We start from the raw sequence: 143,467 nt of genomic DNA on the forward strand, positions 1-143,467 counted from the left end.
ACATCTACAGTGAACTCATTTTTGACTAAGGTGCCAAAACACACATGGGAAAAAGACATCCTCTTCAATAAATGGTACTGAGAAAACTGAATATCCATATGCAAAAGAATGAAACTAGATGCCTATCTCTTGCCATATATAAAAATCAAACAAAATGCATTAAATACTTAAATCTAAGATCTCAAACTATGAAACTACTAAAAGATAACATTGGGGAAACTCTCCAGGACCTTGAAGTGGGCAAAGCGTTCTTGAGAAGTACCCTCACAAGCACAGGAAACCAGAGCAAAAATGAACAAGTACGATCACATCAAGTTAAAAACTTCTTCACAGCAAAGGAAGCAATCAGCAAAGTCAAGATACAACCCACAGAAATATTTGCAAACTGGCCAGGCGCAGTGGCTCATGCCTCTAATCCTGGCATTTTGGGAGACCAAGGTGGGCAGATCATGAGGTCAGGAGTTCAAGATCACCCTGGCCAATATGGTGAAACCCCATCTCTACTAAAGATACAAAAAAATGAGCCAGGAGTGGTGGTGTGTGCCTGTAATCCCAGCTGAGGCAGGAGAATCCCTTGAACCTGGGAGGCAGAGGTTGCAGTGAGCCGAGATTGCACCATTGCACTCCAGCCTGGGTGACAGGGTGAGACTTGGTCTCAAAAAAAAAAAAAAAAGAAAAGAAAAGAAAAAGAAAAAGAAAAGAAAATATTTGCAAACTATCCATCTGACAAGGGATTAATAACCAGAATAGATAAGGAACTAAAAAAACTCTATAGGAAAAAAATCCAATAATCCAATTTTAAAATGAGCAAAATATCTGAATAGACATTTCTCAAAAGAAGACATACAGATGGCAAACAGGTGTATGAAAAGATGCTCAATATCACTGATCATTAGAGAAATGCAAATTAAAACTAAAATGAGATATCATCTCACCACAGATAAAAGAGCCCTTATCCAAGACAGGCAATAATGAATGCTGGCAAGGATGTGGAGAAAAGGAAACCCTCATACACTGTTGGTGGGAGTTTAAATTAGTACAACCGCTAAGGATAACTGTTTGGAGGTTCCTCAAAAAACTAAAAATAGGTTAGCATATGACCCAGCAATCTCCCTGCTAGGTGTATACCCCAAAGAAAGGAAATCAGTATTATCAAAGAGATGTCTGCACTCCCATGTTTATTGCAGCACTGTTCAAATAGCCAAGATTGGAAGCAGCCTGGGTGTCCATCAACAGATGAATGGTTAAAGAAAATGTAAAATATATACATAATGGAGTACTATTCAGGTATAAAAAAGAGTGATATCCTGTCATTTGCAACAACATAGATGGAACCGGAGGTAATTTTGTCAAGTGAAATAAGTCAGGTACACAAAGACAAACTTCACGTCTTCTCACTTATTTGTGGGAGTTAGAAATGAAAACAATTGAACTCATGGAGATGGAGAGTAGAAGGATGGCTACCAGAGCTTAGGAAGAGTAGTGGGTGATGGCTCCAAAAAGCTCCTAGAATGGATAAATGAATTCAGCAAAGTTTCAGGATGCAAAATGAATGTACACAAATTAGTGCACCAACAGTGACCAAGCTGAGAGTCAAATAAAGAACTCAACCCCTTTTACAATAGCTGCAAAAAAATAAAATACTTAGGAATATACCTAACCAAGGAAGTGGAAGACCTCTACAAGGAAAACTATAAAACACTGCAGAAACAAGTCATAGACAACACAAATGAGTGGAAACACATCTCAAGCTCATGGATAGGTAGAATCAATATTGCAAAAATGACTGTACTGCCAAAAGCAATCTACAAATTCAATGCAATTCTCATCAAAATACCACCATAATTCTTCACAGAACTAGAAAAAAAAATTCTAAACTTCATATGGAACCAAAAAAGAGCCCACATAGCCAAAGCAAGACTAAATAAAAAAGAACAAATCTGGATGCATCACATTACCTGATTTCAAACTACACTGTAAGGCCATAGTCACCCAAACAGCATGGTACTGGTGTAAAAATAGGCACATAGACCAATGGAACAGAGTAGAGAACCCAGAAATAAACTCAAACACTCACAGCCAACTGGTCTTCAACAAAGCAAACAAAAACATAAAGTGGGGAAAGGACGCCCTATTCAACAAATAGTGCTGGGATAATTGGCAAGCCAGATGTAGGAGAATAAAACTGGATCCTCATCTCTCACCTGATACAAAAATCGACTGAGGATAGGCTGGGCATGGTGGCTCATGCCTGTAATCCCAGCACTTTGGGAGGCCGAGGCGGGTGGATCATGAGGTCAGGAGATCGAGACCATCCTGGCTAACACGGTGAAACCCCATCTCTACTAAAAATACAAAAAATTAGCCGGGCGTGGTGGAAGGTGCCTGTAGTCCCAGCTACTTGGAACGCTGAGGCAGGAGAATGGCGTGAACCCAGGAGACGGAGCTTGCAGTGAGCTGAGATTGCACCATTGCACTCCAGCCTGGGCGACAGGACGAAACTCCATCTCAAAAAAAAAAAAAAACAAACAAAAAAACCAAGAGTATAATTGGGTTGTTTGTAACAGAAAGTATAAATACTTGAGGTGATGGATACGCAATCCCAATGGGAATATTATGCCTTGCATGCCTATATCGCAATATCTTACGTATTTCATAAATATATATATTTCTATATATATTTATGCATTGGATCTGTAAATTGCTTTGGGCAGTATGGCCATTTTAATGACACTGATTCTTCCTATCCATGAGCATGGAATGCCTTTCCATTTGTGTCATCTCTGGTTTCTTTTAGCAGTGTGTTGTAATTCTCATCGTAGAGATGTTTTACCTCCCTAGTTAGCTGTATTCCTAGGTATTTTATTCTCTTTGTGGCAACTGTGAAAGGGATTGCCTCCAGTCCCTAGTAACCTTGGACTCTCTAGATCCTGAAGGCAATAATGCCTAAGGCTGTGAAAAAGCAAAGATGGTGGCCTGTCCCTCCCCCTGGGAGCTCTATTCCAGGGAGGTGTAATGCTGCTACCAGTGACTGGCTGGAGTTCCAAGCTAGTGGGCCTTATCTTGCAAGGTGCCATGGAAGCAGGGCCTACGGATGGTCAATGCTCAGCCCCCTGGATTTAGCTCCTTTTCTAGGGGTAGAACCTCCCACTTCACTAGAGTTGCAGCTGCTTTTGCCAGGAAGTCCAGTTATCTAAAGTTCCTGGGGCTCCATGTATGCCTGAGTGGCTGCTCTGCCAAAATTCCACGTAGCTCTGCATGTCAGAATGCAGACCATGGTGGAGTGGGTTCATGAAGGGATCTCCTGATCTGAGAGTTGCAAAAATATATGGGGGACACATGGATCTCTGGGGTTGTTCACTCACTCATGGAGGCTCCCCTGGCTCTGTGTCACTCCCGGGCAGGCGATTGTCCTGCCTTGCTTTTCTCCATTCTCTGTGGGTTAAGTTGTTTTCCTGATGAATCCCAATAATTATACCTGGATGACTCAGTTGAAGGTGCTGTATTTACTCACCCTTTCTATTTGTCTCCATGAGAGTGGCGCACATTAGCTGCTTCTAGTCAGCCATCTTGACCATCCTTCTCCCTGACTGCCTTTCTTTTGGGTATATACCTAGCAGTGGGATTGCTGGATCATATGGTAACTCTATTTTTAGTTTTCTGAGGAGCCTCCAAACTGTTCTCCACTATTAGTACAATAGTAATTGTACTAATTTACATTCCTATAAACAGTACGAAGGTTTCCTTTTCTCCACATCCTTGCCAGCATTTGTTATAGCCTGTCTTTTGGATAAAAGCTATTATAACTGAGGTGAGATGATATCTCATTGTAGTTTTGATTTGCATTTCTCTGATGATCAATGATATTGAGCACCTTTTCAAATGCCTGTTTGCCATTTGTATGTCTTCTTTTTGAGAAATTTCTACTCAGATCTTTTGCCCACGTTGAAATTGGATTACTAGATTTTTTTCCTATAGAGTTAGTTGAGCTTCTTAAATATTCTGGTAATTAATCCCTTGTCAGATGGGTAATTTTCAATTATTTTCTCCCATTCTTTCCGTGGGTTGTCTTTTCACTTTGTTCACTGTTTCCTTTGCTGTGGAGAAGCTTTTTAACTTGATGTGATCCCATCTGTCTATGTTTGCTTAGGTTGCCTGTGCTTGAGGGGTATTGTTCAAGAAATCTTTACCCAGTCCAATGTCCTGGAGAGTTTCCCCAATGTTTTCTTGTAGTAGTTTCACAGTTTGAGGTCTTAGATTGACATCTTTAGTCCATTTTGATTTGATTTTCAGGTACGGCAAGAGATAGTGATCTAGTTTCATTCTTCTGTACATGGATATCCAGTTTTCCCAGGACTGTTTATTGAAGAGACTGCCATTTTCCCAAAGTGTGTTCTTGGCATCTTTGTTGAAAATGAGTTCACTGTGGGTGTGTGGATTTGTTTCTAGGTTCTGTATTCTGTTCCATAGGTCTACGTGTCTGTTTTTATGCCAGTATCACGCTGTTTTGGTGACTATAGCTCTGTAGTATAATTTGAAGTCAGGTAATGTGATTCTTCCAGTTTTATTCTTCTCAGATAGCTTTGGCTATTCTGGGTCTTTTGTAGTTCCATATATATAAATTTAAGATTGTTTGTTCTAATTCTGTGAAGAATGCCATTGGTTTGGGTTTTTTTTTTTTTGTTTTTTTTGTTTTTTTTTTTTTTTTTGAGATGGAGTCTCGCTTTATCGCCCAGGCTGGAGTGCAGTGGCCGGATCTCAACTCACTGCAAGCTCTGCCTCCCGGGTTCACGCCATTCTCCTGCCTCAGCCTCCCAAGTAGCTGGGACTACAGGCACCTGCCACCTCGCCTGGCTAGTTTTTTGTATTTTTTAGTAGAGATGGGGTTTCACCGTGTTAGCCAGGATGGTCTCGATCTCCTGACCTCGTGATCTGCCCGTCTCAGCCTCCCAAAGTGCTGGGATTACAGACTTGAGCCACCACGCCCGGGCGTCGTTGGTATTTTGATAAGGATTGCACTGAATCGGTAGATGACTTTGGGTAGTATGGACAGTTGAACAATATTGATTCTTTCAGTCCATGAACATGAAATATTTTTCCATTTTTGGTGTCCTCTTTGATTTCCTGCATCAATGTTTTATAGTTTTCATTGTAGACATCTTTCACTTCTTTGGTTAATTCCTAGGTATTTATTTGTAGCTTTGTACACAGGATTACTTTCTTGATTTCTTTTTCAGATTGTTTGCTGTTGGCATATAGTTCACCAGGGATACAGCAGTAAACAAAATAGGCAAAAATGTTTTTCCTCGTGGAACTATATTCTAGTTGAGAAAAATAGATAAAAAGCAAATCAAATATATAGTATTATGAAGAAAAACTAAAGCATGGAAGCAGAATACAGAATATAATGGAATTGGGCAGAAATGTTAGATTGGTTGCTTTGGAAAGGCTTTACTGAGAAGGTGTCTTTTGAGAAAAGACCTGAAAGAAGTGAAGAAACTGTGTCCACACGGATTCCTGGGTAACAGACTTCCCAGTGAATGGCTAATGCAGCTGGCTTCTGTAGTGGAAGCATGCACGGCTAGTTCCTGAAACAGCAAGGAGACAAGTGTGGCTGCAGTGGAGTCAGCATGGTGGGTAAGAATGAGATATGAATGAGAAAGACAACAGGTGACAGAAGGTTATGTAGGACCCTGTAGATTATAGTAAGGGCTTTGGCTTTTACTCTGTGTAAGCTGGAAAACTGTTGGAGGATTTTGAGCAGAGACCTGACATGTTCTGACTTACATTTTAAGTGGATCACTGTGGCTGCCGTACTGAGAACAGACTTTCGGGGGCAAGAGAAGAAGCATGGCTAGAGTTTTGTTGTTATTATTGTTATTGTTTAATTTTACTTTAAGCTCTGGGATACATGTGCAGAATGTGCAGGTTTATTACATAGGTATACATGTGCCATGGTGATTTGCTGCACCTATCAACCTGACATCTAGGTTTTAAGCCCCGTATGCATTAGGTACTTGTCCTAATGCTCTCTCTCCCCTTGCCCCCACCCCACCCCACAACAGGCCCCGGTGTGTGATGTTCCCCTCCCTGTGCACATGTGTTCTCATTGTTCAATTTCCACTTATGAGTGAGAACAGAAGCATGGATAGAGTTTGAAGATCACTACAACAATCGAGGTGAGAGATAAGGGTGGCTTTGACTAAGGTGATAACAATGGAGATGACAAAAATCAGGTTCTCAGTATATCTTGAAAGCAAGCCAACAGGGTTTGCTGAGAGACTAGATGTGGGACGTGAGAGAAGAAGCAAGGATGTCTCCAATATTTTTGGCCTGAGCAACTGGGAAAAAAAGATGCCATGAACCCACTTGGGGAATGTCAGAAGACAGCTTTGGATATGTTGAATTAGCTAGCCTATTGGATATCAAAGTACAGATGTCAAGTTGGCATTTGGAGAGGAAGGATTTTGCCCCACAAAACCTTGGAAGGCTTAGAAACTGGGGGCACTGATTTCCATGGACAGTAGGTGTGAGAGTAGAGGCTGAAAACTGTGTGACTGGTAGAAAAATCTGCAAATATATAAGTTAGACCTCAGGTTCCCTATTCCAATACTAGCGAGTTCATTTTTGAAGAAGCTGAACCAGAAAGTCCCTGGACTCAGAACACCGGGTACTGTGCAGGGCTGGATGCAAACATGGAGGTTAGGTGAAAGTCTACGTATTGAACAGTGAGGTCTGCAGCTCCTCATCCCCATGCATTTCTCAGGTTTATATTAACCAGGCAAGCATTTGTAAGATCCTTCTCTGAATGGCCCAAGAGAATAGACCTGCAGATACTGACATCTGGGGGTCAGTTAGATGAGTGAAGGAAGTCAAGTACCCAATCCTCTATAATAAGCTAGGGTTTCACCATATTGGCCAGGCTGGTCTCGAACTCCTGACCCTGTGATCCGCCTGCCTTGGCCTCCCAAAGTGCTGGGATTGCAGGCGTGAGCCACCATGCCTGGCCGATAAATTGTATCTTGATCTTGGAAAGAAACAAAAAAAGCCCAAACTGAGATTTGAGAATCAAAGTTTGCCTTTGCATCCAGGCAGTTAACTGCCTGCAACAAACAAAAAAAACTCAATGGTTTCAGAGGGAGCTAAAAGAAACCAGCATCTATACAACATAATATTTACAATGTCTAGAATTCAATCCCAAATTACTTGACAAGCAAAGAAACAGATAATTGTGATCCCTTATCAAGAGAAAATACAATCAAAAGCCCAATCCAAGATGATCCATATGTTGTAATTATTAAATAAGGATTTTAAAGCATCTATTGTAACCATGCATAATGATGTAAAGAAAAATATATATTTGTAATAAATAAACAAATGGAAAATCTCAGCAGATAAATAAAAACTCTGCAAATAAACCAGGTGGAAGTTCTAAAATTGATTAAAATATCTAAAATTAAAAATTAACAGCAGCAGATAGAAGATAACAGAGGAGTCAGTGAATTTGAAGACAGATCAACAGAAATTATCTAATGTGAAGAAAAAAATTAAAATAGAAGAGATCCTCAACATCAAAATCTCTGAGATACTTTTAATGAGTCCCAGAGAAAGAGACAAAGAATGGGGCAGAAAAAAATCTTGCAAAACAATAGCTGAAATTTCCCCCAATTTGGTGAAAGACATTAATTTACAGGCACAAGAAATTCAGCAAATCCCAATCAGGATAAAGATGAAGAAAACTATGCGTAGACAAATCGTTATCAAACTGCTGACAACCAAAGACAAAAAGAAAACCTGATACCTTTCAGAGAAAAATAACAGATTACATACAGGGAATGACAACTCAAATGACCATGTACTTCTCACCAGATACTATGGAAGCCAAATAATTATGCTTGATGCATCCCCAAGCATAAACTAAAAGGGAATTCGAAAAAATATTCAAAGAATTCAAAAGGCGGCAAGAAAGGAGGAACGCGGGAACAAAAAAACAAGGGGCATACAGGAAAAATGACAATAATGTTGCAGACCTAAATTCAACTGTATCAACAATTATATTAAATGCTAATATACTAAGCACTCCAATTAAAATATGGAATTGGACCCTGTTCACAAGATGACGCCAAAAGCCAAGAAGGAAGCTCCTGCCCCTCCTAAAGCTGAAGCCAAAGCAAAGGCTTTAAAGGCCAAGGAGGCAGTGTTGAAAGGTGTCCACGGCCACATAAAAAAGAAGATCCACCAAAAAATCAAGATCCACCCACCTTCTGGCAGCCCAAGACACTGTGACTCTGGAGGCAGCCCAGATAGTCTCAGGAGAGTGCCCCCAGGAGAAACAAGCTTGACCACTACGCTGTCATCAAGTTTCTGCTGACCACTGAGTCTGCCATGAAGGAGACAGAAGACAACAACACACTTATGTTCATCGTGGATGTTAAAACCAACAAGCGCCAGATCAAACAGGCTGTGAAGAAGCTCTGTGACATGGATGTGGCCACGGTCAACACCCTGATCAGCCTGTTGGAGAGAAGAAGGCATATGTTCAACTGCCTCCTGATTATCATGCTTTGGATGTTGCCAACAAAATTGTGTTGAGTCCAGCTGGCTAAATCTAAATATATGTATGTCTTTTTCACCATAAAAAAATATGGAATTGGAAGTAGCTCCCCAACTTACTGCTTGCTGAGGAAAAGGCATAGATCATCCATTCCCATTGCTTCCATACTCATTTGATATGTATCTACCCAAAAGTAATATGCTATTTCACTCCCCTGTACTCTGCCTTCTGCCTCAAATGCCCTTCCTATCTCACACCATCCTCACCCCCAGCATTCAACACACACACACACACACACACAAACACACACACACTCCCTCATGTCTTGCCTTTCCATGAAAGTGATATGATCTGACCACTCCACTTACTGCAATAAAAATAGATCATATTTACGCATGGGTGAAATTATATCTTGCTATGCAAGCTCACTAAGAGCTGAGACTTCATTTTGTTTGTGATTGTAGCCCCTGAGCTAGGTGTATTTAGCTATTATGTCTAGGTGTATTAGGCTATTTAGCTATCAAAAACATTAATCAGTAATCAAAATTAAGTAGTGAATATGGTAGGCTGTTCCCCACTAATAAAATTTATAATAACAAACTTGAATAGGGGAGTAATTCAAGCCAGACTATGTCCTCTGCTTTATAAAATAATATCCTGCCAACTTAGCATGACATAGTATTTTTTTTCCTGACAAATACTCACATATTTGCTCAAACAAATTAATATTCTTCCTTTGATTCACTTTTTTTTGGAGGAAATAAGTTCACATGTCAATGTAAAAGCTGATCCTTACAACCTCTCCTCCAAATGAATTTTTATATCTTCATGATAACAAGATAATTAAGGAACAATAAACTTTTCTTTAACTTTGTCTTTTTTTTTTTTTAGACCTAACCCTGGCCTTCCAAATGGAGCCCTCGTTACTGAGATAGAAAAACAATGATATGCTGCTAAATATTTAACAACCAGATCTTGGGGATGGGGAGATACTCTGATTTGTAGCATTTGCCCGTTTCCATGGTTTAAATACTCTCATTATGGCCAGTTTTTAGGTATCGACATGACCTTACAAATGGAACATTAAGAAGAGCTGGACAAGTCGGGCACAGTGGCTCATGCCTGTAATCCTAGCACTTTGGGAGGCCAAGGCAGAAGGATCATGAGGTCAGGAGTTCAAGACCAGCCTTGCCAAGATGGTGAAACGGCATTTCTACTAAAAATACAAAAATTAGCCTGGTGTGGTGGTGGGCACCTGTAATCCTAGCTACTCGGGAGGCTGAGGCAGAGAATTACTTGAACCCGGGAGGCAGAGGTTGCAGTGAGCTGAGATGGCACCACTGCACTCCAGCCTGGGTGACAGAGTGAGACTCCATCTCAAAAAAAGAAAAAAAAGAAGAAGAAATGGACACAATATTTCAGAGCCAGTGTGAACCATTGTAAGAAAGACTACATGATGTCAAGGACAGGGTAGGAAGAAATACTTGTAAGTTTCCATTTTTAAAAATTAAAACACTAGTGATTCTCTAAAATGAGAGTCTGAGTGATTGTTCATTACCACAACTTAACCATATGAGTAAGTTCACCCCAAATTCTGAGTGAAAAGACTCTTGAGTCTCTAAACTTTTTCTCTTTCACCTCCCCCACTCCACCATAAAAAGCAACAACAACAAAAAATTGACATATATGGTCATTTGTCCTGAGTTCCATGAGATTTGCTGCAACCAAGGTGACTATACCATGATCAAGATATTAAAAAATTGGTTGCATGCAGTGGCACATTTCCGTAATCTCAGGACCTTGGAAGGCCGAGGTGGGAGGATCACTTGAGGCCAGGAGTTCAAAACCAGCCTGGGTAACATAGTGGGACCCCATTTCTATAATTTTTTTTTTTTAAGTTAGCTGGGTATGGTAGCGTGTGCCTGTAGTCTGTGTGAAGGCAGAGGGATTGCTTGAACCTGGGAGTTCGAGGCTGCAGTGAGCTATGATCACTACTGCACTCCAGCCTGAGTGACAGAGACAGACTTTATCTCTTTACCATATATATATAATCTGGGAAAAGGAGAAGGCTCATAACACTGACCCTCATCAACGTCAGGGAAGAGACCTGGACATCTGGGCTGTGATTGCTGATTGGATGGGAATGGGTTGGTGGCAAAAGTGGGTGAGATGTTTTAACTCGGGGCGGGGCACGGGGGAAATGTGAATGTGTGAAAAGAGATTTCTCACAGAAAGAAAGGAAGAGAAAAGTACTGGTCACTCCCCACAGAGAATGCCATGGAGTTGCTGTTTCTTGCCCATGAGTTTAATGACAAGCTTCCTTCCCCTTCACATGCCAACTAAGCAGCAGCCAGCAGGCCATTCCCCGCCTTTGCTGCCCAACCAAGCGTACAGTCTTCCCCAAACACAGTCACAGATATTCACAGGCTTGAATGCCATCCAGAGACTAGTCATTTGATGCAATTGCCTGTGGTCTGACAAACAAACTCCTACCCACACACGTTTTGCTTGAGGAGTCTGAAATCTACGCATCTCCCGGGACTCGGGGCCCACTCTGACCACAGGATTCTTCTAAAGACACCACCGACAGAAGTGTGTGCAATTGCACCATATAATTTTTGTCTGGGAAGTGAAATGTCTCCGTTGTTACATCATCTTCCTTAGCGTAGTGATCCCTCAAAAGAAGAAAGCCGAAATAAGATCCCTTCTCAAAGTCAACTATTAAAACAATCCTTTTTAAACATTCTCTCCTGTCTTCCATATTGTACAAGCAGAGCTCTCACACAATTTCTCTTCTGATCTTCAAAACGATTCATGGAGGGGTGTATTATTCCTGTGTCCTAGTCCAGCCAGGACTTCCTGCTCCCCCTTTCCCCCATTCCTGCAAAGGTGACATGGCCAGCCCGGCCAATTCACGTCTGAGAGACCGCCTTCCTGTGACAACCTTCACCCGCCTCCCCTGACCCACGGGCCCTGACACAAAGAGACCGCCGGAAACTCCCAACAACGGCCAAGCGGGTAGCCACAGTGTCCTGGAAAGGAATTCCAAGCCCACAACAGAGCATTTCTCATCTAGTTTTTTTTGTTTTGTTTTGTTTGTTTTTATGGGATTGGGGTTGGCAACCAGCCAAAGACGGGTGGCAGAATGATGAAATCATGCAAGTCCACGGCACCGATTGATGTTGTAGTGGAAATGGGGACAGGCTTTTGTACTAACCAGAATGTTCCTCATACACTGTCTGATTAATAATAGTGATGGCCCAGGAACAGCCATGGTAGTCAAAGAGAAACATTGCTTTATCTGTAATATTCTATTTTTTTTAAAGAGCATATATTCATATATTCGTTATGTAATATAAGTTATCTTGAGAAATGAAAAGAAAATGGCCATTGCTGCCGCTTGCAGAGCCCTCAGACTCGGGGCTGTTGTGTGAGTGGGGGAAGATTTCTAACTCCTGCTTAATTATCTCAAAACACCCCATCCATTCCGGTCAGTCAGCATTTGACTGCCTGCTACTGCAAAGCCCAGTACTGCACTGCCTAATAAGCGCAAAGCCCACAGGTCCCTCCACGAAGGCAGGGGTGGTTGGTCAGAAAGAGCTGGCTCTCAAATCGCCCATGCCTGGGACTGGATGGGGAGGAGTTGAGACAACAGACACACAGCCAATTAACCATAACCAGAGACGAAGAAGGTAGGTTCTAGATCAGTGTTGGCATAGGAGTTGGTCCTGAAGAACTGCTGGGATTTTGATGGGGAAGGGAAGGGGTGGTGTGGGTGGGACAGTCTGCAGGAGGAAACATCTTGGAAGAAAATAAGGATGTAGATGAAAAGCAACCTATGGTCACTTCTAATTCCACCCCCATACCCTGGCCACACCTTCCATTCCTCTAAGATGTCCAATCTATACACCCCTGACACCACCCCTATCCCAACTCAGCAGGAGACAATGTGTGAAAACAAAGCTCTTCGTTTTTATTTCTTTTTCCCTCCCTTCCTTCCTTCCTTCCTCCCTCCCTCCCTCCCTCCCTCTTTCTTTCTTTCTTTCTTTTGACAGAGTCTCGCTCTGTTGCCCAGGCTGGAGTGCAGTAGTGCAATCTCAGCTCACTGCAACCTCCACTTCCCGGGTTCAAGCGATTCTCCTGCCTCAGCCTCCTGAGTAGCTGGGGTTATAGGCACACACTACCACACCTGGCTAATTTTTGTATTTTTAGTAGAGACGGGGTTTCACCATGTTGGTCAGGCTGGTCTCCTGACCTCGCGATCCACACACCTCAGCCTCCCAAAGTGCTGGGATTATAGGCATGAGTCACTGGGCCTGACCTGCTTATTTTTCATTCTTGATATTCACAGACTGCCCAGAGACAGACAGGAATGGGCAGTGAGGGTCAGAAGGATTAAGGAGCTTGCCTAGCCAGTGAGGAAGGGAACAAGATAAGATGCAAACCTCAGTCTCTGACTGTTGGTTAAGTGCTCCCTACCCCAACCAGCTGTCAAATGAGGTGGATGCGGTCTTGATTAGGTACATAGACACCTGAATAAGATCAACCTGGTGTGAATCCCAGCTCTGATGTTGAGTGATTGACCTAGTCTCTCTCTGCCTCCATTTTCTCTTTTTTTCTTTTCATTTTTCTTTTTTGAGGCAGAGTCTCACTCTGTCACTGCCTCTGTTTTCCACAGCAAAATGGAATCAACAATGCTTACCTGAGGGATTAAAACGAAGACAATGCCTACCTAATGCTTAGAATGGTGCCTGGAACCTAGACGATGCCGAAGCAGTCCTTCATGCTTCCCTCCTATCGCTGTGATCATCAGTACCACCACGCACTGCTTCTCATTTAGTGCCTGAGTTTTAGAGCCTGCCTGGAAGCTGGAGCCCTGCCTGGACATTTCCCTTCATCTTGTTACCCTCCTCAGAGAGGCGGCACCCACCCCACTGGCAGACTCCTCGGGAATTCTCTGGGCCTGCTTGTCATCACTCCAGACGTTGTTTAGAGTCCTTCTGTAAGCACAGCTGTTTCTAGTATCTGCAAAAACTCTAAGGGCCCCGGGGAGGATACACACCAGATTGGGTCTGGGCTCACACTACCCTGCATCCCCAGCGCCTCCCTGGACGCTGTTTGCGAAGTCCTCACCGCCTGGAAGTCCAGGAGCCATTTTTAGGGAACAGCATTCAAGCTCAACACGGCGAGTTCCCTCTTTCCTGCAGAGGGAGGAGCAGAAGGGAGCCGGAGATGGGGGAGAAGGGTGGGAGGTGGATGGTTTGGAGAAGGGATGGAGACCCAGACGCAGCGAAGCCAGTCAGCCAGGGTAAGCGAACAAGCTGCTGCCCAGGAGAAGCCTGGCCTCAGGCTCCCCGTGATAGCAGCAAAGAATGACCGCAGAGAGCGGCAGCAGGTGCTGGCCATGCTGTAGAGGGGCTTCCTGGGAGGGTCCAGCCACAGGAATCAACGGGGAATCCTGAGCCGAGAATTCTGAGGGTAGGATCTCCTCCCTCCCTGAAGCTGTGGGCTGGGCCGTCGGAAGACTTTCAGTTTTGTTTCCTTGCCTGCAAGAAACGAAACTCAACTGAAAGACTCCAGAGAGCAGAGCATGGAAGGAGCCTTCTCGGTGTGCAAGAACTGGTAAGAAAGCGCTTTCTCCAGCAGCAGACCCTGGCTGGTGAGGGAGAAACGCCGAGGAGATAGGGCTGTTTCTGAAGGGAGGAGAAAGTAGTTCCGGCATAAAAACACTTAGGAGGACAAGCAGCTGGAGACCGTGGGCCCCGAGGGTAGGAGGGTCTAAACGTGATCATCTCTGGGTGAGGGTGGACAGCATTACCTCCACTTCACTGCAGCCCCTTCCCCCCAAATTTTAGGCTTCCTGGGACAGTTCTGAAGACAAATAGCCCGGCCAGTGGTCCCAGCTGGGCTACTCATACTTGTGAGACCTTGGGTCCTAATCTGGGGTTCTGATACTCTGACCTTCACACCAGTCTGTGAAAGAAGGGGTCCCACGGAGATTCTCCAGGACTACTCTCACCCTCCTTGAAAGGGAGCCGTGGGGCAGAGCAGGGAGGACAGAGCAGGGGGCTGGGACCACACCTCTAACGGGGCGGGGCTGGGGCGGGGGTGGAATCTGACCCGTGGAAAATCCCCATTCTCAGAGCTCCCTACCTGTGGCAGGGACTTGAGTGGGACCCTCCCCGGAGAGCTTTGCTCCAGCCAGACCCTTCAACTACTCTGGTTTCTCAACCAGCCTAGGGGGAGAAGGGACCAGGCCAGGCAGAGGAGAGAGAACAGAGGAAGGGAAAATGTTGCCGCCTGTGTGCCCGCTGCCTGGGCAGAGCAGAAGCAAAGAGCTTGTTCACATCAAGAGGAGTGAGGCTTTGACAGTCCCTCTCGGGGCACGCCCCATGTGCCAGGGACATGGGCATGCAACTGTTCTCGTCCTCTGGGCCTTTATGGCTACGGCAGTTTATCTATAGGTCAATTATACTTCTATAAGGCTGTTTTTAAAATGAAACATTTCACTTTAAATAATGTAAATAATTAAATTATTTCAATTTCAACAATTCGAGAGAAGTGCCAACTTCTCTTGAATCTTTTTTCTTGTTTTCTGGTGCCCCTGTTTGGTCCACAGTGTTAGGAACGCAGCCCTGCTAGGGCAGCCCTGCTCCCCATTTCCCTTCTCCTGAGCTGCCACAAGCAAGAGTTGATGGAAGTGAAAAGGGTCATTTCTTTCTTTCTTCCTTTTTTTTTTTTTTTTTTAAGATGGAGTTTCGCTTCTTTTTGCCCAGGCTGGAGTGCAATGGTGCGATCTCAGCTCACTGCAACCTCCACTTCCCGGGTTCAAGTGATTCTCCTGCCTCAGCCTCCCAAGTAGCTGGAATTACAGGCGTGCGCCACCACGTCCGGCTAATTTTGTATTTTTTTTAGTAGAGATGAGGTTTCACCATGTTGGCCAGGCTGGTCTCTAACTCCTGACCTCAGGTGATCTACCTGCCTCGGTCTCCCAAAGTGCTGGCATTACAGGCGTGAGCCACCACACTTGGCTAATTTTGTATTTTTAGTAGAGATGGGATTTCTCCATGTTGGTCAGGCTGGTCTTGGATTCCCAACCTCAGGTGATCCTCCCGCCTTGGCCTCCCAAAGTGCTGGGATTACAGGCATGAGCCACGGCGCCCAGCCGAAAAGGGGCGCTTCTTGGTGAAGAGGATGGTTGGAGAAAAACGCCCTGCCCAGGAAGTGGGAGGCTCAGAACCCTTCCTTCATTGTGGTCTCCGGGAGGAACCTCGGAGTCTCTGTGAGTTAGCGCAGGTGAACCTGGAGGCAGGAGAGACTTGGGAAGCTCTCGCTTTGGAGATTCTGGAAGTTGGCATGGCCCTGGCGGGAAGCATGAGTCTAGCAGGGCTGCGTTCCTAACACTGTGGACCAAACAGGGGCACCAGAAAACAAGAAAAAAAGATTCAAGAGAATTTGGCACTTCTCTCGAATTGTTTAAATTGAAATAATTTAATTGTTTACATTATTTAAAGTGAAATGTTTCATTTTAAAAACAGCCTTATAGAGGTATAACTGACCTACAAATAAACTGCACATTTTAAAGGGTAGTAATTGGTAAGTGTTGGCCTATGTTATACACATCCATGAAACACCATCACCCCCAAACCTCCCCCGTGCCCCTTGGTAATTCCTCCCTCCTGCTCCTTCCCATGCCCCGCCCCAGCAATGTAAGAGCTCTGCAGAACGTCCTTATTCTTATTCGATGCTGCCCCACTGTTCTGGTTTTGGACCCACACAGGGAGTGTGGGGCAGGAGGTCATCATCATCACATGTTCAGTGCTTAAGGCCTCTGGAGATCTAGCCCTGGGTATGAAATACAGCTCCATGTTTTATAATTTGAAAATAAGTCTGCTTTCCCATCCCCCCACCTTGACCCTGTAGCAAAAGACACGTAGCCACTGCCCACTTCGCCCTCCATGAGGCTCACTGCCTGCGGTTCCTGGTCTTGTGCCCGGAGTGTGAGGAGCCTGTCTCCAGGAAAAACATGGAGGAGCACTGCAAGGTTGAGCACCAGCAGGTGAGGAAGTGGCAAGGATGGGGTCTGGGAATCGGGGCAAGGGTGCAGTCCTACCTGCAGGAGAGATGGGGTCTGAGAGTCAGGGGACGAGGGCCCAGTCCTCCCTGCAGGTGAGATGGGGTCCGGGAGTCAAGGTGAGTGTTCAGTCCTCTCTGCAGGAGAGATGGGGTCTGGGCGTTGGAGTGAGGGCTGGGGACTTAAGGCAAGGGTCCAGTCCCCCAGGCAGAGACTCACTTGAGGGTCATGGGAAGTCATTCAGCCCCTCCACACGAAGCCCCATGGAAAGGAAATGTTAATCCTGCCTTTTCATGCTAATCTGAGTCTACCTCCAGTTTTCCCATTTCTAATCCTTTCCCTATAGGCTTATGGATCTGGCACAGGCAAGAGGTTCTGGTTTCAGGAAAGATTGGCTGTTCTCTTGAGATCTGTAAAGAGAGGACGTGAAAAAGGAAGGCCCTGGAAGGCAGTCAGGTTGAGCTTCATTTCCCGCCTTTCCATGTCCATTCCTCCTGGGGCCCCTGATCTGTCTCTCTGGAGATACTCAAGCTCAGGCAGCCATTGCAACTCAGACTGGTCTGACAAACCACTTCTTGAACACTGGGCTGGGTGCTAGAGAGAGACTGAGGTAGGCACACCGGATCCCTGCCCTGTAGGAGTTCACAGACCGAAACCCAGAACTGTGAGCCAAAGTGGATGTGGGGCAGGCCCTGGGTGCTGGGTGGACCCACATCTGGTGTGTGTGTGTATGTTTAGGTTGGGTGTACGATGTGTCAGCAGAGTATGCAGAAGTCCTCGCTGGAGTTTCATGAGGTAAGAGCCCCATGTGGTCCATGAGTCCAACAGAGCTCAGATCTCCCGAGGGCAGTCCCCCACTCTGGCCCTTCTCATCTGCTTACTCGTTTTGGCCGCAATTCCCTAGGGAGATGGGCACAAGTCCTTGATCTGCCTACAGTCAAAGAGGCCAGTGATCGGCCAGGCACTGTGGCTCGCGCCTATAATCCCAGCACTTTGGGAGGCCAAGGTGGGCAGATCATGAGGTCAAGGGTTCAAGGCCAGCCTGACCAACATGGTAAAACCCCGTCTCTACTAAAAATACAAAAATTAGCCGGGCGTGGTGGCGCATGCCTGTAGTCCCACCCACTCAGGAGGCTGAGGCAGGAGAATCACTTGAACCCGGGAGGCGGAGGTTGCAGTGAAGCAAGATCAAGCCACTGCTCTCCAGACTGGGTGTCACAGTGAGACTCTGTCTCAAAAACAAAGAAAAAGGCCAGTGATCATGCCGTTCCTGCTCCCTCCCACAGGCCAATGAGTGCCAGGAGCGCCCTGTTGAGTGTAAGTTCTGTGAACTGGACATGCAGCTCAGCAAGCTGGAGCTCCATGAGTCCTACTGCGGCAGCCGGACAGAGCTCTGCCCAGGCTGTGGCCAGTTCATCATGCGCCGAATGCTCGCGCAGCACACAGATGTCTGTCGGAGTGAACAGGCCCAGCTCAGGAAAGGTGAGCACATGACTGGGGTGGAAGAGAAACGTTCCAAGGGCCAGAGCCTTTCCTGGATGGGATGCAAGGAAGGGAAGCTCTCAACAGGACGGATGACAGTGTATTTGCTGTATAGATCTCAATTCATCTGACTATTCTAATTCTAAACCATGCCTCAGAGTGGCCTTCCTGTGTATCTGCTGTGGTCTTCAAATGACTGGTCCAGGGAGACCAGGAGGCCGGGGCTAGAGCCTGGCTGCCACAGAGTTGAGTAAAGAGGCCACAGAGAAGCTGGGCGGGGTGGCTCATGCCTGTAATCGCAGCACTTTGGGAGGCCGAGGCGGGCAGATCACCTGAGGTCGGGAGTTCAAGATCACCTTGACCAACATGGAGAAACCCTGTCTCTACTAAAAATACAAAATTAGCCAGACGTGGTAGCGGGTGCCCGTAGTCCCAGCTACTTGGGAGACTGAGGCAGGAGAATTGCTTGGACCCAGGAGGCGGAGGTTGCAGTGAGCCGAGATCACGCCATTGCACTCCAGCCTGGGCAACAAGAGCAAAACTCTGTCTCAAAAAAAAAAAAGAAAAGAAAAGAAAAGAAAAGAGAGACCATGGGGAATCATAGGAAACAGGAGGCTTTCTTTAAGTGCCTCCAGCACAATCCTAGCCTGGCAGAGATCCATTGCATCCTTTTACAGATGAGAAACCTACACACAGAATAAAGCAGGGGCTTGCTAGAGGCAGAAATAAGACTGGACTCCCACATTTCCTGGCACCAAATCTAAAGCTTTTTCCATTATCAGCAATGGCCAGAAGGGAGCTAGCGATAGCTCCTGGCCTGGGGGCCTATGTATTGGCTCCCTGGTACCATTTTATGTTCACTTGACTCACTCACCTCTTTATGAGGGTATATTTCCTGTCACACAACCATCAGTGTGACAGATCCTTTGGTGCATTTGCTGGTTGTTTTGGTAACATGGGAGAGAATCTAAAACTCCCCAGTCCGTAACCCTCTCCTGATAAACAATCGATCCAAGGGCAAAACTGGCCAATGCAAACCTGAAAAGCGTGAGAGTCATGTCCATTTCCTTCATCCCAGCATGGCTGGACTTCAACAGAATCAAACACAATCTTCACAACTTCAGTGCAACACAACAGAACACAACACAGCTTCAACACCATCAGCAAAGATGTGTTCAACCAACACCTGGTCTGATCACAGAGGCTGGAAACTGGTGGAATGAAAGAGCAGTCAGGTTGGAGTGGGCTGGCATCCGCGGCTACAGCTCCATTCATCGCCTCAGAAACCAGTCCTGCTCCAGGAAAATGCCTCTCCATTAGGGTTGCTGCTGCCCTGAGTGCACATCTGCGGCCGTAAAGGAAATGATGTGGATGACTCGGTCACGAGTTGCCTGTGTGGTCAAGGATGCCGGCAGCGCAGAAAAGTCGAGGCCAGGCAGGCCCGGGGGTCAGTTCACGCTCATGAGTACAGGCCATGTAGGCAGGTGTGGGAGAGCTGGGCTAGCCATTGACAAGGTATTGTTGTTTCTCCGCTTATTCAGGCGAAAGAATTTCAGCTCCTGAAAGGGAAATCTACTGTCATTATTGCAACCAAATGATTCCAGAAAATAAGTATTTCCACCATATGGTGAGTAGCAATTAGTAATTTTCTGATGGTGCCAATAGTTCGTCCACATGCTGAAAAGTATCATAGGAAAGGCAGATTCTGGGCCCAATTTTACATAGTACGGATATTAAAGGGTCCTATATTTATTTTTTGCTTTGTTCAAAAAGATATTTTAGTGACTCGTTTAGGCTAATCAAGCACACACAATTGGTCTTCATTTGTGCCCAGCCCTTCAAAGGGGCCTCCCTTACCACTCTCAACACCCCCTGATCACCTCTGACCATCTCCAACCTTCATGGCCTGGACATTGCAATTTGGTCCTCAATAGGGCCTGTCCTACTGCTTTCTGTCCCATGTGGGAGTCTTCTCTGTCAGACTGTGAGTTTCCTACAAAACTGAATGACTTTTTCCATTTTCGTGACATCAGGGCTTGGTGCAAAAAGAGGACTCTGTAGAGATGCAGTTATGTGATTGACTGACTGACTGATTTTGCCTGGGAACACTCACAGGCTCTTCCCTCCATAGCCCTAAGTGCCTTTTAGTGCACTGCTGTGCCAAGTTGCTCCCTTCCTTTGCACAGAATGAAGCATTTCCCCTTTGGGAAACTTACCAAGACTTCTCTCCAAAGAACTCTTCTCCTTGGGCAGAAAGTTGTTTACCTTTCTGAACACTTCAGTTCCTAAAACTACAGAATATCAAAACTAAACAAACCACAGAGATGATCCAGCTTTTTGCTCTTTTTTGTTTGTTTTTACTGTTGTGGTAAACCACATATGATGTAAAATTTGCCATCGCTGTAGAGACATTTGGTACATTCACAGTGTTGTGCAATCTGGTTCTAGAATATTTTCATCATTCCAAAAAGAAATCCTGTACCCATTACCAGATACCATCCATTCCCTCATCTTCCCAGTTCCTGGCAACCACTAGTCTGCTTTCTATCTCTATGGATTAGTCTATTCTGGACATTTCACATCAATGGAGTCATATACTATGTGGTCTTATATAACCATCTTCTTTCACTTAGCATAATATTTTCAAGGTTTACCCGTGTTGTAGTTGTGGTGTGTATTAGCACTTTATTCCTTTTAATGGTCCTTTTTTTTTTTTTTTTTTTTTTTCTGAGACAAGGTCTCACTCTGTCGCCCAGGCTGGAGTGCAGTGGCGTGATCTCGGCTCACTGCAACCTCTGCCTCCCGGATTAAAGCGATTCTCCTGCCTCAGCCTCCCGAGTAGCTGGAACTATAGGTGCCCACCACCACGACTGGCTAATTTTTATATATATATATATATATTTTTTTAGTAGAGACGGGGTTTTACCATGTTGGCCAGGCTGGTCTCAAACTCCTGACCTCAGTGATCCGCCTTCCTCGGCTTCCCAATGTTAATGGCCTTTTTCATCCCACATTTTGTTTCTCTACTTGTTGATAAAATTTGGATTGTTTTCACCTTTCAGCTCTTTGCTTTTTGAAGTGCAGTCTGTGGACCAGCTGCATCAGCATCACCTGGGATCCTGTTAGAAATGCAGACTCTCAGGCCCTCCCCCTAGAAATGCTCAATCAGAATATGCAGGGTCACATGATTTCCCAGGCATGTCAAGTCTGAGACGTGCTGCCCCAGCCACGGGATTCTCAGCCTTGGCTGAACATGGAAATCACCTACTGACTTGTTTTCCTTAGTACTGATGTTTATTCGATGCTATAAGTGGTCCATGTCTTCTATTTGAATGAGAAAATACTTGGTGAGCACCCAAACAAGAGTGAAGCTGACTACTCCCCTTCACATGTTCAGCCTGGCAACCAAGGCCCCTACCTACATACTTATTTGAAGGCTGCAGGGAGGTGGGGAGCTCCAGTACACATGGAACTGGATTTGTGCTCAGAAACTCTGAATTTTAGTTCTGCTCTGCCCCTTACTGGCTGTGTAACCTCTCTGAGCTTCTTTCTTCTTTGGAGGAGAATGGGGATAATGGTTTATCTCCTCGTTCAGGAAAAGAAGACATCCATGACCAGCCAAACACCAGATCTATCTCCTTTGCAGCATCCACACTCACTTACTTTGCCTTCCCACCTCTTAACCATAGAGGAACTTTCTTTGTGCCCATCTAAAGCCTATCTCCTCCTACTGGTATACTATATCCTCTCTTTCTGCCTACACAGGGTCACACAAGGTTTTTGCTACACTGCTCCAGCAATTCTCCCCTCTCTGTCCTGCAACAGGGAGAGGTTAAATGAGCTGTACCCACAGGCAACAACAAAGTCTCAAAACTCTAGGATGTCCTAACATTTCTTACAATAAGTTTTTAAAGGGGTACCACTACTGAGTATGTATATATCAACGGTGAATCTTTGGCCTTGCACGAAAATAATTTTCTTTTTTAATTTTTGAAAATTAAGGATTGAAATCATGTATACTAGGTGGTTTGTGGTTTTCAGTCTTTAACTTTTTATTAACACGACCTCAAACCAGAAAAACATGTAATACTTCTGATCCCATCTCCTACAAGCTACTATCTTGCTTCTTTGTTGCCCTCCTCAGAAAAACATTTGAACTAGTTGTCTATAGTCACTGCCTCCATGTTTTCTTCTCCCATTCTTATTCCCACTCTAGTCTTGCCCTCCAATGTAACCAAATCTACTCTTGTCAAAATCAATGACCTCTGCATTGCTAAATCCAATGCTCAGTTCTCAGTTCTCAATTTATGGGGACCATTTACTGCTCATCACTCCCTCTTCCTTAACGCACTTTCTTGGCTTCCAGGGTACCATACTCTTATGGTTTTCAATGACCTTGGTGGTCTCTCATTCTCTACCTCCCCAACCTCTTAATTTTGAGGGGCCCTGGGGCTTAGTCTCTGGTCTCTTCTCTACCTATATTCACTGTCTTATTTCATTCTACCTCCTGATTTTTAAAAATGCCATATGTAGTCAGACACTTCCAAATTTATAGCTCAGGCTAGGCTTTTCTCCCCAAACTCTAGATTTGTATATTACTATTTACTGCATCTTCACTTGAATGCTTTATAGACATCTTAAATGTAACACATCTGAAATGGAATCCTCTCTGCCACAGCTTGGCCCATCTCAGTTAATGGCAACTCTATCCTTCCAGTCGTTCAGGCCAAAATCTCAGTTTCACTCTCGATTTCTCTTTCCCTCCATGTTGCTGATATGAACCATCATCTTCTCTAGCCCAGACGCTGCAGCTGTCTCCTAAACAGTCTTCCTACTTCTCACCTTGCCCCCTGCAGTCTATTCTCATCACAGTGGTCAACGTGATCCCTGAAAAATACAAGTCAGATTGTTTGGCTCCTCTGTTCAGATATCTGCACTGATTCTTGCCCCATATTATGCAAACTCAAAACTACAGTGGCCTTAGAGATCTATGTCATCTTTGCCTCCCTTCCTATCTCATCACCTCTTTGATCTCACGTACTACTCCTTTTCAGCTTACTGGCCTCCTGATCGTTTCTTGAGCATACCATGCCTTAGGGCTTTTTCACTGGCTACTGCCTCTGGCTGGAAGCTACCTCTTCACCTTCCCCACCTTATTGCAGGAGCTAACTCTCTCACTTCTCTCAAGTGTTTACCCAGATGGCACCTGCTCAAGGAGATGTACCACAACAACCTATTTAAAATTGCAACCCCCTCTCCATCACATATTTACTACCCCTTACCTTCTTCTATTTTTTTTTCCATAGCATTTGCCAACTTCTAACATATTATTTAATTTACTTACTTATGATGGCCCTTGTTAATTATCTCCCACCACCTCAGTAAAACTATAAGCCCCACTGCTCCCCTTCATGCTAACTACTCCCCACACACAAATACTCTACTTTCACTTTTAGCTGTTTCTTCCAGTAATCACCTTCATATGTCTAAAGAACCTTCTTACATTTTTTCCAATTTTAGATATTACCCGTTGACTCATAAGGATTTAGGAATATAGATTTCACTTTTTTATACCACCCATCCCACACACATACCTCCAAAGTTCTTCATTTCATCCTTTCAATTTATTGATTTCACTCATTCTGGTTAAATAAATATTCAATATTACATTAGTATAACCACATAAACATTATAAATGGTTTTCCACATGAACTGTGATTATGTGTGCTTTCTCCTACAACTTTTTGTTTTCCCTGGACTTAATAATTGCTTCAGTTTTTCATTTGCTTCACTTTCTAGGTACTTATCATTAAATCATCCCTAATATTCTCTAGCAGATATGAAAATTCCCCTGAGTACAACTAAACACATCAGATAGTCTATCCATTTCATTTTGGGAGCATGTTATTCTCCAGGCTTGATGATTAGCTGTTGGTCTGGAATTTCTTCCACTCTCTCCACGGTTGGAGTTCTGATTCCCAAATCTCAGGTCTCATCTTTCTCTTTCTTAGGTTACTCCTTGTTTGATAGAACATATCCTAAATAGTTTCTTGAGAAAGAAAGCATGAGAGGCAAATTTTTAAGACCTTATATATCTGAAAATGATAGCTTGAGTGGCTATAGAATCTATTGACCATCTTAATTTTTTTTTTTAAATTTATTACAATTCTGATTTGGCCACTACACATTGTATACATGTACAGAAGATCATTCTGTATTCTTTTTTTTTTTTTTTGAGACGGAGTCTCGCTCTGTCGCCCAGACTGGAGTGCAGTGGCCGGATCTCAGCTCACTGCAAGCTCCGCCTCCCGGGTTTACGCTATTCTCCTGCCTCAGCCTCCCGAGTAGCTGGGACTACAGGCGCCCGCCACCTCGCCCGGCTAGTTTTTTGTATTTTTTAGTAGAGACGGGGTTTCACCGTGTTAGCCAGGATGGTCTCGATCTCCTGACCTCGTGATCCGCCCGTCTCGGCCTCCCAAAGTGCTAGGATTACAGGCTTGAGCCACCGCGCCCGGCCGATCATTCTGTATTCTATAAGCATGTATCATTATTACTCGTCCACTAAAAATAAAAGAAATAAAATTAATTACAAAAAATTCAAACAAATATGAGAGTAGAAAGTTAATACAATAAACGTTCATGTATTCACTCCCCAGATACAACAGTTGTTGTTCTAAACAAAGTTAATAAAAATAAATCTACTCTTAGATACATTACAAGTAAAAGGCAAAGGTAAAGAAGATTACAAGCAAAGGAATGGCAATTAGGCTGAAAGAAAATATATCAACAGCAATAATAGAAGTGGGTATGCAGTGGAATAATCTTCAAAGTGCTAAGAGAAAATAGCTGTTAACATGTGGAAATCAAAAGTTTTCCAGACTTGAACTATTCTGTTTTCTTTTTTCTAAAGTATGTTAAAGCAAATCCAAGATATCCTGTTATTTCACCATCATTCTTTCATATCTCAAAAATACAGTCATTTTCTTAATCACAATGCCTTTATCACTCTCAATGATATTAACGATAATTTTTCCCCAATTGTTTTGAGGCCTTGCATTTACCACTCTTGTTCATTACTACTGCTGGTGCTGCTGCTGCTTGTTTCTCCCTTGTCTTCTATTGGATTGAGCAAGATTTCTTTATTCTCTTTCTTCTTTTCTACTGATTCAGCAATTTTACATTCTATTTCTATCATTTCAGTAGTTATCCTTAACATTTAATATGAATACTTGACTTAATAAAGTCTAAAATTAGTCATTAGTTCTACTGTCCTTACAAACAGTATATAAATTTGAGAACATGTTAATGCTGATCCTCTACTCCTATCTTACATGAAAATGCTGCCAGAATTTTGTTTCATTTTGCTTTCATACTACCCCTCTTTAGTGATTATTGTTGTTATTTATGTAACTCATGCCTGTTTAGATACACTCACAAGTTTTTTGTTTTTGCTTTTTTTCTTTCCTTTTTTGAGACAGAGTCTCACTCTGCTGCCTGGACTGGAGTGCAGTGGCATGATCCTGGCTCACTGCAACCTTCGCCTCCAGGGTTCAAGCAGTACTCCTGCCTCAGCCTCTTGAGTAACTGATACTACAGGGGTGTGCCACCATGTCTGGCTAATTTTTGTATTTTTAGTACATATGGGGTTTTTCCATGTTGGCCAAGCTGGTCTCAAACTCCTGATCTCATGTAATCAGCCCACTTCAGCCTCCCAAAGTGCTAGGATTACAGGCACGAGCCACTGTGTCCGGCTGGATATACTCGCAAGTTTACCTTTCTCTTTGCTCACATTCTTTCTTGGATCCTAAACTTTCCTCCTGGGTAAGATTTCTGTCTTCCTGAAACACATCTCAGCAGTTTCTTCACCAAGAACCTTGAGTAGTAAATCTTCAGTTGCCTGAAAATCTGCTTTTTGTTTTTTGCATTCATGAATGATAGTTTAGCTGAATATCAAATTCTAGATTAACAGCTATTTTCTCTTACCATTTTGTAGATTATTTCACTGCTGTCCCACTTCTGTTATTGCTGTTGATGTATTTTCTTTCAGCCTAATTGCCATTCCTTTGTATGTAATCTTTTTATTTGGTTGATTTCAAGATCCTCTTTGCCTTATACCTGTAATGTATTTAAGAGTAGATTTACTTTTATTCATTCCGTTCAGAACAATGTACTCAAATGTGTTTGCTTTTCTCCTGCTCAGGATTTCTCTTTCCTTGATATAAAGATTTATATCACTAATCACGTCTGAAAATTCTCATCTATCATCTCTTTGAATTCCCAACGTTCCCCAACTCTTCCACATTCTCTCGACTCTCTTTCTGGAACATAACACATGTGTATCAAACATTCTCATTCTAGCTTCATGTCTCTCTTTTTTTCATGTAATCTTTCCCCTTTTAATAGCCTTATGTCTCTTAACCTTTCATATTTTCTCTATTTCTATCTCCTGTATTCTGGGTAATTTCTTCAAATTATCTCCAAGTTCATTCATTCTTTCTTGGCCAAATCTAATCTGCTGTTTTTAGCCCATCCATTTAGGTTCAATACCTGCATTTTTCATGTCTAGAAGTTCAATTTATCTTTCTTTCAAATTTGCCTATTTTTGTTCTCACTGCAAAAAAAAGAGATCGGTATGTGAAGTGATGGATATGTTAATTAACTTGACTTAATCATCCCACAATGTATACATATATTAAAATATCACATGAATATATAAAGTTATTGTTAATTACAAATTAGAAAATTTCAAATTTGCCTATTCTGTTTTTCATGAGATGTTATTCTTTTCCCAGAGTTAACCATTTTTAATTAATTTATTTTACAGTCTCTATCCTATAGTTGCATTACCTGAACTTGGAGGCTAATCTTACTACTTTTGTGTCTGTGACTCTTACTCAAGGTGGATTGCTTCCCCGTGTGTTTGTAATTTTGGATTGTGAGTTTTTATGTGGCGGGACTCTACCTATGAGGATCCTCTGTGACCTATTTTGAGGCTCTTGCCCCTCCGGAGGAATTTTGTGATTGCTTCTGCCAGACATCTCAATGTTGGTGTTAATTCTTCTGCTCAGGGATTCCCAGACCGTGAGGCTAAAGTAAATCCTAATGCCAAACACAGCAATGGCATGGACCTGTGATTTTGAGTTTTCAGGGGCATGAGTTTTCTTCTCCACACTCAAATACCGGCCCAAGAAAGAAAGGCTTCCTTGCCACTTTGCTTTTCTCATTAGGTGATACTTTTCCTCTTACCCACCACAATTTACCCTTTAAAGCTTCCAGCTTTATGCAGGGTCAATAGAGTCTTACTTCCAATTCCCCTCCTGTGTGAATGGGATTTCCTCTCATCCAAGCCCCTAGGTACAAAATTGACCCTGCGTCTCCCATAACCAGTGTCAACTCCTGTGCTTAACCAGTCCATTTGTGCTGCTATAACAGGACACCACAGACAGGGTAATAATAAAGAACAGATATTTATTTCTAACAGCTCTGAAGGCTGGGAAGTTCAAGATCAAGGCACCTACCATTTGGTGTCTGGTGAGGGCCTTCTTGCTGCCTCCTAGCATGGTAGAAGGCAAAAGAGTAGAAGGCTGGAGCCAAATGCTTCATGAAGCCTCATTTATAAGGACTCTAATTCCATTAACAAGGGAGGAGCTTTCATGATCTAATCACCCCCAAAGACCTCACCTCTTAATACCATCACATTGGCAACATCTGAATTTTGGAGGAGACACATTCAAACCATAGCAACCAGTCAGACCTTCATTCCTGGAATGCAAAATTTTCTTTCTTTCCCGCAAAGCCAGCTATTAAATTGAATGTCTGTCACATTTTATACAGCATATAACAGTGTTTACAGTGGGAATTTTTGTGTTATCTAGTCTACTGTATTTTCTGACCATTAAAGCTGAAGTCGTTTTAAAATTTGATATATTATTCACAATTGCAGGGTAAATGTTGTCCGGACTCAGAGTTTAAGAAACGCTTTCCTGTTGGAAAGCCAAAAATTCTTCCTTCATCTCTTCCAAGTCAAGCTGCTGAAAATCAAACCTCCACGATGAAGAAAGATGTTCGTCCGAAGACAATTAGTATAAACAGATTTCCTCTTCATTCTGAAAGTTCATCAAAGAAAGCACCAAGAGGCAACAACAAAACCTTGGATCCACTTTTGATGTCAGAGCCCAAACCCAGGACCAACTCCCCTAGAGGAGATAGAACAGCCTATGACATTCTAAGGAGATGTTCTCAGTGTGGCATCCTGCTTCCCCTGCCGATCCTAAATCAACATCAGGTACTCAGCCTCTGTTTTCTGCTTACCGTGCTGTACACCATCTGCACAGTGTCTCTAAAAAATCCAACACCTGAAAGCCACAACAAATGTTGTGACTGAAAAGGCTCTTTTCTCTGACTCCTGCTTCTCTGGGTGCCCAAATGCACTCTCTCGTAGCACTTACCACCTGGTTTATTTGCATCACCGCCAAGAAACTGAGTCACCTTTGACTCAAGCCAGGTCTTTGAAGGTGGAGCCAGGTCCCTCATCTCTGTATCTTTAGCTTCTAGGCCAGGGATTGACATACAGCAAGTGCCCCAAAACGGTTGAGTAAACGAATAAAGCAGTGGATACCCAGTCTATCTCTCTCATGGTGTAGACATGCCACTGAGGCCCAGAGATGAGATGTCTTGGTCAAGATCCTAAGCCAGTCGGTGGCTTACCTCCAGCAGATCAAGGTTTGCTTCAAGAAGATCAGGGTTTGTAGGCATCTCCCTGAATATCCTGATTTTTACATCCTAGGTTATTTTCTTTTTTTTTGAGACGGAGTCTCGCTCTGTCGCCCAGGCTGGAGTGCAGTGGTGTGATCTCAGCTCACTGCAAGCTCTGCCTCCCGGGTTCACGCCATTCTCCTGCCTCAGCCTCCCAAGTAGCTGGGACTACAGGTGCCCGCCACCTTGCCCGGCTAGTTTTTTGTATTTTTTAGTAGAGACGGGGTTTCACCGTGTTAGCCGGGATGGTCTCGATCTCCTGACCTCGTGATCCGCCCGTCTCGGCCTCCCAAAGTGCTGGGATTACAGGCTTGAGCCACCGTGCCCCGCCCGTCCTCGGTTATTTTCTAGTAATAATAACAATTGACATTAGACATTGTTAACCATGGTGTGCCAGTTACAATGCAGAGCTCTTTATAATCTTCATCATAAACAATAGGCATCTATTTCATCCCCATTTTAGAGATAAGGTAAAGTAGCTCCCCAAGGGCTATACAATTAGAGGGTGGCAGGATCCAGCCTGAGTCCCCATGTATATAGCTCCAAAGTTTATGCTCTTAAGCTCCAGACTAAATGCCTCACTTAAAAAAATTTATTTTTTTTCAAAATACAAAAGTACTAGATTTTGTTGGAGCTAGTTAACATAATATCATATAAAGAAGTATAAAAGCAAAGCTAACCCTACTTCTCCAACCCCGTACCCTGAGATACCAATTTGGACAGTCTTATGGGCATCTTTTCAAAGCTCTATCTTTGTGTGTACAAACCTAAACAAGGTTTTACTCATTTCTTTTTCTGCACATACTATCTTACTGTACCTAGTACTCTGCCACTTGCCTTTTTCACTTAGTATGTGATGCATGCTCCTTACAAAAGACTTAGCAGGCCAAAACCTTTTTTTTAACTTCCTTATGCATCTATGTATGCACATAAGCATATAATGTTACAAAAATGCGTTGATTTCATATTTGCTGGGGGTGTTACTAGTGCCTTTTTTCCTGGCCTCCCACGATTTGGTATATTTCCTTTCACAATTTTCTCCATCCTTATATAACAGAGTTGCCAGATTTGGCAAATAAAAATACAGGACAGTCAGTCAAATTTGGATTTCAGAGAAACAAAGAATTGCTTTTAGTATAAGTATGTTCCATGCAATGATTGTTTTGCTGAAATTAAAATTTAACTGGGGCACCCTGTATTTTATTTAGCAATTTCTTACCTGACCACATACAAACATACACATTTGGAGTCCTGTTATATACATTTTTTTTATTTTTTATTTTTTTATTTTTTTTTTTGAGACAGAGCCTTGCTCTGTCCACCCAGGCTGGAATGCAGTGATAGGATCTTGGCTCACTGCAATCTCTGCCTCCCAGGTTCAAGCGATTCTCCTGCCTCAGCCTCCTGAGTAGCTGGGATTACAGGCATCTGCCACCAAGCCCAGCTAATTTTGCATTTCAGTAGAGACGCGATTTCACCATGTTGTCCAAGCTGGTCTTGAACTCCTGATCTCAGGTGATCCACCCGCTTCGGCCTCCCAAAGTGCTGGAATTACAGGCGTGAGCCACCACGCCTGGCCAACATTTCTTTACATCCTAATGTAAATTCAGCAATACCCAAGGAAATCCCTACAAGCCAAACAATATGGCTTATTTTTATTTTTATTAATGGCTGCCTATGATTCCGTGGTGTGAGTGTTCTCCCATCTGTCCCTCCACCCAGTGATAGCAACAGGCCCCTGTTAAACTTTGTTGCAAGCCTCCTGTACTCCTGGCTCAGTGGGCTCCTGACCTTTTCTGTGCCATTACACTCCAGTCTTTGGGCAGGGCTCATGCTCTGTAACAAGGGACAGCAATATCCAGAGATATTCTAGGAGCTAGCACTTCCTACTTTAACCATATCAAACTTTTTTTATATCTATTTCTTAGGAGAAATGCCGGTGGTTAGCTTCATCGAAAGGAAAACAAGTGAGAAATTTCAGCTAGATTTGGAAAAGAAAAGGTACTACAAATTCAAAAGATTTCACTTTTAATACTAGCTCTCCTGCCTGCTTGCTGGGGTGGTCTTGTGAAACGTGATGGGTTTTATTCGTTGGGCTTTAAAAGAAAAGGTTTGGCAGAACTAAAAACAAAACCCACATATCATCTCAATAGATAAAGAAAAGGCTTTTGATAAAATTCAGCTTGACTTCATGTTAAAAACCCTCAACAAACCAGGCGTTGAAGGAACATACCTCAAAATAATAAGAGCCACCTATGACAAAACCACAGCCAACATCATACTGAATGAGCAAAAGCTGGAAGCATTACCCTTGAGAACTAGAACAAGGCACTTCAGTCCTGTTCAACATAGTACTGGAAGTCCTTGCCAGAGCAATCAGGCAAGAGAAAGAAATAAAAGGCAACCATATAGGAAGAGAGGAAGTCAAAGCATCTCTGTCTGCAAATGATATGATTCCATACCTAGAAAACCCCATGGTCTTGGCCCAAAAGCTCCTAGATCTGATAAACAACTTCAGCTAACTTTCAGGAGACAAAATCAATGTACAAAAATCAGTAGCATTTTTATACACCAACAACATCCAAGCTGAGAGCCAAATCAAGAACGCAATCCCATTCACAATTGCCACAAAAAGAATAAAATACCTAGGAATACAGCTAACTAGGGATATGAAACATCTCTACAACAAAAATTACAAAACACTGCTGAAAGAAATCAGAGATGACACAAATGGAAAAACATTCCATGCTCATGGATAGGAAGAATCAATATTGTTAGAATGGCCATACTACTCAAAGCAATTTATAGATTTAATGCTATTTCTAACAAACTACCAATAACATTCTTCACAGAATCAGAAAAAAAAAAAATGCTTTAAAATTTATTTGGAACCAAAAAAGCACCCAAAAAGCCAAAGCAATCCTAAGCAAAAAGAACAAAGCCGGAGGCATCATATTACCCAACTTCAAACTATACTACAGGGCTACAGTAATCAAAACCGCATGGTACTGGTACAAAAGCAGACACACAGGTCAATGGAAGAGAATAGAGAGCCCAGAAATAAAGCTACAAACCTACAACCATCTAATCTTAAAAAAGTAGAGAAAAATAAGCAATGGGGAAAGAACTCCCCATTCAATAAGTGGTACTGGGATAACTACCTAGCCATATGCAGAAGATTGAAACTGAACCCCTTCCTTACACCAGGTGCAAAAATCAAGATGGATTAAAGACTTAAACGTAAAACCCCAAACTATAAAAACTCTGGAAGATAACCTAGGCAATAACATTCTGGACATAGGAACGGACAAAGATTTCGTGACAAAGATCCCAAAAGCAATTGTAACAAAAGCAAAAATTGACAAATGGGACATGGTTAAACTAAAGGGCTCTGCACAGCAAAAGAAACTAGCAACAGAGTAAACAGACAACCTATAGAATGGGAAAAAATATTTGCAAACTCTGCATCTGACAAAGGTCTAATATCCAGAATCTATAAGGAACTTAAATAAGCTAATAAGCAAAAAACAAACAACACAATTAAAAAGTGGAAAAAAGACATGAATAGACACTTTTCAAAAGAAGACATACGCGTGGCTAACAAGCATATGAAAAAATGTTCAACATCACTTCTCATTAGAGAAATGCAAATCAAAACCACAATAAGATACTATCTCACATCAGTCAGAATAGCTATTATTAAAAAGTCAAAAAGTAACAGATGTTGGTGAGGTTGCAAACAAAGGGGAACGCTTATACACTGCTGGTAGGAATGTAAAATTAGTTCAGCCATTGTGGAAAGCAGTTTGACAATATCTCAAATAACTTAAATCAGAACTACCATTGACTCAGCCATTCCGTTATTGGTTATATACCCAAAGGAATCTAAAGCATTCTGTCATAAAGACATATATACACAAATGTTCACGGCAGCACTATTCACAATAGCAAAGTCATAGAATCAAACTAAATGTCCATCAGTGGTAGAATGGATAAAGAAAATGTGGCAGCCAGGTGCGGTGGCTCACGCCTATATTCCCAGCACTTTGGGAGGCCGAGGCGGTGGATCACCTGAGGTCAGGAGTTTGAGCCCAGCCTGGCCAACATGGCGAAATCCCGTCTCTGCTAAAAATACAAAACTTAGCTGGGCGTGGCGGCAAGCGCCTGTAATCCCAGCTACTTGGGAGGCCTAGGCAGGAGAATCGCTTGAACCTGGAAGGTGGTGGTTGCAGTGAGCAGAGATCGTGCCACTGCACTCCAGCCTGGGCAACTAAGCGAGACTCTGCCTCAAAAAAAAAAAAAAGAAAACAAAATGTGGCACATATACACCATGGAATACTATGCAGTCATAAAAAAGAATGGGATCATGTCCTGTGCAGCAACATGAATGGAGATGGAAACCATTATCCTAAATGAACTCATTCAGAAACAGAAAACCAAATACCACATGTTCTCACTTATAAGTAGAAGCTAAACATTGAGTACACGTGGATACAAAGAAGGGAACCACAGACACTGGAGCCTACCTGAGGTTGGAGCATGGAAGGAGGGTGAGGATCGAAAAACTACCTACCTGGTACTATGCTTTTTATCTGAATGATGAAATAATCTGTACAACAAACCCTGGTGACATGCAGTTTACCTGTATAACAAGCCTGTACATGTGCCCCCGAACCTTAAAAAAAAATAAGTTAAAACGTTTGGACTATTTTCCTTCTTTCGAACAAAGACAATGGTTTGCCCAAGGACTACAAATAAACAAGGGGAAAAAAGAAAGGTTCCAGTTTTGTCTGAAAGTTCTGATTAAACCTCTGGGGCCTGCAGCCTGGAGAACCTGGAGAACTCTACACCCACAGAACCCGGCTTTGTCCCCAAAGAATAAAAACACCTTTCTAAAAGCTGCTTTTCCACCTTTCTTTGGGTTCCGCCCTGGTTTTCTAGGGCCAGGGATGGCCACAACCGGGACCCCAGGATGAGGGCAGTCTCAGGGAAAGGGGAGCACGAGGTGTTGAGGGAGGCTGGGACAGTGGGTAAGGGCCAGGTGAAGTGGAGAGGGGTGGCTTCGAAGGCTTCAGGCAGGGAGAGTGGCTGGGGGAAGCCTAGCGATGCAACCTATCCAGCCGCAAACGGCACACTCCCACCTTTCTGCCTGGGCTTTGAGGAGACCCAGTTAGGGCACCCGCCTCTGCTAGGGGAGGAAAATAGGTGGGTAGGACGTCTTTAGTTTTCCCTCCCTGGTTGGCACCTGTGTGATATGGTGGACCAACCGTGGGTTCGAATCCCACCTCCCCACTTACTACACGTTCTCAGTGGGAAACTTCATTCACCTTCCAACACCTCCGTTTCCGTATTTGCGAAATGATGTGTTTGTATTCCTATCTTCCTTGACGGGACGGTGAAAGCAGTTCTCTGGCTTTGTCTTGCCTAGGTAAGTCTGGTGCTTAAGGCTTTCCTTTGGGAGCCTTGTCTAAAGAGAGGAAAGTGAACCCGAGGGCTGAGCACGCTGCGGCGGCTTCCATTAAAAAAAAAAAAAACCCGGGGCTGGGTCAGGATGGGAAAGGCAGCGAACGGAACGGGCTTGAGCCCCAAGTCTGGGGCTGACCGTCTTCCCTGCGTGCAGAAGGAAGGGCAGGAGCATCCTCACCTGGAACGCCGGCCGAGCCTCCCGCCTCGCAACGCCTGGCCAGGGCCCCGTCTGGCCCTCTGCACGTGGGATCCACTGACCTGGCAACTGTAGGTTTGGGACTGAGACCTGGGGGCAGGAACAGAGTCTTGCAGGTGGCGGCGCGTCACAAAGGCGGCCCGAGCTTGGCATTTACCCTGGGCCAGAGCAAGGCGCAGACCCCGGGCGCCCACGGAGTTGGCGTCGGAGCAGCAGCTGCGCGGGCGGAGCAGGCAGGCGCGCTCGCAGTCCCCGCAGCCCAAACTGGGCGCAGCCCGAGCAGGGCTCAGCGAACGAGTAACGGGCGAGCGTGGGCGGGAGCAGGCTGGGGTGGCGGTGGGATGCCCCGAGGCCGGCGTAGGGGAGGCGGGCTGCTCTCATCACCTCCTCTGGGAAGCGTCTTTGGCTGCAGGAGTTGCCGGGCCAACTCTCCTCCCGCGGTGGGTAGGATATCTTTAGATTTCCCTCCCTGATTGGCAGCTGTGTGATATGGTGGAACAACCCTGTGTTCGAATCCCATCTCCCCACTTACTACACGTTCTCCCTGGGAAACTTTATTCACCTTCCAACACCTCCGTTTCCGTATTTGTGAAATGGATGTGTTTGTATTCCTCCCTTCCTTGACGGGACGTTGCAGAAGTACCTGAGCACCCACTTTCTTATTAATGGCAGCCAGCTCTTGTATAGCGTTTACTATGGGGTAGGCACTGTTCCTGGTGCTTTCCAGGTATCAGCTCACTTAATCCTCCCAACACTAGGAGAAAGGCATTATTACTACCCCATTTACAGATGTGAGGACTGAGACACAAAGCAATGGACTTGCCTAAGGTCATCCGACTGCAATGCGCATAGCTAGGATCCAACCCACTAAGCTACACTGCCTCTGATGGGGTCTGGGGGGATAAGGGGAGGCTCCCAGTCATTAAATAGGACTTCGAGTCTCCTTGCAGCAACTCTTCCAGACAAACATATTCTTCCAACCCCACCCTACAGCACCAGTGTCTGATGATTTTTCTCACCTACGACCTTGCTGGCCAAAAGGTTTCATGGAGCTTTTATTTATTTATTTATTTATTTATTTTATTATACTTTAAGTTCTGGGATACATGTGCAGAACGTGCAGGTTTGTTACATAGGTATACATGTGTAGAACATGCAAGTTTGTTACATAGGTATACATGTGCCATGGTGGTTTGCTGCACCTATCAACCCGTCATCTAGGTTTTAAGCCCCGCATGCATTAGGTATTTGTCCTAATGCTCTGCCTCCCCTTGCCCCCCACCCGCAACAGGTCCCAGTGTGTGATGTTCCCCTCTCTGTGTCCATGTGTTCTCATTGTTCCACTCCCACTTATGAGTGAGAACATGTGGTGTTCGGTTTTCTGTTCCTGCGTTAGTTTGCTGAGAATGATGGTTTCCAGCTTCATCCACGTCCCTGCAAAGGACAGGAACTCATTCTTTTTTATGGCTGCATAGTATTCCATGGTGTATATGTGCCACATTTTCTTAATCCTGTTGATCATTGATGGGCATTTGAGTTGGTTCCAAGTCTTCGCTTCGTGGAGCTTTTAAATTGGTTTATCTCTTCTGCAGCACCTTTTAGGAGCTTTGCTTGGTGGAGTGCTGTGGAGGCCCCTAGCCTTGCACAGTTCACAAGTGGTTGAAGAGACCTATTTCTTCATTTGTTAAATGTTTAAGTAACTTCTTAAAAGCAGAAGGAGGACGTCAAGGGGTGTGTGGGTCCCTTGGGAGAAAAGGCAAGGACACAGATTATAGGTCAGACACTTTCCAGACTTCCTCACCTCTTCCTTCAACAGTTACCAAATCGTGTCTTCTAAAGAACTCGCAAACACATCCCCATTCCCACCACAATGCCGGGACTCTGCTCTTGACCATCCTTCCTCTACCCACCCTCCCCCCAGAGTGTCCTTCCCATACCTCAAAACTCACCACGTGGCTTCCAGACATGTGACCCATCAACCTTCATGGCTCTCCGTGACCTCAGCTGGGGTTTTCCACCCTGTTCTGCTGTTACAGCTCTTGAATGTAAACACAACTGTCCACAATGTAGCTAGATACCGGAAGGGGACAGGCCATGTCAGGATTCCAAAATCTTGGGGAAATGGGAAGTGGGACTCTCTGGCCTCTAGGACATAATCTTTATGCCTTCACTCAGGACCCCTTGATCCAGCACCTCCCACTGCTCCCACGTGATCCAGTTCCTCCATTTCCAGCCCACGTAACAAGTGCCAGATGACCAAACCATTTTTAGTTCCCTGAACGGGAACACGTCACATACATTCACAGTTCTTTTTTTTTTTTTTTTTTTTTGAGACGGAGTTTCACTCTTGTTGCCCAGGCTGAAGTGCAATGGCGCGATCTCAGCTCACAGCAACCTCCGCTTCCTCAGCTCAAGCGATTCTCCTGCCTCAGCCTCCCAAGTAGCTAGGATTACAGGCATGCACCACAATGCCCGGCTAATTTCGTATTTTTTTAGTAGAGACAGGGTTTCTCCATGTTGGTCAGGCTGGTCTCAAACTCCCGACCTCAGGTGATCCGCCCGCCTCGGCCTCCCAAAGTGCTGGGATTACAGGCATGAGCCACTACGCCCAGCTCACAGTTCTGTGGCTTTGCACGTATTGTTCCCTCTGCCCAGAATGCATCAGTTCCTCCACCACTACCACTAGGCCCACCTGATCTGCCTCACAAATCCTACTCACCCTTCAAAACCCAACTCAGGCATCACCTCCTCTGAGCAGCCCTCTCTACTTCCAAACACTGTATTTAGCCAAACAGAGTAAGTCACCCTCCATGTGCGCGACCCCACACTAGAGTCTGCCTGAACCTTCCCACTCTCTCACCGGGTTATAATTGAGTACTGGTCTGTATCCCTGGATAGACTGTGAAATCCTTGCAGGTGTGGACTGTATCATGAATGTATCATTGAACCACCCACACCTAGCACAGTGCCCAATGCACTTGGGACCACAGGGAAAGCTGGTTCATTTGAGTTTCATCTCTGTTTGACAGATAATGGCTCTTCTTTTTTACTCCCCACAGAAAGCAAGTGATTGCTTTCCTTTCCTCATTTTTGGAAGCCCTGCCTAACACACAGCTGCACTCTACATCCCAGTTCCTGGATGGACGAAGAAAGTGAACTGATCCAGCCCCAAGACCAGAGCTGCTGGGCCACTCTGCCCGATGTGTGTCTGTGCCGTGTTTTCTGGTGGCTAGGAGACAGGGACAGGTCCAGGGCTGCTCTTGTCTGCAGAAAGTGGAACCAGATGATGTATTCTGCTGACCTCTGGCGGTACAGGACCATCACCTTCAGCGGGAGACCTTCCAGGGTACATGCATCTGAAGTTGAGTCAGCTCTTTGGTATGTTAAGAAGTTTGGTCGTTATCTGGAGCGCCTGGAGGTCAAATTCCTGAATCCTTACAATGCTGTCTTGACCAAGAAGTTCCAGGTCACCATGCGGGGCCTCCTGTCTTGTCTGAGTAAGAGCAACAACCGTCTAAAATCTCTTTCCATCCAACACCTGGAGCTGGACCGCCTGGTGTGGAGGAACAGCATCAGGAGCTCATTCATCAGGAGCTTGAGCTTCTTCTTAAAGAAGATGGGCAAACACCTGGATTACCTCAACCTAAAAGGGGCCAGGCTGACCGTGGAGCAAGGCTGCCACATTCTCGACTCCCTCAGCCACCTGAGGAATGAGAATATGATCTCGGAACTCAACATCGAGGACTACTTCAGTCATCACCTTGCTGTCTATAGCAGCCCCCAGTTCAAAAAGACCATGTCCACATTCCACAATCTTGTGTCCCTGAACCTCAACTACAACTGTATCTCCGACGAGCTGCTTGAGAATTTGTGTGAGAACGCCAGCACCCTCTGGACCATAAACATCAAATGCCACATTCATGACCCCCACGGACAGGTCATCTGGGGTATGTCCTGGGCCAAGCTGGCCAGGCAGGCCACCAATCTGAAGGTGAACTTCTACTTTGAACGGATCATGAAGTACGAACGCTTGGCCCGAATCCTCTTGCAGGAGATCCCAGTCAGGAGCATCAGTCTGAGAAGCTGCTATTTCAGTGACCCAGACTGGTCCATGAGACCCACTCTGATAGATCTCCTGCCCACCTTCCGGCACACTCTGCAGGTAGGTAGGACTTGTGAGGAGTGACTGCTGTTTAGGTGACTGGCTTCCCCAGAAGAAAGCCCACTGCTGCCTGCTCTTGGCTGGGCTCCCAAATGTTCACTCAATCTCAAATTGAAGTTCTAGCAAATATCACCAACTAAGCCTTCTCCCCTCCTCCCAAGACCACAGTAGGCAACAAAAGCTGCCACTCACTTCCTACATGTGGTAGACACAAGGAATTATCTGGTTAGCTGTCAGCCAGGGAAAGCCCCTAAATCCCCACTCAGAGCTATGAAGCCTGAGCCAGGAGGTGCCCTGCAGGTGAAGAGCAGCTGGGCTGCCTCTTCCTACCTTTCCACCAGGTCACAGCAGCATGCAGGAGACCCTGTGACTCCTATGGTCAGATCTCAGTTGGGGGATCTGTCTGGTTATAGCAGTGCCAGTGCCTGGTAACTGGGGAGATAGAATGGGAAGGACCAGTCCAGACAAAAAGTCAAATTTGATTTACACAACTGAAGAACTGAGTTTCGGGCTGTTCCCTAATCTAGCAGCTTTCTCATCTGTAAGATCAGGATCATTTTGTCTTTCCAAGGACCTCACAGTGGTTGTGACAATTGATATTAACAGGTTTATGTATCTCTGCAAACATGGATGGACTGCAAGGTGCTAGTACCTCATTAGGGATCCATATAACCCTAAGGTGGGGTAAGGCAGACATCGTCATGGTGCTTGTATGCTGCAGAAGAACTTGAGGTTCAGTGACCAGCCCACAGTCATCCAGCCAGTCCACTGCAGGGCTGGGACGAGCACCTTGTATACTCCAAGTATACTGCCTCCAAATTCCAAGTTTTGCAAACTTGGATGAGATCACTATCATTCTCAAATCTCTTCCTCTAAGAACTACATGTCCAATGTCCCTTATCTAAAAAGCCACCAAATTCCATTAACACCAGACCTGTCCTACAAGAAATGCTAAAGGGAGTTCTTCAATCTGAAAGAAAAGGGCATTGATGAGCAATAGGAAATCATCTGAAGGTACAAGATGTATACTTACTATTGCTTACTGGTAATAGTAAGTACGCAGAAAAACACAGAATATTGTAATACCGGAATTGTGGTGAGTCAACTACTCATATCTTAAGTAGAAAGACAAACATATAAGCTGATCAAAAATAATAACAACAACAACTTTTCAAGACATTGACGGTACAATAAGATACAAATAGAAACAACAAAAAGTTAAACTGTAGGGAGACAAAGTTAAAGTAAAAAGTTTTTATTCATTTATTTATGCAATCAGTGTTAAGTTGTCATCAGTTTAAAATAATGAGTTATAAGATATTGTTTGCAAGCCTCATGGTAATCTCAAATCTAAAAACATACAACAGATAAATAAAATAAAAAGCAAGAAATTAAACATAACTCCAGAGAAAATCACCTTCCCTAAAAGGAACACAGGAAGGAAGAAAAGAAGGAAGAGAAGACCACAAAACAACCAGAAAACAAATAACAAAATGGCCAGAGTAAGTTCCTACTTAATACTAACATTGAATATAAATGGACTAAACCCTCTAATCAAAAGATGTAGGTGGCTGAACAGATTAAAAAGAAAGACTCAGTTATCTGCTGCCTACAAGTAGCATATTTCACCTATAAAGACACACGTAGATTGAAAATAAAGAGATAGAAAATGATATTTAATGCCAACGGAAACCAAAAAAGAGCAGCAGTAGCTATGCTTATATCAGACAAAATAGTTTTCAATACAAAATCTATAAAAAGAGACAAAGAAAGTCATTATATAATGACAAAAGAGTCAATTCAGCAAGAGGATATAACAATTGTAAATATATATATATGCACTCAACACTGGAGCACCCAGACATATAAAGCAAATATTATTAGGGCTAAAGAGAGAGATAGACCCTGATATAATAACAGCTGGAGACTTCAACACCCCCCTTTCAGTATTGGGTAGATCTTCAAGACAGAAAATCAACAAAGAAACAGCAGACTTAATCTGCATTAGAAACAAAAAGGGCCTAAAGGATATTTACAGAAAATTTTATCCAATGGCTGAAGAATACACATTCTTCTCCTTAGAACATGGATCATTCACAAGGATAGGCCACACGTTAGGTCACAAAAAAGTCTTAAAACATTCAAAAAATTGAAATTATAACAAGCATTTTCTCTGACCACAACAGAATAAAACTAGAAATTAATAACAAGAAAAATTTTGGAAATTATATGAACACATGGAAATTAAACAATATGCTCCTGAATAACCAGTGGTTCATGAAGAGATTAAGAAGGAAATTGAAATATTTTTGAAACAAACAATAATAGAGACACAACATACCAAAACCTATAGGATACAGTGAGCAATACTAAGAGGGAAGTTTATAGCTATAAGCGCCTACATCAAAAAAGAAGAAAAACTTCAAATAAACGTTCTAGTGATACACTTTAAAGGACTAAACAAACCAAGAGCAAACCAATCCCAAAATTGGTAGAAGAAACAATAAAGATTGGAGCAGGAATGAGTGCAAGTGAAACAAATAATGCAAAAGATCAAGGAAATAAAGTTTTTGAAAAGATAAACAAAATTGACAAATCATTAGCCAAAATAAGAAAAAAATGAGAGAAGACCCAAATAAATAAAATCAGAGATGAAAAAGGAGACATCACAACCAATACTGGAGAAATACAAAGGATAATTAGAGCCTAATATGAGCAACTGTATGCCAATAAATTGGAAAACCTAGAAGACATGGATAAATTCCTAGACACTTACAACCTACCAAGATTGAACCATGAAGAAATCCAGAACCTTAACAGACCATTGACAAGTAACAAGACAGAAGCTGTAATAAGAAGTCCCGAAGCAAAGAAAAGCCCTTGACCTGACGGCTGTACTGCTGAATTTTATCAAATATTTAAAGAAGAATTAATACCAATCCTATTCAAACTACTCCAAAAAAATAGAAGCAGAGGGAATACTTTTAAACTCATTCTACAAGGCTGGTATTACCCTGATACCAAAGCCAGATAAGGATACATCAAAAACAAGAAAACTATAGGCAAATATTCCTAATGAACATTGATGGAAAATTTCTCAACAAATTACTAGCAAACCAAATTTGACAACCCATTACAAAGATCATTCATCCTCACCAAGTGGGATTTATCACAGGGATGCAAGAATGGTTCAAAATATGCAAACAAATCAATGTGATACCTCATAACAACAGAATTAAGAACAAAAAACATATGACTATTTTAATCAATGCTGTAAAAGCATTTGATAAAATTCAACATCCCTTCATGATTAAAACTCTCAAAAAAACTGGGTGTAGAAGGAACATACCTCAATACAATAAAAGCCATATATGACAGACCCACAGCTAGTATCATATTGAATAGGGAAAAACTGAAAGCCTTTTCTTTGAGATTCGGAACAAAGTAAGGATGCCACTGTTACCACTGCCATTCAACATAGTACTGGAAGTCCTAGCTAGAGCAATCAGATGAGAGAAATAAAAAGCATCCAAATAGAAAACAAAGTCAAATATTTTTTGTGTGAAGATGTGATATTATATTTGGAAAAACCTAAAGACTCCACCAAAAAAAACTATCAGCTAAAAAAATTCAGTAAAGTTGCAGGATACAAAATCAACATACAAAAATCAGTAGCATTTCTATATTCCAACAGTGAACAATCTGAAAAATAAATCAAGAAAGTAATCCTGTTTACAATAGCTACAGATAAAATTAAATACCTAGGAATTAACCAAAGGAATGAAAGATCTCTACAATGAAAACTATAAAATATTGATGCAAGAAATTGAAGAGGACACAAAAAATGGAAAGATATTCTATGTTCATGAGTTGGAAGAATCAGTATCGTCAAAATGTTTATACTACCCAAAGCCATCTACAGATTCAGTGCAATCCTATCAAAATACCAATGATGTTCTTCACAGAAATAGAACAGAGAACCTTAAATTTATATATATATGGAATCACAAAAGATGCAGAATTGCTGACGCTGTCCTGACCAAAAAGAACAAAACTGTAGAAACCACATTACCTGACTTCAAATTATACTGCAGAGCTATAGTCACTAAAACAGCATGAGACTAGCATAAAAACAGATTTTGAGCTCCTTATATATTCTGGTTATTTATTAATCCCATAAAGACCAACAGAACAGAATAGAGAACCCAGAAACAAATTCATTCATCTATAGTGAACTCACATGTGACGAAGGTGTCAAAAACATACATTGGGAAAAGGACAATCTCTTCAGTAAACGGTGCTAGGAAAACTGGATATCCATATGCAGAAGAATGAAACTAGACCACTATCTCTTGCCATATATGAAAATCAAATCAAAATGGACTGAAGACTTCAATCTAAGACCTCAAGCTATGAAACTACTACAAGAAAACGTTGCGGAAACTCTCCAGGACATTGGACTGGGCAAAGATCTCTTGAGTAATACCCCACAAGCACAGGCAACCAAAGCAAACATAGACAGATGGGATCACATCAAGTTAAAAGGTTTCTGCACAACGAAGGAAACAATCAACAAAGTGAAGAGACAACCCACAGGAAGAATGGGAGAAAATATTTGCAAGCTACCCATCTCACAAGGGATTAATAAACAACCAGAATACATAGAGCTCAAACAACTCGATAGGAAAAATAGTAATCCAATTAAAAATGGGCAAAAGACCTGAACAGGTATTTCTCAAAAGAAGACATATAAATGGCAAAATAGATATATTAAAAGGTGCTCGACATCACTGATCATCAGAGAAATGCAAATCAGAACCATAGTGAGATATTATATCACCCCAGTTAAAACAATTTTTATTCAAAAGACAGGCAATAGCAAATGCCGGAAAGGATGTGGAGAAAAGGAAATTCTCATATACAGTTGGTGGGAATTTAAAGTAGTACAGCCACTGTACAGAACAGTTTGGAGGTTCCTCAAAAAACTAAAAATAGAGCTTACATACGATCCAGCAATCCCACTGCTAGGTATATACCCCAAAGAAAGAAAGTCAATATATCAAAGAGATGTCTGCACTCTCATGTTTATTGCAGCACTGTTTACAATAGCCAATATTTGGAAGCAACCTAAGTGTCCATCAATGAATAAAGAAAATGTGGTACATACACACAATGGAGTACTATTCAGTCACAAAAAAGCATGAGATTCTCTCGTTTACAATAACATAGATGCAACTGAGGTCGTTATGTTAAGTGAAATACGTCAGGCACTGAAGGACAAACTTTGCATGTTCTCACTTATTTGTGGGAGCTAAAAATTAAAACAATTTAACTCATGGAGACAGAGGGTAGAAGGATGGTTACCAGAGGCAGGGAAGGGTAGTAGGGGGTGGAGAGGGAAGTGGGGATGGTTAATGGGTACAAAAAAAGTTAGAAAGAACGAACAAGATCTAGTATTTGATAGCACGACAGGGTGTCTATAGTTAATCATCATTTAATTGTACATTTTTAAATAACTAAAAGAGTATAATTGGATTGTTTGTAACACAAAGGATAAATGCTCTATTTACCCCATTGTGATTATTACACATTGTATGCCTACATCAAAATATCCCATATACCCTGTAAATATATATACCTATGTACCACAAAAATTAAAAATTAAAATTAAAAGCCCCCAAACCATCATAGCTATCAGGCCCAGAGCCAGGTCGTGGAACTGTTACAGGACAACCCAGCCAGTCTCAGCGTCTGTGCCCACACACATCTTCCCTTTTGGTGCTTTTCCAGAAATTAACTTTTGAATTCAACAACAACCACGAGTCACTGGACGAGGAGCTGCACCTCCTCATCATATCCTGCAGGAAGTTGTTTTACTTCAAAATCTGGGCTTTCCTTGATGTTAGGTTTGTGGAGCGGATCCTGAAGAGTCAGAAAGAACGGCAGTGTGCCCTGCGCACGCTCAAGGTAAGCGGTCCCCAGGCTGGTTCCATGGGGTGGAGTGGGGGCATCCGGGAATGGTACTTCCGCTCTGGAATGAAGGGCAGAGATGAGGCAATGAACAGAATCATCTGTTCATTGGAAATCCGCAGTTTCACAGAAGGGAATTTGGAGCTCTTTTTTCTAGCAGTTGGGTTTGGTCTTTTCCTGATTCTGCCAACATATTTTCCTGATTCAACAACTGTATGTGTAGATCATTTAAGTTGTTGTCAAGCCCTGAAAAGTGTAGTCACAATGTGTCTCTGTGTGTGTGTATGTGTGTGTGTGTGTGTGTGTGCTCATATGTGGATGTATTTCTCTGTTGGCACAGGTGAGAATTTATACAAACAGATATGAGACGAATGAAGAGGACAGGACCCTGCGGGAAATTTACAGGAAGTATAGAAAGCTGATCGACTCAGAGCTTAGCTATTTCGTCATCGCTTACCCTATGATGTAATGAATGCTCTACAGATGAAGAAAGCTAGGAGCACTTTGAACTTGAAAATCATTTCTCTTAGAACTACACTCGGGCATGGCCAGCCCTTTTGCTCCTCTCTCTTCCCCTCCTCTCTCTCTCTTTTTTTTTTTTTTTTTTGGTCAGTTCAATACCAACAGGAGCAGCCCAGCAAAGGCTGAGACTGCTGATGACCTGAAGGCTCCAGGTGGCTTTAAAGCGCTATGTTTACCAACTATCCAGGTGTAATTTCTCTTTTTGTCAGTTTTGCTTTTTGACACCCTCACTCATCCACAGAGCTAAAAACCCAAAGCCACTCAGAGTAGCTTCCTTTTTTTTTTTTTTTTTTTTGAGATGTGTTGATGAAAAGACTCAAACTGTGTAAAATATTTTTAGAGATTTATTCTGAGCCAAATATTTTTAGAGATTTACTCTGAGCCAAATATGAGTGACCATGGCCTGTGACACAGCCCTCAGGAGGTCCTGAGAACATGTGCCCATGGTGATCGGGGTACAGCTTGCTTTTATATATTTTAGGAGGCATGAGACATCAATCAAATAGATTTAAGAAATATATTGGTTTGATTCAGAAAGGTGGGGCAACAAAGCAGGGGCTTCTAGGCTGTAGGTAAATTTAAACATTTTCTGGTTGACAATTGGTTGAGTTTATCTGAAGACCTGGGATCAACAGAAAGGAAATGTTTGGGTTAAGATAAAGGATTGTGGAGACCAAGTTTTACTGCGCAAAGGAAGCTCTCAGACAGCTGACTTCAGAGAGAGCAAGTTGTAAAATGTTTCTTATTGGACTTAAAATGGTCCCTGGCTCTTAGCTCATTATCTCCTGGAACTGGAAAGGAAGGAAGGAAAACAAAAGGGAAAGGCGATTCTCTATAGAATGTGGATTTTTCCCACAAGAGACTTTGCAGGGCAATTTCAAGGTATGACAAGGAAATATATTTTGGGATAAAACATTTTGATTTTCTTCCTTGTTATGCCAGAGTCAGATTGGAAAGTCACTATATACAGGGTTAAATAAAACCCATCTGACTAGAATTTATGGCTTGTAGGGCATGACTCCTCCTCAGACCCCTTCGACAGGAATTTGGGCAAGATTAAAAAATAATAATAATAATAAGAGCTTAGTCCTCAGACGGAGTCTCGCTCTGTTGCCCAGGCTAGAGTGCAGTGGTGCGATCTCAGCTCACTGCAACTTCTGCCTCTCAGGTTCAAGCAATTCTCCTGCCTCAGCCTCCAAGTAGCTGGGACTACAGGCATGTGCCACCATGCCCAGATAATTTTCATATTTTTTGTAGAGATGGATTTCACCACATTAGCCAGGCTGGTCTCCAACTCCTGGCCTCAAATGATCCACCTGCCTCAGCCTCCCAAAGTGCTAGGATTACAAGCGTGAGCCACCACACCTGGTCCCAGAGTAGCTTCTTACTAGAGGACCCTGACTCCTGCTGACCTGTGCACCTGAAAAGGTGTGTGTAACCATGGAGCAAATCGAATCACGTTTTCTACTGACTGACATTATCAGTTTATAAATCCTTTGTATCTGCTGACCTTCATGTGGGAACCTCCTGACATTGACATTGTCTGGGCCCGATCTCAGATGCATAGAAATCTCCAGACTACCATTGGATGAAGCAGGAAAAGCCCCACTTTTAGGAGGAGTCTGCTCAGAGCCGGAACTCCCTCCCACAGAAGGAACTCAGCCCCTGACTTAATGGCATCATGGATTCCAATCTCCTGCCTCTGTTTTTGCTGTGTCTCCTTCATTTTTCCACAAATATGCTGGGACTGGGTCTGTGACGTTGAACATAGACGTAAATGGCCAAGTTTGATGGCTCCAAACCTGGCTTTTGGAGCCAGGTGTCTGGGGTTGAGTACTGGCCTGCCATGCACTTGTCTTGTGCCTTTGGGTAAGAATTTAACCTCCCTGAGTTTCAGCTTCTCTGTGTGTAAATGAAGAAAAAAAATTAATTACATGCATTGCAACACATACACCTGGCCTGTGGAGGCTTTTATCTTGTTTAATATATGAAGGAACAGGCTCTAAGGAAGTTAATTTACCCCGAGGCATACAGCCAATTTGTGGCAGAACGAATAACAAAGTCTCCAGATTTAGAACCCAAGACTCTTTCTTCCACCTAAACAACAGAATGCGAAGAACCCATTCCCTCTCCCTTCCTCCACCCAGCTTATCTCAGACAGATATTAAAGTGGTCACTGGTTGAGTGTTTACATGCTAGATATAAATTCACCTAGTTTCATTTAATCCTCACACAGCTCTAGAAAGTAGAGATTACTGTTATCCCTCTTTTAGAGGGATCCTGAAGGGTTGCCAAGTCTAACCTGCCCCGTCACGTATTTAGGAAGTGCTGGAAGGGAGTGTCAAACCCAACCCAATTCCAGAGCTCTGCTCTTAATTCCTACATATTATCCCCCACGGCAAGAGGATTTGGGGTCTGTTGTACCGTAATTCTACTAAGTGAAGAGCATGGTTGGAAGAGAGGATCAATGATAATAAATTCCTGAGCCCATGCCATAGACATTGTATTACTTCTGGTCCTTTGAGGGTTTTGTGCATGCGATGGCATAGAGTTCTTTTTCTCAATAGATACAAATTAATAAAATCCCAGAACACTTTTAACAAGTGACATTTCAGATTTTGTCTGTCTTGCCTCTTGTGTGCTGTGCCCATATAGTTGCTTAGCTGAGGTTTTCGGAAGTGAGAAGTGTTGGTGACACTGTCAGACAAAGGATTGGCAACTGTCATAGACTCACCATCCACCACATGGCACTCACAGGTGGCATTTATTCACAAACAGACCTCAAGGACTCCAAAATGCTGAGGATTTTCCATGGTATCCAGAGATGATGAGGGAACAAAGGTCTGTACCAGCTTGAGCAACAGGCACCCGTCAATACGGCTTGTTACTGACACGTTAATCTCCATGGCAACATAAAGCTATTCTTTCCTTAAATTTAACCACCCCAACAAATCTGAGAAATGCTAACTCCCTCCAATAAGGACTTTCTGAACCTAATTGAGATTGTCCTTTTAAATGCCATTTATGATGTGAGGCAGGCAACGGGAAGTATTTTATAAGTAACTTGTCTTCTTTAAGGATTTTAAGGAATATACGCCAGGGACTGACAGCCACAACTCACATAAGCCTCAAACCAAGCTACCCTGTGCTCCATAATGACTTTATTATGCAATTGGTATAAAGGTAAACCAGAAAAAAGAAAAAAAAAAAAAAAGCTGGCTCAGGCTTTTTAGGTATTAATGAGACTTCAGTGTTTGGAATACAAGTAGGTTGATAGCATTCTGCTAATTCCATTTCTGGGCTAGACTAGATACTTTTCAAAGTCTCCATTCACAGCTCTAAGGTGTATGCCTTCAAGACACACATTTTTTAGGGCTGTAGGCCACATTGAAAGGAGCCAGCCTGCTCTTTTATAATGTGGACTGTAGGCTTGCCTGTAGTAAACAGGGAGATGTTTCACTATTTCTTCTCTGTCCTATCAGCTTTTCTCAGCCCTTGAGGCAGTGTACGTATCAGCAGATGGCAGAGGTTAGTCAATTTCTTTTCAAAGTCCAGCCAAAGATAAGCATCTTTAAGCCTCTATCACACCACTGCACTCCAGCCTGAGCAACAGAGCGAGACCCCATCTCTAATACAAATAGACAATAGGTAAAACAAACATAAGCCTCTACACTTCTTGACTTCTTCCTCCAGTACTCTTTTGGAATTGCTTTTGGCAAAGTGTCATTGGTGGCTGCCTAATTGCCACATCTAGAGGACGCTTTTCCTTTCTCAGCTGACTCTCTGGAGCCTTTGACCTGCTGACCCAGTGCCTCAAAAAGTGGCACCCGAGGTTGGGTGCAGTGGCTCACGCCTGCAATCCCAGGATGTTGGGAGGCCGAGGCAGGCAGATCACGAGGTCAGGAGATCGAGACCATCCTGGCTAACACGGTGAAACCCCATCTCTACTAAAAATACAAAAAATTAGCCGGGCGTGGTGGCGGGCGCCTGTAGTCCCAGCTACTCGGGAGGCTGAGGCAGGAGAATGGGGTGAACCCAGGAGGCAGAGCTTGCAGTGAGCCGAGATCGCGCCACTGCACTCCAGCCTGGACGACAGAGCGAGACTCCGTCTTAAAAAAAAAAAAGTGGCACCCATGACACCCATGCTCTCCTGGCTTCCTCTAGCCCCTGGGATGTTTCGCCCAACCTGAGAGTGTTGATGTTTCTCAAGACTCAGCCCCTCGGCGGCTTCTACCACCACCTGTCTGCAGATGTCTCCCAGCCCTCTTGCTACAGCCAGACCTCTCTCCACCCACGGACTCCTCATACTCAGAGAGAGAGAGCTTGCCCCCTTGGCTCTCCCGCCCTCACCCTTAATTTATTTTATTTTTAGACAAGAGTCTCACTCTATCGCCCAGGCTGGAGTGCAGTGGCACTATCTCAGCTCACTGCAACCTCTGCCTCCCTGCTTCAAGCGATTCTCTTGCCTCAGCCTCCTGAGTAGCTGAGATCATAGGCAGTTGCCACTACATCCGGCTAATTTTTCGTATTTTTAGTAGAGATGGGGTTTCACCATGTTGGCCAGGCTGGTCTCGAACTCCTGACCTCAAGTGATCCACCCACTTCAGCCTCGTAAAGTGCTAGGATTACAGGCGTGAGCCACCGTGCCCGGCCTTCACCCTCCTTTTAGAAGCCCTCCTCCTCCTACGTTCCCTCTCAGCAATCCATTCACCCTGTTACTCAAGCCAGAAACCTGGGAGCCACCCTAGATCCCTCCCTGTCCCTCACCCTGTATAACAAATCAGTCTCCAAGCCACTTAGCCCCCAGACATTTCTGGACTCTGTCCCTTCTTCACTATTTCTATATTCCTGTCTTAACTCAGTCTCTCTTATGTCTACCTGGATTGCTGGGCCTCCTGCATTGCCTTCAGGCCTCCAGTTCCAATCTCTGCCCAGCCTCCAGCCCTCAGCCCCATCCACACTTGCCTAAAAGCACCCTGCTCTTTCAAGCATCGGTTTCTTCCTTCCCGTCTTCCTGGAATGTCCTTCCTACCTTTCTCCTTGACTGCTGAATTTCTGTTCCTGTTCCATAGCAGGTGCTCACCAATTGGTAATGGCTGTTTCAGACAGGCTCATCAGCGTCCTTCCTGTCTCAGTTTAGGCGGCTCCTCTTCCAGGAAGCTGTTCCTGATCCCTAAGGCCGTTCTCACAGCTATCATGGTTATTGTCGCTTCGCCTCCCTCCCTACTCTGCCTGCTACATGATAGGTGCTCAATAAATGTGGGAGATATTATTTTGAAATTTGTACTTTTCTCTAGTCCCAGCTACTCAGGAGGCTGAGGCAGGAGGATCACCTGAGCCTGGGGAGGTCGAGGCTGCCGCGAGCCCTGATCACGCTGCTGTACTCCAGATTGGGTGACAGAGCAAGATTCTGTCTCAAAAAAAAAAAAAAAGAAAAGAAAAGAACAGAAATTTGTACTTTTTATTTTTATTTTTTTCTTTTTTTGAGACAGAGTTTCACTCTGTCACCCAGGCTAGAGTGCAGTGGCGTGATCTCGGCTCACTGCAACCTCTGCCTCCTGGGTTCAAGCGATTCTCTTGCCTCAGCCTAGCGAGTAGCTGGGATTACAGGAGCCGCCACCACGCCTGACTAATTTTTGTAATTTTAGTAGAAACGGGGTTTCACCATGCTGTCCAGGCTGGTCTCAAACTCCTGACATCAGGTGATCCACCCGCCTCGGCCTCCCGAAGTGCTGGGATTGCAGGCATGAGCCACCGTGCCTGGACAAATTTGTACTTTTTAAAGCTCTGGTACTACTTTTCAATATTTACTGTTAGTTCACAGATGCTTTTTCTCAAAATATTGGAAACTGACTCATTTAAGAAGAAACTAGGTACCATTTAGTGGGAACCCACTACATCAGGCACTATACATACCATAACTCATTTTATCTTCACAACAACCTGGCAAGAAGAATGATCTTCATCTGATTTACAGACCAGAAAATGAAGATCAGAGAAGTTAAGTAACTTCCCTGAAGCCTCACAGCCATTTTGTGCAGAGCAGGAATTCCAATCTCACCCACTCCTTTCGCTGCCCCACACCCCACACCTAGGGCTGTTACAGAGGCAGTATCCTGGCAAGATGCTGACTCAGGCTTTTTAGGAAATGGTGATTTGGAACTTGACAATGACCTTTCAAAAACTTCAGTCTTAAATTAGGCAGTTACCTGCTGACCTGATACATAGAAACCCCTGCCTAGAAAGGCACCCTTGGGATGTATCTACACTTGTTAAGAGGAAGAAATTTCCCTGACATGCATTGGTCAATTGGAAACCACAAGAATCTCACTAGCCTCCTCTATCCCAGAGCCTGGTGGCAAAGTGCCGCAGCAGAAAAGGGCTATGTGGATCACAAGGACAGCGTAGGCCTCATGACTCTGAGATAACAGAACAGAGGCACAGAGAGGCTAAGCAACTTACCCAAGGTCACACAGTAAGAGGAAGAGTGAGCCAGGATTTGAACCTTGGTCTATCTGACATAAAGGCCAGCATCCCATCTATAAAATGGAGCTAGTAATCATACCAGCCTCTTCAGGTTTTTGTAAAGATTTGATGAGAAAATATACGAGAAGTCACTTTATGAACCGTGGATCACAGCCGAGTGTGACAGGTCATCGCTATTGTTGTCCATCAGTCAATTATCTGGGATGGCCTGAGGTTGTGTCACACCTACATAAGCCACGGAAAAATCGACTCATGGAAAAATCAGGACTGGGCATGAATGAATGAGAAACTACGTTTAAATGGAGCCCAGACTGAACGGGAACCAAAGTTGGATTCTAATACCATCGGGGTGGTTACCTATGGCAGAAACAGCCCAAGCAAATATGTGACCAAATGCTCACATCACACCTAAATGCTTAAGCTGTTCTCTCATTTTGAACATTAATCTGTTTTCAGGGGATGATCCAGGGAAAAGAATAAATCAAGCCATTGCTGTGGTATTTGGACCAGCGGCCACACATGCCATTGAGATGCTGAGAACAAGGATGCAGGTTCTGTTTTCATGCTTTTAGGAATGTAAGTCTAGGATCCGGACCCACTCTGAGGAATCTTTCCTCTCCACTCCCACTGGCTATTGGGAATCTTAGGAGCCAGTAAGCCAGGAATTTGACTGTTTATACTTTCCTCTTATTTGTTTCAATGGATTGAGGTACCAGATCGGTCTGTAACACCCTATGGTTTCTAACTGGCTTTCATTTAACATTGACACCATTAACGCCACCATGCAACAATGAACTGTTTACTTGCCTGAGAAATTGCATGTGGGATTTAAAACTTTTTCTAATATTCATTTTTTTTAACTGATGGTCTCTCAGGAGTTTTTTCTGGTGGTGTTTGAGACAGTGACTGATGTCAGCATTTTCCCAGGATGTGGAGGCTCCCAAGTTTAAAGCTCAGCTGACCCTGTGTGCCAGATCTTCAAACAAGAAGGACCAGTGATGTAAGAGGTTCTCCAAATCACACCACTAGCTTTGGAAAATTAGCTGAGAAAAATTTTATGTAGAGAAAAAAAGACTTGGAAAATTGTCTTCTGAATTAAACATTAGTCTTCTTCAGGTAGCAGCAAATAGAAATTGATTGTGACCAAGTGCCTTCTTTTTCTTTCTTTCTTTCTTTCTTTCTTTCTTTCTTTCTTTCTTTCTTTCTTTCTTTCTTTCTTTCTTTCTTTCTTTCCTTCCTTCCTTCCTTCCTTCCTTCCTTCCTTCCTTCCTTCCTTCCTTTCGTTCTCTCTCTCTCTCTTTCTTTCTTTCTTTCTTTCTTTCTTTTTTGAGATGGAGTTTTGCTCTTTGTCACTCAGGCTGGAATGCAGTGGTGTGATCTCGGCTCACTGCAACCTCTGCCTCCTGAGTTCAAGCGATTCTCCTGTCTCAGCCTCCCGAGTAGCTGGGATTACAGGCACCCGCCACCACGCCCGGATAATTTTTGTATGTTTTCTTATTTAGTAGAGACGGAGTTTCACCATGTTGACCAGGCTGGTCTCGAACTCCTGACCTTGGGTGATCTATTTCCCCCCCGCCTCCGTGGCCTCCCAAAGTGCTGGGATTATAGACGTCAGCCACCACACCAGGCCTCCAAGTACCTTTCTTATGGACCAAGTTCATTGCCAATATTTTAGCAGTGGCCTTAGGTAGACTGTATATGATGATTCTCCTAAATAAGGTTATTCTCTTTCTGTTAAATGTGGTTTTCATTGATTTATGGATGCATCTGGAACTATTATTTTGGCAGGTTTTACAAGGCCTCAGAATCAGTTTGGATGCAGGAACTGTGTTTGACGTTTATGTCGAAGTTCTCGTCATAGCCTGGAAAATGTGAAGCCTCTTTTGCAAGAGTGGAAATGGTTGCCTTTAAGCCAGATTTAAACACTGTTAGCGTGTTGTGAAAAACACAAGTGCCAGTGATTAACAAAGCATGTTTACCTAATTTACTTCAGATCTGGTCTCAGTTAAAGGTTAGCTCATCCTTATCAGGTGGCCACAGAAACTAGATCCCAGTAGCAGAGTGACCTTTGGAAGCTCGAATTCTAGTCAATGGACTTAAAGTGAGACCGTGGGAGCCAGTTCTTCACTTCATTAAGCAGAGTTGAAAGACTGTCTTCTTTCCAGCTCCCTATTTTCCTTCCTTGGGCTATTTTCTGTAAGTCAGACTTGGTTTGCCTCAATACTACTCATGCCCTATAAAAATAAATTAGCTACACGAGACTGTTGACTGTATGGCCACCAGCCCTGCCCTGGTGGGCAAATGACTCTAGGGAGTGTCCTTTGCAACACTAGTATCTGAGGTGCAGCCCTCCATTCCTCGTGTTTTTCATCCACTCCCCCTTTCCTTTCTCTCCCCACAACATAGGACTCTTTGCACAAGAGACCAATGGGTTAGCCAGCAGGCCTAGGCAGCTGCGAGGATAGGTCTCTCTTTTGCCTGGGGGGAAGGAGATACCAGCTTGACTCATGATCAGATACTTTATTTCCTATGACAGGCAGCTCAGAATCCAGCATCAGTGTTCCTATTAATTTCTTGTTAGTTTTGCAGCTTTGGGTGTCTGAACTTGTTGACAGCAGGCTGTACGAACATTTGTTGGAAACCTCAAGAATCTCACTAGCCTCCTCTATCCCAGAGCCTGGGATGGCAAAGTGCTACACCAGAAAAGGGCTATGTGGATCACAAGAACAGTGTAGGCCTCATGACTCTGAGATAACAGAACAGAGGCACAGAGAGGCTAAGCAACTTACCCAAGGTCACACAGTAAGAGGAAGAGTGAGCCAGGATTTGAACTTTGGTCTGTCTGACATAAAGGCCAGCATCCCATCTATAAAATGGAGCTAGTAATCATACCAGCCTCTTCAGGTTTTTGTAAAGATTTGATGAGAAAATATACGAGAAGTCACTTTATGAACCGTGGATCACAGCCGAGTGTGACAGGTCATCGCTATTGTTGTCCATCAGTCAATTATCTGGGATGGCCTGAGGTTGTGTCACACCTACATAAGCCACAGAAAAACTGACTCATGAAGGAATCAGGACTGGGCATGAATGAATGAGAAACTACGCTTAAACAGAGCCCAGACTGAACGGGAACCAAAGGTGGGTTTTAATACCATTACTCACTACTGTTACCCAAATATGATCCTGCTCCCCTGGGAGGGCAGCTCCAGCCTTGTCACTCCCAACCCTGGCACCCCCAGAGCATGCTAGAATGGCGGTGGAGGGCGAAGATGACAAGACATGGGCTCTCTGGGTTAGGGTGAGTGGCAGGCAACAGAGTCCACAGAATAGAGAAATACCTAGATTGGGTACTCTGGGAGAAAAACAAGCGTCTGGAGATTTTCCCAGCGTGCCAAGTCCTGTGCCACCGGGAGAATTCCCACTTATCACTGCCAAATGAACCACAGGAGAGACAGAAACTTTGCTCTGTGTTTGTTTTAATTATGTGGATGACAGACATGTTCGACTTTGGTTCTATCTTAAGAAAATTCAAGTTTAAATGACTCCCAATTTAAGCGATGGCATTTTAAAATAAATTTTGTATTATCTAAGAAGAAAGCTGTATTTTATCTTAAAAAGATATCTGGCTTGGATGGGTCAGAGCAGTATGGAACAGGGTGGCCTTCATCAGTAGCTACGAAGGCTTTTGCAACTGTGGGCTAATTGCAGGTGTCCTTCATGAAACACAGCCTAAGACCAGATTTCATTTGTGAAACACGTCGATACCCAATAAGACCTAGGAAGTGCATGAGCAGGTTTACCAGCAAAACTTTGTTTTCTGGAAATCTTAGATGTTGCTGCATTTTGTGTCTACATGTTGAGAAATGGCCTCAACCGTAATCAAAATTGCATTTCCCTTAAAATCAGCGTATTCCAGACACTGTTGAGAGTCTTCCATACGTTATCTCGCTCATCTAGGCTTGATGAGTCTTGTTTACAGATTAGGCAACTGAAGCTCGGGGAAGTTGAGTAACTCAGCGGGGATCACACCACAGGTAGACCGTGGAACTCATCCACCAGCTGATCTGAGTCACATCTCCCTGCAAAGCCTGAGATCTCAATCCACCACTGAGGCTGGCTGCCTCTGAGAGCAGTATTCACAAGGAAGGATTTAGCCCAGCGTCTTCACATCCTCTGGGACAGACCTCATAACCCTGCTAAGTTAGCAGAAACTCTGAGGTCTGCCCAGTGAGCTGGGAAGGCCTATTTGGACTCTTCCAAGCCAGAGCAGAAGAGCACCCAGAGGCTTCCCAGTGAGCAGAGAGGGACCTCCCTCCTTGATTGGGGCTTGGGAAGGGCTGCATATTTGCTGAGCACTCTGAGAGGAGATGTTCAGCACTGGAGTGGCCTAGATCAGAATTAAGCCAGCGCTTTTGGCCTCAAAGGGGATTTCTCCATCCCAGATTGGGAACATCCCTTTCTGATGGCAAAGAGTCTCTGGACCAAGGAACACCTAGATTGCAAAGCTCCCAGGTATTAGGCCCACACTCTGCATTATCATTTTGCCCTACGACAGCCAGATTCAGGCAACAGCAAGGATTAGGAAGAGTTCCGGACCATATAGTCCATTCCTTACTTTACAGGCGACCCTAAGGAAGGAGAGAAACTTTCCTGGCAGTGTTGGAACTAGAAGCTAGGTCTCCTGAGCTCCACACCATCAGGTGTCCACAAGCATCAGGGAACCAACTGTTAGCAGAGTGCAGCAGCGGCTTCACACACGGCAGGGTGCTGAGATGGTAAGCCTCGTGCTTGGAAGGTGTTCCTTCAATGTTAGCGGAATAAGGAATGAATGCGCAGTCTCCCCCAGCCAAGGTCTTCCTTTGACAGTAACCCACGTCGATCTCCGACCTGCTGCAACTCAGCGGAAGGCAGCCTCCCGTAAGTAGAACTCTTTTTGGACAAGAAACAGTAAGTATATAAAACAGTCTTGCTGAAAACTTGTAAAGAGGTACGTAACCATTAAAATAATTATAAAGACAATTTAGCAGGCTGAACAAAGGCTTGCAATAATTAGCAGTGAAGGAAAAAAACGATCATGAAATTGAGTTTATGCCGTAAGTACAATTGTGCAGAAATTATGCTGGTAAAGGGTGGGACTGCTCACAATGGCTCACATTTATAAAACACTTACTGCCCCATGATACAGGCTCAGTATGAAGCCCTTTAGGGAAGTGATCTCACTCAACGCCCCCATTGCCTATGAGTAGGGACTATTGGAGGTCCCGTACTGCAGACGGCGAACTCCAGAACCTCCAGTCTTACCCATGGACTTGAACCCATGGCATGAATGGAATTTTTTTCTTTTTCTTTATGTTGTTTGAGTATTTAAAAGAAAACAAAAAACCTCTCACAATGATTACTAATGGTCTGGAAATCTCCACCAAACTCACACTCTGAGGATATTTACATTCAGGAAAAGAAGATATGTAAATATCTTACCGCGTGGTGGCGCTAAAGGACGCACTCTACTGGTACCCGGAAAGGCTTGCACCTGGAGCCCGGGAATGTTTGCCTCCTCTTTTCCAAGCTGGCAATTCTGAGACTGCAGTTCCTGGGGTGGGCACACAGGCTGTGTACCCCCATCAGCTGCCTCTCCCACGCCTGCCACCCACAACTGACACGCGCGTCCACAGGCGCCCCTTAGAGTTCTCCTCCAGCCTGTGATATCCCCACCCTATGACCCCATAACCCCGGACAACAGCAACCTGGCTCACCCACTCTGCATTCCCTGCCCCCAGATCGAATTTTACTCCGGAGAAAGACCCAGAGAGGTGCCTACAGGCTCAAGACGACTCCCGATGGGGGCTGCTGCTCTTCACCTAGGTTTTGTAGGACTTGAATAAGCTTCCTATGGACCAGCCAGAGGGGTCTAAGTCAGCCATCACCACACTGTTTTCTAGAGAAAAGAAATTTTGAGAGCCAAGAGAAAGGTTAGCATCCCATCTCATGAGCAAGAGGGGCATGGTCTACATAGGTGATCCAGCCCAACTACTTTATTGAATTGAATCTGAACTGAAATATCTTGAAACCCTGTCCTGGGGCCCCAAGTCCTGTGATATTGTAACAGTGGCCTGTGCTAAAACATGGATTTTAATTGTTAGGCAACCACCACACCAGCAGCATAGGAAAAGAAACTCGTCCCAAAATCAGCCCCCTGAGCGGGCTTGGAATGCCAGTCAAGAGGTTGCAGCAGGCTGGCCAGAGGCTCCGCCAGCCTGAAATGAGAGCTCGGTACGACTGTAACTACTGTTTACGATGTGGTTTAATGAGAATTGGAACTAGCCCTACTATTAGCAGACAGCATCAGGGCGGAGGCCCCCGGCCCAGACCCCTTGGTCTTCCCCGTCCCGAAGTGAGATGGACTTCCTCATCTGCATGCACAGCACTTCATCGATATAGATGGTGTTCTCTTTGACCTGGATCTCCTCCTGCAGGGCAAGCTGTCTGCGATGCAGCCCTTTCAGCTCAGACTGAGCTTGGGCTAAAGTTTCCTTTAATCTGGGAGAAAAGGAAGAACAGAAGAGAATCATTTCTCTCTATGCATTGCTTTTTCAAGGGAAAGAATGTTCCCCAGTGTTCAGTGCAGGAGCCAAATTGACATGTGCTCTTCCCCTTCCTCTCTCCTCATGAAGACAGAGATCTCATTAATTTTAGAATAAAATGCATACTGAAAAGGCCCTGAAAAAAAAAAGAAAAGAGAGAGAGAGAGATTTCAAATTGGTGGCCACAGGCCAGATTCATGTCGTTGACACCTTATGAAATGCTGATGTTTAAAACTGCAGATTTGACCTAAACATCTGGATTTGGGCTTCTGTAGAATCATTCAATATTGGGATCCATTTTCCCCACGTCAACAATTTTGGCGGGAGGTGGTGGAGACTGCCCTGTAGCGGGGATTCCTCAAACATCACAGAGCAGGCTGGCTTCATTCAGCCCGCCGGTCACTACCTAGCCTCTACTTAGAAATCCAGGTTGGGACTAAGACCCTAAGGCCCTCTGCCCATTGGCTGCTAACCTACCTTGCAACGTTGTGGGTGATCTCTTGAACCTCCTTCATTAGCCTGTACTGTGCGACATCACGACACAGCTCCACGTTCGGCCGGTGTGTCCTGGTCTCCAAGCGCGTATGAGCCACCTTGGCTGGCCCTTCTTGGTCAAGGATGGCTTTTTCAAGAGCTGTAATATTTTTCTCCTGGGAAGCAATCTCCTCCATGACCTTACAAAAAGGATTAGAGTAGGTGAGGCCAAGCTGTGCTCCTCAAAACTCAACAGCTGACAGCAGATGCGTTGTGATCATGTAAGTTAGGAAGAGGGAGCCTCGGATTTCTTCTTAAGCAGCGTGCCAGAGTGTGTCTGATCTCTCTTCCCTAAAGCAGTGATCGCTGGTGGGCAAGGTCACTCACCCAGACTTAGAACCTTATGGACTCAAGGGGCAGGACGGGCCATTGTCACCTCATCTACCCACAGAAGAATGCCCTTAGCAAAGTCCTGACCAGCGTGGGGATGTCACTGCTGCTCAAAGCCACCTGCTCACCTTGGTACAGGGTACCTTTGTATCGTGAGCAGAAAGCTGCCTATTTCCTCACACTCCTATCCTGCTAGCATCAGCTCTGTCCTCTGGAAGCCTGGGGAAAGAAGCAGTTCGGTCTGAGTTTGGTTGTTATTTTTGTGAGTGACTTTATGTACAGAAAAAGACTACTTTTAGGTCAGGCGCAATGGCTCACGCCTGTAATCCCAGCACTTTGGGAGGCCAAGGCAGGCGGATCACGAGGTCAGGAGTTCGAGACCAGCCTGCCAACACAGTGAAACCCCATCTCTACTGAAAATACAAAAATTAGCCAGGCATGGTGGCACACACCTGTAATCCCAGCTACTCAGGAGGCTGAGGCAGGAGAATTGCTTGAACCCGGGAGGTGGAGGTTGCAGTGAGCCGAGATCGCGCCACTGCACTCCAGCCTGGGGGACAGACTGAGACTCTGTCTCAGAAAAGAAAAGAAAAAGACTACTTTTAAGTTATTTGGTTTTAACAAAATTAATATTTAACTGGTTTAAAATATATTTCTTCATTAAGCATTTTTTAAAAGCTTGTACATCCTGGGCGACAGAGCGAGACTCCGTCTCAAAAAAAAAAAAAAAAAAAAAAAAGCTTGTACATCTACTTTTGCAATATACACAAAAGTAGATAGACTAGGGTAGATAGACTAAGGAACCTCGTATATCCATCATCAGTTTGAGCAATGAGCAGTATGTGGCCAATCGTGCTTCATCTATACTGCTGTCCATCAGCTTCGTTATTTTAAACCTAATCCCAGATATTATCTCCTTTTAAATATTTCACTTAAATATTTGAGTGTGTATTTCTAGGCATAAGGATTCTTTTTTTCTTTTGACATAACCACAATACCTTTATCACACTGAAAAAAGAGACAAAAGACTTATTCTTTAATATTATAATAATATTTAGTGATGAAATTTCACCAATTGTTTCATATATTTTGGTAGAGTTGGTTTGTCCAAATTATATCCCAATGAGGTCCAGAAATTGCACTTGACTTTCTTAAGCTTCTTTTTAAACACTTCTTAAGCTTTTCTTAAGTCCAGTTCTATTTATTTTTAAATTTTTAAATTTAGCAGATATTAGCAATTACTTAAAGCTGATTTTGACTAATAATTGCTCCCACTTCAAACTTACCTAAAGTCCTTTGACTATTTATTTAAAGCAGCATTTATAAATTTGATATATAACTTTTTAAAAGATTTGAATTATCTTAACAAATAAGACCTCTGGAGTTCTTAAATAGATTTGTCAATCTAACAAATTAGTAAAAAACGATGATGCTTTAAATTCTCTTAAACATTCTAATGCTGTCTTCAAATTTAAATTTTCAACTAAAATCATAAGGTTAAAACAATTATTTAATTATACATTTTAAAGAAATTTTTAAGAAACAGTCCAAATCTCTTAAATTTTATAAATACCTTAACCATCCAAAATACACAGATAACAATACACTTATAATAAAACTACTGTTGCTACGAGTGAGATCAAGAATCAGCAAACTATGCCTACGAACTAAATCCAGTCTGCAATCTGTTTTTGTACAGACTGAAATAAGAAATTTTTTTAGGTAATAGTCTTCATTTTTTTTAGAACCATTTTAGGTTTAAAGAAAAATTGAGCAGAAAGTAAAGTTCCCATATGCTTTCTCCCCCCTACCTAGGTTTTCCTTATTATTAGCATCTTCCATTAGTGTGGTACATTTGTTATTAATACAATTGATAAGCCAATATTGATATATTATTATTAACTAATGTTCACAGTTTACATTAGGGTTCACTCTTTGTGTTGTACATTCTATGGGTTTTGTTTGTTTTGTTTTGTTTTTTGAGACGGAGTCTCACACTGTCGCCCAGGCTAGATAGCAATGGCACGATCTCAGCTCACTGCAACCTCTGCCTGCTGGGTTCAAGCGATTCTCCTGCCTCAACCTCCCAAATAGCTGGGATTACAGGCATGCACCACCACACCCGGCTAATTTTTGTATTTTTAGTAGAGACAGGGTTTTGCCATGTTGGCCAGGCTGGTCTTGAACCGCTGGCCTCAGGTGATCCACCCGCCTCAGCCTCCTAAAGTGCTGGGATTACAGGCATGAGCCACTGCACCCGGCCGATTCTACGGGTTTTGACAGATGTATAACTACATGTATCTATCTTTACGATATCATACAGAATATGTTTTGCTGCCCTAAAACCTCCCATGCTGCTCCCATTGATCCTTCCTTCCTTCCTCCACCCACCCAAACCCTGACAACTGCTGATCTTTTTCGTCTCCATAGTTTTGTCTTTTCCAGAATGTCATACAGTTGGAATCATGATTTATATCCTACAGTATGAGTTTCAGATTGGCTTCTTTCACTTAGCAATATGCATTTAAAGTTCCTCTCTGTCTTTTCATGGCTTGATAGCTCACGCCTTTTAGTGCTGAATGATATTTCATTGTCTGGATGTACCACAGTTTATCCATCCATTCACCTATCTTAGCTGCTTGCAAATTTTGGCAATCATGAATAAAACTGCTGTAGACATTCATATGCAGGTTTTTGTATGAATATAAGTTTTCAGCCCATCTGGGTAAATACCAAGGAAGGAGATCGCTGAATCCTAAGAGTATATGTTTAACCTTGTAAGAAACTGCCACGTTCTCTTCCAAAGGGACTGTACCATTTTGCATTCTCATCAGTAATGAGTGAGAGTTCCTGTCGCTCCACGTCCTCAACAGCATTTGGGGTTGTCAGTGCTTTGGATTTTCTGTAGGCGCAGAGGTGGTGTTTTAATTTGCAATTCCCTAATGACATAGGACGTTGAGCATCTTTTCATATGCTTACTTGCCCTCTGTATATCTGTACTGGTGAGGTGTCTGTTCAGATCTTTTGTTCATTTTTTAGTTGGTCTGTTTTCCTATTGTTGAATTTTAAGAGTTCGTTGTATATTTTGGATAATAATCCTTTATCAGATATGTGTTTTGCAAATATATTCTCCCAGTGTGTGGTTCGTGTTTTCATTGTCTTAAGCATTTTTAAATGTTTAAATGGCTGGGGAGAAAAACAAAAGCAGAATATTGTCATGTGAAAATTACATAAAATTAATTTTTAATGCCCATCAATAAAGCTATATTGAAACACAGCCACGCTTATTCATTTATTTATTATTGCTTCTGAACTGCCATGGCAGAGTTAAGTCATGGTGACACACTGTATGTGATGTTCTCATGGCTTTGCACCGTTGCCCAGAGCACTATAAATCACAGTGACATGTTTATAACTTGACAGTTTTCCAACCATGTATCACCATACAGTGATATCTTATTTTATTTTATTTTTATTTTATTTATTTATTTTTTTGAGACGGAGTTTCGCTCTTGTTGCCCAGGCTGGAGCTCAGTAGCGCAATCTCGGCTCACTGCGACCTCCGTCTCCTGGGTTCAAGTGATTCTCCTGCCTCAGCCTCCCGAGTAGCTGGGATTACAGGCGCCCACCAACATGCCCGGCTAATTTTTTGTATTTTTAGTAGAGATGGGGTTTCACCCTGTTGCCCAAACTGGTCGTGAACTCCTGACCTCTCTGGTGATCCACCCACCTCGGCCTCCCAAAGTGCTGGGATTACAGGCATGAGCCACCACGCTGCGGCCATGACATCTTATTTTATTGTTTTATTACCAGTGTGTCTTTGTTTCTACTCCTTAGCCTCTTCTCTTCCTCTCTTCTCAGTGCTCTCCCCTCCTCGCTCCTCTCCTATCTCAGATCCGTCTTTCAAGGCCTATACTAAGTTCTTATTCCACCAGGAAGCCTCTGCAGTATTCCTTGGCTAACATCATCATCATCATCATCAATCAACTAATTTTTATTATTTATATGTATGATATTATATGTTAATCATATATGCAAATTGTGTGTGTGTGTGTGAAATGTATACATGCCAGGCACTGTTCTAAATATTTCATATGAGTTGTCTAACTTAACCCTGGCTGGAGAAAACTATTGTTTCTTCCCATTTTATCAAGGAGGAAACTAAAGAACAGGGGGCTGGCCCGGTGTGGTGGCTCACGCCTGTAATCCCAGCACTTTGGGATGCCCAGGTGGGTGGATCACGAGGTCAGGAGATCAAGACCATCCTGGCTAACATGGTGAAACCCCGTCCCTACTAAAAATACAAAACATTAGCTGGGTGTGGTGGCGGGCGCCTGTAGTCCCAGCTACTCGGGAGGCTGAGGCAGGAGAATGGCGTGAACCCGGGAGGCGGAGCTTGCAGTGAGCTGAGATCCCGCCACTGCACTCCAGCCTGGGTGACAGAGCCAGACTCCGTCTCAAAAAAAAAAAAAAGAACAGGGGGCTTCAGGGTCTCCCTAAGGTCCCACGGCAAGTGTTGAAGCCACAATTCAAACCCAAGTGTCTGGCTCTGACATCTACCGATTTCCACTAGGCTAGTCAACTTCTCCGTTTGCTGAATATTGCAGTTTCACCCTCCATGATACTCTGGTTTCTCTGGCACATCACAGAAATAAATCTTGTCCGCAGCTGGGCTCTGAGCTCCGGGACGGAGTGTTCAGGATGTGGCAACAGGACAGGGATTCAGGGGCTGAGAAGGTCTGGGCTCCACTCCCACGCTGCTGCCTTAGGGCCCTTCCCCTCTCTGTTTCAGCTGCACCAGCAGTAAAGTGTAGGGTGGGCTGACAGTGACCTGCTGAAGTGGGTAGCTTGAAATCCACCAGTGTGGGCGTATTTGTACTACAGATATCGACAAATTCTACAGGAAGGACCCTAATCTGTAGAATTTGCCGACATCTGTAGTACAAATGCTCCCACATTGTATTTGCAGTACAAATACTAACCCCCTCTGATATGGTTTGGCTCTGTGTCCCCACCCAAATCTCATCTTGAATTGTAATCACTACATGTTGAGGGAGGAATCTGGTGGGAGGTGATTGGATCATGGGGGCAGCTTCCCCCATGCTGTTCTCATGACAGTGAGGGAGTTCTCACGAGATCTGATAATTTTAAAAGTGGCAGTTTCCCCTGCACTCTTTCCGTCTCCTGCCGCCTCGTGAAGAAAGTGCTTGCTTCTCCTTCACCTTCTGCCCTGACTGTAAGTTTCCTGAGGCCTCCCCAGCCATGCGGAACTGTGAGTCAATTAAACCTCTTTCCTATATAAATTACCCAGTCTTGGGGAGCTCTTTCCAGTGGTGTGAAAGTGGACTAAAACACCCTCTGAGGGCCAGTTTACCAGCACAACACTGGATAACCAGGAGGAACGACCGGCTAGAGTCCTAAAGCTACAACCAGGTTTGGAGAAACTGACTTCATTGACTCCTGTAGCTTCAGAGCCCTAAAGGACACGTGAGAGCATGTCGTCCATTTCTATATTTCACATATGGAGGAATGGCAACTGGAGTGGGAAGACAGCCAGGCACAAAGCTGCAGCCAGCCCCTAAGCCTCAGGGTTCTGTCCTCTGCATTTGTGTTCTCTGCAGCAGTGAGTGAAAATGGAGGCCCGGAGTGGGGCAAAGTCCCACTCCAGTCCCCAAAAATGCAAAGCCTGCCGCTAAGCTGGAGAGATAGGAATGACCTTTACCCACGAGTTAACCCAATATCCCAAGCCCAGAATTCTAGCGGTCAGGCCCAGGGGGCATTCTTGTTTTCCATGGTGAAACCTCCTGAATCTGCTCTTCTTCCGTGCTCCCTCAAGGGACCTCACCTTGGCCAGATGAACAGCCAGCTTGTCCCTGGCATCCTTGGTATCCTTCAGCCCGTTCTTGAATGCCGTGTCCACCACATCACACTGCTTGCGCAGATCATTGGCTGTCTGGGACAGGATTCGATCCACCAGGGCTTTCAGCGTCAGTGAGTTGTTCCGCTGCTTGTCAGCCTTCTCCACATTGGTGCTGGAGAAGTCCAACCAGTCTTCCAGACTCACGGACCTGAAACAGACCCCACGCTTTCATTCACAGCATATTTGGGGTGGGGAAGGGGCTTGGGGAAGAGGGATGAGCTACACCTACCTCTCACCAGAAGCACCTAGAACGTTTCCCTATCTCTAGGCAGAGCAAATGGTGGTCTGTCAGTCTCAATAGCTGTCCCTTTGGGCAACCTCCCTACTCTGGCATTGGGCTGGCACCTTATAGACATTATCTCATTTAATCCTCATGATGGCCAAGTGAGCTAACTTTTCGAATCCCCATTTTACAGATGAGGGGAACTGAGCTCAGAAAAATGAAGTAACTTGGGTGAGATCGCTCAGCTAGAGATAATTTGAGCTTCAAAATAAATACTAATGTAACATTATAATACACTGAAAAAAACAGAAACAATCCATCTATACAGATTGAAATAAACAAGTGAATAAATTACTAGTTTGAAGAGGAACTGTCTTCTGGAACGACACTGATGAACGTCACAATAATGTTAATTGGAAGAAACCAGACACACACACACACACACACACACACACACACACACACCCCTAGCATATAATGCTGTTTAATGAAAAGCAGGCAAAACCACCCTATTAGAAGTCAGGAACATTATTACCTTCAGGATGGAGTGAGGAACTATTAATTGGAAGAGGATAGGATGATAGGGATGGTGATAATGTTTTCTTTCTTGACCTGGTGGTGATATGAGGCTTGTTCAGTTTGTGATTAGAGGCAGCCTCTGAGATGGCCCTTAGTGATCCCCCCTCCTGGTGTTCATGCCTTTGTGTAATCCCCTGGCCTTGAATATGGTATGAATTTATTGACTTGCCTCTCACAAATAGAAGGTTGTCACTTCTGGGATTAGGATATAAAAAGACTGTGGCTTCTGTCATCGGTTTTCTCTCTTTCTCTCTCTGATCACTCATTATGGGAGAAACCAGTTGCCATGTCATGAGACATCCCCATGGTGAAATTCACAAGGCAAGGAATCAAGGCCCACCATCACCCACAATCAGGTCGGAATTGGACCCCATCTGGGTCAAGCCTTCAGATGGACTGCAACCCTAGCAGCTGGCTTGACTACAACCTCAGAAGACATTGAGCCTGGGCCTGGCTTCCCCACCCACAGGAACCATGAGATAATACATGTTTATAGTCTTAAGCTACAAAGTTTTGGGATAATTTATTATACAGCAAAAGATAACTAACACAACGAGAATGCTTCGAACTTGTACACTTTTCTATATGTATGTTTTATTTCAAAAAGAAGGTTTTAAAAATTAGAGTGAGTTAGGCTGTGATATAATGTTAACTGAAAAATGCAAATTAGATGTCACAGAAAAGGTACATAGTATAATCTCATTTTTATAAACTAAACAAAGTTTACCGTATGTGTATGAGTGCATATGTACATATGTTTGTATGAACATGCAGCTAACACCAGTTATCTCAGTGGATGTAAAAATGGAAAGGGAAGGCCGGGCGCGGTGGCTCACGCCTGTAATCCCAGCACTTTGGGAGGCCGAGGTGGGCAGATCACGAGGTCAGGAGACCGAGACTATCCTGGCTAACACAGTGAAACCCCATCTCTACTAAAAAATACAAAAAATTAGCCGGGCATGGTGGCGGGCACCTGTAGTCCCACCTACTCGGGAGGCTGAGGCAGGAGAATGGCATGAACCCAGGAGGCGGAGCTTGCAGCGAGCCGAGATCGCGCCACTGCACTCCAGCCTGGGAGACAGAGCGAGACTTCATCTCAAAAAAAAAGAAAAGAAAAAAAAATGGAAAGGAGAAAAATTCACTTGCTCTTTATACATTTTTAGATTCTTTTACTTGTTAAAAAGATGTATAGATAAAGGAATAAATTGTTTTAGTCTTTAAAGGTTTAAAGGTTTTATCTCAGACTTTCTTAGTGGGCCTAACCTGGAGGATCGGGAGCCTCTGGGCCCAATGTCAAGGTCACCATTCAACACCACCTTTCCCCAAGCCCACCACCTCCAAGCTCTCAGCCAGCTGCAAGGACAAGTCACTAGGTCTTGCCTGTCTGAGAAGCACTGGGACATCACCAGCAGGGAGGAAGACGGCAAGGCTCACTCACTTTGGCTCAATCCTCACGGCGTTCTCAGAATATCTGATGTTTGGTGAGTTGTTGTTGAGCGAGAAGCAGATATCATCTATGGTCAGGGCCACAAACTTGTCCTTCAAATCCTTCTCAAGATTGTACTTGGCAGAGCGGTTCATCCTGAAGGGAGAAAGTAAACTGGGTTTCTGCCTCTGGAGTGCCCAGGTGGCACCCACAGGTCCTCGGGGAGGTCCTGGAAAGTGAAGCTGCAGCTAGGTCTGGTGCAGGATGACGGTACTGCCCCACCCCGACTCCCATCACCCCAACACTCACTCATACACCATTTGATGCCTGGTGACAAATCAACATGACCAAACGTGGACTTAGAGATCCCCCTTCTACTGTGGCACTTTCCAGTGTCACCACTGCAGCCTCCTGTGTGTGAGGGGTCAGCCTCGCCAGTGGGCTCCAGCGCCCTCCAGCCTATAACCAGGGTGAAATCCAGCTCCAGCCCCACCCTTACCAGAGGGCGGCTGCCATGTATGAGGGATGTGGCCAGCTCTTACCCTGAGTGCTGGGGCGATCTGGGGACACAAAGTGGGAGTGGGAGTGTTGAACCCCTTTCTTTCTGTGCCATGAAGCCCAGCTTTTGTGGACACTGCCTCTTCTCAAAATTCCCAGTGGAGATGTGGAGGGCAGCCCGAAGAGTCATACCGAATCTGCTCGGAAGCCTCCTCCAAGGTACGGGTCAGCAGAGCCATAATGCCCCGGATGATCTCAGCCTCCTTTATCAGCTCATGCTCCACTGTGTCGTGCACCAGGTCAATGCCAACGCGCTTCTCCCTGGCAGGGGGAAAGGCAGCCAGTCAGCCAACACGTGCAACACGAGGTGACTCAACACTGGCTAATGTCTGCACACTCAGAACTACCTGAACAACTGATTTGAGTGTCACCCGATCCATCTGATGAGGCAGTGGGTGACAGGTATTAGTTGGTATCTCTGTGACTTCAAAATATCCAAACACAAGGAAGAAAAATTGATGACTGGTCACTTGGTCTGAAACATGCCAAATGGACTTTTTCCTCTCTTTTTCTTTTCTTTGCATTTTTAAAAATTATACTTTAAGTTCTAGGGTACGTGTGCACAACGTGCAGGTTTGTTCCATATGTATGCATGTGCCATGTTGGTGTGCTGCACCCATTAACTCATCATTTACATGAGGTATATCTCCTAATGCTATCCCTCCCCCCTCCCCCCACTCCATGACAGGCCCCATTATGTGATGTTCCCCGCCCTGTGTCCAAGTGTTCTCATTGTTCAGTTCCCACCTATGAGTGAGAACATGCAGTGTTTGGTTTTCTGTCCTTGTGATAGTTTGCTCAGAATGATGGTTTCCAGCTGCATCCATGTTCCTGCAAAGGACATGAACTCATCCTTTTTTATGGCTGCATAGTATTCCATGGTGTATATGTGCCACATTTTCTTTATCCAGTCTATCATTGATGGACATTTGGGTTGGTTCCAAGTCTTTGCTATTGTGAATAGTGCTGCAATAAACAAACGTGTGCATATGTCTTTATAGTAGAATGATTTATAATCCTTTGGGTATTTACCTAGTAATGGGACTGCTGGGTCAAATGGTAACTCTAGGCTGGGCGCGGTGGCTCAAGCCTGTAATCCCAGCACTTTGGGAGGCCGAGACGGGCGGATCACGAGGTCAGGAGATCGAGACCATCCTGGCTAACACGGTGAAACCCCGTCTCTACTAAAAAATACAAAAAACTAGCCGGGCGAGGTGGCGGGCGCCTGTAGTCCCAGCTACTCGGGAGGCTGAGGCAGGAGAATGGTCTAAACCCGGGAGGCGGAGCTTGCAGTGAGCTGAGATCCGGCCACTGCACCCCAGCCTGGGCGACAGAGCAAGACTCTGTCTCAAAAAAAAAAAAAAAAAAATGGTAACTCTAGTTCTAGATCCCTGAGGAATCGCCACACTGTCTTCCACAGTGGTTGAACTCATTTACACTCCCACCAACAGTGTAAAAGTGTTCATATTTCTCCACATCCTCTCCAGCATCTGTTGTTTCCTGACTTTTTAATGATTGCCATTTTAACTAGCATGAGATGATATCTCATTGTGATTTTGATTTGCAACCAAATGGATCTTTTTTCCCAAGAAGAAGAAAGTTTAAAATAATAATAATAAATTCAAAGACCTGTTTCCTTCCTTGATCCTCATTCAATGTTTAGACAAACAATTGAATATAGAAAGATGTTTTAGGGTGGGCGCAGTGGCTCACACCTGTAATCCCAGCACTTTGGGAGGCTGAGGCAGGTGGATCACCTGAGGTCGGGAGTTCGAGACCAGCCTGACCAACATGGAGAAACCCTGAATCCACTAAAAATACAAAATTAGCCGTGAGTGGTGGCACATGCCTGTTATCCCAGCCACTCAGGAGGCTGAGGCAGGAGAATCACTTGAACCCAGGAGGTGGAGGTTTCGGTAAGCCGAGATTGCGCCATTGCACTCCAGCCTGGGCAACAAGAGTGAAATTCCGTCTCAAAAAAAAAGACGTTTCATAGTAATAACTATTAATAGTAATAACACCAATAGTAATATTGCCTCCGCCAGTGAGCACTTACTCTGTGACAGGCATTGTGCTAAGCTTTTTATATATAAACATTCTTTCTTAGCCCTTTCAGGTACTGATGGGGAAACTGAGTTTCAGAGAGATTAAGTGACCTACCCAGTGTCACGGAACTGTGTATCACTTGTGCTTCTAGCCATGATGCTGTCCTCCTCCCAAACTGACCCTGCTGCACGACGTTTTGCTCTTTTTCAACCTTGGAAAGGAGGTTCCCCTACTCACTAGTTGCGTGCCCTTAGCCACTATGTAACCTACCTGTGCCTTGGTTTCCTTTTCTGTAAAATAGGGATCATTATTAGTACTTCATAGGATTGTGGCACAGTACGAATGAGCTGTAAAAGCATAAGCTACAGTACCTGGCACATAGTATATGCTCAATAAACTTAGCAGCCTCTATGTTATCATTATCTTTAGGCTTAGACTTGGGCCAACTGGGTGTTGAGCTCTTTGACGAGCTGCTATTTCTCTTTGCTGCATAGACTTTCTAAATCTGGCTGGGGAGACTGCTGTCTGGTTCCTGCAAAGGGTCCTGGTTAAGCTTACGGAAGGAACAGGGCTTTCCAGGAAGACAGCGGCATGGTGCATTTGAGAAACTGCAAGGAGCTCCCCACACCTAAGCACATCCTGCTATTGGGGACGAGATACGGACCCAGAGAGGTCACTGGGGGCTCTATCGTGATGAACCTTGGTTTGCTAAGCTAAGAAGCTTAAAATTTATCTTGACGTCATTGGGGTTTGAAGAATTTTAAGCATGGCGGTGACCTGAAAAAAATCTGCATTTGGAAAAGTTCACTGAACAGCCGGTGTGGAGGGTGCACTAGATTATAGGGGACTACGCTAACAGCATGAAGACGTGTTAGGACACTCCAGCTAGGGCTGCGGCAGGACCCAGGTCCGGAAACCAGCATCACCCCAGAGTAGAAAGGATCATTCTACTCACTGGATTTAGAGGAGGGAAACACTAATTAAAAGCACCTTCATATAGTGCTGTCTGGATTACAAAGTGCTTCCGTGTGGCTCAGCATGGGAGAGAGGTACTGTCCCCCGGGAGTTGTACTGTCTGTTCTCACCTTCTTCCTTGGCAACAGAACCCCTGGTTTTTTAACTGAGCACCTGGCTGCCCAAAGTAAAGCCAATCATTTCCCAGCTTCTGTTGGTGCGGCCATGTGATTAAGTTCTAGTCAACAGGGTGCAAATAGAAATGATGAATGTCAGACCCCACTTACTCCTACTTGCTGGAATGTAGACACAATGGCTGGAGCTCCAGCTGCCATCTTAAACCATGAGGTAACATTAAGAGTGAAAGCCATGTGCAGTAGAACAACAAGATAGACAAAGCCTGGAACCCTAAAACTGTGGCCCACCACTCCAACCCTGGACTGACTATCTCTAGACTCTAAATGTAAGAGAGAAAGAAATCGTTTTCTTGAAATTCAATGTCATTTTAGAGTTTTCTGCTACCCACAGCCAAACCTAGTCCTAACATATATTTGAGTTGAGTTACTCAAGAGCAGAGTTGAGGCATGAACTAAGTCCAGTGCCCCTTGCCCTGTCTAGCACCAGGGGCATGCCGGGATAACTTCAGGCTCTAAAAGAACACCTGCTCAGTTGCCATTTCTAACTCACCATCGCGCACAGCCAGCATTTACTACCCAGCATCTCGTTTGTCACAACACATGAATCATTTGAAGGATCTTCGCTCCTACCTGTATGCCAGGCACGTCTCAGTAATGTGCAAGGGCTCTTTCAAGCACTCCAGGGCTTTTTCCAATCTGATCTTATATAGGAGTAGATCATCGGTTACATTCACAAGCTGCTCAAGTTTGTCATCTAACTCCTTCTTCCAGAACCGGACTTCCTCAAGTCTCTGTTCTGAAGCACACAGGGAAGTTACACCAGGGTTAATCTATCCCAAGGTAGCTAACATTTGAATTAGCAACTTGAGGACTGTTGTAAAACTACCTGTGATATGCTCTTTTCCTCTTAGCACTGTGCTACTTGGGGCATCTTTTCATCTTTCTAAATGTTTATTTGCAGGAAGGAAAGGAAGATATATTTTCTTACAGTCCACATCAAATGTGTCATTTTACGCTCACTAGTTCTTTGGTGCCTACTGTTTTTAATAACTTTTAATTTTATCAAAGATATAAATGTATGTTATTTGAAAAGTCAAATAGTATCACAAAGAGTTGAAACTCTCAGACCTGTCCCCACCCATGCCCACCTTCTGGGGGAAGCCACTTTAAACATGCTTATCACTTCTTCTGACATTTGCTTATACTGCTATTCACTCATTATCAGTTTTGATATTATATGTTGATTTCCTAGGATGAAAGATAATGATTTGCTCTTAACCAACTCACATGACATACTTCCATCTCCCAATATAGTTGTATCACCATTTTGTTAAACAATACATAAGTAAACTTATTGTTTATTTACATTTTATAAATATATAAATGTTATTCACACCTGAGCCCTATCATACACTGTGATACATTTCTTATAAAATTTTCTGTGTTGGGGAGGGGTTAAAATGGCATTTTTGCTTCACTTTCCTTTTTAAATGATAATTAAAGGCAGATTTATTAGGCACTATAAGTAAAAAATTACTATACTAGGAAAACTATATGTTATATATATTTAACTGATAATGAGTAGTTCGGCATTTGAATCTTAAAAGTCATAATGTACTGCTTGTATTGTAGTGTCAGTTTCCACTTCCATAAACTGACCCTGTTTTTAAAAAAAATGTTATTGTATATATTTGAGGTTTACAACATGACGTTATGAGATAGCAAAATGGGTAGCATAGTGATTGCTTCACTTTCTTTATATTATTAACTTTTTCTCAATATGCCTTTAATATATTCCAACCCATCAAGTAAGCTATCAGTTTTCTTTCTTCCTTGGAGATGTCTCTCCTAGAGCATCTTCTCCTGCCGCAATCTTCTGCTGGATTGGTTGCTCTCTAGTTTGCTGTGTAGCTATCATCCTATGACTTTGCTTCCGGGAATCCCCTTCATTCTTCTTGTGTTGCTGTCCCATTTCCTGGATTATTTTCTTCCTCTTCCTTGATTTACTCTCTCAGTATGCTAACGCATATCCTTCAGTAACTTCCTAAGAAATGGATGCATGTGAGGTAAAGTTTTTGAAAACCTGCAAGTCTGCAAATGTCTTTATTCTACCCTCACCATTTCATTCTATTTGGCTGTTACCTGAGTTACAGTTCGTAACTCTTTTTTAATTAGAATTGTGACTGTGTCCCTCTACTTCCCTCTAATTTCCGGAGTTTCTGTTGAGAAGTCTGATGCCATTGTGATTCCTGATTCTTTGTATGTGACCTGTTTTTTCCACTCTGAAAAATTTTAGTCATCTTTCCATTTTCCTAGTGTCCTGAAATTTCACACTGGTGTCAAACTTATTTAGTTGTTGTGCCACATGCCAGACATACCCTTTGATATGGTTTGGCTCTGTGTCTGCACCCAAATCTCATCTCGAGCTGTAATCCCCACCTGTTGAGGGAGGGACCTGGTGGGAGGTAAATGAATCATTGGGGCAGTTTCCCCCATGCTGTTCTCCTGATAGTGAGTGAGCTCTCCTGAGATCTAATAGTTTTATAAGGGTCTCTTCCCCTTTCACTTTCTCTTCTCTCTCCTGCCACCATGTGAAGAAGGTCCTTGTTTTCTCTTCGCCTTCCACCATGATTGTAAGTTTCCTGCGGTCTCCTTAGCCATGTGGACCTGTGGGTCAATTAAACTTCTTTCCTTTATAAATTACCCAGTCTCAGGTATTTCTTTATAGCACTGTGAAAATGGAGTGATACAGAGAATTGGTACTGGAAGTGAGGCACTGCTATAAAGATAACCTGGAAATGTGGTAGTGACTTTGGAGCTGGGTAACAGGCAGAGGTTGGAACAGTGTGGAGAGCTCAGAAGAAGACAGAAAGTTGTGGGAAAGTTTGGAACTTCCTAGAGACTTGTTGAATAGTTTTGATCAAAATGTTGACAGTGATATGGACAATGAAGTCCAGCTCAGGTAGTCTCAGATGGAGATGAGGAACTTATTGGGAACTGGAGCAAAGTTCACTCTTCTTATGCTTTAGCAAAGAGACCGGCAGCATTTTGCCCCTGCCCTAGAGATCTGTGGAACTTTGAATTTGAGAGAGATGATCTGAAATTGGAACTTACGTTTAAAAGGAAAGCAGAGCATAAAGGTTTAAATAATTTGCAGCCTGATCATGTGGTAGAAAAGAAAAACCCATTTTGAGGGGAGGAATTGAAGCCAGCTGCAGAAATTTGCATAAGTAACAAGAAGCTGAATGCCAATTGCCAAGACAATGGGCAAAATGTCTCCAGGGCATGTCAGAGATCTTCACAGCAGCCCTTCTCATCACAGACCCAGAGGCCTAGGAGGAAAAAATGGTTTCCTGGGTCAGGCCTAGGATGCTGCTTCCTCATCTTCTTTTTAGATACAGGATCTCACTCCATCACCCAGGCTGGAGTGCAGTGGTGCAATCATAGCTCACTGTAACTTTGAATTCCTGGGTTCAAGAGATCCTCCCACCTCAGCCTCCTGGGTAGCTGAGACTACAGGTACACACTACCACACCCACCTAGTTTTCTTATTTTTGTGGAGGCAAGGGTCTCTCTATGTTGCCAAGGCTGGTCTGAAACTCCTGGTCTCAATTGATCTTCCCATCTTGGCTTCCCAAAGTGCTGGGATTCCACCATATCTTCTCCATTTTCTCTATATACTCTTTCTGAAACTCCTATTAGTTATTGAGCCTCCCAGATTGATCCTCTAATTTTCTTGTCTTTTCCTTGTTGTTATTTTTTTGTTGTCCTTTTTTCCCACTTTCTGGAGATTCTCAACACTTCTTTTGATTTCTAAGATTTTCCTGCTCTTATATTCTTAATTTCTAAGAACGCTTGTTCTCCAAATGTTATCTTTTTTAAAGACTCCTCTGCACATCCCAAGGATGCAATCTCTTCTCTAAATTCTTGATGGATTTGATAGTATATTTCTTCTTTTTCTCTATGCACTGTCTGTCTGCTGAGTTTCTGTGTCTTTGATTATTTGTTTTGGTGTCTGCTATGTTAGTGGCTTTCCTCGATTATTTGGTGATCATCTGATTTAGACCGAGACGCTAAAGTGCTACCTGGAAATGCTGTCTACAGGGACAGTGCTTGTCAACAAGAATGGTTTACTGTACAGAGTGATCAGGTGAGACCCTGGCATCTTGCTGGAGAATCCTCAAATGTTAATATCTATAGATCTTTCCTTTTGGGCCGGTTACTTTCTACTTTCTCTGCAGAGAAGTCCTCCAGTCTCCTTCCTGAGGGTAGAAACCTGGCTACCAGTGTCTTAGGAACCAGCTGGAAGAATTACTATGTAGACACAGGAATGAATGAATCACTAAGTAGACATTCATTGAACCCTTTAACCTTTAACCTTCTACTGGAGTGAGGGAGAGCCAGAGTGAAGAGGAAGTTCTTTTTAAAGACTTTCAACCAATCTTGTTTCTGGTTCTATCCTGACCCTTCAGCTTCAGAAGTAACTGGACGCATCCAGTTTTGAGCACTGCAAGATTTCTGTAGCACGAATCAACTGGCTTCTTATTGTTCTCTACCCACCCTGACTTTCTGCAGTCCCTAGGTCTGTTACCAGTTGACCTTTGCTTTCTAAAATCTTGATTTCATCATTTGTTTACTGTTGCTTCCTCTTTAACTCTGTGTGTGTGTGTGCGTGTGTGTGTGTGTCTCAGTCTCTCTCATGCTTGGGGCATAGCTTTATTATTATTTGTTAGCTTTACTGTTATTAATTCTTTACTGCTATTTTGTTGCAATTCTAAAAGGAAGAGAAGACAAATGCACGTGCTCAATCCACCACATAGATTGGCGTCTTCCCATTGACACCTTGTAACTGATTTTCACCTCCACTGTGTACCCTCCACTACTCTACTGGACATCTCTTATCTCAAAGGTCACCAATCTTCAAGTCACCAGTCCAAATTTATTTTGGCTCAGCTCTCAGCCTCTTTGACATTTAGACAACCACTGATACAATAGAAGACTTCCTTGCCTGTGAAACCTCATCTTTTGGCTTTCATAACCTTGGTCTCATCTTTTTGTTCTTCCACTTGAACTTCTGTTCCTCAGCTCTTCTCTTGGTCCTCTTCAACTCATGTGCCTTTTTCTGCTCTTTCAATACATTCTTTGGGTAATTTAATCTACACTTATGGCTCCCCTTACCCATCTTTATGTGATTACTTCCAGATTTCTAGCATTACCTCTTAAATTCTAACAGGCTACCCACTGACCTGAACCTTCCAAATTCAAGGTCTTCCTCAGGCTTGGCCCTGCCTCATCTCCCTTTCATCTTCATCATGCTGCTCTTCCTCACGTACTCTATACATCAACTTGGACCTCTCTACTCATTCCCCACAAATGTCACACTCATCCTGCCTTTATTATTTTGTCCAAGCTATCTCCTTGACTTCTGTTGTTAAAATTCATTCATAAATCCAACATACATATTATCGAGCACCTTTTCTCTCCATCTTTACTGTCATTGCCTTCATCTAGGCCAGCAACTTACAATAATTTTAGTTACTTGTCTTTTTACTTGTGTTTTGTCTCTCTTGCATAGTAGAATGTATCAGTCTTTTTCAATTTTATACTCCTAAGCATCTAGCACAGGGTCAGACCTATTTGAAGGATGAATGAGCTCTGGTCCCATTAACCAGGATAGGGAACTACAGAAGCAGAAGCAAGTTTTGAAGGACAGTCATGAGTTCATCTTGGGATATACTTATTTTGAAGTGCCTGAAGGAATCTAGGTGGCAATATATAGCAAGTAGTTCTTTATTTCCCCAAAAAGTTCTCATGAGAAATTAGAGTTGAAGATTTCTATTTGCAAACCAATAACACAAAGAAAATAGTGATAAAATTTCTAATGAGGTCATCAAGAGAGATTGCATAGAGGGAAGAGAAGAAAAAGCTAAGAAGACCAAGAACAAAATACTAAAGAACACCAATAGGAAATGAATGGGGAAAGAAGCATCAACAATAGAGAAGAGGAAGAAATGGCCAGAGAGAAAGGAAATGAATCAGGAAAAGTTGTGCCATAGAATTCTAAAAGTAACTGGACGTATCCAGTTTTGAGCATCCGGTATTGTAGAGAGGTCAAGCTGGATGAACACTAAGTGAGCGTTAGATTGGGAAATTGAGTAGTCATTGGATGTGACCAGTTAGAAGTGATTTGCCCTCTCCTCCAATCTGACGGTGTTTTATTGGTGCCACTTATGGGATGAATCACATCGTATCCTGGGTATCCTGTACTGGTCTCATCTCTACTTTCAGACTGCAAGCTCCCCAAGGGCAAGCACCAGTCTGGTGTATCTGTATCATCAACACCAGCACAGGTACTTGCAAGTTATTTTTAATTTTTTATCGAAATATCAAAAACCTACAGAGGAGTACACATATCACAAAATCATAAAATTCAACATATTTTCATAGTGAACACACACATATAACACAGACCCAACTCAAGAAACAGAATATAACTGGCATCCTAGGAGGTCTCTCATGACCCCTTCCAGTTCCTATCATGCCACACACCAAGGTAGACTTCTAACAGTATAGATTAATTTTTCCCTTTTATTTGGTTTGTTTTACTTTACATAAATAGAATAATATGGCATGTACTCATCTGTGTGTCATTTGTTTCACTCAACATCTTACTAAGTTTGTTAGAATCATCTGCAGTGTTGTATATAGCTGTAGGCCACTCATTCTCTTTGCTGTAAAGTATAGCATATTTATCCATCCTACTGTTGATGAGCATGTGGGTAGTTTTAGTTTGGGGCCATTACAAATGGCACTCCTTTGGCCATTGCAGCATATGTATTTGGTAAACATATATTCCTGTATGATAAAACTCTAAAGGTAGAATAACCAGGTGAAAAGTAGGCATATCTTCAACTATAGTCAATACTGCCAAAGCTTTCCAAAGTGATTATAGCAATTTATATTTCCACCAGCAGAGTATGACAGTACCAGTTGCTCCACATCCTCTTCCCTCTCCTTTCTTCTCGTTCTCTTCCTTCTTTTTAATTGTAGCCATTCCATGGCTGTATAATGGCATCTCAACTTGATTTTAATTTGTATGTCCCTGATGACTCATAAAACTAGAGCACTTCTTCACATGTTCATCGGCTGTTTGAATGTCCTCACTTGTAAGGCGTCTGTCAAGGTTTTGTCCATTTGTTTATTGAGTTATCTTTTTCTTTTGTATTCTTAAAAGTTCTTTATATATTCTGGATATGGATTTGTCAGATACATATATTGCAAATATCTTCTCGTACTCTTTAGATTGCTGTTTAGCCTTTTGATGAGGTGTTTTTGTTAAACAAAAGTTCTTCATTTTAATATAGTTCAATTTATTATTTTTCTTTTCTATGAATGACTCTTTTCAGTCCTGCTTAAGAATAAGAAATCTTTGCCTTCTCCAAGTCATAAATATCATAAAGATATTCTCCCCAAGTGATGATTGTTTCACCTTTCCCGTTTAGATATGCACTCCACTTAGATTTGCAGATAGATAGATAGATGATTGATTGATTGATTGATAGATAGATAGATAGATAGATAGATAGATAGATAGATAGATAGATAGAAAATACGAGGTAGGGGTTGGAATATCTTTTTTTTTTTTTTTTGAGATGGAGTCTCGCTCTGTCGCCCAGGCTGGAGTGCAGTGGCACAATCTCGGTTCACTGCAACCTCCGCCTCCCAGGTTCACACCATTCTCCTGCCTCAGCCTCCAGAGTAGCTGGGACTACAGGCGCCTGCCACCATGCCCGGCTAATTTTTTGTATTTTTAGTAGAGACGGGGTTTCACCGTGTTAGCCAGGATGGTCTCGATCTCCTGACCTCGTGATCCTCCTGCCTTGGCCTCCCAAAGCGCTGGGATTACAGGCATGAGCCACTGCGCCCAGCCAGAATGTCATTGTTTTATATGAATATCTAATTGGCCAATTAGAAAAGGCTCTCCTTTTCCCATTACACTGTAGTGTTGCTTTGTCATACTCAGATGAATGTGTGTGGGTTTATTTGTGGACTCTGTCATGTTTCATTGGTCAACAGGTCTATCCCCACTTATACTTTGCTGTCTCAGTTGCCATAGCTTTGTCACAGCTCTCAGTACCTATGGTAGAAGTCTTCCAACTGTGTTCTTCTTTAAGATAGTTGTGCCTATTTTTTTCTTTTCTTTCTTTTGAAATGGCTTCTCGCTCTTGTCACCCAGGCTGGAGTGCAGTGGCACGATCTCGGCTCAGCAGCTGCTACCACACCCAGCCAGTATACTTTAAATTGTGTCCGGCTTACTTATAATACCTAATACAATGCAAACACTATGTAAATAGTTGTTGAACTGTATTGTTTCTATATGTATTTTTTAATTGTTTTATTGTTATCTTTTATTGGTTTTTTTCCTAAGTATTTTGGACCTACAATTGACTGAACCCATGGATACGAAGGGCTGACTGTATTCTGATGATTAATTTTTTTGTCTTTATCCTCTTCAAGCTAAAAGCCCCTACAAAGCAGAGATTCTGATCATTCCCTGTGATATGCCTCATGTGTAGTATATGGATACGCCCACAGATGCTCAATAACTGTGCATCAAATCAACAAATAAATGAATGATAGGTGGCTGAAAATCAGACTGGGTTACCTTGTGTCTATCTTAGGGCAGTGAACTTAAACATAGAATCTGGAGAATACACTCGATTTTCTCTAATACTCAAGAATAATATGTTGCCACACCTGAACATGACACTATAGCTAAGCTTATCAGCCTCATCCTAGCATGTTCGCGAATATGCCAGGCATGTTTTCTTACCTAGTTTCTTGTTCACGTCACTTTGAGATTTTCTTGTAGTCTTTCCAATTTCATCCACAAGCCTCTGGCTTTCTGCGACCAGGCGTTCCGATCGGGACCTTTGGGCATCTGCTCTGTGGTACTGGTTCTTGTTAGCAATGTGCCACTCTGAGGGCAGGAACTTGGGCGGAGGTTGTAATAGTTTAGCCATTTGAGGTTTCCAAAGTCCTGATCAGAAGTAGACTCTTTTAGATTAAATGAAAGCAATTTGTCCTTTTTATGTCAATTTTTATTAAAGCATGACATACATATGGAAAGTTAAATAAATCATAATCTGTACACAAAATGAAACCACCTGTGTAGCTGGCACCCAAACCAAGAAACAAGCATTACCGGCATCTCTAACCTCTTCCCAGTTACTCCACCTCAAGCCCCTCAGGGTAACCAGTATCCTGACTTTTAACACTACAAATTCGTTTTGCTGTTTTTGCATTTAACATAAATGGAATCATACAGTGTGTATTATTTTGTATCTGACTGCTTTAGCTCAACATTAGAATTGCGAGGTCGTGGAGTAATGTTCTGCCAAACAGATGAACCCAGACATGTTTTCTAGGAGAAGAAGAGGGAGAAGAAGAAAAGAAGAAGAAGAAGAGGAAGAGGAAGAGGAAGAGGAAGGAGGAGGAGGAGGAGGAGGAGGAGAAGGAGGAGGAGGAGGAAGAGGAGGAGGAGAAAGAGGAGGAGGAGAAAGAGGAGGAGGAGGAGAAGGCGGAGGAGGAGAAAGAGAAGGAGGAGGAGGAGAAGGAGAAGGAGGAGGAGGAGGAAGAGGAGGAGGAGGAAAAAGGAGAAGAAGAAGAGGAAGAGGAAGAAGAAGAAATGTGACGTGTAAACTGACAACTGGGTATCAAACCTGTTCAACACGTAAAAGAATCTAAAAACTTCCAGGACAAAGGAAAGGAGAGGACAAGAAGGGGAACAACACAGGGGAAGCCAGCTGGCAGAAGCTATCGGCAATGGAAACACTAAAATTACCCACTTCATCTCCATACAACTCTGATGGACCGTGAGAACTGCCTTCCTCAGACAGGGCTGAAATCTGCCCCCAATTCCAACTCTACCTCAAAGTCTGAGCCGCTGCTCTTAGGGGCCTCTGGATCTCTGAAGCCTTCACATATGTAAGGATGAAACTAGAGTCAGATCTTGACCAGGCTGACAACCTTGGCCCACCCAGCCCCTTCAGACAACATGGAGTTTCTCCATTTCTTCCTAGTCCAGTCCCTTTTATGACTTCTACCAAATTTATCTGAGTGTGGAGCCCAGCATTTAACCCAAGACTCCTGGATAAGTCTGAGTAGTCCCCAGAGAGGTGGGGACCTAAATTAGGGCTCATCCCCACGGCATGAGGATTTGGTTAGGCGGGGAGGGTTGCGGGTGGGGGTCGGTGGGGTATGGTCAAGGTTTAGTTACCTCAGCGCCACACAGAACCACTTCGCAAGCTCGGGATGGGAGCCTCCTTACCCTAAATGGAGCTTCCAGCTCTTGCAGAACAAAGAGGTAAACATCGCGGTCTCCATGACAACAAGTGACGCGTTGCCAGGGCAAAGAGGGCGGGTTCCGCCCCGAGCAGCCTTGCCTCAGTGGCTTGGCGCAGGCGCAAATTCTGCGGACTCCAGAGCCAGAGACCCGGGAGTGTGGCGTGTGAGAAGGGTAAGGCCAGATGCTCCGGCCACATTAACCTACCGCGAAGACGCGGGTCACCAAGCAGAATACAGCAGCCAAAGCCCCAAGCTGGGAGTCAGGAGACCTGCGTCCAGTCCGGGCCCTCTCGCAGGCCGAATCATCTCGGGTCGCGCTGTACCCCGGGTCCCGGACTCCCCGGGTATACAGTGGGGTTGGGCTGGGTGATGCCTCCAGGCCCTCGCAGTCGCAGGTGAAATTGAGGTTTAAAAATCAGGAAAGCAAGTTGATGGATTATGTAAGCTCCAATGAGTTTCCTCCAGCGTTTGTATAGGTCTGTTACCACCACTGGCTTATTTCTGCGTGGGATGCCCGATAGGGCACTCCGTGAGGGCAGGTGTGAGTAGGACGCCTTCAGACAAACACTCTACATCCACTAGGAGATGGAAAATATGGGAGAAAAATTAAATCAGAGGGGATAGGTCCAGAAGATTTAATATTTGTCAAGTAGGACTTCCAGAAGGAAAGAAAAAAAGAGAATAGCAAAACAATTATGAAGGTGAGAGACATAACCTGAGCTGAAGACTCAAGTCTTTAGATTAATGACCCAAGGCCGGGCGCGGTGTCTCACGCCTGTAATCCCAGCACTTTGGGAGGCCCAGGAGGGTGGATCACGAGGTCAGGGGATAGAGACCATCCTGGAAAACATGATGAAACCCTGTCTCTAATTTTAAAAATACAAAAAATTAGCCAGGCATGGTGGTGGGCACCTGTAGTCCCAGCTACTCGGGAGGCTGAGGCAGGAGAATAGCGTGAACCCGGAAGGCGGAGCTTGCAGTGAGCTGAGATCGCGCCATTGCACCTCCAGCCTGGGCGGCAGAGCCAGAAAAAAAAAAAAAAAAGATTAACGACCCACCTGAAGTTAACACACACACGCCCACTCCTTACTTATAGTCCTCCCTGTGGATTATACATATAATCCATATAGTGATTAGCTCCAGGATCCCTCTCAGATACCACAATCTGCAGATTCTCAAGTCTCTTATATAAAGTGCTGTAGTATTTGTATATAACCTATCCTAGATAGGCATACTTTACGTCATCTCTAGATTGCTGCAATACCAAATACAATGTCTAATACAATACTTAGTACACTGCCTAATGCAATACATAATACAATACCTAATACAATGCCTAATACCTAATACAATACCTAATAAAATACCTAATAGAATGCCTAATACCTAATACAGTACCTAATACAATATCTAATACAATGTCTAATACAATACTCAATGCAATATCTAATACATTATACAACATCTAATACCTAATACAATGCCTAATACAATGTCTAATACAACACTTAATACAATATCTAATACATTATACAACATCTAATACCTAATATAATACCTAATACAATGCCTAATACAATGTCTAATACAATACTTAATACAATGCCTAACAATGCCTACTCATCACTTCATTCGCATGGATTCAACACAGCACTCAGAGCGCAACAAATTCAAGTTTTGCTTTTTGGAACTTTGTGGAATTTTTTTCCTGAATATTTTTGATTTGCATGTGATTGCATCCAAGTATGTAGAATCCACAGATATGAAGGGCCAACTTTATATTTATACCTATTCTGGTGGAATTTCTTAATTCAAAGAATAAGGAGAAAAAGAAAGAATAGGTATCAAGCGTTTCATCTCTAACACAGGTTGCTAGAAATGATGGTTGCTAGAAATGATGCTAGACTAATGCCTTCAAAATTCTATAGAAAATTATTTCAAATCTGGGATTCTACAACCAGTCAAAACATTTCATGTATGAGAGCAAAATGAGGACTTCTTTGGACATGCCAGTACTCAAAACGGTGAGCGTACGTTCTTTATGGGGGAAAAAAAAAAGAGAGCAAAGTGAAAAATCCAGAAAGAAGAAGACATTGGATATTTGGATATAAGACATAGTGGAATCGACCCAGCTGTGTGCTGAAAACAAAGCTCAGTGTAATAGCTGTAGAACTAAAAAGCAATCAGTCCAAATTATAACTAAAAGTCCAAAGAAGTTTTGAAAAACATCTTTAAGAGGAGTTTCACACACTATGATTCATAACCCAGAAGTATAACCACATGGGGAGTTGAAATTATGTCTCTTCTGATCAATAAAAAGTAGATAAACGATGTCAGGCTCCATGCTGCGTGCCTGAAGTGCCGTCACTTGGGATGCCTGGGAGGGATGGCTTGAGCTCAGGAGTTCGAGACTGCAGTGAGCTCTGATCACACCATTGCACTCCAACCTGGGTGACACAGACCCCTGTGTATTAAAATATTTTTTAATTTTTATAAGTTAAAAAATACACAAATACAAATTCTGAGAAAAGTTAAAAGCTGCACAAGGGCCGGGCATGGTGGCTCACACCTGTCATCTTGGCAGTTTCGGAGGCCAAGGCGGGAGGATTGCTTGAGCTCAGAAGTTCAAGACCAGATTGGGCAACATGGTAAGACCCTGTCTCTAAAAACCTAAAAATAAATAAAAAATAAAAACCTGCAGAAGAAAGTTATAAGTATGAAGAACATTAAATTTCGATGTCATTTTCAGAATAGTATATGAAATACAAGAGATGGTGCTAAAAGTCACCATGCCCTTCATGATCATCCCAGCTGAACTCATTCATTCTCTGAACTCATTCATTCTCTGAACTCATTCATTGATTTGTTCCACAAAGATTTGTTGACCACTCTCTGAACTCGTTCTCTGAATTCACTCATTCATTAATTTGTCCACATACCTATTGAACATCTATGAAGTATCAAGACCTGTGCTAGACACTAAGGATAGATGAAGATAAAACATAGTCTCTGCCTTCTGTGGAGATTACAGACGCACCGTTGTTGACACAGCTGTTCAATTCCACATCTAGGGATTTATCCTACAGATACATCTGCACATGTGCAAAATGATGTAACTGTGTGGAAAAAGTTATTCATTGCAAAGTTGTTCTTAGTAGGAAAAAATTTAAATATCCCAAATGTCCACCAAGAGGAGACTGGTTAAATACATTATGAAACAGTCATAGAGTATTTTTTACTGTAAAATATACAATTAGAAATCTTTTTTACATCTCTTTGATATGGTATGACCAACAAGATATATTAAATGAAAAAAGCAAGGTTCCGAGGAATCATACATGTAATATTTTACCATTGTGATGATAGAAAATGGTAGAATGTAATTGTTTGTATACCCATAGAATTTCTCCAGACAGATACATAAGAAACTGGTAACACTGGTTGCTGGAAAGAGATCTGGATGGCCGGGATGTGGAGGGGAAAGGAGACTTTACTGAATAATCTTCTGCCTTTTGAGAGTTGTACAATACATTATCTCTTTTAAAAGAATATAAAAATGCAGAAACTCTATAATAAATGATTTAAGTAAACGAATGACACAAATAGGGCAGCTGCTAAAAGAGCAGGAGGTGTGAGAGCACTGAGACAGAGCTAACTGGTCATTTTGAAACCAGAAGAATTCGGAGGGAAATGAACAGAGGCAGTACGTCTAGGAGACGACACACTTAGCCAGGGGCGTGAAGACTGGCTTCCAGCCCGGATCTCACCACGGATGAGCCTCAGGTTTCCCATCCATGATAAATCTGTCATGCTCTCCTGAGCATTTTATGGATGCAAAAGTGCTAGCCAAACATCAGATCTTATTCACTTCCCAAACATCAGATCTTACTCACTTCTTGTTTAACTTTCATACAGTGGCCACTATGACCCTTGACCTCTGTTTTGGTAGCACTGCCAGTGGTATTGGAATCCGTGTCAACTTCCTCACTGAACTGCACCTGGATAAGGGGGAAAAACTTCCCTCATATGAGGGTATTGGTAAGATGTGAATTGTTTTCCATCTTCAGTTTCACTGTGGAACAGTGAGTTCATTGATAACAGTGAGTTCATTGATAACAGTGAGTTCATTGATAAGAACCAGCCTTTTATTCTCGCTATTCCTTATAATAAGTATCAATATCTCAGGCCATTGTGTGAGGCTGGGCATTCAAGACCCCAGTGTCCTGGGTCTGTAGCAGGGACTTAGTCCCCTGTTGTATGATGCTATCCCCAGATTAGCAGTTAATGAACACGATAACTTAAAAGCTTTTCATTGGAATTTTAACCTACCAAATAACTGTGGTGTGCTTTTAAGAGGCCCTTAGGAGAATAAGAGGATATAAAGCATGAGCTTCCCCTTTAAAATAACAGATTTTCACTGTCAGTAAGGACGAAGAGATGTTCTCCACCATCTTTCTTTCAGATGGTCACAGCAAATCAACAAGGAAGAAAAAAATGGGAAAGATTCAAAGGACACTGATCAATTACAGGACTGTATAGCACACACCAGGATGTCCCAGCACAGTTCACAAATGAGGCCCCATTCAGGGTCCCCATCTCTCGTTTCTAGAATGTGGCTTTTCTCTGTAATTGACACCACAGTACAAAATAAATCAAAATCCTGAGGCTAGAAACATGATAGTCAAGAATATGTGCAACAGGTATTTATTTCTACGAGTCTTCACGAAATTTTCAAGTAGCATGCTTGTGGTATAGAATTAAGTTGTGAAATGCTTCCTGTTTCTCGAAGGATCACCATCGCCACCATTTATCAAGCACATATTATGTGCCAGGCACTGTGCTAAATACTTTGGCGATCTTATCCCATTTAATCTACACACAGCCCTTTAGGGAAGCTATGATTAATGACCCAATTTTTTAGAAGAGAGGAGACACAAAGAAGTTACTTACAGCTACTAAATGGGAGAACAGGGATTTTAATTACCTGACCCCAGAGTCTGTAATGTTAACCACTATTCCCATTGTCTGAGCACCACATTGACTCATATGCTCCTAAGAGACAGGTTAGTCCTTTTCAAGATAGTGCATAATGATCTTTTCAATGTGTAACATTGGAGGCGGGACTAGACCTTTCTGAAGTCTGGTTCCTATTTGCCTTCTGGAGTTTGAGCAAAGTGGCTATTTCCTGCCCTTCATCATATGCTGTATGGCTCTCCTTAAAGAAAAACCAGCTATGTACGTGATCCTTTGAGCGCCCCATCTGCGTCCACAGACTCTCCTGTAAGCTTCTGCTCACCCAGTCCTGAGCCAGAAGTCTTGTTACCAGGCTGTCTCCTACGTCTGGAAGTCTGGGTTCTTGATCACAGCAGGATCTTGACTGTGCTTTGGCAGTTTGAATTTGAGGACGGTGAGCAGTCCCTCATCTCCAAAATTACTGGAGTAACTTTTATGAAACTCTTTTCTTTTAAGGGTTTAAGGTTTTTGCTTTGGAGACACTCAGGGAATATGTATCTACTCGATCAGGCTTAGAAGGCTTGCTCTTGGCTGCTTTCTAGGCAACCAAACCAAACGTTGAACATATTCAGGGTTTTAGCAAGTATTCCAAAGACCAAATATAATCAAAAGTAAGCAAGAAAGAAATGATGAGACAGCTTTAGAATGACACCTGCATGCACAATGTTATTTATTTCAGCATCACTGATAATAGTAGAAGACTAGAAGCAACTTACATGCCCATCAGTAGGTGTCTTGCTAAACAAATTATGGTATATCCTTACCATTAGAAACTATGAAGCTATAAAAGAATGAGGAAGAACCCTTTTGTAACCAAATGAAATGACTCCAAAGGATAATTTTCAGTGAAAAACAATAAAGAATCAGTGTGATCCTCCTGCCTCGGCCTCCTGAGTAGCTGAAGCAGAAAAGTTGATATTACCTATTTTGTCCTCAAAAATATTTCTAAAAATAAGAGGGGAGGAAGAAAACACATATACATATTTGCTTGTGAATACATAAATATCTCTGGAAGGATACACAAGAAACTGGTGACCTTGGCTGACTCTGGAGCAAACTAGGTAGCCAGGGACAATGGTAGAAGGAGACTTTTCACTGAATACCCTTTTGTGTCTTTTACACTTTGAACCATATACATGTATTTACTACTTTTGCAAAAATAGTAATTGAATTTTATTTATATTACTATTATTAAAATTAGTTCTAGACCAGTATTGATAAGTAGGAGCAAGATAGCACAACAAATAAGACAAAGGGCTAGAATATTTCAGTTACAATGATGGGCTATGAACCAGTAAGGACTAGCCAGTTAAAAGAGTAGCTACATTTGGTCATTTGCTTTAGAGAAAGCCGAAATCAAATCTCTGCTTTGGTTAAAGCCATTACATAATCTGTGTTTGGATTAATTCCAGTTCCTAACCATTGTTTCTTCTTGTAGTGAGGCCCCAGAAGTCGTTCAGGCACAATAATGAATAGAAATGTTGTAGTTTTCCTTCATAATGGTAGTTGAGTGCCTGTATATCAGAAAGTGTTTGCATTATTTATCCATCATTTAACAAGTCCCTTTTTAAGCTCCATTCCCTACATCGCACAGTGCTAGGTGCTTCAGGGTGGGTAGCACGGGGTCAGCCTCTGGTGTCAGACCCAAGTTCAAGTCCAGTTCAGGCTTATACTACTTGTAGGATTTGTTTCCCTTGTTTTTTGCTTGTTTGTCTGTTCATTTGGGGGTCGTTTAGCTTAGTTTCTTTTTCTTTTCTTTTCTTTTTTTTTTGCCAGGATCTTGCTCTGTTGTTGCCCAGGCTGAATGCAGTGGCAGCAATTGTGGCTCACCGCAGCCTCCAACTCCTGAGCTCAAGTGATCTTCCCACCTCTGCCTCTTGAGTAGCTGGAACCACAGGCACATGCCACCACATCTCGCTAATTTTTTAATTTTTTATAGTGACAGTGTTCCACTATGTTGCCCAGCCTGGTCTTGAACTCCTGGGTTCAAGCGATCCTCCTGCCTTGGCCTCCCAAAGTGCTGGGATTACATGCGTGAGCCACCTCACCTAGCTTGCGTATTTTTAATTGGGAATTTTTGGCTCTCTCTCCAGTGCCTCATTATGTAAGGCATATAACTTGCAGGGCATGACCTCAGGCAACTTTCTAGTTGCCTGAACTTTCTAATAGCAACAACTAGGACACAAGAACACTTTTGCCACCTGTCCTACTGTTGCTAGAATAATGTTGGCCCTTGAGTTCATATACAAAGAGAAAGCAATTTTCTCCTGGCCACTCATTGGAGCAGAAAAAGCATCCCCGCCCCTCTGCATTAGGAGAAAACACATTTTCTATGCATGAAAGAAAAGGAAGCAGAACTTCTGCTAAAATGATGCCCAGGAAAATCATTTCTTTTGAAATTATTCTATCTTGTATTAGTCAATAAGGAAGTGTATAATATATAATCAATATATATTATATTCACTGAAAATTGCTTTAAAGATGGTGCTAGGCCAATACTGAGAAGAGTGTCTTTAACAAAATAGGCACTCAGTAATCTTTTTTAAAATTCATAAGCAAAAAATAAAAAATAAAAATACGTGGTTAAACTGGATTGTATTTCCCATACAAATACCAGAAGCTTCCAAAAAAAGTATATTTTGAGAACTTTTTTTCTTGAAGGGCATTTTTTTTCATATAAAGTTTGTATTGAACAAACTTTTACAAAGAACAATTCTGTGCTATGGCAGAGTATGTCTACACATCGCAGTTGTCTTTGTTCTTTATGATGAAATTATCAAACACATGAATGAGATCTGAAGGTCTAGTTTCCAAGAAAGGAGGATAGTCATGGATACTGGTGTTAGCCTTCTAGAAAATGTTCAGGCCTTTAGAAAAATTTGAACAACTGCCAGATCCCTTGAGTTGTGAAAGGTATTTTAAAATTAGTATTGCATAGTAAAAATTATGTGTTAATTATTGTTAATAGTCTTCAGTGTTAATTGTGGACTTACTAATTGCATAAATCATGACTATTCCTTAATGTTTTCTTTAAAAGTAGAGTTTAGGATGCTAAACATATGCTTATTGTTTGCAAATGCCTATGTGCTGGGATTTATGTAAGCCAAGCAGTCTGATTGGGCCAAACCCTGGGAAATGTAAATATATTTATTTTTGTTTTACTATTTGGCACAGCCTGTGTCTCCCGATAATTGTAATAATGTCTACTATTGAATCTTGGCAGACACCATCCAGTGTTTCTCAGAATACAGGCAGACCTCCTACACTCTGCATCAGAACCCCGCCCGCAGGGGATGCTTGTTAACAGATAGATTCGCAGGACCTGCTGCAAACCTGCTGAATCAGAACTTAAGTTTAAAAGACGCTGCACCTTCACGGGTGCTTGCTCTGTCCTACCAGTGGGCTCCCCTTTGGTTTCACGTTTCCACAGGAAACAGGACATAGATCTAAAATTGTCTTTGCATTGGGACTGGTTTCCTTTGCTGATCTAATACAGAATAGCTGTTTGTACTGTGAAACTGCGAGTGCATTGAGCAGATCCTTTGTATTGCAGGAAAAGAAATTTAGTGCCTCGTTGCTCACCATCACCACTGGCCCTGGCAGCTCAATGGATAAACCAGCTTGGATTTCACCTCGAGGATTAACATTGCAACATTGCATAAGCACAAAAAGCCACCTGAAAGTCAAGATGAGGCAGGGAAAACCCTGCCTGGAACCCTGGGATCTTTGTGTGGTTGGTGTCTTGTCTTTTGCCATTTGTCAGGCACAGCAACTGTGGTTGCTGAAGTTGGGAGTAACTTTTCAAGAGTTGAACCAACTGCAAGAACCTCTCCTAGAGAAGGGCCTGAAGGCTGCTGACCCACGTCCTGCTCCTCTGCCGAAAAACTCCACACCTGGCATTAGAGAGGAGGAAACCTTTACCCCATACTGTCTTATGATTCAGTCCTGGGGACATTCAAATTAAGCTGATAAAACAGATTAACAAGAGAAAAACAATACAATTTTAACTGATGTTAATATTTTTATGTGCACAGGAGCTTCACAAAAAGAAGTGAAAACTCAAATAAGTGGTTAGATGTGAGAAAGTATATACTGTTTTCACAAAGGGCGATAAATTATGGATAAGTGACTGGATAAAGGAAAGAATGTTTGGGCTTCTGGGGTAATAAATTGTGAGAAATTGCTTAGGAATATATCGGAGAAAATAATGGAAGATAAAAATTCTCTCTGTAAGGTTGGTTTATGCAGATTCTTCTCGATGCAACTCCCATCACCGGTGATAAGAGCCACTGTCCTTCTTCCGGGTACAGAGGGGCATCTTCCTCAAAGCAAAATTTAGGTCCTGCATTTAGGCAGATAAGGGCGGGCGGAGAACTTTTACTACATCTGTTGTTTCTTCATTGCCTACAGCTCGAAATGTCTTTCTTCCCAGGTAGCGTATTTTGGGGGTGGCATGTTCTGATCCTCGTTAGGATCATCAGCGCCTCCAGCTGGGGTGAGGCTAGACGGGGACTGGTACAAAGGAGGCTTTCAGACAGTTTCCTTGAGTTCTAACCACAACCCCCGCAGAACAATTGGCCTGTGGCCTGTGGCCTGCTCTCCCCACTGTGCCTCAATTGCTGTGGACTAATTTATGAGTCGCCTTTGAACCCAGAGGAAGCTCGAGGAGCAGGATTGACATACCCGCTGGGTAGAATCGCTGTAGGAAGATAGAATCGGTGAACATCAAGCCTCCAAGTTCAAACAACTGAAAATGAAAGAATAATTCATTTTTAAAAGAGTTTTGTGAAATATGTGGATAAAGCATACTTTCCAATGAACCTAATACTATGAAAGATAAGTTATAAATGGGAGTCCTATTTCAAATCTAAGCAAGGATTTTAACTCAAGGAAATCAATGTGTTCCACAAGAGGGCAGTATAATAACTCGTTTATAAAACTAGGCTTGGAAGAGCCAAGGAAGTTTTGTGATCAGTTTTTAAATTTGTGGTAAGAACTGCTTTGAACAAAAACAAAAATCAAATACCATTTTTGCCATAAAGGGCTTTTCTATATGACATGAAAACTACTCAAGAAGATTGGGATTTTTTTAAGTCTGAATGACATACTTTTGAAAACGTAAGCTCCTGGACTTGGAATTATACAGAATTGCTTTCATTAGCTGCCGTGTTGCTTGGCTGCTATGTGATCTAGTAGAAGCTACATACAAAATCAAGGAAATCACATTTCCTCTGAGTCCTCACCTCAAGTTGTGCCTGGAGCTACAAAGTTTGTGGGAGAGTTTAAATTGGGAAAGGTAGTAATCTTTATAGCTAGCTTTATCTGAACTCCGAGTACCAGGCTGGGAGCGTTACATGGATTATTTCTTTCAGCCCCATGGTAGCTCTATGAGTTAGGAACTATTATTATCTTCATTTGACAGATGAGGAAACCAGGCCCATAGAGGACTGAGGGCTTGCCCGTGGGACACGGCTCATGCAGAGTTGGGATTCAAATCGGGCAGATCAAATCTAGATCCCAAGTTTGAGCTATTTCTAGGCAATTAGTGGCAAAAACAGAACTAGAACCCATATATCTTTGTTACAAATTAAAGAGTGACTTTACTGTTGAAAAAGATGTGTATGGGCAGGACTGAGTGGAAGAAACCTTTGGAAGAGGGCTGATGGGCCAGACACAAAGAGACTGTGTTTGCAAAAAGACAGGTTCATGCCAAGAAACAAGAATATTCCTGTCTGAGCTGGGATGCCCCAGTTATGCCAATTATGCAGTGTCAGAGTGGCCAAGACCAGAGGGATTTCCCCACTGCCTTCGTAAACTCCAGAGAGCTCTGAGATCCACAGGCCGGTGGGGTTCCCAGGAGAAGCCTGCAGAAGGTTCTTCCTCCTTCAGGGCACAGAAGAGGATGGACAGAAGTTCCCCTAAATCCCCAGAGCCCTTAGTCAAGTTCATCCCAAAACTATCAGAATAATCATCACTGCTATCCCTTGAGAATTCAAATGCCAGGCCGTATGCTAAGCATTTTACTCGGGTTAGCTCATTTAATCCTCATAGCAACTCAATGAGGTGGGCCCTATGTTCACCATCTGGGAATTTCACGGGCTGGCCCCTATCGCAGGAGTTTCATCATGTAAGGCATGCATACATATATGCATGAGAAAGTATGTCTTGTACACAAATTGGTTTTCCTAAACCCTCCCTCATCTTTGAGCAATGCAGCCGATTTTGTTTTTAAAATGCAGCCCCACTTCTAAGTAAGCATGGCAGATTGCTCACTTCTCCCTTCCAAAACTCCACTGAAATGGCAATCAAGGAATCAAGAATATATCAACTCATAAGGGGATAAAATGAGGGAAGAGACGAACATGGATGAGAGAGTCCCGCAAATATCTGGAAGAGGGAGAGGAGCAGGAGCTGACTTGGCAGAGCTGGAGATCACTACCTGGCTCCCTGCAGACCAGGAAACTAACAAGCAGAAAGGGGGTAGTCTTCTAGAACTCTAGGTGCTGAGGACGGGGAGATCCAAATCTACAGAAGGTGGGCATGAGGCATGGGACTAAAAACAGGGTGGGATAAGTGGCCTGTATAGGGGGAGGATAGACTCCCTTCCTCCTTCTACAGCAGGCGCACCCCAGCTCTCTCCACCCACCCACTGCACACCTCCCCACCCTCACTGCCAGCAGGAGGTTTGACACGTTCTCTCTGGATAACCGAATGGCTCCAGAGAAAAGACCTCTAAATTCTGACATCTTGGAGTTCTGCCCCAATGTAAAAGCCAGTTTGCTGCCCAACGACCTTGTTGTAAGTCCTTCTGTAGACAAGCCTCACCTACTCCCTCAGAGTTCCCATTCATCTTTTTAGTGAGTCACACTTAGACAGGAACAGGCAGCCCAGGATCACCAAACGTTTAAAGATGGCCTCCAACTTGGAAGAAAGAGATCCAAACAAATAGGAAAAAGGAACTTGGAGAAAGCAGAAATGATGGAAGATGTAGAAAAAAAGTGAAAATAAAAATTTGATAAGCAATTTCTTCAGAAAAATAAAATAAGGGTGATATCCATTAATCAAGAGTTAGATTTTTTTAATAAACTTTAAGTTCTGGGGTACATGTGCAAAATGTGCAGGTTTGTTACATAGGTATACACATGCCATGGTTGTTTGCTGCACCCATCAACCCATCATCTACATTACGTATTTCTCTTAATGCTTTCCCTCCCCTTGCTCCCCACCCCCTGACAGCCCTTGGTCTGTGATGTTCCCCTCCCTGTGTCCATGTGTTCTTATTGTTCAACTCCCACTTATGAATAAGAACATGCAATGTTTGGTTTTCTGTTCCTGTGTTAGTTTCCTAAGAATGATGGTTTCCAGCCTCATCCATGTCTCTGCAAAGGACATGAACTCAACCTTTTTTATGGCTGCATAGTATTCTATGGTGTATATGTGCCACATTTTCTTTATCCAGTCTATCATTGATGGGCATTTAGGTGGTTCCATGTCTTTGCTATTGTAAATAGTGCTGCAATAAACATATGTGTGCATGTGTCTTTATAGTATTTGTAATCCTTTGGGTATATACCCAGTAATGGGATTGGTGGGTCAAATGGTATTTTTGGATCTAGATCCTTAAGGAATCACCACACTGTCTTCCACAATGGTTTAACTAATTTACACTCCCACCAACAGTGTAAAAGTATTCCTATTTCTCCACATCCTCTCCAGCATCTGTTGTTTACCAGCTTTTTTTTTTTTTTTTTTTTTTTTTGAGACGGAGTCTCGCTCTGTCACCCGGGCTGGAGTGCAGTGGCCGGATCTCAGCTCACTGCAAGCTCCGCCTCCCGGGTTTACGCCATTCTCCTGCCTCAGCCTCCCGAGTGGCTGGGACTACAGGCGCCCGCCACTTCGCCTGGCTAGTTTTTTGTATTTTTAGTAGAGACGGGGTTTCACGGTATTAGCCAGGATGGTCTCGATCTCCTGACCTCGTGATCCGCCCGTCTCGGCCTCCCAAAGTGCTGGGATTAGTTTACCAGCTTTTTAATGATCGCCATTCTAACTGGCATGAGATGGTTTCTCATTGTGGTTTTGACTTGCATTTCTCTAACGACCAGTGATGATGAGCTTTTTTTCATATGTCTCTTGGCTGCATAAATGTCTTCTTTTGAGAAGTGTCTGTTCATATGCTTCTCCCACTTTTTGATGGGGTTGTTTATTTCTTATAAATTTGTTTAAGTTCCTTGTAGATTCTGGATATTAGCACTTTGTCAGATGGATAGATTGCAAAAATTTTCTCCCATTCTATAGGTTGCCTGTTCACTCTGATGATAGTTTCTTTTGCTGTGCAGAAGCTCTTTAGTTTAATTAGATCCCATTTGTCAATTTTGGCTTTTGTTGACATTGTTTTTGGTGTTTTAGTCATGAAGTCTTTGCCCATGCCTATGTCCTGAATGGTATTGCCTAGGTTTTCTTCTAGGGTTTCTATGGTTTTAGGTCTTACATTAAAGTCTTTAATCCATCTTGAGTTAATTTTTGTAAAACGTGTAAGGAAGCTGTCCAGTTTCAGTTTTCCACATATACCTAGCCAGTTTTCCCAACACTATTTATTAAATAGGGAATCCTTTCCCCATTGCTTGTTTTTGTCAGGCTTGTCAAAGATCAGATGGTTGTAGATGTGTGGTGTTATTTCTGAGGCCTCTGTTCTGTTCCATTGGTCTATATCTCTGTTTTGGTACCAGTACCATGGTGTTTTGGTTACTGTAACCTTGTAGTATGGTTCAAAGTCAGGTAGCATGATGCCTCCAGCTTTGTTCTTTTTGCTTAGGATTGTCTTGACTATGCGGACTCCTTTTTGGTTCCATATGAAATTAAAAATTTTTTCTAATTCTGTGAAGAAAGTCAGTGGTAGCTTGATGGGGATAGCATTGAATCTATAAGTTACTTTGGGCAGTATGGCCATTTTCACGATATTGATTCTTCCTATCCATGGGCATGGAATGTTCTTCCATTTGTTTGTGTCCTCTCGTATTTCATTGAGCAGTGGTTTGTAGTTCTCCTTGAAGATGTCCTTCACATCCCTTGTAAGTTGGATTCCCAGGTATCTTATTCCCTTTGTAGCAATTGTGAATGGGAGCACTCATGATTTGGCTCTCTGTTTTTCTATTATTGGTGAATAGGAATGCTTGAGATTTTTGCACATTGATTTTGTATCCTGAGACTTTGCTGAAGTTGCTTATCAGCTTAAGGAGATTTTGGGCTGAGACGGTGGGGTTTTCTAAATACACAATCATGTCATCTGCAAACAGGGACAATTTGACTTCCTCTTTTCCTATTTGAATACCCTTTATTTCTTTCTCTTGCCTGATTGCCCTGGCCAGAACTTCCAATACTATGTTGAATAGGAGTGGTGAGAGAGGGCATCCTTGTCTTGTACCAGTTTTTGTTCATTCGGTATGATATTAGCTGTGAGTTTGTCATAAATAGGTCCTATTATTTTGAGATACATTCCATCAATACCTAGTTTATTGAGAGTTTTTAGCATGAAGGGTGTTGAATTTTGTCGAAGGCCTTTTCTGCATCTATTGAGATAATCATGTGGTTTTTGTCATTGGTTCTCTTTATGTGATGGATTACATTTATTGATTTGCATATGTTGAACCAGCCTTGCATTCCAAGGATGAATCTGACTTGATTGTGGTGGATTCCCTTTTTGATGTGCTGCTGGATTCGGTTTGCCAGTATTTTATTGAGGATTTTCACATCGATGTTCATCAGAGATATTGGTCTGAAATTCTCTTTTTTTTGTTGTGTCTCTACCAGGCTTTGGTATCAGGATGATGCTGTCCTCATAAAATGGGTTAGGGAGGATTCCCTACTTTTCTATTGATTGGAATAATTTCAGAAGGAATGGTACCAGCTCCTCTTTGTACCTCTGGTAGAATTCGGCTGTGAATCCGTCTGGTCCTGGACTTTTGGTTGGTAGGCTATTAATTACTGCCTCAATTTCAGAACTTGTTATTGGTCTATTCAGGGACTCGATTTCTTCCTGGTTTAGACTTGGGTGAGTGTATGTGTCCAGGAATTTATCCATTTCTTCTGGATCTTCTAGTTTATTTGCATAGAGGTGTTTATAATGTTCTCTGATGGTAGTTTGTATTTCTGTGGGATCATTGGTGATATCCCCTTTATCATTTTTTATTGCATCTATTTGATTCTTCTCTCTTTTCTTCTTTATTAGTCTGGCTAGCAGTCTATGTGTTTTGTTGATCTTTTCAAAAAACCAGGTCCTGGATTCATTAATCTTTTGAAGGGCTTTTTGTGTCTCTATCTCCTTCAGTTCTGCTCTGATCTTAGTTATTTCTTGTCTTCTGCTAGCTTTTGAATTTGTTTGCCTTGCTTCTCTAGTTCTTTTCATTGTGATGTTAGGATGTCAATTTTAGATCTTTCCTGCTTTCTCTTGTGGGCATTTAGTGCTATAAATTTCCCTCTAAACACTGCTTTAGCTGTGTCCCAGAGATTCTGGTAAGTTGTGTCTTTGTTCTCATTGGTTTCAAAGAACTTATTTATTTCTGCCTTAATTTCATATTTACCCAGTAGTCATTCAGGGGCAGGTTGTTCAGTTTCCATGTAGTTGTGTGGTTTTGAGTGAGTTTCTTAATCCTAAATTCTAATTTGATTGCACTGTGGTCTAAGAGACTGTTTGTTATGATGTCCATTCTTTTGCATTTGCTGAAGAATGTTTTACTTCCAATTATGTGGTCAATTTTAGAATAAGTGCAATGTGATGCTGAGAAGAATGTATATTCTGTTGATTTGGGGTGAAGAATTCTGTAGATATCTATTAGGTCTGCTTGGTCCAGAGGTGAGTTCAAGTCGTGAACATCCTTGTTAATTTTCTGTCTTGTTGATCTGTCTAATATTAACAGCGGGGTGTTAAAGTCTCCCAGTACTATTGTGTGGGAGTCTAAGTCTCTTTGTACATCTCTAAGAACTTGCTTTATGAGTCTGGGTGCTCCTGTATTGGGTTCATATATATTGAGGATAGTTAGCTCTTCTTGTTGCATTGATCCCCTTATCATTATGTAATGGCCTTCTTTGTCTCTTTTGATCTTTGTTGGTTTAAAGTCTGTTTTATTGGAGACTAGGATTGCAACCCCTGCTTTTTTTTTTTTTTTTTTTTTTCTTTCCATTTGCTTGGTAGATCTTCCTCCATCCCTTTATTTTGAGCCTATGTGTGTCTTTGCATGTGAGATGGGTCTCCTGAATACAGCACACTGATGTGTCTTGACTCTTTATCCAATTTGCCAGTCTATGTCTTTTAATTGGGGCATTTAGCCCATTTACATTTAAGATTAATATTGTTATCTGCAAGTTTGATCCTGCCATTGTGATGCTAGCTGGTTATTTTGCCCATTAGTTGATGCAATTTCTTCATAGTGTTGATGGTCTTTACAATTTGGTATGTTTTTGCAGTGGATGGTACTGGGCTGTTCCTTTCCATGTTTAGTGCTTCCTTCGGGAGCTCTTGTAAGGAAGGCCTGGTGGTGACATAATCTCTCAGCATTTGCTTGTCTGTAAAGGATTTTATTTCTCCTTCAATTATGAAGCTTAGTTTGGCTGGATATGAAATTCTGGGTTGAAAATTCTTCTCTTTAAGAATGTTGAATATTGGTCCCCACTCTCTTCTGACTTGTAGGGATTCTCCAGACAGATCCGCTGTTAGTCTGATGGGCTCCCCTTTGTGGGTAACCCGACCTTTCTCTCTGGCTGCCCTTAACATTATTTCCTTCATTTCAAACTTGGTGAATCTGACAATTATGTGTCTTGGGGTTGCTCTTCTTGAGAAGTATCTTTGTGATGTTCTCTGTATTTCCTGAATTTGAATGTTGGCCTGTCTTACTAGGTTGGGGAAGTTCTCCTGGAGTGTTTTCCAACTTGATTCTATTCTCCCTGTCACTTTCAGGTACACTAATCAAACGTAAGTTTGGTCTTTTCACAAGTCCCATAATTCTTGGAGACTTTGTTCATTACTTTTCACTCTTTTTTCTCTAATCTTGTCTTCACACTTTATTTCATTAAGTTGATCTTCAATCTCTGATATCCTTTCTTCTGCTTGATTGATTTGGCTATTGATACTTGTGTATGCTTCACGAAGTTCTCATGCTGTGTTTTTCAGCTCCATCAGGTCGTTTATGTTCTTCTCTAAACTGGTTATTCTAGTTAGCAATTCGTCTAATGTTTTTTCAAGGTTCTTAGCTTCCTTGCATTGGGTTAGAACATGCTCCTTTAGCTTGGAGGAGTTTGTTATTACCCACCTTCTGAAGCCTACTTCTGTCAATTCATCAAACTCATTCTCCATCCAGTTTTGTTCCCTTGCTGGCAAGCAGTTGTGATCCTTTGGAGGAGAAGAGGCATTCTGGTTTTTGCGATTTTCACCCTTTTTGCACTGATTTCTCCCCATCTTCATGGATTGATCTACCTTTGGTCTTTGATGTTGGTGACCTTCAGATGGGGTTTTGGTGTGGACATTCTTTTTGTTGATGTTGATACTATTCCTTTCTGTTTGTTTTCCTTCTACCAGTCAGGCCCCTCTTCTACAGGTGTGCTGGAGTTTGCTGGAGGTCCACTCCAGACCCTGTTTGCCTGGGTATCATCAGCAGAGGCTTCAGAACAGCAAAGATTGTTGCCTGCTCCTTCCTCTGGAAGCTTAGTCCCAGAGGGGCACATGCCAGATGCCAGCCAGAGCTCTCCTATATGAGGTGTCTGTCAACCCCTCCTGGGAGATGTCTCCCAGTCAGGAGGCATGGGGGTCAGGGACCCACTTGAGGAGGCAGTCTGTCCCTTAGCAGAGCTCTAGTGCTCTGCTGGGAGATCCACTGGTCTCTTCAGAGCTGGCAGGCAGGAACATTTAAGTCTGCTAAAGCTGTGCCCACAGCTGCCCCTTCCCCCAGGTGCTCTGTCCCAGGGAGATGGGAGTTTTGTCTATAAGCCCCTGACTGGGGCTGCTGCCTTTCTTTCAGAGATGCCCTGCCCAGAGAGGAGGAAACCAGACAGGCAGTCTGGCTACAGCAGCTTTGTTGCACTGTGGTGAGCTCCACCCAGTCCGAACTTCCAGGTGACTTTGTTCACACTGTGAGGGGAAAACCGTCTACTCAAGCCTCAGTAATGGCAGATGCCCCTCCCGCCACCCAGCTCGAGCATCTCAGGTCAACTTCAGACTGCTGTGCTGGCAGCAAGAGTTTCAAGCCAGTGGATCTTAGCTTTCTGGTCTCCATGGGGGTGGGACCCACTGAGCAAGACCACCTTGGCTCTCTTGCTTCAGTCCCCTTTCCAGGGGAGTGAACAGTTCTGTCTCACTGGGGTTCCAGGTGCCACTGGGGTACCAAAAAAAAACTCCTGTAGCTAACTCTGTGTCTGCCCAAATGGCCACACAGTTTTATGCCTGAAACCCAGGGCCCTTGTGGTGTAGGCACCTGAGGGAATCTCCTGGTCTGCTGGTTGCAAAAACCATGGGAAAAGCATAGTATCTGGGCTGAATAGTACCGTCCCTCATGGCACAGTCCCTCATGGCTTCCCTTGGCTATGGGAGGGAGTTCCTGACTCCTTGCATTTCCCAGGTGAGGCAATGCCCCACCCTGCTTCTGCTCGCCCTCTGTGGGCTGCACCCACTGTCTAACCAGTCCCAATGACATGAACTGGGTACCTCAGTTGGAAATGCAAAAATCACCCATCTTCCTCATTGGTCTCGCTGGGAGCTACAGGCCAGAGCTGTTCCTGTTTGGTTATCTTGCCGAGTTCCCCCTGCATTTTCTTGAATTATACCTTTTAGTATTTTTTCTGATCCTTTGCTTTGGTTTTTGTTCATCTTTCCATTGTGCTTTTATTTTGTGTAATGATATTATTTTGCCCTTTATTGTCTCTCTTCTTCTCTTTTTCTTTTTTTTCTTTTTTTTCTTTTTTTTTTTTTTTTTTTTTTGAGACAGAGTCTTGCTCTGTCCCCCAGGCTGGAGTGCAGTGGTGCGATCTCGGCTCACCACAAGCTCCACCTGCCGGGTTCACGCCATTCTCCTGCCTCAGCCTCCCAAGCAGCTGGGACTACAGGCGCCCGCCACCATGCCCAGCTAATTTTTTGTATCATTAGTAGAGACGGGGTTTCATTGTATTAGCCAAGATGGTCTTGATCTCCTGACCTCATGATCTGCCCGCCTCAGCCTCCCAAAGTGCTGGGATTACAGACATGAGCCACCACGCCTGGCCATCTCTTTTCTTATAGTAACTTTGTATGGGATTTGACTTCACTACTTTTCTATTGCCATTTTTATGTGCATTTTGTTTTCCATGTTAATAAAAAGAAGCTTGTTCAGATAACACATCTAACTTCTTGGATTCCCATCCATTTTTGTTCTTGTAATGTTCAAAAACATGATGGCCTGCTTTCTGAGATTTCCTGGCTTTGTTTCCCCGCCCTGTGCTTTTCTGGATCTTTTCTTTCATTTATTTCAGTTGAGTTTTTCCAAGAGTGTCTCTGAAGTGTTCTGCTGCATCCTGGAAGAGAATCCTGGCTGCCCAGTTTCAAGAGTTCCCTTAGGTCCTTAGGTCTTATCACGGGGCCTGGCACTACTTGCTATTAGAGTGGTGATAGGCTTTGGATCTGTGTCCCCTCTAAACCTCATGTCAAACTGTAATCCCCACTGGTGGGAGGTGACTGGATCGTTGGGGAGATTTCTCATGAATGGTTTAGCACCATCTCCTTGGTGCTGTTCTTGCGCTAGTGGGTGACTTCCCCTGACATCTGGTCATTTAAAAGTATGTGATGCTGTTCTAGTCTGTTCTTGCATTGCTATAAAGAAATACCTGAGATTGGGTAATTTATAAAGAAAAAAGGTTTAATTGGCTCATGGTTCCACAGGCTGAACAGGAAGTATGATGCTGGCATCTACTTGGCTTCTGGGAGGCCTCAGGAAACAAAATCATAATGGAAGGTGGAGGAAGAGCCAGCACTTCACATGGCTGGAGCCAGAGGAAGAGAGAGAGAGGGGAGAGGTGCCACACACTTTAAAGCAACCAGATCTCATGAGAACTCTATCATAAGAACAGTACCAAAGGATAGTGCTAAACCATTCATGAAGGATCCACCCCCATGATCCAATCACCTCCAACCAGGTCCCATTTCTGACACTTGGAAATTACAATTTGACACAAGATTTAGGTGGGGACACAGATTCAATCCATATCAGGCACCTTCTCCCGCTCTCCCTTGCTCCTGCCTTCAGGATGTGATGTGCCCGCTCCCCCTTTGCCTTTTTCCATGATTGGAAGCTTCCTGAGGCCTTCCCAGAGGCAGAAGTCACTATGTTTCCTGTACAGCCTGTAGAACCATGAGCCAATTAAACCTCTTTTCTTGTAAATGAGCCGGTCTCAGGTATTTCTTTACAGCAGTGCAAGAATGGCCTAAAACAAGTGGGCATGATCCCTCCTAGTTCCAGCTGTTGTTCCCAAATTGGCCTACTACAATTTTACCATTTTCAGGTTTGTCATATGTCCTGTTGTTTTCTTCCATGTTCTCTTGCACAGGTGAGATGTGGATAACACATAGGTCTTATGGCTATTGGTGGTTTGTCCCGTTTTGGAGTTTGCAGGGATTACTTGTCTGGCTTTTTGTAAATGTGATTCATGGGTATTTGATTTTGCTATCTAGTTGTTCTGTCTGTGTTTATGTGGATATCCAGGAAGATCCAAATTCTGTGCTGCCTCCACTGAAACTATCTTCCCAGAAATTACTTTTTATCATTAAAAAGGAGGTATAGGAAGATTAATCTATGCACTGAATTTGGAAAGGTGTTGTTTGTTTGTTTGTTTTTAGGTTGCAGTGATGGCAGGGAGCCAATGTTGATTTCGGATCTAGGAGGATAATGATCAGAGCAGGTCATCTAAAAGATTAACTGGGCGGAAGTTTGAAGATTTAAGAAAGGTAGTGGAGTGAGAAGGCTAATTCTGACACTACATCAGCAGTCCAAATAGGAGATGATAATGAGGGAAAGGTGAGTGAGAAGGGCAAGGAAAAGACAGCTGTGGGGAATTCAATAAACGCTGAATCAGTGGCTTGGTGGTGAGGGAAGGGTGAAGAAGAGTTAGAAGAATCAGAATTGACTGAAAATTTGTAGGATGAATGTCTAGGGGAATAACATTCCCCAAAACACCAGTGTAGATGAGGACAATGATATGGTGACAGTAATAATGAGGGGTTAGAGGGAGAGCAGTGACTAATTTTTTTTTTTTTTTTTGAAAACTCGCATTTGACTACCTGGAGGTACCTCAAGATAAAGATGTTGTGTATGCATGTGCAGGGCTCAGGGAAATGTCCATGCTAGACACACAGATTTGAGAGTCATCTGCAGGGTATACTCCAGGAAAGATAGAACAAATGGCACTAAATATCCACAGAAAACTTAGAAACACTATTCCCGAAATGCAGATTGCCTTTGCTCATTGAAAATGTTCACGGTGTTTCAAGTTAACAATTAGTAAAGGACCAAGAGCAAGAACTATCCTCAGGAAAATACTGGCTATAAAAAGAAAGAACTGAAGCTCTACGTGTACAGGTGGTGCTTGTGAACTTTTCTGAGTAGTCTGCTGGTGATTATTGGGGCATCCCCAGATGTTGATATTTGGACATATTTTCCCTAGGGCCATTCAGAATTTTTTTTTTTTTTAATAGATGATTCTTCCAGTTGCCTGAATTCAGAACAACACCTGGCTCCTGATGTTCTAGGGGCAGGGAGTGGGAAAAAGGATGGAGCTTCACTGTTCATTTTGCAGACTTTGACGTTATGCCCATTTTACCTTATCCCCTAATCCAACGGATCTCTGTACCTAACGCTCTAAGTTCAGATCCTCTTCATTTCATTTCTCCAGAGAATAAAACTAGGGTCTTGACAAAGGTGAATCTTCTGTGCAAGGTGGGGTATGTGGGTTGGGCATTGTTCCATATACAGACTTTTAGCCCGTCCTGGCATTTCTCACTTTCATGTATTCTAGGAAACGGGTAACTACAAGGCTTGGATCTTTGAGGGGTTCTCTGAGAGCTCTTTGGCTTGGTACTTACTGGTATTCCCCCTCAATGCATTTTAGGGTATAGCTTCTACTATGTAAAGCTGGAATCCATTTCTCCATCTGTGCTAGTCTGTTTTGCATTACTATTAATATAAAGGAACACCTGAGGCTGGGTAATTTATAAAGAAAAGAGGGGCCGGGCACAGCGGTTCACACCTGTAATTCCAGCACTTTGGGAGGCCAAGGCAGGCAGATCACGAGGTCAAGAGATCAAGACCATCCTGGCCAACATGGTGAAACACATCTCTACTAAAAATACAAAAATTAGCTGGGCGTAGTGGCACGCACCTGTAGCCCCAGCTACTCGGTAGGCTGAGGCAGGAGAATCACCTGAACCCGGGAGGCAGAGATTGCAGTAAGCCAAGATTACACCACTGCACTCCAGCCTGGCTACCGAGCAAGACTCCGTCTCAAAAAAAAAAGAAAAAAAGAAGAGAGGTTTGAGGTTTGTTTGGCTCATGATTCTGCAGACTGTACAAGAAGCATGTCACTAGCATCTATGTCTGGTAGGGGACCCAGGGAGGTTCCACTCATGTTGAAGGGTGAAGGGGGAGCAGGCGTGTCACACGGTGAGAAAGTGAGCAAGAGAGATGCCAGGCCCTTTTAAACAACCAGCCCAGCTCTCACGTGAAGTAATAGGACAAGAACTCACTACTTACCAACGGGAAGGCACCAAACCATGGATGAGGGATTTGTCCTCATTACCCAAACACTTCCCACCAGGCCTCACCTTGAACATTGGGGATCAAATTTTAACACGGTATTTGGTGGGGACAAACCATATCACCGGCTGCTTTTAATACTTAAAAAAAAATTTTGAGAGAAAGGTAGTGGAGTGAGAAGTTAAAGGCCCCTGTCTTTAGTCTTCACAAAATTTTTCATCATGAGAAAAATACTGACTCAACTCTGGCTAGTCAAATGCAAGTTTACAAAAAAAAAAAATATATATATATATATATATATATATATATATATATATTTCAGACCCTCTGAAAGAAGCAGACTGCTCCTGCAGGACCCGGGAGACACCCCAATACTGTGAGTGCCCCAACTGCGGAAGTGAGAAAGGGAGACCCTCCTTTCCGGAACACACCCTCCCCACGGGAGAAGCTGAAAATCTGTTTCCGGGAGATTTTCCCGACTTCACCTGGAGCTGAATCAAGTTAGAGAGCTGGGCCAAGCGAAATACAGGGGCGGAGGAGGCAGCAGGGAGGCCCTGGGAGCTGGCTGAATCCCCAAGTAGCCTGTTCCTGCCTGGAACCACTGGGATCCATCAGGAGGGAGGCCAGAGGAGCAAGGGGTAAAACCCTACCCAGGAGAAGGACTTCCCTAGCTGAACTTTGTAACAATTTGAGTGGGGCGAGAAGCCTCCTGACCAGAACCTGGGGAAGGACGCCCATCTGGCTTGCAGACTTCACAGGTGGGGGAAGAACTAAAGCCCTTTTGTTTCACAGGTGGGAGGCAGAAAGCCTCGGACAAGTTTTCAAACTCGCCCTTTGCCTGGAAACAGACTCGGAGGTGTTGCGGGGACACGGTGGGAGTGAGACCAGCCCTTCGGTTTGTGTGGGATCTGGGTGAGGCCTGTGACTGCTGGCTTTCGCCTGCTTCTCTGACAACCTGCATGACTCAGCAGAGGCAGCCATAGTCCTCCTAGAGGGCCCTGGTTTAAGATCTCCAGGTGAAGTAGATTTTTATTATAAGTAACTCCTGTACTTTTTAAGTTGTGAGACATGCATCCAAGGTCGAATTCTGAAATAATGTCTGAATTAACTTCACTGGAGTCTTCTGTTGCCCATGTAGAGTAGGGAATTCTCCTAGTTCTGCTAGTGATTATTTTTTGCTGGTGTAGTCTAGCAAGGAAAGGCTAGAGAGCAATTAAGACCAAGGGAAAGACCTTGGGCCACGGAAGGTCGAGTTCTCTGAAGGTTTTTAAAATATAAATATGTATTTTTACTGTAGAGATGCGGTCTCACTGTGTTGCCCAGGCTGCTCTCCAGTGATCCTCCTGCCTTAGCCTCCCAAAGTTCTGGGATTACAGGAATGAGCCACCACACCTGGCCTCGCCTCTGAACGTTTTGAAAATTTTAGTTTCAATTGTCTATTTGCTTGTTCAGTCATTCTGCATGACTGGATATGGTGAAGATCATGTAATTTGGGGGACAGAGGAAGAACTCTTGGATTTTTTTGGATGACTTTACTGGTGCGAAGAGTTCCCTGGTCACTTGACAGGGCAAGTAGAATTCTTCAGGAAGGGAAAATTTGTTCTAACAGAACCAACAGTAGTAGCTGTGGGCTTCTTACATGGGAAAGCTTCTAGTCAATAAGTGAACATAAAAACAATGGCCAGGGCATATTAATAACACGGACTTAGGAAGCTGAATAAAATATCATTGCCAATGGAGAAAGAGTCTTGCTGGAGGTGGCTCTTCTCCTTGGTCTACCTTTATAACTTGTCCAGGATTCTATTTTTGGCAGATATCCCAAGTAAAGAGTGAAGTTTTCCCCACAAATGATGATGAAGGAGTTGAGTCAATATTTTTCTCATGATGAAAAATTTTGTAAAGACTGAACGTCAGGTCAGGGACCAAGGAAAGATCAAGTAGCCTTCTTAGTGTCTTCAAAGCCTATCTTTGGACTTTTTGGTGGGTAAAACATCCACCTTGTTTTCAATTAGCCTTTTCATCTTCAGGGGCCTTTAACTGAGATATTTTAATGTCCTCAAATAGAGGATAAATTGGCAAACTGAGTAGGTTTAATATCTGGTCTGATTACAGTGGGACTGGAAAGGTTTATAAACTGCTACTTAGCATATTTATCAGCTGAGCTTCCGCTTGTCTTAGGGGTCTTATTGCCCATATAAGCTTCTGGGTTTTTTTTGTTTTTTTTTGTTTGAGACAGAGTCTCGCTCTGTCACCCAGGCTGGAGTGCAGTGGCGTGATCTCGCTCACTGCAAGCTCCGCCTCCCAGGTTCATACCATTCTCCTGCCTCAGCCTCCCGAGCAGCTGGGACTACAGGCGCCCGCCACCTCGCCCGGCTAGTTTTTTGTATTTTTTTAGTAGAGACGGAGTTTCATCGTGTTAGCCAGGATGGTCTCGATCTCCTGACCTCATGATCCGCCCGTCTCAGCCTCCCAAAGTGCTGGGATTACAGGATTGAGCCACCGCACCCGACCATAAGCTTCTGTCTTGAGTATGGCCAGCTCTGGTAATAATAAGGTCTCTAGAAGGTTATCCACATTTCCCATTTTTAACTAGTGTTCCAGCTGTAGTCACAAATTCCCTGACTTTCCACAACATGTCAAAGTCATGTGATACCCTAAAAACATATCTATTATCTGTGTTGATGTTAACTCTTTGATTCTCAGCTAGAGTGTAGGTTCTTGTGAGCGCCACAAATTATTCTGATCTAATTCGCACTGGGTAAAGCCTCATATGTTATGGGACTGTGGATATATGCAATGGCATATCCAGCCTGGAAACCTCTTTCTGAGGTCGGAGGCATGAACTATCAACAAAGAAAATGAGATCTGGATCTATAAGAGGTACTTCAGCAAGATCAGGACAGGGAAAGGTTAGAGCTTAGGTGGCTAAAATACAGTCATGGTGGTTGTACTTCAGTTGGGAGAGAAATGGTAACAAGGTTAAGATTTTGGTAATGGTGAATAGTAATGTGAGAAGGAACAAACAAAAGGATCTCATAAGAGGTAAGGTTAGAGGTTGAAAAATGTTGGGGGTTTGCAGTCAGGACAAAGATGTGAACCACTTGGGCACAGAAGTGTGCGAAGTATGACCTAGCACAAAATCAACTGTGGCTTGAATCAAATTTGCTGTTGCCATGACAACTCAGAAGCAAGGAAGGCAGGCTTGAGCCATAGGGACTAGCATGAAGGTAAGATATCCAGTGGGCCTCGGGCTCCTTTTATATTTCTGAGACAGGACATCCAAAGTATGTTCTTCTCTCTCATGAATGAATAGGGAGAAGGGCAAGGAGTAGTTTGGAAGTCCCAAGCTGGTGGAAGAGGAAAGGGGGTTTTTAAAAGGATCCAGTACTGTGATAGTGGCTAATTCTCCTTGTAGGGGTTCAGACAAGGAATCCACATTCTACAACAGCCAACCAGTCTCAGAAAGTCCAGGAGTTGTCTCATTGTTTTAGATAAAGTATAATTAGGGATGCTCTTGATACATCTGGAGACAAAGATTTTCCCTTACAGGCGATGTCATGTTTTAGGAAGTGAAACTAAAAATAGCAAAACTAAGGATAGTGAAATTATATTTTGTCTTTTGAAAATGATGTCCCTTTTAAGTCAGATCTTCCAAAAGGTACTGAGTATCTGCCAATAAATTATTAAATGTACTGGAGCAAAGAAGGAGGACATCTACATATTGCATGATGATGCAATTACAAGGGAAAACCAAATCCTTTAAATTTGCATTTTTAAAAATCTTAAACATTTATTTTAGGTTCGGGTCACATATGCAGGTTTGTTACATAGGTAAATTTTGTGTCATAGAGGTTCGGTGTACGGATTATTTTGTCACTCAGGTGATAAGCATGTTTCTTCATAGGTGGTTTGTTTTGATCCCCACTCTCCCCCCACCCTCCACCCTCAAGTAGGCCCCGGTGTCTATTGTTCCCTTCTTTGTGTCCAGTTATAAGTGTGAACATGTGGTCTTTAGTTTTCTGTTCCTGCATTAATTCGCTTAAGATAATGGCCTCCAGTCCCATCCGTGTTGCTGCAAAGGACATCATCTTTTTTTAATGGCTATGTAGTATTCCATGATGTATATGGACCACATTTTCTTTATCCAGTCTACCATGGATGGGCATTTAGGTTGATTCCATGTCTTTGCTATTGCGAATAGTTCTATGATGAACTTAAGTGTCCACATGTCTTTAGGGCAGAACAATTTATGTTCCTTTGGGTATATACCCAATAATGGGATTGCTGGACCAAATGGTAGTTCTGTTTTAAGTACTTTGAGAAAATGCCAAACTGTTTTCCATAGTGGCTGAACTAATTTACACTTGCACCAGCAGTATATAAGCATTTCCTTTTCTGTACGACTTCTCCAGTGTCTATTATTTTTGACGTTTTATTAATAGCCATTCTAACTGGTATGAGATGGTATCTCAGTGTGGTTTTGATTTGCATTTGTCTGATGATTAGTGATGTTGCACATTTTTTTCATATGCTTTTTGGCCCTATGTATGTCTTCTTTTGAAAAGTGTCTGCTCATGTCCTTTGTCCAGTTTTTAATGGGGTTGTTTTTTGCTTGTTAATTTGTTTAAGTTCCTTATAGATTCTGGATATTAGACTTTTGCCAGATGCATAGTTTGCAAATATTTTCTCACATTGTGTCGGCTGTATGTTTACTCTGTTAATAGGTTTTCTTGTTTTGGTTTTTTTGTTTTGTTTTGTTTTGTTTTTTGCCTTATAGAAGCTCTTTGTTTTAATTAGGTCACTTTCTCAATTTTTGTTTTTGTTGCAGCTGCTTTTGTTTTCTTCATCATGGAATCTCTCCCAGGTCGTATGCCCAGAATGATATTTTTTAGGTTATTTTCCAGGATTTTTATGGTTTTAGGTTTTACATTGAAGTCTTTAATCCATCTTGAGTTGATTTTTGTATATGATGAAATGAAGGAGCCCAGTTTCAATCTTTGGCATATGGCTAGCCAGTTATATCAGCATCATTTATTGAATACGGGCTCCTTTCCTCATTGCTTGTTTTTGTTGACTTTCTCAAAGATCAGATAGTGCCAGTGTGTGACTTTATTTCTGGGCTCTCCATTCTGTTCCATTGGTCTGCGTATCTGTTTTTTTGCCAGTATCATGTTGTTTTGATTATTGTAGACCCATTGTATAGTTTGAAATTAAGTAGTATGATGTCTTCAGCTTTGTATTTTTTAAATTATACTTTAAGTTCTAGGGTACATGTGCACAACATGCAGGTTTGTTACATATGTATACATGTTCCATGTTGGTGTGCTGCACCCGTTAACTCATCATTTACATTAGGTATATCTCCTAATGCTATCCCTCCCCCCTCCCCCTACCCCATAACAGGCCCCAGTGTGCGATGTTCCCACCCTGTGTCCAAGTGTTCTCATTGTTCAATTCCCACCTATGAGTGAGAACATGTGGTGTTTGGTTTTCTGTCCTTGCGATAGTTTCCTCAGAATGATGGTTTCTAGCTTCATCCATGTTCCTACAAAGGACATGAACTTTTTTATGGCTGCATAGTATTCCATAGTGTATATGTGCCACATTTTCTTAATCCAGTATATCACTGATGGACATTTGGGTTGGTTCCAAGTCTTTGCTATTGTGAATAGTGCCACAGTAAACATACATGTGCATGTGTCTTTATAGCAGTATGATTTATAATCCTTTGGGTATATGCCCAGAATTGGGATTGCTGGGTCAGATGGTATTTCTAGTTCTAGATCCTTGAGGAATTGCCACACTGTCTTCCACAATGGTTGAACTAGTTTACAGTCCCACCAACAGTGTAAAAACATTCCTATTTCTCCACATCCTCTCCATCACCTGTTGTTTCTCAGCTTTTTAATGATCGCCATTCTAACTGATGTGAGATGGTATTTCATTGTGGTTTTGAATTGCATTTCTCTGATGACCAGTGATGATGAGCATTTTTTCATGTGTCTGCATAAATGTCTTCTTTTGAGAAGTGTCTGTTCATATCCTTTGCCCACTTTTTGATGGGGTTGTTTGATTTTTTTCTTGTAAATTTCTGTAAGTTCTTTGTAGATTCTGGATATTAGCCCTTTGGCAGATGGGTAGATTATAAAAATTTTCTCCCATTCTGTAGGTTGCCTGTTCACTCTGATGGTAGTTTCTTTTGCTGGGCAGAAGCTCTTTAGTTTAATTAGATCCCATTTGTCAATTTTGGCTTTTGTTGCCATTGCTTTTGGTATTTTAGTCATGAAGTCCTTGCCCATGCCTATGGCCTGAATGGTATTGCCTAGGTTTTCTTCTAGGGTTTTTATGGTTTTAGGTCTAACGGTTAAGTCTTTAATCCATCTTGAATTAATTTTTGTATAGGTGTAAGGAAGGGATCCAGTTTCAGCTTTCTACGTATGACTAGCCAGTTTTCCTAGCACCATTTATTAAATAGGGAATCCTTTCCCCATTTCTTGTTTCTGTCAGATTTGTCAAAGATCGGATGGTTGTAAATGCGTGCTGTTATTTCCGAGGGCTCTATTCTGTTCCATTGGTCTATATCTCTGTTTTGGTACCAGTACTATGCTGTTTTGGTTACTGTAGCCTTGTAGTATAGTTTGAAGTCAGGTAGCATGATGCCTCCAGCTTTGTTCTTTTGACTTAGGATTGTCTTGGCAATGCAGGCTCTTTTTGGTTCCATATGAACCTTAAAGTAGTTTTTTCCAATTATGTGAAAAAAGTCATTGGTGGCTTGATGGGGATGGCATTGAATCTATAAATTACCTTGGGCAGTATGGCCATTTTCACAATATTTATTCTTCTTATCCATGAGCATAGAACGTTCTTCCATTTGTTTGTGTCCTCTTTTATTTCGTTGAGCGTGATTTGTAGTTCTCCTTGAAGAGGTCCTTTACATCCCTTGTAAGTTGGATTCCTAGGTATTTTATTCTCTTTGAAGCAATTGTGAATGGGAATTCACTTATGATTTGGCTCTCTGTCTGTTATTGGTGTATAGGAATGCTTGTGATTTTTGCACATTGATTTTGTATCCTGAGATTTTGCTGAAGTTGCTTATCAGCTTAAGCAGATTTTGGACTGAGACGATGGGGTTTTCTAAAGACACAATCATGTCATCTGCAAACAGGGACAATTTGACTTCCTCTTTTCCTAATTGAATACCCTTTATTTCTTTCTCTTGCCTGATTACCCTGGCCAGAACTTCCAACACTATGTTAAATAGGAGTGGTGAGAGAGAGCATCCCTGTCTTGTGCCAGTTTTCAAAGGGTGTGCTTCCAGTTTTTGCCCATTCAGTATGATATTGGCTGTGGGTTTGTCATAAATAGTTCTTATTGAGATGCATCCCATCAATACCTAGTTTATTGGGAGTTTTTTTTAGCATGAAAGGCTGTTGAATTTTGTTGAAGGCCTTTTCTGCATCTATTGAGATAATCATGTGGTTTTTGTCTTTGGTTCTGTTTATATGATGGATTACATTTATTGATTTGCATATGTTGAACCAGCCTTGCATCCCAGGGACGAAGTCAACTTGATTGTGGTGGATAAGCTTTTTGATGTGCTGCTGAATTTGGTTTGCCAGTATTTTACTGAGGATTTTTTGCATCAATGTTCATCAGGGATGTTGGTCTAAAATTCTCTTTTTTTGTTGTGTCTCTGCCAGGCTTTGGTATCAGGATGATGTTGGCCTCATAAAATGAATTAGGGAGGATTCCCTCTTTTTCTATTGATTGGAATAGTTTCAGAAGGAATGGTACCAGCTCCTCTTTGCACCTCTGGTAGAATTTGGCTGTGAATCTGTCTTGTCCTGGACATTTTTTGGTTGGTAGGCTATTAATTATTGCCTCAATTTCAGAACGTGTTATTGGTCTATTCAGGGATTCAACTTCTTCCTGGTTTAGTCTTGGGAGGGTATATGTGTCCAGGAATTTATCCATTTCTTCTAGATTTTCTAGTTTATTTGCATAGAGGTGTTTAAAGTATTCGCTGATGGTAGTTTGTATTTCTGTGGGATCGGCAGTGATATCCCCTTTATCATTTTTTATTGCATCTATTTGATTCTTCTCTCTTTTATTCTTTATTACTATGGCTAGCGGTCTATCAATTTTGTTGATGTTTTCATCAACAAAACATCAGCTCCTGGATTCACTGATGTTTTTGAAGGGCTTTTTGTGTCTCTATCTCCTTCAGTTCTGCTCTGATCTTAGTTATTTCTTTCCTTCTGCTAGCTTTTGAATGTGTTTGCTCTTGCTTCTCTAGTTCTTTTACTTGTGATGTTAGGGTGTCAATTTTAGATATTTCCTGCTTTCTCCTGTGGCCATTTAGTGCTATAAATTTCCCTCTACACACTGCTTTAAATGTGTCCCAGAGATTCTGGTATGTTGTGTCTTTGTTCTCATTGGTTTCAAAGAACATCTTTATTTCTGCCTTCATTTTGTTATGTACCCAGCAATCATTCAGGAGCAAGTTGTTCAGTTTCCATGTAGTTGAGTGGTTTTGAGTGAGTGTCTTAATCCTGAGTTCTAGTTTGATTGCACTGTGGTCTGAGAGACAGTTTGTTATAATTTCTGTTCTTTTACATTTGCTGAGGAGTGCTTTACTTCCAACTATGTGGTCAGTTTTGGAATAAGGGCGATGTGGTCTTGAGAAGAATGTATATTCTGTTGATTTGGGGTGGAGAGTTCTGTAGATGTCTATTAGGTCTGCTTGGTGCAGAGCTGAGTTCAATTCCTGGATATCCTTGTTAACTTCTGTCTCATTGATCTGTCTAATGTTGACAGTGGGATGTTGTTAAAGTCTCCCAGTATTCTTGTGTGGGAGTCTAAGTCTCTTTGTAGGTCTCTAAGGACTTGCTTTATGAATCTAGGTGCTCTGTATTGGGTGCATATATATTTAGGATAGTTAGCTCTTCTTGTTGAATTGATCCCTTTACCATTATGTAATGGCCTTCTTTGTCTCTTTGGATCCTAGTTGGTTTAAAGTCTGTTTTATAAGAGACTAGGATTGCAACTCCTGCTTTTTTTTTTTGTTTTCCATTAGCTTGGTAGATCTTCCTCCATCCCTTTATTTTGAGTCTATGTGTATCTCTGCTCGTGAAATGGGTCTCCTGAATACAGCACACTGTTGGGTCTTGACTCTTTATCCCAGTCTGTGTCTGTTAATTGGAGCATTTAGCCCATTTACATTTAAGGTTAATATTGTTATATGTGACTTTGATCCTGTCATTATGATGTTAGCTGGTTATTTTGCTCGTTAGTTGATGCAGTTTCTTCCTAGCATTGATGATCTTTACAATTTGGCATGTTTTTTGCAGTGGCTGGTATTAGTTGTTCCTTTCCATGTTTAGTATGTTTAGTACTTCCTTCAGGAGCTCTTGTAAGGCAGGCCTGGTGGTGACAAAATTCCTCAGCATTTGTTTGTCTGTAAAGGATTTTATTTCTCCTTCACTTAGGAAGCTTAGTTTGGCTGGACATGAAATTCTGGGTTGAAAATTCTTTTCTTTAAGAATGTTGAATATTGGCCTCCACTCTCTTCTGGCTTGTAGAGTTTCTGCTGAGAGATCCGCTGTTAGTCTGATGGGCTTCCCTTTTTGGGTAACCCGACCTTTCTCTCTGGCTGCCCTTAACACTTTTTCCTTCATTTCACCTTTGGTGAATCTGACAATTATATGCCTTGGAGTTGCTCTTCTTGAAGAGTATCTTTGCGGTGTTCTCTGTATTTCCTGAATTTGAATGTTGGCCTGCCTTGCTAGGTTGGGGAAGTTCTCCTGGATAATATCCTGAAGAGTGTTTTCCAACTTGGTTCCATTCTCCCCATCACTTTCAGGTATACCAATCAGACGTAGATTTGGTCTTTTCACATAGTCCCATATTTCTTGGAGGCTTTGTTCATTTCTTTTTACTCTTTTTTCTCTAAACTTCTTGCTTCATTTCATTCATTTGATCTTCAATCACTGATACCCTTTCTTCCACTTGATCAAATCGGCTACTAAAGCTTGTGCATGCATCACGTAGTTCTTGTACCATGGTTTTCAGCTCCATCAGGTCATTTAAGGACTTCTCTACGCTGTTTATTCTCGTTAGCCATTCATCTATTCTCAAGGTTTTTAGCTTCTTTGGAATGGGTTTGAACATCCTCCTTTAGCTCAGAGAAGTTTGTTATTACCGATCATCTGAAACCTTCTTCTCTCAACTCGTCAAAGTCATTCTCCATCCAGCTTTGTTCCATTGCTGGTGAGAAGCTGCGTTCCTTTGCAGGAAAAGAGGCACTCTGATTTTTAGAATTTTCAGCTTTTCTGCTCTGGTTTCTCCCCATCTTTTTGACTTTATCTACCTTTGGTCTTTGATGATGGTGACATACAGATGGGGTTTTGGTGTGGATGTCCTTTCTGTTTGTTAGTTTTCCTTCTAACAGTCAGGACCCTCAGCTGCTGGTCTGCTGGCATTTGCTGGAGGTCCACTCCAAACCCTGATTGCCTGGGTATCACCAGTGGAGGCTGCAGAACAGCAAATATTGCAGAATGGCAGATGCTGCTGACTGATCCTTCCTCTGGAAGCTTCATCTCAGAGGGGCACCCGGCTGTATCAGGTGTCAGTCAGCCCCTACTGGGAGGTGTCTCCCAGTTAGGCTACTCAGGGATCAGGCACCCACTTGAGGAGGCAGTCTGTCTGTTCTCAGATCTCCAACTCCATACTGGGAGAACCACTACTCTCTTCAAAGCTGTCAGACAGGGATGTTATAAGTCTGCAGAAGTTTCTGCTGCCTTTTGTTCAGCTATGCCCTGCCCCCAGAGGTGGAGTCTACAGAGGCAGGCAGGCCTCCTTGAGCTGTGGTGGGCTCCACCCAGTTTGAGCTTCCCAGCCGCTTTACCTACTCAAGCGTCAGCAATGGCAGACGCCCCTCCCCTAGCCTCACTGCCACCTTGCAGTTCGATCTCAGACTGCTGTGCTAGCAGTGAGCGAGACTTCATGGGCGTGGGACCCTCTGAGCCAGGCGCAGGATATAATCTCCTGGTGTGCCATTTGCTAAGGCCATTGGAAAAACGTAGTATTAGGGTGGGAGTGTCCCAATTTTCCAGGTACCATCTGTCACAGCTTCCCTTTGCTAGGAAAGGGAATTCTCTGACCCCTTGCGCTTTCCAGGTGAGGCGATGCCCCCACCCTGCTCCATGGGCTGCTCCCACTGTCTTACAAGCCCCAGCGAGATGAACCCAGTACCTCAGTTGGAAATGCAGAAATCACCCATCTTCTATGTTGTTCATGCTGGGAGCTGCAGACTGGAGCTGTTCCTATTTGGCCATCTTGGAGCCTCCTCCACTTTGTACTTTTTGATTAGGATTACTCTGGCTATTCAGGCTATTTTTTTGTTTCCTATGAATTTTAGAATAGTTTTTTGTAATTCTATGAAAAATGTCATTGGTTGTTTGATAGGAATAGCATTAAATCTGTAAATTGCTTTGGGGAATATGGTCATTTTAGCAATATTGATTTTTCCTATCCATGAGCATGGAATGTTTTTCCATTTGTTTGTGTCATGTTGGATTTCTTTCAGTAGTGTTTGTAATTCTCATTGTAGAGATCTTTCACTGCCCTGGTTAAGTATATTCCTATGAATTTATTTTTGTGTGAGGCTATTGTGAATGGGATTGCATTCTTGATTTGACTCTCAGCTTGGATGTTGTTGATGTATAAAAATGCTTCTGATTTTCATACATTGATTTTTGTATTCTGAAACTTTGCTAAAGTTGTTTATCCGATCTAGGAGCCCTGGGCAGAGACTATGGGGTTTTCTAAGTATAAAATCATATTATCTGCAAACAGGGATAGTTTGATTTCCTGCCTTCTTATTTGAATGTGTTTTATTTTTTTCTATGGCCTGATTGCCCTGACTAGGACTTCCGGAAGCATGTTGAATAGGAGTGATGACAGAGGGCATCCTTGTCTTTTTCTGATTCTCAAAAGGCATGCTTCCAACTTTTGCCCATTCAGTATGATGTTGGCTGTAGGTTTGCATAGGTGGCTCTTATTATTTTGTGTTATGTTCCTTCAGTGCCTAGTTGGTTGAGGTTTTTAACATGAAGTGATGTTGAATTTTATTGAAAGCCTTAGATAATCATGTGGTTTTTGTCTTTAGTTCTGTTTATGTGACGAATCACATTTATTGATTTGCATATATTGAATCAACCTTGCATCTCATGAATAAAGCCTACTTGATTGTGGTGGGTTAGCTTTTTGATGTGATGATGAATTCGGATTGCCAGTAATCTGTTGAAAATTTTTGGATCTATATTCATCAAGGATGTTGGTCTGAAGTTTTCTTTCTTTGTGTGTCTCTGCCAGGTTTTTGTTTTTGTTTTTGTTTTTCAAAACAGAATCTCGCTCTGTCACTCAGGCTGGACTACAGTGGCGCGATCTCAGCTCTCTGCAAACTCCGCCTCCCAGGTTCACACCATTCTCCTGCCTCAGCCTCCCGAGTAGCTGGGACTACAGGCACCTGCCACCATGCCCAGCTAATTTTTTGTATTTTTTTTTTTTTTAGTACAGACAGGGTTTCACTGTGTTCTTGATCTCCTGACCTCATGATCCACCTGCCTCGGCCTCCCAGAGTGCTGGGATTACAGGCATGAGCCACCATGCCCTGCTGTCTCTGCCAGGTTTTGGTATCAGAATTAGTCTGCCTTCAAACAATAAGTGAGGGAGGAGTCCCTCCCTCTCAGCTTTTTGGAATTGTTCCAGTAGGTACTAGATCTTTACTTTAGACATCTGGTAGAATTTAGTTGTGAATCCATCTGGTCCTGGGCTTTTCCTGGTAGGTAGGGAATTTTTTTTTTTTTTTTTTTTTTTTACTGATTCAATTTTGGGACCAGGATTTCAATTTCTTACTGGTTCAATCTTGGGAGGTTGTATGTTTCTAGGAACTTTATCCATTTCTTGTAGGTTTCTTAGTTTGTGTGCACTGGTGCTCATAATCATTTCTGAGGGGGTTTTTTCCCCCTTTTTATTTCTTTGGAGTCAGTGGTAAAGTGATTTCTGGCATTTCTGATTGTGTGTACTTAGATCTCTCTTCTTTATTAGTCTAGCTAGTGGTCTACCAATCTTATTTATTTTTTCAAGGAAACAATTTATGATTTTGTTGATCTTTTGTATGGTTTCCCAAGTCTCAATTCAGTCCATCTCTGATTTTGGTTATTTCTTATCTTCTGCTAGCTTTGGGGTTGGTTTCCTCTTGCTTTTCTAATTCCTCTAGGTGTGATATTAGGTTGTCAATTTGAGATCTTTCTAACTTTTTGATGTGAGGATTCGACTTTCTGCTTAATACTGCTTTGGGTATGTTTCAGAGATTCTGATATGTTCTTTGTTTTTATTAGTTTCAAAGAATTTCTTGATACCTGCCTTAATTTCCTTGTTTACCCAGAAGTCATTCAGGAGCAGGTTGTTTAATTTCCATATAATTGTATGGTTTTGTGCAATCTTCTAGTATTGATTCTATTTTTATTGCCCTGTGGTCTGGGAGTGTGATTGGTCTATTCAGTTTTTCTGAATTTGCTGAAAATCATTTTTATGGCCGATTATGTAGCCAATTTTAGAGTGTGTGCCATGTACAGATAAGAAGCATGAATATTCTGTTGTTTCGGGGTGGAGAGTTCTGGAGATGTTGTTAGGTCCATTTGGTTAAGTGTTGAGTTCAGGTCCCGAATATCATTCTTAGTTTTCCGCCTCAATAATCTGTCTAACACTATCAGCAGAGGGATCAAAGTCTTCCCCTATTATTGTATGGTTTTATAAGTCTCTTTGTAGCTCTCTAAGACTTGTTTTATGAATCTAGGTATTCCTATGTTGGGTGCATACATATTTAGGATAGTTAATTCTTCTCATTAAATTAAATCTTTTACCTTCTTTGTCATTTTTGACTGTTGTTGGTTTAAAGTCTATTTTGTCTGAAATTAGAATAGCAACCTCTGCCTTTTTTGTTTTACATTTGCTTGGTAGATTTTTCTCCATCCCTTGACTTTGAACCTATGGGTGTCATTGCATGTGAGATGGGTCTCTTGGAGACAGCATACAGTTGGGTTTGGTTTTTTAACTCGCTACTCTGTGTCTTTTAAGTGGGGCATTTTGCACTTTTATATTCAAGGTTAATATTGATATGTGCAGGTTTGATACTGTTATTGTGATATTAGCCGGTTATCATGCAGACTTGATTGTGTAGTTGCTTTATGGTGTCAGTGGTCTATGTATTTAATGTGTTTTTTTATGGTGGCTGGCAACAGTTTTTGCTTCCTTAGTTAGCACTCCCTTAAGGACCTCTTGCAAGGCAGGTCTGGCAGTAATGAATTCCCTTGGCATTTGCTTGTCTGAAAAGGATCTTATTTCTCCTTTGCTTACAAAGCTTAGTTTGGCTGGATATGAAATTTATTGGTTGGAATGTCTTTTCCTTAAGCATGCTGTGAATATAGGCCCCCAGTGCCTTCTGGCTTGTAGGGTTTCTGCTGGAAGGACTGCTGTTAAGCTGATGTGGTTCCCTTTGTAGGTGACTTGCTCCTTCTCTCTAGCTGCCTTTAATATTTTTTATTTCATGTTGACCTTGAAAAATTTGATGACTATGTGTCTTGGGGATGGTTGTCCTATACAGTTTCTCACAGGGGTTCTCTGTATTTCCTGAATTTGAATGTCAGTCTCTCTACCATGGTTGGGGAAACTTTCATGGACAATACCCTCAAATATGTTTACCAAGTCTCTCTCTTTCAGGGACACCAATAAGTCATATATTTTGTCTCTTTACATAACCCTATATTGCTCAGAGGTTTTAAAATTTTTTTTATTTAATAAAATAGAGATGGGGGGGTTCTCGCTATGTTGCCTAGGCTGGCCTTGAACTCCTGGGCTCAGGTGATCCTCCTGCCTTGGACTCCCAATGTGCTGGGATTACAGGCATGCGCCACCATGCCCAGCCTTCTTGGAGATTGTGTTTATCTTTTTTATTTTATTTTTTTATTTTTGTCTGACTGAGTTAATTCAGACAACTTGTCTTCAAGCTCTGAGATTCTTTTCTCCACTTGGTTTATTCTGCTGTAAATACTTGAAATTGCATCATGCAATTCTTATACAGAGTTTTCAGCTTTCTCAGCTCATTTTGATTCTTTTTTTTAATGGTTATTTCATCTTTCATCTCTTGTATCATTTTATTGGATTCCTTAAATTCAATTGATTGTGTTTTTTGTTTGGTGGTGGTAGTAGTGGTAGTGGTGGTTGTTTTTGGAGATAGAGTCTTGCTGTGTCACCCAAGCTGGAGTGCAGTGGTACAATCTCGGCTCACTGCAAACTCCACCTCCCAAGTTCAGGTAATTCTCTGCCTCAGCCTCCCAAGTAGCTAGGATTACAGGCACCTGCCACCATGCCTGGCGCACGCGCGCGCGTGTGTGTGTGTGTGTGTGTTTTAGTAGAGACAGGGTTTCACTATCTTGGCCAGGCTGGTCTTGTGACCTTGTGATCCACCCACCTCGGCCTCCCAAAGTGCTGGGATTACAGGCGTGAGCCACCGTGCCAGGCTTGATTGGGTTTTGACTTTCTCATGAATCTCAATGATCTTCATTCCTATCCAGATTCTGAATTCTGTGTCTTTGATTTCAGTCATTTCAGCCAAGTTAAGAACCACTGCCAAAGAACTAGTGTGGTCATTTGAAGGTGAGAAGACATTGTGGCTTTTTGAGTTGCCAAAGTTCTTGAGCTAGTTCTTTCTCATTTATGTGGGCTGATGTTCCTTTGATCTTTGAAGTTGCTTTCCTTTGCATGGGGTTTTTTGATTTTTTATTCTTTGATGCCTTGAGGGTTTGACTGTGGTACACCATGGGTTCAGTCAACTGTCTTGTTTAAAATATTTCAGGAGGCCAAGGCTCAGTTCATCACTCCTGGTCTGCATGTTCTAACTCTGGGGGGCTAGTACTGGGTCCTAGCTTTGTTCTGTGGCCCTTCGAGGTTAGAAACTTGCTGCAATAAGGGGGGCTGAGGTGTTCCTGGCTCAGTAGCCACAACACTCTGCTGGTAGGGTGCTGGCCAAAGTGCTTTGTTGTGGCAGTGGCAGTGGGATCCATGCTCGCATGTGTTTGCCAGCAGCCACAGCAGCACAGTAGGGTGCCTGCACATCAGCAGTGGTGGGGCACCAGTGGGGATGGGATGGCAGCATCTGTGCATGCACTAGCGCTGGTGGTGATGACATGGTGGGATATGCATGCATCAGTAGGAACTGGGCACTAGTTGGGGTGGGGTGGTGGTGTCTGTACGCATGCTTGTGCTGATGGTGATGGAGTAGCAGTGTGTCCACACGTGTGCTAGCAGGGGAGGGGAGGGGAGATCTGCCTGCACTCATACTGACAAAGCTGTAAGCGTGGGCTGTGGGTGAGTGTGTGCTGGCAAAGTGGTGGGAGGAGGCTGCAGTGGGGAGAGGCTGTAAGGTGGTTGATTGCACAACAGTGGAGACTGGCCTGCTGGAGCCAGAGTTAGGCATAGTGAGCTGATGAAGGAGTTATTATGATGGCTCTTGGAAGCACCCTGGTTTGGCATCTGAGGCTGTGCTGCAAGCAGATGCGGCAAGGCTGGAGCTCCAGGAGAGGCTGGTAAACAGGCACACACTCAGATCAAACTGGTCCCGTTCCATGGGCAAGACCTCTCTTCTCTGTCCAGGTCTGGCAGCCACCAAAGGCCAAAGCCACCTAGAGGAGCTTTTTTCCAGCTTCAGTTCAGGGTCTGCATCTTCCCTCTGTCTACTCTCAATGCCTTCCCTCTGAAGGTCTTCTTGGAGTAGGGCAGTCTTCCCTGTGGTCTGGTGTCTCAGTGGGAGGTGCTCTTCCTGGCTGCATCTAGTCAGCCATCATGGCTTCTCTCTAAATTTGCATTTAATGTCTGGGAAAAAATAGGCTGCTAATCCATGAGGCATAATAGTCCAAGTGTACTGCTAATTTCACCAGGTGTGAAAATAAATTTAAAAGCTGTTGGACCCCCAAAGAATACTTTTAAGCCTTGATAGAGATGTGACTGTGATCTGAGTTATGCATGGTCACAACTTCTGTTCTCATATTATAATAATAGGTTAACTCATTTTCTTATCTTTCTTGATCTGTTCAATGACTAGAGAGAATTAGATGATGGGACAAAAGTTTCCTGCCTTCTTAATTAATGACGGTTGTTGTAGATTAATTCCCCCTTTATTGTCCTGATTTGCTTAGACAAGATGACAGAAAACCTATGATTATTGCAGCCTTTGCAAAAAAAGTGTTAAATGTATCCTTACTCATAAGAAACACTGCATGTAAATAATCAAATTGCTGTAACTACGTGCCAACCCTATATGAATAATGCAATCCTGCTAAAAACTCCTCTGTCTCTGCCTATGTAAACGAAATCTTAACTTCCGTACTTCGGATGGCTGACTCTATTCCTTTGGAGTTGGGGTTTCTGGGTGAACCATCCTCACATTCTGTGTGTGAATGAACTCTCTTTAAACTAGACTCTGACTCTTTTAATTATTTTAGGTTGGCATTTGATAACCTGCAGATGGGACCTGAAGCAAGCCTTCTGCAATCTTCACTGCTTTGCTGACATTTGGCGCTTTGGTATAGCACAAGTGGCTTTCGCTTCTTTGACTTCATTGGAGCTGGAGAGGGTCTCTGGCCTGGCTTCTCTCAGATTTTGAATCTCTCTGGGTTTGGCTGAGATGCAGACTCTGTTGAAGCGTCCTGATTCCACACTCAACAAAAGTGAAACTGAAGCGCTACTTTTAAAAGTAGGAGTTTCATTTATTATTTCTCTAGAGATTCTGTGGCTTTCAGATTTGTACTTTCACATTCCTTTGAGGATAAGATTTTGTTTTATTTGCAAAAATTTTCAGCCTTTTATCTTGTTCAAATTTGGTGAAGGAGAAAGTGTTTCTCTTTGAAAAGAGGAAGCAAATCTTTGTGGCTTAAAATAAATTTGTGGTTTTATATTTTCTAGGTTCTGAAGCATGGTTCAGTTAACATAGCTAAACTCTTCTTGAGTGACCACAATTTCCATTTCCACGGTCTTTGGTCACTTAACAAGAGAACTCAAATTATGGACAATCGTCCCTCCAAAATCAAGTCTTTCTCCTTAAGGAGAGATCCGCCTTTAGAAACTCCAGCTGAGTTCATGTATAAAACTTAGGGTACCACTTCTTGTCATTATTTAGAAAATGGTTGCACATAACTCATGAAAAACTAAAATTGCAGTGGCCAAAGTGGGATGCTTCAGCTAATTTACTTGTGTGCTCAGTTAGAAAAAGCTGGTTCTAGGATAAAACAGAATATTTAGGAGAGTTATTTTCAATGGTATTTAAAGCATTCAAAAGAGATTTTAATGGAGTTATTTCTTTACAAAAGGAGAATAAAAAGTTATCTAGAACAATTTCCAAATTTAAAAAGACAGCTGAAATTTCTCCTCCTCCTCCCTCAGCTCCTCCTTCTCTTTCTCCTTTATTACCTGGTCTACTTTACCTAGAACTACCTCCTCTTTCTCCTCCCACTGCTTCTACTGCTCTAGCTCCATCTCTGGAACAGCCAGTGTCTGGTAGGGATTAACCTGCCCTAGTTTATCAGTCATGGTCAAAGGCAGAACTTAAAGGTATAATTAAGGAATTTCCTGATCCTCACTAGGACCCTTGGAGTCCTAGTTTTCTGGTTTTGCTAGAAAATCGCAATTAAATATTTGAGCTTATGACCCTGGCCCTATTTTAAGATGAATAAAAGTTATTTTAAATGGAGAACACAAGATCTTATTAACAGACTGGAATCACCTTATCTGTAAATCCCACCTTACTACAAGGTCCCATTCCTTGAAGTAAACAAACAATTCAATCTGTAGGTGAAACAAATACTCCAAGAGACTTAGAATTATTTAATACCTACATTTCTTTCTCCTCACAAGAGGAAAATGTATTTAGAATTAGATGATAAAACTGAGTTACTAGACATACTTTTGTCAAAATCTAATCCAATTGCAATCCGTATTGACATAGAAGACACTAAATTATTGAGTAGTAAAAAATTATACAATCTGCTAAAGGTAGTGCCTAATCAATCATGGTTAAAGTCTTCCAGTGATTTTGGAAAATTTATCTCGCCTACCCCAATCAAAGTTCAATAGATTCATCAAACCCCCTTCCAAAACTTACACAATAGCCTCTAAGAACTGAAGCCCCGAAGGGTATAAAGCCTATAGTTTCAGATTATTTATTTATTTATTTATTTTATGTTTTTGAAGCAGAGTCTCACTCTGTTGCCCAGGCTGGAGTGCAGTAGCACAATCTCAGCTCACTGCAAGCTCCGCCTCCTGGGTTCACGCCATTCTCCTGCCTCAGCCTCCCGAGTAGCTGGGACTACAGGCTCCTGCCACCACGCCTGGCTAATTTTTTGTACGTTTAGTAGAGACGGCTTTTCACCGTGTTAGCCAGGATGATCTCTATTGATCTCCATCTCCTGACCTCGTGATCCGCCCGCCTGGGCCTCCCAAAGTACTGGGATTACAGGCGTGAGCCACCATGCCTGGCCTCAGGTTATTTAAAAATAGGACTTGATTATTCCCTGTAACAGCCAATGTAACACTCCAATCCTTCCTGAAGGAAAGCAAATGGTAGAGGATGGAGGTTTGTACAGAATCTGAGAGCAATTAAAAACATAGTCACTCTTGGACACCCAGTAGGGCCAAACTTCCATCTGTTGTTGACTGACATCCCAACTGAAGCAGAGTTCTTTTCTTTTTACTTTGAGACAGGGTCTTACTCTGTTGCCCAGGCTGGAGTGCAGTGTGATTACAGCTCACTGCAGCCTCCATCTCCTGGGATCAAGTGATTCTCCCGCCTCAGCCTGCTGTATAGCTGGAACTACAGGTGCGCACAACAACACTTGGCTACCTTTTGTATATTTTGTAGAGATGGGGTTTTCCCCCTTGTTACCCAGGCTGGTCTGGAACTCCTGGGCTCAAGTCATCCACCTGCCTCGGCTTCCCAAATTGCTGGGACTATAGGCATGAGCCACTGCACCCGGCTGAAGCTGAGTTCTTTACCGTAATAGACTTATGTAGTACATTCTTTAGGATTCCCACAGATAAAAAAGAATCCATTTCTCTTCACCTTCACTTGGGAAGGCAGACAATACACCTGAACAGTCATGCCTCAGGGATGAACTGAGAGCCCCGCTTACTTTTCACAAATATTAAAAGCAGATCTCCCAGATACTGACTTCTTGAAAATTCCTTTTAATAAAATACACAGGCAATTTACTCCTCTGCTCAGAGGATAAGCAAGTATTTCTTAAAAATGGGATTCACTTGTTACAACAATTAGCCTTAAAGGGACACAAAGCTTCTAAAGAAAAACATCAATCCTGTCAAAAACAAGTGAAGTGCTTAGGCCACCTAATATTTAAGGAAGGACTTTCTATTAGTCCATACAGACTGAAAGGAATTTTAGCTCTTCTGCCACGAAGAACCAAGAAACAGCTGCAAGAGTTTTGGGGGCTGGCGAGACATTTAAAAACTTGGATCCCAAACTTTTCTTTAAAAGCCTGCCCCTTGGCCAGGTGCAGTGGCTCAGGCATGAGGCCTGTAATCCCAGCCCTTTGGGAGGCCAAGGCAGGCGGATCACCTGAGGTCAGGAGTTCAAAACCAGCCTGGCCAACATGGTGAAACCCCGTTTCTACTAAAAATACAAAAAAATCAGCTGGGTGTGGTGGCAGGCGCCTGTAATCCCAGCTACTTGGGAGGCTGGAGCAGGAGAATCGCTTGAACCCGGGAGGCGGAGGTTGCCATGAGCCAAGGCCGTGCCAGTGCGCTCAAGCCTGGACAAAAAGAGTAAGATTCCATCTAAATAAATAAATAGAGAAAAGCCTGGCCTTTACATGCTTCTTTTAAACAGGACATTCTAGACCCTCTTGAATGGACAGAAGAAAATCAAGTAATGTCAAATTAATGATCAAAAATGACTTTGCTAATGCCCAAGCTTTGGTACATCCAGATTATAATCTTCTGTTTTCAGTATTTGTACATGAAAGTGATAGAAACGTTTTAAGGATCCTAACTAAAAAACATGGAGCCTAAAAGAGACCTGTGGGGTATTATAGCCAACAGTTAGACTCTGTAACAAGAGGATTTCCATCTTGCATGAGAGTCCCTGCTTTGTTAGTTGAAGCAACTGACGAAATTCTCATGGTGACAGCCCTTAGTGGTTTTGTTCCTCATTCTGTGAAAGCATTTGCTAAATTCGCGTCATACTCAACATTATTCAGTTAGTAGACTAGTTTCATATGAAGTTTTACTTCTTTCAGCTTCTCATATCAACATCTCTAGATGTAATAACCTAAATCCTACAACTCTTCTGTCTCCATTTCCAGAGAAAACACTGCACTATTGCATAACCCTAAGTGATGACTGATCAACTTCTTTCTCCCACGACGGACCTCTAAGAGACCCCCCTTACTACTGCTGATGGTATTTGGTTTACAGATAGATCTTGCCTAAAGGATAAATCTGGGACTTACTGATCAGGTTATACAATAGTATCGTTAACTGGGAAAGAAAGAAAGAAAGAAAGAAAGAAAGAAAGGAAAGAAAGGAAAGAAAGGAAAGAAAGGAAAGAAAGGAAAGAAAGGAAAGAAAGGAAAGAAAGGAAAGAAAGGAAAGAAAGGAAAGAAAGGAAAGAAAAGAAAGAAAAGAGAAAGAAAAGAAAGAAAAGAAAGGGAAGGGAAGAAGGGAAGAAACAAAAGGAAGGAAGGGAGGGAGGGGGAAGGGGGAGGGGAGGGGGGAGGGGAGGGGAAGGGGAGGGGAGGGGGAGGGAGGAGAAGGGGAGGGGGACAGACGAGAGGGAGGGAGGAGAAGGGGAAGGGGAGGGAGGAGGAGAGGGGGAGGAGGGGAGGGGGAGGGAGGAGAGGAAGAGGGGGAAGAGGAGGAGGAGGAGGAGGAGGAGGGGAGGGAGTTTTAACCTTCTAGGCACCACCTGAGCTCAACAAGCAGAATTAATTACATTAGTCAGGACTTGTCAATTGGCAAGAGGAATAACTGCTAATATTCATATGGAGAGTAGATATGCTTTTAGAGTAGCTCATGATTTTGAAACACTATGGAAACACAGGATTTTTAACTTCTTCTGGTCAGTCCTTAAAAAGTGGACACCTCATTTCATAATTGTTGAAAGCTATATTATTACCATAGTCACTGGCTATGATTAAAATTCCAGGCCATTTCAAATCAGATATCCCAGAAAGCAAAGAAAATTAGCTAGCTGATAAGGTAGCAAAAAGTGTGGCGCTAAACAAAAGCATTCTATATTAACTCTTAAAGAAACACCTGAATTTGATATAAAATTAGCTCAAAATCAGAATACAAAGTCACACTTTGTGCTTGAATAAAATCCCTTTAAATTAGATTCTGATTCTTTTGATTATTTTGGGTTGATGCAGGTGAGGCAAATAGATGTTGTGATTCAGGGCAGAGGAATTTACTGGAGAAGGTGGAAACGTGAGTCAACCATGAGGTAATTGGTATCAGGGAGTATTGAAATGAGGATGGTTTTAGGGTTAGAAACTAAAGGGAATCCAGGCTTCATTAGTTTATTTATGGCTTGCAGGTATTGGACTAATTAATATTCTTCCCATTAAGCTTTTGAATATTTATTTATTTATTTATTTATCTATCTATTTGAGATGGAGTTTCGCTCTGTCACCCAGGCTGGAATGTAGTAGCGTGATCTTGGCTCACGCAACCTCCACCTCCTGGGTTCAAGCGATTCTCCTGCCTCAGCCTCCCGAGTAGCTGGGATTACAGACGTGCACCACCACGCCCAGCTAATTTTTGTATTTTTAGTAAAGATGGGGTTTCACCATGTTGGCCAGGCTGGTCTTGATCTCTTGACCTCATGATCTGCCCACCTTGGCCTCCCAAAGTGCTGGAATTACAGGTGTGAGCCACCACGCCCGGCCAATAGGCTTTATTTTTTAGAACAGCATTTGATTTACAGAAAAATTGAGTATATAGTACAGAGAATTCCCACATGTCCCTGTTCCTCTTTACACATAGTTTACCCTATTATTAGCATCTTGCTTTAGTGTTATTACAGTTCACATACTTTACCTTATTAAATATAGTCTATTTAAAGACTATAGTTTATATTAGTTCACTCTCAGTATTGTATGGTTCTAAGGGTTTTGACAAACTTATAATGATTTCTCCATTACACGTTCATGCAGAATAGTTTTACTTCCTAAACACCCTCTGTGTTCTACCTATTCATTCCCCTCCAGCTCTGTCCAAGCCTCTGCCAACTGCTGCTCTTTTTACTGTCTCTATAGTTTTGTCTTGTCTAGAATGCCATCTAGTGTGAAGTTCCTCCATGTCTTATTTTCTTAAACTCAGTGGCAGGAAGCTCCATGTCTTTTAATTGTGTGATAGCTCATTTTAAAAATTGCTGATCCATCAAATGACTGTACCACAGTTTATTCACTCACCTATTGAAGGACATCTTGGTCGCTTCCAGTTGTTGACAATTTTGAATAAAACCGCTATAAACATTTATGTGCAGGTTTTTGTGCTGAAATAAGTAGTTAAATATCTAGGAGTACAACTGCTGGATCAGATGGTAAAGCTGTATATTTAGTGTGTAGGAAACTTCCCAAGTTTTCCAAAGCGGCTCTGCCATTGTACATTCCCACCAGCAATAAATGAAAGTTCCTGTTGCTCTTCATCCTTGTCAGCATTTGACATTGTCAGTGATATCTCGTTGTAGTTTATTTAATCTTTGGTGTTTGAGACAGGGTCTTGCTCTGTTGCTCAGGCTGGAGTGTAGTGGCACAATCATGGCTCACTGCAGCTTCCACCTCGTGAGCTCAAGCAATCCTCCTGCCTCAGCCTCCAGAGTAGCTGGGCCTACAGGCACATGCCAACATACGTGGGTAATTTTTAAATTTGTTTTGTAGAGATTGGGTCTTGTTGCCTAGGCTTGTCTTGAACTCCTGGTCTCGAGTAATCCTCCCACCTCAGCCTCCCACAGTGTTGTGATTACAGGCATGAGCCACTGCACTTGGCCTCACTGTAGTTGTCATTTGCGATTTCCTGATGGCAGATGACTTGAGCATCTTTTCCCATACTCATTTGCCATATGTCTACCTTCTTTCACGAGATATCTGTTCAGAGCTTTTGCGCATTTTTAAGTTTTCTTAATTGTGACAAAATATACATAAGATGTACCATCCTAATCATTTTTAAGTGTACAGCTCAGTAGTGTTAAGTACATTCACATCATTGGCAGTCATTCTCCAGAACTCTTCATCTTGCAAAGCCAAAACTACACCCATGAAACAGCTCCCTATTCTGCACCTTGCCCTCCTCCCCCTAGTTCCCAGCAACCACCATTTGTTATGGGAAAGAGCCAGAACAGTATAGAAGCAAGTTCCCCCATACTGGGAAGGAGCCAAGACACCAAAGAATGATTTAGAGAAGTTCAGTTTGAGGAGTAGATGAGTTTACTGGGACTTACCTACAGGTACTCCTGGGCAGCAGCAGGGAGCAGGACAACTCTGGAGGTCTGCTCTGCCACCTGTCTGCTTTTCATTTATCTATTTATTTTTACTTTCAAATAATTTTGTATTAATTTTTGTGGGTGCATAGTAGATGTATACCTACTCGTACACCTCATAGCAGGTGTATGGAGTATATGAGATGTTTTGATACCAGCATGCAATGCATCATGGAAAATGAGGTATTCATCCCCTCAAGCATTTATTCTTTGTGTTATAAACCATCCAATTATGCTCTTCGTTATTTTAAATTTATTTAAATATACATTAATGTGTAATTATTATTGACTATAGTCACCTTTCTAAGCTGCTTTTAGGCTAATTTTCTGGCTCTTCGCCTACTGTGTGTGTGCGATGGGACTGTTTTCCTTGGTGTGCTCTCAGATACACTCTGGGATGTTTCGATTCTCAGGAACACCTGCTCCTTGAGTGGGCCATTGACTCATTGCCTAGCTTTCAGCGTTCAGGCAGCAGACATAGCCTTAAGTAATCTGGTGGGTGACTCATCACACTACACTCAGCCATTTCATTTTCTTTAGCAGTGTCTAACCTTAGGTGTTGTACAAGGAAAACAAAGGCATTACAGGAACTGCAAATAGGGATGAGGAACCTTTTGTCAAGGAATCCTTGAATAGTAAACAGATCTGAGACTTTCACTTGCTTCAGATTTTGAAGGAAACTGGGGTAGTTCATGGAGGGGGAATGGTGGGGTCTATTTCTACTTTAAGGGCCCTATTTCCCCAATATGTCTGTTGATCCTATAACCAAAGAAACTGATGGATGTGAGTGAGCATGTTCTGAGTGAGGGATGCCAAGGGCTTGGTGAATTATGAGGGGAGCAAGGAAACTGGGGTGATCTGTCAGAGCTTTTGGAGGATAAAGGCCAGTGGGAAGGAGTTCCAGGACTTCAGGAATTAGTACTTTGGATAAACAAAAATATTAACATTCCAAATAGAAAGTAAATCCTGCTAATAGGTTAACAGGGACTGTGAAATTTAACAAAAAACTGTGTTGGGCATGATGGAGTCCAAGAGACACCAAAAGGGGCTTAGAAAGAGGCAAATCATCCACCCCCACTACTGAGGCATTATGGTAAGTAATTGTGAAGGTTAAGGGTAGAGTAGGTGGTTCTAGTATCTATTAGAAAGGTCATAGGGTGCCCATTGACTGGGATTATTATTTCATCCCATGTGTTCAAGGGTATGTGGGGGCACAAAAGAGCAGATTACTCAAAGGGGAGTCATTGGGATGCTGACATTTTTCTTTTTGGACCTTGAGATATAAATCTGCAGGTGCTCCAGGCTACTCTAAGTTGTAGGGACGTCAACGTGACTTCAAGGCCTTGGGGTGATTTCCCATGAGTTGTTTCAGTTGAAGATCCATGAGTTTGCATGGATCAGTTGTTCAGATTACTTAGATGCCTGTACATCTTTTTGGTTTGTGCTAAAACATGGATCTTAGAGGGGCATTTTGGCAGCGGTACCTTTGATCAGTTACTTAAGTGGAATTTCATTCTCTCTTGACTTCTTTCACAAGGATGTATGAAAGCATGAAACTCAAAGAGAGAAAGGGAAAGTGTGTCAAAAGCAGATCACCCCTCTGCTTTACTCTTATCTTCTAGGTCCACAAATAGGTGTAACTTGAATTAGAACAGGTGGAGAGGAGCATATAATTAATACGACGTAATTAGTATGAATAAACTCTCTCAGTTTAGTATAGAGCTCATTAACAAAACTGGTAAAGCAGATGCCATCTAGAGTTAAACCTGGGTAATCCTTCCAGTTATTTTCTAAGTGGTATTTATAGACAGAGACTAATTCATCTCTTTGTTGGTACTCTTAAGTCTTTGATGAGTCGATTTTAGTTGTGAAGGCTGTGGAAATACAATCTGAACGCTTTTCTCTGATTTCTCCATCTGTGATAGGCCCCAGGTGTTTTGAGATTTAACTGTAGGTCTTCATTAATTTTGGTCTTCTCACACCCTAAGGAGGCATCTCTGGGTCCTATAAAGAAGTTAGAATAATTAGTAAAGATCTTGAAGCTCTAGAGAAGATGCCCCTAAGACTAACTTGTGTAGAAAATTTCTCCTTTCATGGCTGGGCGTGGTGGCTCACGCTTGTAATCCCAGCACTTTGGGAGGCCAAGGTGGGTGGATCACTTGAGGTCAGGTGTTTGAGACTAGCCTGGCCAACCTGGTGAAACCCTGTCTCTATTAAAAATACAAAAATTAGCCTGGCGTGGTGGTGTGCGCCTGAAATCCCAGCTACTTGGGAGTTTGAGGCACGAGAATTGCTTGAACCCGGGAGGCAGAGGTTGCAGTGAGCCAAGATCATGCCACTGCACTCCAGCCTGGGCAACAGAGCAAGACTCCGTCTCCCAAAAAAAAAAAAAAAAAAAAAGAGTATCCCTTCATTATATGTAGTTTCATTTTCAAAACTACAGTTTCAAGAGGCCACAACATGACAACCATTATAATTGACGATCTCGAGGTGGTCCATTTTGTGCACTGGTCTTCTTCAGCTTTAGTTACAAGCTCAGCTTCCTCTCTAAGTCTTGAGGTATCCTTGTATGTCATGATGATATCTATCATTTGTTGAATGCTTATTAAATTTTATAGACTGTGTTAAGAGCAAGTTTTCACAGTAACCTTTTTAATCGTTGAGTATCTCTATGATGTAGGTATCAGTATTTTGATTTTATCGATGAGAACATAGAGGCTGAGGCTGTATCCTCAGTAATGTGTCATGGGTCACACAGCAAGTTAGGGGCATGGCTAGAATGTGACTGAAGTGTGTTCACCTCAAAACCCTATGGCCTTAAGTACTACACCAGTCTTCCTCTATTATCCCACACTCTGAAGTGCTTCCCATGAGGTAGTCTCAAACTCTTAAGTCCAACTCAAAGAAAATGACCTTATCTGAAGATAGTTTAATACTGTTTTGATTTAGAGGATTTTCCTACTGCCTAAAGGCTTTGCAGTGGTGAGAATGGGATGGGAATTCCCAAAGTCACCTGGACAAGTTTAATATTAATTTTTATGGGTACATAGTGGATATATATACTTATGAGTTACATGAGCTATTTCAATAAAGCATGCAATGCATAATAATCACATCAGAATGGAGGATCCATCTTTGCTAAAGGATAAAGCATTTATCCTTCGTGTTACAAAAAATCATAGTGGCGGGCGCCTGTAGTCCCAGCCACTCAGGAGGCTGAGGCAGGAGAACGGCATGAACCCAGGAGGCAGAGCTTGCAGTGAGCCGAGATTGTGCCACTGCACTCCAGCCTGGGTGACAGAACGAGACTCTGTCTCAAAAAAATAAAAATAAAAATAAAAATCCAGTTATACTCTTGTAGTTATTTTAAAATGTGTCATTAAATTATTTTTTACTATAGTCACCCTGTTGTGCTAGCAAATAAGTCTTACTCATTTTTTCTAATATTTTTGTAACCATTGACCATCTCCATTCCCCATGCCCTACCCACTCCCCCACCGCATTACACTTCCCAGCCTCTGGTAAGTATCCTTCTACTCTCTGTGTTTATGACTTCAATTGTTTTCATTGTTAGCTCCCACAAATAAGTGAGAGCATTTAAAATTTGTCTGTCTGTGCCTGGCTCATTTCACTTAACATAATGACCTCCAGTTCCATCCATTGCAAATGACAGAATCTTATTTTTTTGTGGCTAAATAGTACTCCATTGTGTATATGTACTATATTTTCTTTATTGATTCAGCTGTTGATGGACATTTAAATTGCTTCGAAGTCTTGACTATTGTGAACAGCACTGCAAGAAACATGAGAGTGCAGCTATATCTTCGATATTCTGATTTCCTTTCTTTTGGGTATATACGTAGCAGTGGGATTGCTGAATCATATGGCAGCTCTATTGTTAGTGTTCTGATGAACCTCCATGGTGGTTGTATTAATTTACAGTCCCACCAACAGTGTACAAGTGTTCCCTTTTCTCCACATCCTCACCAGCATTTGTTATTGCCTGTCTTTTGGATATAAGCCATTTTTAACTGGGGTAAGATGGTATCTCATTGTAGTTTTGATTTGCATTTCTCTGATGATCAGTGATGTCAAACAGGATGTCTTCTTTTGAGAAATGTCTATTCAGATCTTTTGTCTGTTTTAATCAGATTATTATTTTCCTGTAGAGTTGTTTATATATTCCGGTTATGAAACCCTTGTCAAATGGGTAGTTTGCAAATATTTTCACCCATTATGTGGATTGTCTCTTCACTTTGTTGATGGTATCCTTTGCTGTGCAAAAGTTTTTTGTTTTGGTTTTTTTTTTTTTTTTGAGATGGAGTCTCGCTCTGTCGCCCAGGCTGGAGTGCAGTGGCTGGATCTCAGCTCACTGCAAGCTCCGCCTCCCGGGTTTACGCCGTTCTCCTGCCTCAGCCTCCCGAGTAGCTGAAAAGTTTTTTTTTAACTTGATGTGATCTCATTTGTTGATATTTGCTTTGGTTGCCTGTGCTTGTGGGGTATTACTCAAGAAATTTTTGCCCAGACCAATATCCTGGAGATTTTCCCCAATATCTTCTTATAGTAGTATCATAGTTTGAGAACATAGATTTAAACCTTTAGACTTAAGTCTTTAATCCATTTGATTTGATTTTTGTATGTGGCAAGAGATAGGGGTGTAGTTTCATTCTTTGGCATATGGATATCCAGTTTTCCCCGCACCATTTATTGAAGAGACTGTCCTTTCCCTGATGTATGTTCTCGACATCTTTCTCAAAAATGAGTTCACTGTAGATGTATGGATTTATTTATTTAGTTCTCTATTCTGTTCCACTGTTCTACATGTCTGTTTTTATAACTGTACCATGCTGTTTTGGTTACTATAACTCTGTGGTATAATTTGACGTACAATAATGTGATTCCTCCAGTTTTGTTCTTTTTGCTCAGGATAGCTTTGGCTATTCTGGGTAGGGTGTGTGCGTGTGTGTGTGTGGTCCCATATAAACTTTAGGATTTTTTTTCTATTTCTGTGAAGAATGTCATTGATATTTTTATAGGGATTGCATTGTATCTGTAGATTACTTTGGGCAGTATGGATATTTAACAATATTGATTCTTCCAATCTACAAACATGGAGTATCTTTCCATTTTTGTGTGTCCTCTTCAATTACTTGCATCAATGTTTTATAGTTTCTATTGTAGAGATATTTCACTTCTTTAGTTAATTCCTAGGTATTTTATTTGTAGCTGTTATAAATATGATTACTTTCTTGATTTCTTTTTCAGATTGTTCACTGTTGGCATATAGAAATCCTACTGATTTTTGTATGTTGATTCTGTATCCTACAATTTTACTAAATTTGTTTATCAGTTTTAATAGTTCTTTGGTGGAGTCTTTAGGTTTTTCCAAATATAAGATCATACTATCTACAAATAAGGATAATTTGACTTCTTCCTTTCCAATTTGGATGCCCTTTATTTTCCTTGTCTGATTGCTCTAGCTAGGACTTCCAGTACTATGCTGAATAACAGTGATGAAAGTGGACATATTTGATCCTTGAGCATTCTTACTGAAAAAGAAAGAAAAAAAAAAAAAAGTGGGCTTCCTTGTCTTGTTCCATATCTTAGAGGAAAGGATTTCAGTTTTTCCCCATTCAGTGTGATACTAGCCATGAGTCTGTTGTATATAGATTTTATTATATTGAGGTTTGTTCCTTCTATATCTTGTTTATTGAGGGTTTATACCATGAAGAGGTGTTAAATTTTATCAATTGCTTTTTTAGCATCAATTGAAATAATATGTCTTTGGTCCTTCATTCTGTTATATCACATTGATTGATTTGCATATGTTAAACCATCCTTGCATCCAAGGATAAATCTCACTTGGTCATGATGAATGATCTTTTTAATGTGTTGTTGAATTTGGTTTGCTAATATTTGTTGATAATTTTTGCATCAATATTCATCAGTGATATTGGCCTGTAGTTTTCTTTTTTGGTGTGTCTTTTTCTGCTTTTGGTATCAGGGTAAATCTGGCCTCATAGAATGAGTTTGCAAGTACTCCCTCCTCCTATTTTTTTTTTGGTAATAGAGTAGGATTGGTATTAGTTCTTCTCTAAATGTTTGGTAGAATTCAGCAGTGAAGCCATTGGGTCCTGGGTTTTTCTTTGCTGGGAAAATTTTTATGTTTTTATTAATAGCTTCTGTCTCGTAACTTGTTATTAGTCTGTTCAGGTTTTAGATTTCTTCCTGGTTCAATCTTGGTAGGTTGTACATATGTAGGAATTTATCCATTTCTTCTAGATTTTCCAATTTATTGGCATATAGTTGCTCATAATAGCCACTAATGATCTTTTGAATTTCTGTGGCATTGGTTCTAATGTCTCATTTTTCATATCTTACTTATTTGGCTCCTCTCTCTTTTTTTTCTTAGTCTGTCTAAAGGTTTGTCAATTTGTTTATCTTTTCAAAGACCAACTTTTTTTTCATTGATCTTTTGTGCTGTTTTCTTTATTTCAAAATCTTTAATTCTGGTCTGATTTTTATTATTTCTTTTCTTCTACTAATTTTGGGTTTGGTTTGCTCTTGCTTTTCTAGTTCTTTAAGATGCATTGTTAGGTTATTTGAGGGTTTTTTTTTTTTCTTTTTTGATGTACATGCTTATAGTTATAAACTTCCCTCTTAGTACTTCTTTTGTTATATCCCATAGGTTTTGGCATGTTGTGTTTCCATTATCATTTGTTTCAGAAAACTTTTCAATTCCCCCTTAACCTCTTTATTGACCCACTGGTCATTCAGGAGCATATTGTTTAATTTCCATGTTTTTGTATAGTTTCTAAAATTTCTCCTTTTATTGATTTCTACTTTTATTTCATTGTAGTCAGAGAAGATGCTTGATATTATTTCAGTTTTTTTAATGTTTTCAGACTTGCTTTGTGACCTAACATATGATTTATCCTTGAGAATAATTCGTGTGCTGAGAAAAATAATGTGTATTCTGCAACTGTTGGATGAAATGCTCTGTAAATATTTATGAGGTCCATTTGGTCTATAGTGTAGATTAAGTGTGATATTTCTTTACTGATTCTCTGTCCGGAAGATCTCTCCAGTGCCAAAAGTGGGATGTTGGAGTCTCCAACTATTATTGGTCTGTCTCTTTAGCTCTGGTAATATTTCCTTTATATATCTGGGTATTCCAGTGTTGGATGCATATACATTTGTAATTGTTATCCTCTTGCTGAGTTGATCCCCTTATTATATAATGACCTTTGTCTCTTCTTATAGTTTTTGTCTTGAAATCTATTTGATATAAGTGTAGCTACTTCTGCTCCTTTTTAGTTTCCATTGGTATGGAATATCTTTTTGCATCCTTTGATTTTTAGTCTGTGTGTGTCTTCATAAATGAAGTGTGTTTCTTCTAAGTGATAGATCACTGGATCTTGTTTTATGTCTTTTGATTGGAGAGTTTAGTACATTTACATCCAATGTTATTACTGATAAGCAAGTAATATTCCGGCCATTTTGTTATTTCTGATTGTTTTGTGGTCTTCTCTTCATTTTTTCTTCTTCCTTTTAGTAAAGGTGATTTTATCTGGTGGTATGATTTAATTTATTGCCTTTTACTTTTGTGTCTGTTTGTTGTATGTTTGTGATTTGGGGTACAATGAGATTTTCAAACACTATTTTATAAGCCATTATCTTAAGCTGATAACAACTTAACAGTGCTTGCATAAACTAACAAGCAAAAAGAAAACTAATAATAACTCTATGACTTAACTTCATCCCCCACATTTTAACTTTTTGTTGGTTCTATTTATATCTTAATGTACTGCGTATGCCTTGAAAATTTGTTTTAGTTATTATTTTCAATTGGTTCATCTTTTGGTCTATTTAGTATAAGAGTAGTTTACGCCGGGCGCGGTGGCTCACGCCTGTAATCCCAGCACTTTGGGAGGCCGAGACGGGCGGATCACGAGGTCAGGAGATCGAGACCATCCTGGCTAACACGGTGAAACCCCGTCTCTACTAAAAATACAAAAAACTAGCCGGGCGAGGCGGCGGGCGCCTGTAGTCCCAGCTACTCGGGAGGCTGAGGCAGGAGAATGGCGTAAACCCGGGAGGCGGAGCTTACAGTGAGCTGAGATCCGGCCACTGCACTCCAGCCCGGGCAACAGAGCGAGACTCCGTCTCAAAAAAAGACACCATGTCAAAAAAAAAAAAAAAAAAAGAGTAGTTTACAAGGCTGGGCATGGTGGCTCACACCTGTAATCCCAGCACTTTGGGAAGCCGAGGTGGGTGGATGATGAGGTCAAGAGATTGAGACTATCCTGGCCAACATGGTGAAACCCCTTCTCTACTAAAAATACAAAAATTAGCTGGGTGTGGTGGCGCACACCTGTAGTCCCAGCTACTCAGGAGGCTGAGGCAGGAGAATCGCTTGAACCCAGGGGGAAAAAAAAAAAAAGACTAGTTTACAAATCACGGTTACAGTGTTTTAATATTCTGTGTTTTTCTGTGTACTTACTATTACCAATGAGTTTTGGACCTTCAGATGATTTCTTATTGCTCATTAATGTCCTTTTCTTTCAAATTGAAGAACTAGATCTCATTAACATTTCTTGTAGAACAGGTCTTGTGTTGATGAAATCATTCAGCTTTTGTCTGTCTGGGGAAGTCTTTATTTCTTCTTCACGTCTGAAGGGTATTTTCACGGTATATATTATTCTAGAGTAAATGTTTTCTTTTCCTTCAGCACTTTAAATATGTCACGCCACTCTCTCCTGGCCTGTAAGGTTTCCACTGAAAAGTCTGCTGTGAGACCTATTGGAGCTCCATTTTATGTTGTTTGTTTCTTTTCTCCCGCTGCTGTTGGAATCCTTTCTTTATGCTTGACCCTTGGTAGTTTGATTATTAAAAGCCTTGAGGCAGTTTTCTTTGGGTTAAATCTGCTCAGTGTTCTATAACCTTCTTGTATTAGGATTTTGCTATCTTTCTCTAGGTTTAGGAAGTTTACTGTTATTATCCCTTTAAACTTTTTACTCCTATCTCTTTCTCTACCTCCTCTTTAAGGCCAAAAGCTCTTAGATTTGCCCCTTTGGGGCTATTTTCTAGATCTCATAGATGTGCTTCATTCTTTTTATTATTTTTTCTTTTGTCTCTTCTGATTGTGTATTTTCATTTTTTATTTCTTTAATTTTATTTTTTATTCGACTATTTTCAAATGGTCTGTCTTCAAGCTAATTCTTCTGCTTAGAGCCTCTGATGCATTCTTCAGTATATCAGTTACATTTTTCACCTTCAGAATTTCTGCTTGATTCTTTTGAATTATTTCAATCTCTTTGTTAAATGTATGATAGGATTCTGAATTCCTTCTCTGTGTTATCTTGAATTTGAGTTTCCTCAACACAGCTACTTTGTCTCTTTAAATCTATTTTCTATCTTTATGTACTCTTCTTTCTTCCCTGGAAGGATAATAGTATGGGCTTTCATACCCTCCGGCTCCTTACCTCTCTCTGTCCTCTTTCCTTTGGGCCCAGGGATGGCGCCAGCTACACTGCTGCCAGCCTCAGGCTCCTGCACTATCTATCCCTTTTTGGTTCTGTCACACTCTATCCACCATAAGTTGTTCCTTTGTAAATAAACCTTCCTCTAATTATTCTAATTTAATTGTGCCAACTGTTTTATATTGAGTCCTTGACTGATACAGGAAAACTGGTAGAATATGAATCTCCTAGTCCATCACTGAAGAGTAGAGTACTGAAATAAAGTTTTTATGGAAGAGTTCTGAGATCTTAGCAGTATACAGCGTTGCACTTCCAGTCTTCTTCCTCCGTTACAGAGAAGAGGGGGCTGCTTGGCATATATTTTCTGAATTTGGGAGCATGTTTTAATATAGCAACTCATGTCTGCTACTGTTTGAATGAAGAAATTTCACTGAGCATTTTTTAATGAGACACTGGTCAAGAGTGCCAAGCCTGAAATAATCATAATGTATTGTGCCTTAGAAGAAGATAGAGGCATTTTCAACTCATTTTACTTCTCTGCAGCCCTTAAAGGGTAAACAAGAGGGTGTCAGGGATTCCTGCAGCCCCACATGGAGGGTCGTGGAGACTAGCAGAAGGGCAGAAACCATCAGACTGCAGTTGTTCCAGGCTAAACAAAGGAACATCCAACCTGAAAAATGACGTTGGGATAGTGTCCTGATGAAACACGGATTCCATTCTATAAGGAGTTCTTTTGGTACCAAATATAGGCATGAAGCTAAACATTGCTCCAAGAAAACCAAACATTGCTTATAAGAACCATCATGTTCACACAGGTAGCCAGTAGCAGATGGCAGAGATATCTTTGACCACTTACTTAAGTGGTTTCTTCATCCTTTCTCTGCTTCCTTCATAGGGGATGTATGAGAATACAAAACTCAGAAAAAAGGGAAAGTCCATTAAAGAAAGATAATCCCTCTCCTTTACTGTGAGCCTCTAGGTTCAAAAACAGGTTTAGCTTGAGTTAGAACAGGTGGAGAGGAACATAGTTTAGGAAAGGAGGCTGGAGGCAAGGAGATGAGCCTAGAATGGACTTTAAGATGGAAGTTATAAAATAAGCAATCTTGAATATTGAAACAAGATTATACTATACAAGAATGATTGGAAAAATGTGGACTCGGCCAAGAAACTGTTAGCAAACCACTAAGGAGAGAGGAAGAGTTACTAGAAAAGGAACACAGGTGCATGTTTATATTTCAACTCTTGAGACTCATTGCTACTCGGTTTCATAATTTCTTTCTATGCATCTGTAACTTGAATTCACTTCTGACAGGATATTTTTGTCTTATATATGGTAGAGTTAATTGTTCTAGAAACCTACTTCAAGCTAACTTAAGCAACAAAGGGGGATTTATTGGAAAGCCACTTGGGTATCTCACAGAACCCAAGGAAGATAATTGAACTGGATTTCCACAGGACCTGGAAAATCCTCAGAAACTCAAGTGTTCTTTTTCCAGTTATAACCTTCAGGAAGGGGAGAGTGGCTCATGGGCTGAGTGGATAAACCACAAAATGGGTAATATACTGTAGGTGAGTTTTAAGTGACAAATGAAGTCTAAGCTGTGATTGCACTGGTTGGTGACTGAAACTTAAAATGGGACTTAGAGGTTAAGTGGAGGGAATATGTTGCCAAAATGTTAGAAGGATCTTCTTCAAAGAGAAGTTGAGGCTCTAGAGGATAATGGTAGGGCACAGCGTGGAGGTGAAGCTTGTCAGGGGTGGGAGTCAGTGGGGAGGATAAGAGAGTGTTCCTGATTTTGAGGAGGAAGGATAGAGGGTTTTACTGGTGAATGACCTAAGTGTCATGACCACTCGTGTTCTCAGGATTCTTGAGTATTGGGAGATGTGGCTGCAGTGGACAGGGCAGTGTCAGAGAGACTAGATTTTACGATAGAAGCTTTCAAATTACCTACCCATAACCAACTTACCAGGAGACTGATACTGTCCATCTCATCCAAAAAATAAAACTGACATGTCCACAGCATGCCAAATTCATACAGCCAGTAGGCTAATTTCTGACATGCCTGGCATTTTGATATCCACCAGTTGAGCTTTATGTTTATCAAGAATAGTTGTGTAAACTTCCAAAACTGTTTATGGACAGGCACGGTGGCTCACGCCTGTAATCCCAGCACTTTGGGAGGCCAATGTGGGTGGATCGCTTGAGGTCAGGAGTTTGAGACCAGCTTGGCCAACATGGTGAAACCCTGTCTCTACTAAAAATACAAAAAAAAAAAAAAAATTAGCCAGGCATGATGGCAGGCACCTGTCATCCCAGCTACTGGGGAGGCTGAGGCAGGAGAATTGCTTGAACCCGCAAGGCGGAGGTTGCAGTGAGCCGAGATCGTGCCACTGCACTGCAGCCTGGGAGACAATAAAGGGCCAACGTGTTTTGGTTATTTTATGACTATATAAACAATAATCTTTTAAAAAAAGGTTTTGCGAAAACTGTAAAGATCTAAATAGAGTCTGCATTTAGTATTTTTCCCCACAAGAACCTTTAGGTTCTAGCTGTTTTAAATGTCAACTCATCTGGATGTGGCTTATGCTAGAAAGACCTAGAAGAGCTCTTATTATGGATCCCCATTCAATGAAGACACGTTGGCCCTTTATTAAAAATTCATGAATGGCTCGACATTTATGATTTCAGTTTAAAACAAAATGTTAAGGTACATATATCTGTATACTTTTTCACTTTAGCCAACTATTTTGAGTCTTTTAACATGAGGAGATGGAAGGGCTGTTCAAGCCCTTTTTTTTTTTTTTTTTGGCAATAGCACAGGAGGTCCAGGAGAGAGGCCAGCTGTGGGTGAGCAGGAGTGTCTGGGGAGTGTCAACTTTCCACTGAAAAATACCCCTGCACTTCAAGCCATTCCACTTCTGTTATCTCCAAAGCTGTGGCAATTGTATTTATATATTCACCAAAACTGGGTGGGCGCTAGTGTTTAGCTGTCATCGTCTGTAGGCTGGTGTGTTCGGCTCACGGCAGGGTGTGAACCTGGCATCGGGGAGTGTTTGTCGAGTGAATAAGGGTGGGGCTGTACTTTCCAGAGCCCCCGGGAGAAACTGGATACAGAGACCCTAGCCTGGCGGCCAGTCTCAACGTTCCTCCCAGTGGGGGAGGAATCTGTGGGTGGGAGGTGGGGAGCCTGAAACTCAAATATAACAGGCACTCTGGACTGGGCGTGGTTCCCTGGGAGCTGGGTCTCAGATCCTCGTAGAGCTGATTTCTCCCCGGATCCCCCTGGAGGTCCGGGCAAGATGGGCAAGTACACGGTCCGTGTAGCCACCGGGGATTTGTTCCTGGCAGGCTCTCCCAACCAGGTGCAGCTGTGGCTGGTGGGTGAGCACGGGGAGGCAGACCTAGGGACGCAGCTGCGACCGGTGTGGGGAAAGGTGAGAGCTGGGGCCCCGGGACTCTGAGGTGTCACTGGGGGCTGGGGCCAGTCGGAGGGTGCTGGAGAAACCCCGGAAGCCAGGTAGAGGCTGAGGTCGGGTGCACTTGGTGTGCCTGATAGGAAAAGGAAAAGCAAGAGGAACAGGAGAAATGAGAGGCAATTTCCTGCTTGAGCAGAGACCACGAGATGCCCGCTGGGGTGTGCATGGCAGGTCGTGGGGGAAGCTGGCGCCCCACAGTACCAGCTGCTCCTCACCTCCACCTCTCCCCGGGTATGCTCCAGTGGGGAAACAGAGCCAGGATTCTCTGAAGGTTCACCGACCCCGCCACCCTCCCTGCAGACCCCAACCCTGCCACTGAGCTGTGTCCTGTTGCACAGGTGGAGGAGTTTGAGATCGACGTCCCCCTGCACCTGGGGCGCCTCCTGATGGTGAAGCTGCGCAAGCACAACGTGCTGTTGAGTGTCGACTGGTTCTGCAAGTGGATATCAGTGCAGGGCCCGGGAACCCAAGGCGAGGCCTTTTTCCCCTGCTACCGCTGGGTGCAGGGCCACAGGATTATCTGCCTGCCCGAGGGCACTGGTGAGCTCAGTGGAGAAGGGGCGCAGCCCCTGGCAGGCTGGAGGAAGAAGCGGGTTGGGGGAGGCTACTGTAGAAGAGGGAAAGATGAGGGAGATGGGGAAGTGAAGGAGGATGGGGCAGAGGAGGGTGGCTGATGGAGAGACCCAGGCGCGAGTGCAGCGCAGAGGGGTGACCAGGGAGGGTGTGTGCTCTTGTCCCCCTCCCCCAGCCCGGACCCTGAGTGATGACCCCCAGAACCTGTTTAAGAAGTACCGGGAACAGGAACTCGAAGAAAGAAGGAAGGTGTACCGGTGAGCCCCAGAAAGTCTTTGATCCCCCTACCAGATCCCAAGAAACCCGCTGCCCACCCCCTTAGGCCTACCTCCGTGTTCTTCCTTCAGGTGGGGCTCCTGGAAAGATGGGTTAATCCTGCCTATAGCAGGGAATAGGCAACCGGACCTTCCCAGGGACGAGCGATTCCTCGAGGATAAGGATTTAGACTTTAGTGTCTCCCTAGCAAAAGCGTGAGTGACAGCTAGAAGCTGGGGACTTGCTTCCCAGGGCGCAAGGTGGGATCCTTCGTTGATCATCTTGTACTCCATTCTTTCCACAGGTTGAAGGACATGGCCATTAAGGGGACGCTGGATTTCATAAATTGTGTGAAAAGGCTGGAAGATTTCAAAAAAATATTCCCACGTGGAAAGACTGCCCTGGCTGGTCAGTTTCCACAACCTCCCAAAACCAATCTACAGATTTCCAGCCCAGGGAATTTGAAAGAGGAGGGGGATAGAGGATGGAAGAGTAATAGGTCAGCGGGATTAGGAGCTCAGAGCTCACAGGCTGCTCCCCAATTGATGTTCCTAGAGCGGGTTCGTGATTCTTGGAAGAATGATGCCTTCTTTGGGTACCAGTTTCTCAATGGTGCAAACCCCATGCTCCTGAGGCGTTCTTCAAGGCTCCCCGCCCGCCTGGTGCTGCCTCCAGGGATGGAAGACTTGAAGACCCAGCTGGAGAAAGAACTCCAGGTGCTGCCGTTATCCCCACCTCCCTTCTCTTTGCCTCCTTCTCCTCCTTCATCTGCACTTAAGGCTTCTCAGCTTTGGCACTATTAACATTCTGCGCCACATAATTCTCTGTTGGGGGGGGGGTTCTCCTGTGGATCGTAGTGTGTTTAGTAGCATCCTTGGCCTCATCCCCCCGGTTGTGACAACCAAAAATGTCTCTAGATATTGCTGAATGTCCTGGGGTTGAGGAGTGGGGAGAGGAGGAGTTGCCCCGATTGAGAACGTTGATCTACAA

The 143,467-nt window shown here is 42.7% G+C and overlaps 4 protein-coding genes and 1 pseudogene across 7 annotated transcripts in view; 4 read left to right on the forward strand and 1 right to left on the reverse strand.

Moving 5' to 3' along the window:
* Positions 1-8,116: 8,116 nt before the first annotated feature.
* On the forward strand, positions 8,117-8,606 carry LOC112610175 (annotated as a pseudogene).
* Positions 8,607-13,515: 4,909 nt separating this feature from the next.
* XAF1 (XIAP associated factor 1) lies at positions 13,516-31,499 on the forward strand. 3 transcript variants are annotated; one of them, XR_003116194.1, is made up of 7 exons: positions 13,516-14,176; positions 16,478-16,613; positions 17,367-17,423; positions 17,915-18,110; positions 19,394-19,545; positions 19,652-19,737; positions 28,054-28,380. XR_003116194.1 is itself a non-coding variant. In XM_025361985.1 (7 exons), the coding sequence occupies exons 1-7, from the start codon at positions 14,145-14,147 to the stop codon at positions 30,848-30,850; spliced, it is 906 nt and encodes a 301-aa protein (XP_025217770.1). In that variant the 5' UTR covers positions 13,516-14,144; the 3' UTR covers positions 30,851-31,499. The 3 variants fall into 3 exon arrangements, 2 of the variants coding, with proteins under 2 accessions (XP_025217770.1, XP_025217771.1); XM_025361985.1 differs by lacking the exon at positions 19,394-19,545 and adding an exon at positions 30,794-31,499 and having other exon boundaries at positions 28,054-28,395; XM_025361986.1 differs by lacking the exons at positions 17,367-17,423; positions 19,394-19,545 and adding an exon at positions 30,794-31,272 and having other exon boundaries at positions 28,054-28,395.
* A 3,200-nt stretch (positions 31,500-34,699) lies between these two features.
* FBXO39 (F-box protein 39) lies at positions 34,700-45,363 on the forward strand. 2 transcript variants are annotated; one of them, XM_025363144.1, is made up of 4 exons: positions 34,700-34,760; positions 37,587-38,689; positions 44,480-44,656; positions 45,000-45,363. In XM_025363144.1, exons 2-4 carry the CDS (start codon positions 37,667-37,669, stop codon positions 45,126-45,128), a joined length of 1,329 nt encoding a protein of 442 aa, XP_025218929.1. In that variant the 5' UTR covers positions 34,700-34,760; positions 37,587-37,666; the 3' UTR covers positions 45,129-45,363. The 2 variants fall into 2 exon arrangements, with proteins under 2 accessions (XP_025218929.1, XP_025218930.1); XM_025363145.1 differs by having other exon boundaries at positions 34,712-34,760; positions 37,557-38,689.
* A 12,590-nt stretch (positions 45,364-57,953) lies between these two features.
* Positions 57,954-81,330, reverse strand: TEKT1 (tektin 1). Its single transcript, XM_025362491.1, has 8 exons — positions 81,238-81,330; positions 79,792-79,998; positions 71,589-71,754; positions 67,954-68,082; positions 67,276-67,419; positions 64,961-65,183; positions 58,729-58,925; positions 57,954-58,207 (listed from the first exon to the last, which is right to left on the reverse strand). Exons 2-8 carry the CDS (start codon positions 79,979-79,981, stop codon positions 58,000-58,002), a joined length of 1,257 nt encoding a protein of 418 aa, XP_025218276.1. The 5' UTR covers positions 79,982-79,998; positions 81,238-81,330; the 3' UTR covers positions 57,954-57,999.
* Positions 81,331-141,472: 60,142 nt separating this feature from the next.
* LOC112609713 (arachidonate 12-lipoxygenase, epidermal-type-like) overlaps positions 141,473-143,467 on the forward strand; it is a 6,414-nt gene continuing 4,419 nt past the window's right edge. Inside the window, 6 exon segments of the mRNA XM_025362749.1 lie at positions 141,473-141,607; positions 141,988-142,189; positions 142,398-142,479; positions 142,570-142,692; positions 142,782-142,885; positions 143,033-143,193. Of these exon segments, the coding sequence (XP_025218534.1) occupies positions 141,473-141,607; positions 141,988-142,189; positions 142,398-142,479; positions 142,570-142,692; positions 142,782-142,885; positions 143,033-143,193 (807 nt within the window).

The sequence above is a fragment of the Theropithecus gelada genome, chromosome 16, assembly GCF_003255815.1.
Source record: "Theropithecus gelada isolate Dixy chromosome 16, Tgel_1.0, whole genome shotgun sequence".
In the NCBI taxonomy this organism is placed as follows: Eukaryota; Metazoa; Chordata; class Mammalia; order Primates; family Cercopithecidae; genus Theropithecus; species Theropithecus gelada.

Bases quoted from the DNA above. Each gene is read 5' to 3' on its own strand.
- XAF1 (XM_025361985.1), top strand. From the start codon at position 14,145: ATGGAAGGAGCCTTCTCGGTGTGCAAGAACTG. The intron at 16,614-17,366 runs GTGAGGAAGTGG...GTGTATGTTTAG, and splicing joins GCAAGGTTGAGCACCAGCAG to GTTGGGTGTACGATGTGTCA. The intron at 28,396-30,793 runs GTACTCAGCCTC...TCTATTTCTTAG, and splicing joins CGATCCTAAATCAACATCAG to GAGAAATGCCGGTGGTTAGC.
- FBXO39 (XM_025363144.1), top strand. From the start codon at position 37,667: ATGGACGAAGAAAGTGAACTGATCCAGCCCCAAGACCAGAGCTGCTGG. The intron at 38,690-44,479 runs GTAGGTAGGACT...GTGCTTTTCCAG, and splicing joins CCTTCCGGCACACTCTGCAG to AAATTAACTTTTGAATTCAA. The intron at 44,657-44,999 runs GTAAGCGGTCCC...CTGTTGGCACAG, and splicing joins GTGCCCTGCGCACGCTCAAG to GTGAGAATTTATACAAACAG.
- TEKT1 (XM_025362491.1), bottom strand. From the start codon at position 79,981: ATGGCTAAACTATTACAACCTCCGCCCAAGTTCCTGCCCTCAGAGTGG. The intron at 71,755-79,791 runs GTAAGAAAACAT...TGTGTGCTTCAG, and splicing joins TGACGTGAACAAGAAACTAG to AACAGAGACTTGAGGAAGTC. The intron at 68,083-71,588 runs GTAGGAGCGAAG...TCCCCCTGCCAG, and splicing joins GAGACGTGCCTGGCATACAG to GGAGAAGCGCGTTGGCATTG.